Source organism: Miniopterus natalensis (assembly GCF_054644295.1).
Source record: "Miniopterus natalensis isolate mMinNat1 chromosome 9 unlocalized genomic scaffold, mMinNat1.hap1 SUPER_9_unloc_1, whole genome shotgun sequence".
NCBI lineage: Eukaryota > Metazoa > Chordata > Mammalia > Chiroptera > Miniopteridae > Miniopterus > Miniopterus natalensis.
Genome location: NW_028269916.1, coordinates 1 through 140,730, shown reverse-complemented (window position 1 = coordinate 140,730; position 140,730 = coordinate 1). Strand labels below are relative to the sequence as shown.

Here is a 140,730-nt window from a genome sequence, read left to right as displayed (position 1 = left end):
TGGACCTAGGGTTAGGGTTATGTTGAGGGCTAGGGAAGGAGAGACGGTAAGGGTTAGGATTGGACCTAGGGTTAGGGTTATGTTGAGGGCTAGGGTTAGAGAGACGGTTAGGGTTAGGATTGGACCTAGGGTTAGGGTTATGTTGAGGGCTAGGGAAGGAGAGACGGTTAGGGTTAGGATTGGACCTAGGGTTAGGGTTATGTTGAGGGCTAGGGTTAGAGAGACGGTTAGGCTTAGGATTCGACCTAGGGTTAGGGTTATGTTGAGGGCTAGGGTTAGAGAGACGGTTAGGGTTAGGATTGGACCTAGGGTTAGGGTTATGTTGAGGGCTAGGGTTAGAGAGACGGTTAGGGTTAGGAGTGGACCTAGGGTTAGGGTTATGTTGAGGGCTAGGGTTAGAGAGACGGTTAGGGTTAGGATTGGACCTAGGGTTAGGGTTATGTTGAGGGCTAGGGTTAGAGAGACGGTGAGGGTTAGGAGTGGACCTAGGGTTAGGGTTATGTTGAGGGCTAGGGTTAGAGAGACGGTTAGGGTTAGGATTGGACCTAGGGTTAGGGTTATGTTGAGGGCTAGGGAAGGAGAGACGGTTAGGGTTAGGATTGGACCTAGGGTTAGGGTTATGTTGAGGGCTAGGGTTAGAGAGACGGTTAGGGTTAGGATTGGACCTAGGGTTAGGGTTATGTTGAGGGCTACGGTTAGAGAGACGGTTAGGGTTAGGATTGGACCTAGGGTTAGGGTTATGTTGAGGGCTAGGGTTAGAGAGACGGTTAGGGTTAGGATTGGACCTAGGTTTAGGGTTATGTTGAGGGCTAGGGTTAGAGAGACGGTTAGGGTTAGGATTGGACCTAGGGTTAGGGTTATGTTGAGGGCTAGGGTTAGAGAGACGGTTAGGGTTAGGATTGGACCTAGGGTTAGGGTTATGTTGAGGGCTAGGGTTAGAGAGACGGTTAGGGTTAGGATTGGACCTAGGTTTAGGGTTATGTTGAGGGCTAGGGTTAGAGAGACGGTTAGGGTTAGGATTGGACCTAGGGTTAGGGTTATGTTGAGGGCTAGGGTTAGAAAGACGGTTAGGGTTAGGATTGGACCTAGGGTTAGGGTTATGTTGAGGGCTAGGGTTAGAGAGACGGTTAGGGTTAGGATTGGACCTAGGGTTAGGGTTATGTTGAGGGCTAGGGTTAGAGAGACGGTTAGGGTTAGGATTGGACCTAGGGTTAGGGTTATGTTGAGGGCTAGGGTTAGAGAGACGGTTAGGGTTAGGATTGGACCTAGGGTTAGGGTTATGTTGAGGGCTAGGGTTAGAGAGACGGTTAGGGTTAGGATTGGACCTAGGGTTAGGGTTATGTTGAGGGCTAGGGTTAGAGAGACGGTTAGGGTTAGGATTGGACCTAGGGTTAGGGTTATGTTGAGGGCTAGGGTTAGAGAGACGGTTAGGGTTAGGAGTGGACCTAGGGTTAGGGTTATGTTGAGGGCTAGGGTTAGAGAGACGGTTAGGGTTAGGATTGGACCTAGGGTTAGGGTTATGTTGAGGGCTAGGGTTAGAGAGACCGTTAGGGTTAGGATTGGACCTAGGGTTAGGGTTATGTTGAGGGCTAGGGTTAGAAAGACGATTAGGGTTAGGATTGGACCTAGGGTTAGGGTTATGTTCAGGGCTAGGGAAGGAGAGACGGTTAGGGTTAGGATTGGACCTAGGGTTAGGGTTATGTTGAGGGCTAGGGTTAGAGAGACGGTTAGGGTTAGGATTGGACCTAGGGTTAGGGTTATGTTGAGGGCTAGGGTTAGAGAGATGGTTAGGGTTAGGATTGGACCTAGGGTTAGGGTTATGTTGAGGGCTAGGGTTAGAGAGACGGTTAGGGTTAGGAGTGGACCTAGGGTTAGGGTTATGTTGAGGACTAGGGTTAGAGAGACGGTTAGGGTTAGGATTGGACCTAGGGTTAGGGTTATGTTGAGGGCTAGGGTTAGAGAGACGGTTAGGGTTAGGATTGGACCTAGGGTTAGGGTTATGTTGAGGGCTAGGGTTAGAGAGACGGTTAGGGTTAGGATTGGACCTAGGGTTAGGGTTATGTTCAGGGCTAGGGTTAGAGAGACGGTTAGGGTTAGGATTGGACCTAGGGTTAGGGTTATGTTGAGGGCTAGGGTTAGAGAGACGGTTAGGGTTAGGATTGGACCTAGGGTTAGGGTTATGTTCAGGGCTAGGGTTAGAGAGACGGTTAGGGTTAGGATTGGACCTAGGGTTAGGGTTATGTTGAGAGCTAGGGTGAGAGAGACGGTTAGGGTTAGGATTGGACCTAGGGTTAGGGTTATGTTGAGGGCTAGGTTTAGAGAGACAGTTAGGGTTAGGATTGGACCTAGGGTTAAGGTTATGTTGAGGGCTACGGTTAGAGAGACGGTTAGGGTTAGGATTGGACCTAGGGTTAGGGTTATGTTGAGGGCTAGGTTTAGAGAGACGGTTAGGGTTAGGATTGGACCTAGGGTTAGGGTTATGTTGAGGGCTAGGGTTAGAAAGACGATTAGGGTTAGGATTGGACCTAGGGTTAGGGTTATGTTCAGGGCTAGGGAAGGAGAGACGGTTAGGGTTAGGATTGGACCTAGGGTTAGGGTTATGTTGAGGGCTAGGGTTAGAGAGACGGTTAGGGTTAGGATTGGACCTAGGGTTAGGGTTATGTTGAGGGCTAGGGTTAGAGAGATGGTTAGGGTTAGGATTGGACCTAGGGTTAGGGTTATGTTGAGGGCTAGGGTTAGAGAGACGGTTAGGGTTAGGAGTGGACCTAGGGTTAGGGTTATGTTGAGGGCTAGGGTTAGAGAGACGGTTAGGGTTAGGATTGGACCTAGGGTTAGGGTTATGTTGAGGGCTAGGGTTAGAGAGACGGTTAGGGTTAGGATTGGACCTAGGGTTAGGGTTATGTTGAGGGCTAGGGTTAGAGAGACGGTTAGGGTTAGGATTGGACCTAGGGTTAGGGTTATGTTCAGGGCTAGGGTTAGAGAGACGGTTAGGGTTAGGATTGGACCTAGGGTTAGGGTTATGTTGAGGGCTAGGGTTAGAGAGACGGTTAGGGTTAGGATTGGACCTAGGGTTAGGGTTATGTTCAGGGCTAGGGTTAGAGAGACGGTTAGGGTTAGGATTGGACCTAGGGTTAGGGTTATGTTGAGAGCTAGGGTGAGAGAGACGGTTAGGGTTAGGATTGGACCTAGGGTTAGGGTTATGTTGAGGGCTAGGTTTAGAGAGACAGTTAGGGTTAGGATTGGACCTAGGGTTAAGGTTATGTTGAGGGCTACGGTTAGAGAGACGGTTAGGGTTAGGATTGGACCTAGGTTTAGGGTTATGTTGAGGGCTATGGTTAGAGAGACGGTTAGGGTTAGGATTGGATCTAGGGTTAGGGTTATGTTGAGGGCTAGGGTTAGACAGACAGTTAGGGTTAGGATTGGACCTAGGTTTAGGGTTATGTTGAGGGCTATGGTTAGAGAGACGGTTAGGGTTAGGATTGGACCTAGGGTTAGGGTTATGTTGAGGGCTAGGTTTAGAGAGACGGTTAGGGTTAGGATTGGACCTAGGGTTAGGGTTATGTTGAGGGCTACGGTTAGAGAGACGGTTAGGGTTAGGATTGGACCTAGGGTTAGGGTTATGTTGAGGGCTAGGGTTAGAGAGACGGTTAGGGTTAGGATTGGACCTTGGGTTAGGGTTATGTTGAGGGCTAGGGAAGGAGAGACGGTTAGGGTTAGGATTGGACCTAGGGTTAGGGCTATGTTGAGGGCTAGGGTTAGAGAGACGGTTAGGGTTAGGATTGGACCTAGGGTTAGGGTTATGTTGAGGGCTAGGGTTAGAGAGACGGTTAGGGTTAGGATTGGACCTAGGGTTAGGGTTATGTTGATGGCTAGGGTTAGAGAGACGGTTAGGGTTAGGATTGGACCTAGGGTTAGGGTTATGTTGAGGGCTAGGGTTAGAGAGACGGTTAGGGTTAGGATTGGACCTAGGGTTAGGGTTATGTTGAGGGCTAGGGTTAGAGAGACGGTTAGGTTTAGGATTGTACCTAGGGTTAGGGTTATGTTGAGGGCTAGGGTTAGAGAGTCGGTTAGGGTTAGGATTGGACCTAGGGTTAGGGTTACATTGAGAGCTAGGGTTAGAGAGACGGTTAGGGTTAGGATTGGACCTAGGGTTAGGGTTATGTTGAGGGCTAGGGTTAGAGAGTCGGTTAGGGTTAGGATTGGACCTAGGGTTAGGGTTATGTTGAGGGCTACGGTTACAGAGACGGTTAGGGTTAGGATTGGACCTAGGGTTAGGGTTATGTTGAGGGCTAGGGTTAGAGAGACGGTTAGGTTTAGGATTGGACCTAGGGTTAGGGTTATGTTGAGGGCTCGGGTTAGAGAGACGGTTAGGGTTAGGATTGGACCTAGGGTTAGGGTTATGTTGAGGGCTAGGGAAGGAGAGACGGTAAGGGTTAGGATTGGACCTAGGGTTAGGGTTATGTTGAGGGCTAGGGTTAGAGAGACGGTTAGGGTTAGGATTGGACCTAGGGTTAGGGTTATGTTGAGGGCTAGGGTTAGAGAGACGGTTAGGGTTAGGATTGGACCTAGGGTTAGGGTTATGTTGAGGGCTAGGGTTAGAGAGACGGTTAGGGTTAGGATTGGACCTAGGGTTAGGGTTATGTTCAGGGCTAGGGTTAGAGAGACGGTTAGGGTTAGGATTGGACCTAGGGTTAGGGTTATGTTGAGGGCTAGGGTTAGAGAGACGGTTAGGGTTAGGATTGGACCTAGGGTTAGGGTTATGTTCAGGGCTAGGGTTAGAGAGACGGTTAGGGTTAGGATTGGACCTAGGGTTAGGGTTATGTTGAGAGCTAGGGTGAGAGAGACGCTTAGGGTTAGGATTGGACCTAGGGTTAGGGTTATGTTGAGGGCTAGGTTGAGAGAGACAGTTAGGGTTAGGATTGGACCTAGGGTTAAGGTTATGTTGAGGGCTACGGTTAGAGAGACGGTTAGGGTTAGGATTGGACCTAGGTTTAGGGTTATGTTGAGGGCTATGGTTAGAGAGACGGTTAGGGTTAGGATTGGATCTAGGGTTAGGGTTATGTTGAGGGCTAGGGTTAGACAGACAGTTAGGGTTAGGATTGGACCTAGGTTTAGGGTTATGTTGAGGGCTATGGTTAGAGAGACGGTTAGGGTTAGGATTGGACCTAGGGTTAGGGTTATGTTGAGGGCTAGGTTTAGAGAGACGGTTAGGGTTAGGATTGGACCTTGGGTTAGGGTTATGTTCAGGGCTAGGGAAGGAGAGACGGTTAGGGTTAGGATTGGACCTAGGGTTAGGGTTATGTTGAGGGCTAGGGTTAGAGAGACGGTTAGGGTTAGGATTGGACCTAGGGTTAGGGTTATGTTGAGGGCTAGGTTTAGAGAGACGGTTAGGGTTAGGATTGGACCTAGGGTTAGGGTTATGTTGAGGGCTAGGGTTAGAAAGACGATTAGGGTTAGGATTGGACCTAGGGTTAGGGTTATGTTGAGGGCTAGGTTTAGAGAGACGGTTAGGGTTAGGATTGGACCTAGGGTTAGGGTTATGTTGAGGGCTAGGGTTAGAGAGACGGTTAGGGTTAGGATTGGACCTAGGGTTAGGGTTATGTTGAGGGCTAGGGTTAGAAAGACGATTAGGGTTAGGATTGGACCTAGGGTTAGGGTTATGTTCAGGGCTAGGGAAGGAGAGACGGTTAGGGTTAGGATTGGACCTAGGGTTAGGATTATGTTGAGGGCTAGGGTTAGAGAGACCCTTAGGTTTAGGATTGGACCTAGGGTTAGGGTTATGTTGAGGGCTAGGGTTAGAGAGACCGTTAGGGTTAGGATTGGACCTAGGGTTAGGGTTATGTTGAGGGCTAGGGTTAGAGAGATGGTTAGGGTTAGGATTGGACCTAGGGTTAGGGTTATTGTGAGGGCTAGGGTGAGAGAGGGTTAGGGTTAGGATTGGACCTAGGGATAGGGTTATGTTGAGGGCTACGGTTACAGAGACGGTTAGGGTTAGGATTGGACCTAGGGTTAGGGTTATGTTGAGGGCTAGGGTTAGAGAGACGGTTAGGGTTAGGATTGGACCTAGGGTTAGGGTTATGTTGAGGGCTCGGGTTAGAGAGACGGTTAGGGTTAGGATTGGACCTAGGGTTAGGGTTATGTTGAGGGCTAGGGAAGGAGAGACGGTAAGGGTTAGGATTGGACCTAGGGTTAGGGTTATGTTGAGGGCTAGGGTTAGAGAGACGGTTAGGGTTAGGATTGGACCTAGGGTTAGGGTTATGTTGAGGGCTAGGGAAGGAGAGACGGTTAGGGTTAGGATTGGACATAGGGTTAGGGTTATGTTGAGGGCTAGGGTTAGAGAGACGGTTAGGGTTAGGATTCGACCTAGGGTTAGGGTTATGTTGAGGGCTAGGGTTAGAGAGACGGTTAGGGTTAGGATTGGACCTAGGGTTAGGGTTATGTTGAGGGCTAGGGTTAGAGAGACGGTTAGGGTTAGGAGTGGACCTAGGGTTAGGGTTATGTTGAGGGCTAGGGTTAGAGAGACGGTTAGGGTTAGGATTGGACCTAGGGTTAGGGTTATGTTGAGGGCTAGGGTTAGAGAGACGGTGAGGGTTAGGAGTGGACCTAGGGTTAGGGTTATGTTGAGGGCTAGGGTTAGAGAGACGGTTAGGGTTAGGATTGGACCTAGGGTTAGGGTTATGTTGAGGGCTAGGGAAGGAGAGACGGTTAGGGTTAGGATTGGACCTAGGGTTAGGGTTATGTTGAGGGCTAGGGTTAGAGAGACGGTTAGGGTTAGGATTGGACCTAGGGTTAGGGTTATGTTGAGGGCTAGGGTTAGAGAGACGGTTAGGGTTAGGATTGGACCTAGGGTTAGGGTTATGTTGAGGGCTAGGGTTAGAGAGACGGTGAGGGTTAGGATTGGACCTAGGGTTAGGGTTATGTTGAGGGCTAGGGTTAGAGAGACGGTTAGGGTTAGGAGTGGACCTAGGGTTAGGGTTATGTTGAGGGCTAGGGTTAGAGAGACGGTTAGGGTTAGGATTGGACCTAGGGTTAGGGTTATGTTGAGGGATAGGGAAGGAGAGACGGTTTCGGTTAGGAGTGGACCTAGGGTTAGGGTTATGTTGAGGGCTAGGGTTAGAGAGACGGTTAGGGTTAGGATTGGACCTAGGGTTAGGGTTATGTTGAGGGCTAGGGTTAGAGAGACGGTTAGGGTTAGGATTGGACCTAGGGTTAGGGTTATGTTGAGGGCTAGGGTTAGAAAGACGATTAGGGTTAGGATTGGACCTAGGGTTAGGGTTATGTTGAGGGCTAGGTTTAGAGAGACGGTTAGGGTTAGGATTGGACCTAGGGTTAGGGTTATGTTGAGGGCTAGGTTTAGAGAGACGGTTAGGGTTAGGATTGGACCTAGGGTTAGGGTTATGTTGAGGGCTAGGGTTAGAAAGACGATTAGGGTTAGGATTGGACCTAGGGTTAGGGTTATGTTCAGGGCTAGGGAAGGAGAGACGGTTAGGGTTAGGATTGGACCTAGGGTTAGGGTTATGTTGAGGGCTAGGGTTAGAGAGACGGTTAGGGTTAGGATTGGACCTAGGGTTAGGGTTATGTTGAGGGCTAGGTTTAGAGAGACGGTTAGGGTTAGGATTGGACCTAGGGTTAGGGTTATGTTGAGGGCTAGGGTTAGAAAGACGATTAGGGTTAGGATTGGACCTAGGGTTAGGGTTATGTTCAGGGCTAGGGAAGGAGAGACGGTTAGGGTTAGGATTGGACCTAGGGTTAGGGTTATGTTGAGGGCTAGGGTTAGAGAGACGGTTAGGGTTAGGATTGGACCTAGGGTTAGGGTTATGTTGAGGGCTAGGGTTAAAAGACGATTAGGGTTAGGATTGGACCTAGGGTTAGGGTTATGTTCAGGGCTAGGGAAGGAGAGACGGTTAGGGTTCGGATTGGACCTAGGGTTAGGGTTATGTTGAGGGCTAGGGTTAGAGAGACGGTTAGGGTTAGGATTGGACCTAGGGTTAGGGTTATGTTGAGGGCTAGGGTTAGAGAGACGGTTAGGGTTAGGATTGGACCTAGGGTTAGGGTTATGTTGAGGGCTAGGGTTAGAGAGACGGTTAGGGTTAGGATTGGACCTAGGGTTAGGGTTATGTTGAGGGCTCGGGTTAGAGAGACGGTTAGGGTTAGGATTGGACCTAGGGTTAGGGTTATGTTGAGGGCTAGGGAAGGAGAGACGGTAAGGGTTAGGATTGGACCTAGGGTTAGGGTTATGTTGAGGGCTAGGGTTAGAGAGACGGTTAGGGTTAGGATTGGACCTAGGGTTAGGGTTATGTTGAGGGCTAGGGAAGGAGAGACGGTTAGGGTTAGGATTGGACCTAGGGTTAGGGTTATGTTGAGGGCTAGGGTTAGAGAGACGGTTAGGGTTAGGATTCGACCTAGGGTTAGGGTTATGTTGAGGGCTAGGGTTAGAGAGACGGTTAGGGTTAGGATTGGACCTAGGGTTAGGGTTATGTTGAGGGCTAGGGTTAGAGAGACGGTTAGGGTTAGGAGTGGACCTAGGGTTAGGGTTATGTTGAGGGCTAGGGTTAGAGAGACGGTTAGGGTTAGGATTGGACCTAGGGTTAGGGTTATGTTGAGGGCTCGGGTTAGAGAGACGGTGAGGGTTAGGAGTGGACCTAGGGTTAGGGTTATGTTGAGGGCTAGGGTTAGAGAGACGGTTAGGGTTAGGATTGGACCTAGGGTTAGGGTTATGTTGAGGGCTAGGGAAGGAGAGACGGTTAGGGTTAGGATTGGACCTAGGGTTAGGGTTATGTTGAGGGCTAGGGTTAGAGAGACGGTTAGGGTTAGGATTGGACCTAGGGTTAGGGTTATGTTGAGGGCTACGGTTAGAGAGACGGTTAGGGTTAGGATTGGACCTAGGGTTAGGGTTATGTTGAGGGCTAGGGTTAGAGAGACGGTTAGGGTTAGGAGTGGACCTAGGGTTAGGGTTATGTTGAGGGCTAGGGTTAGAGAGAGGGTTAGGGTTAGGATTGGACCTAGGTTTAGGGTTATGTTGAGGGATAGGGAAGGAGAGACGGTTAGGGTTAGGATTGGACCTAGGGTTAGGGTTATGTTAAGGGCTAGGGTTAGAGAGACGGTTAGGGTTAGGATTGGACCTAGGGTTAGGGTTATGTTGAGGGCTCGGGTTAGAGAGACGGTTAGGGTTAGGATTGGACCTAGGGTTAGGGTTATGTTGAGGGCTAGGGAAGGAGAGACGGTAAGGGTTAGGATTGGACCTAGGGTTAGGGTTATGTTGAGGGCTAGGGTTAGAGAGACGGTTAGGGTTAGGATTGGACCTAGGGTTAGGGTTATGTTGAGGGCTAGGGAAGGAGAGACGGTTAGGGTTAGGATTGGACCTAGGGTTAGGGTTATGTTGAGGGCTAGGGTTAGAGAGACGGTTAGGGTTAGGATTCGACCTAGGGTTAGGGTTATGTTGAGGGCTAGGGTTAGAGAGACGGTTAGGGTTAGGATTGGACCTAGGGTTAGGGTTATGTTGAGGGCTAGGGTTAGAGAGACGGTTAGGGTTAGGAGTGGACCTAGGGTTAGGGTTATGTTGAGGGCTAGGGTTAGAGAGACGGTTAGGGTTAGGATTGGACCTAGGGTTAGGGTTATGTTGAGGGCTAGGGTTAGAGAGACGGTGAGGGTTAGGAGTGGGCCTAGGGTTAGGGTTATGTTGAGGGCTAGGGTTAGAGAGACGGTTAGGGTTAGGATTGGACCTAGGGTTAGGGTTATGTTGAGGGCTAGGGAAGGAGAGACGGTTAGGGTTAGGATTGGACCTAGGGTTAGGGTTATGTTGAGGGCTAGGGTTAGAGAGACGGTTAGGGTTAGGATTGGACCTAGGGTTAGGGTTATGTTGAGGGCTACGGTTAGAGAGACGGTTAGGGTTAGGATTGGACCTAGGGTTAGGGTTATGTTGAGGGCTAGGGTTAGAGAGACGGTTAGGGTTAGGATTGGACCTAGGGTTAGGGTTATGTTGAGGGCTAGGGTTAGAGAGACGGTTAGGGTTAGGATTGGACCTAGGGTTAGGGTTATGTTGAGGGCTAGGGTTAGAGAGACGGTTAGGGTTAGGATTGGACCTAGGGTTAGGGTTATGTTGAGGGCTAGGGTTAGAGAGACGGTTAGGGTTAGGATTGGACCTAGGTTTAGGGTTATGTTGAGGGCTAGGGTTAGAGAGACGGTTAGGGTTAGGATTGGACCTAGGGTTAGGGTTATGTTGAGGGCTAGGGTTAGAGAGACGGTTAGGGTTAGGATTGGACCTAGGGTTAGGGTTATGTTGAGGGCTAGGGTTAGAGAGACGGTTAGGGTTAGGATTGGACCTAGGGTTAGGGTTATGTTGAGGGCTAGGGTTAGAGAGACGGTTAGGGTTAGGATTGGACCTAGGGTTAGGGTTATGTTGAGGGCTAGGGTTAGAGAGACGGTTAGGGTTAGGATTGGACCTAGGGTTAGGGTTATGTTGAGGGCTAGGGTTAGAGAGACGGTTAGGGTTAGGATTGGACCTAGGGTTAGGGTTATGTTGAGGGCTAGGGTTAGAGAGACGGTTAGGGTTAGGATTGGACCTAGGGTTAGGGTTATGTTGAGGGCTAGGGTTAGAGAGACGGTTAGGGTTAGGAGTGGACCTAGGGTTAGGGTTATGTTGAGGGCTAGGGTTAGAGAGACGGTTAGGGTTAGGATTGGACCTAGGGTTAGGGTTATGTTGAGGGCTAGGGTTAGAGAGACGGTTAGGGTTAGGATTGGACCTAGGGTTAGGGTTATGTTGAGGGCTAGGGTTAGAAAGACGATTAGGGTTAGGATTGGACCTAGGGTTAGGGTTATGTTCAGGGCTAGGGAAGGAGAGACGGTTAGGGTTAGGATTGGACCTAGGGTTAGGGTTATGTTGAGGGCTAGGGTTAGAGAGACGGTTAGGGTTAGGATTGGACCTAGGGTTAGGGTTATGTTGAGGGCTAGGGTTAGAGAGATGGTTAGGGTTAGGATTGGACCTAGGGTTAGGGTTATGTTGAGGGCTAGGGTTAGAGAGACGGTTAGGGTTAGGAGTGGACCTAGGGTTAGGGTTATGTTGAGGGCTAGGGTTAGAGAGACGGTTAGGGTTAGGATTGGACCTAGGGTTAGGGTTATGTTGAGGGCTAGGGTTAGAGAGACGGTTAGGGTTAGGATTGGACCTAGGGTTAGGGTTATGTTGAGGGCTAGGGTTAGAGAGACGGTTAGGGTTAGGATTGGACCTAGGGTTAGGGTTATGTTCAGGGCTAGGGTTAGAGAGACGGTTAGGGTTAGGATTGGACCTAGGGTTAGGGTTATGTTGAGGGCTAGGGTTAGAGAGACGGTTAGGGTTAGGATTGGACCTAGGGTTAGGGTTATGTTCAGGGCTAGGGTTAGAGAGACGGTTAGGGTTAGGATTGGACCTAGGGTTAGGGTTATGTTGAGAGCTAGGGTGAGAGAGACGGTTAGGGTTAGGATTGGACCTAGGGTTAGGGTTATGTTGAGGGCTAGGTTTAGAGAGACAGTTAGGGTTAGGATTGGACCTAGGGTTAAGGTTATGTTGAGGGCTACGGTTAGAGAGACGGTTAGGGTTAGGATTGGACCTAGGGTTAGGGTTATGTTGAGGGCTAGGTTTAGAGAGACGGTTAGGGTTAGGATTGGACCTAGGGTTAGGGTTATGTTGAGGGCTAGGGTTAGAAAGACGATTAGGGTTAGGATTGGACCTAGGGTTAGGGTTATGTTCAGGGCTAGGGAAGGAGAGACGGTTAGGGTTAGGATTGGACCTAGGGTTAGGGTTATGTTGAGGGCTAGGGTTAGAGAGACGGTTAGGGTTAGGATTGGACCTAGGGTTAGGGTTATGTTGAGGGCTAGGGTTAGAGAGATGGTTAGGGTTAGGATTGGACCTAGGGTTAGGGTTATGTTGAGGGCTAGGGTTAGAGAGACGGTTAGGGTTAGGAGTGGACCTAGGGTTAGGGTTATGTTGAGGGCTAGGGTTAGAGAGACGGTTAGGGTTAGGATTGGACCTAGGGTTAGGGTTATGTTGAGGGCTAGGGTTAGAGAGACGGTTAGGGTTAGGATTGGACCTAGGGTTAGGGTTATGTTGAGGGCTAGGGTTAGAGAGACGGTTAGGGTTAGGATTGGACCTAGGGTTAGGGTTATGTTCAGGGCTAGGGTTAGAGAGACGGTTAGGGTTAGGATTGGACCTAGGGTTAGGGTTATGTTGAGGGCTAGGGTTAGAGAGACGGTTAGGGTTAGGATTGGACCTAGGGTTAGGGTTATGTTCAGGGCTAGGGTTAGAGAGACGGTTAGGGTTAGGATTGGACCTAGGGTTAGGGTTATGTTGAGAGCTAGGGTGAGAGAGACGGTTAGGGTTAGGATTGGACCTAGGGTTAGGGTTATGTTGAGGGCTAGGTTTAGAGAGACAGTTAGGGTTAGGATTGGACCTAGGGTTAAGGTTATGTTGAGGGCTACGGTTAGAGAGACGGTTAGGGTTAGGATTGGACCTAGGTTTAGGGTTATGTTGAGGGCTATGGTTAGAGAGACGGTTAGGGTTAGGATTGGATCTAGGGTTAGTGTTATGTTGAGGGCTAGGGTTAGACAGACAGTTAGGGTTAGGATTGGACCTAGGTTTAGGGTTATGTTGAGGGCTATGGTTAGAGAGACGGTTAGGGTTAGGATTGGACCTAGGGTTAGGGTTATGTTGAGGGCTAGGTTTAGAGAGACGGTTAGGGTTAGGATTGGACCTAGGGTTAGGGTTATGTTGAGGGCTACGGTTAGAGAGACGGTTAGGGTTAGGATTGGACCTAGGGTTAGGGTTATGTTGAGGGCTAGGGTTAGAGAGACGGTTAGGGTTAGGATTGGACCTTGGGTTAGGGTTATGTTGAGGGCTAGGGAAGGAGAGACGGTTAGGGTTAGGATTGGACCTAGGGTTAGGGCTATGTTGAGGGCTAGGGTTAGAGAGACGGTTAGGGTTAGGATTGGACCTAGGGTTAGGGTTATGTTGAGGGCTAGGGTTAGAGAGACGGTTAGGGTTAGGATTGGACCTAGGGTTAGGGTTATGTTGATGGCTAGGGTTAGAGAGACGGTTAGGGTTAGGATTGGACCTAGGGTTAGGGTTATGTTGAGGGCTAGGGTTAGAGAGACGGTTAGGGTTAGGATTGGACCTAGGGTTAGGGTTATGTTGAGGGCTAGGGTTAGAGAGACGGTTAGGTTTAGGATTGTACCTAGGGTTAGGGTTATGTTGAGGGCTAGGGTTAGAGAGTCGGTTAGGGTTAGGATTGGACCTAGGGTTAGGGTTATATTGAGAGCTAGGGTTAGAGAGACGGTTAGGGTTAGGATTGGACCTAGGGTTAGGGTTATGTTGAGGGCTAGGGTTAGAGAGTCGGTTAGGGTTAGGATTGGACCTAGGGTTAGGGTTATGTTGAGGGCTAGGGTTAAAGAGACGGTTAGGGTTAGGATTGGACCTAGGGTTAGGGTTATGTTGAGGGCTACGGTTACAGAGACGGTTAGGGTTAGGATTGGACCTAGGGTTAGGGTTATGTTGAGGGCTAGGGTTAGAGAGACGGTTAGGTTTAGGATTGGACCTAGGGTTAGGGTTATGTTGAGGGCTCGGGTTAGAGAGACGGTTAGGGTTAGGATTGGACCTAGGGTTAGGGTTATGTTGAGGGCTAGGGAAGGAGAGACGGTAAGGGTTAGGATTGGACCTAGGGTTAGGGTTATGTTGAGGGCTAGGGTTAGAGAGACGGTTAGGGTTAGGATTGGACCTAGGGTTAGGGTTATGTTGAGGGCTAGGGTTAGAGAGACGGTTAGGGTTAGGATTGGACCTAGGGTTAGGGTTATGTTGAGGGCTAGGGTTAGAGAGACGGTTAGGGTTAGGATTGGACCTAGGGTTAGGGTTATGTTCAGGGCTAGGGTTAGAGAGACGGTTAGGGTTAGGATTGGACCTAGGGTTAGGGTTATGTTGAGGGCTAGGGTTAGAGAGACGGTTAGGGTTAGGATTGGACCTAGGGTTAGGGTTATGTTCAGGGCTAGGGTTAGAGAGACGGTTAGGGTTAGGATTGGACCTAGGGTTAGGGTTATGTTGAGAGCTAGGGTGAGAGAGACGGTTAGGGTTAGGATTGGACCTAGGGTTAGGGTTATGTTGAGGGCTAGGTTTAGAGAGACAGTTAGGGTTAGGATTGGACCTAGGGTTAAGGTTATGTTGAGGGCTACGGTTAGAGAGACGGTTAGGGTTAGGATTGGACCTAGGTTTAGGGTTATGTTGAGGGCTATGGTTAGAGAGACGGTTAGGGTTAGGATTGGATCTAGGGTTAGGGTTATGTTGAGGGCTAGGGTTAGACAGACAGTTAGGGTTAGGATTGGACCTAGGTTTAGGGTTATGTTGAGGGCTATGGTTAGAGAGACGGTTAGGGTTAGGATTGGACCTAGGGTTAGGGTTATGTTGAGGGCTAGGTTTAGAGAGACGGTTAGGGTTAGGATTGGACCTTGGGTTAGGGTTATGTTCAGGGCTAGGGAAGGAGAGACGGTTAGGGTTAGGATTGGACCTAGGGTTAGGGTTATGTTGAGGGCTAGGGTTAGAGAGACGGTTAGGGTTAGGATTGGACCTAGGGTTAGGGTTATGTTGAGGGCTAGGTTTAGAGAGACGGTTAGGGTTAGGATTGGACCTAGGGTTAGGGTTATGTTGAGGGCTAGGGTTAGAAAGACGATTAGGGTTAGGATTGGACCTAGGGTTAGGGTTATGTTCAGGGCTAGGGAAGGAGAGACGGTTAGGGTTAGGATTGGACCTAGGGTTAGGGTTATGTTGAGGGCTAGGGTTAGAGAGACGGTTAGGGTTAGGATTGGACCTAGGGTTAGGGTTATGTTGAGGGCTAGGGTTAGAAACACGATTAGGGTTAGGATTGGACCTAGGGTTAGGGTTATGTTCAGGGCTAGGGAAGGAGAGACGGTTAGGGTTAGGATTGGACCTAGGGTTAGGGTTATGTTGAGGGCTAGGGTTAGAGAGACGGTTAGGGTTAGGATTGGACCTAGGGTTAGGGTTATGTTGAGGGCTAGGTTTAGAGAGACGGTTAGGGTTAGGATTGGACCTAGGGTTAGGGTTATGTTGAGGGCTAGGGTTAGAAAGACGATTAGGGTTAGGATTGGACCTAGGGTTAGGGTTATGTTCAGGGCTAGGGAAGGAGAGACGGTTAGGGTTAGGATTGGACCTAGGGTTAGGGTTATGTTGAGGGCTAGGGTTAGAGAGACGGTTAGGGTTAGGATTGGACCTAGGGTTAGGGTTATGTTGAGGGCTAGGGTTAGAGAGACGGTTAGGGTTAGGATTGGACCTAGGGTTAGGGTTATGTTGAGGGCTAGGGTTAGAGAGACGGTTAGGGTTAGGATTGGACCTAGGGTTAGGGTTATGTTGAGGGCTCGGGTTAGAGAGACGGTTAGGGTTAGGATTGGACCTAGGGTTAGGGTTATGTTGAGGGCTAGGGAAGGAGAGACGGTAAGGGTTAGGATTGGACCTAGGGTTAGGGTTATGTTGAGGGCTAGGGTTAGAGAGACGGTTAGGGTTAGGATTGGACCTAGGGTTAGGGTTATGTTGAGGGCTAGGGAAGGAGAGACGGTTAGGGTTAGGATTGGACCTAGGGTTAGGGTTATGTTGAGGGCTAGGGTTAGAGAGACGGTTAGGGTTAGGATTCGACCTAGGGTTAGGGTTATGTTGAGGGCTAGGTTTAGAGAGACGGTTAGGGTTAGGATTGGACCTAGGGTTAGGGTTATGTTGAGGGCTAGGGTTAGAGAGACGGTTAGGGTTAGGAGTGGACCTAGGGTTAGGGTTATGTTGAGGGCTAGGGTTAGAGAGACGGTTAGGGTTAGGATTGGACCTAGGGTTAGGGTTATGTTGAGGGCTAGGGTTAGAGAGACGGTGAGGGTTAGGAGTGGACCTAGGGTTAGGGTTATGTTGAGGGCTAGGGTTAGAGAGACGGTTAGGGTTAGGATTGGACCTAGGGTTAGGGTTATGTTGAGGGCTAGGGAAGGAGAGACGGTTAGGGTTAGGATTGGACCTAGGGTTAGGGTTATGTTGAGGGCTAGGGTTAGAGAGACGGTTAGGGTTAGGATTGGACCTAGGGTTAGGGTTATGTTGAGGGCTACGGTTAGAGAGACGGTTAGGGTTAGGATTGGACCTAGGGTTAGGGTTATGTTGAGGGCTAGGGTTAGAGAGACGGTTAGGGTTAGGAGTGGACCTAGGGTTAGGGTTATGTTGAGGGCTAGGGTTAGAGAGACGGTTAGGGTTAGGATTGGACCTAGGTTTAGGGTTATGTTGAGGGATAGGGAAGGAGAGACGGTTAGGGTTAGGATTGGACCTAGGGTTAGGGTTATGTTGAGGGCTAGGGTTAGAGAGACGGTTAGGGTTAGGATTGGACCTAGGGTTAGGGTTATGTTGAGGGCTAGGGTTAGAGAGACGGTTAGGGTTAGGATTGGACCTAGGGTTAGGGTTATGTTGAGGGCTAGGGTTAGAGAGACGGTTAGGGTTAGGATTGGACCTAGGGTTAGGGTTATGTTGAGGGCTAGGGTTAGAGAGACGGTTAGGGTTAGGATTGGACCTAGGTTTAGGGTTATGTTGAGGGCTAGGGTTAGAGAGACGGTTAGGGTTAGGATTGGACCTAGGGTTAGGGTTATGTTGAGGGCTAGGGTTAGAGAGACGGTTAGGGTTAGGATTGGACCTAGGGTTAGGGTTATGTTGAGGGATAGGGTTAGAGAGACGGTTAGGGTTAGGATTGGACCTAGGGTTAGGGTTATGTTGAGGGCTAGGGTTAGAGAGACGGTTAGGGTTAGGATTGGACCTAGGGTTAGGGTTATGTTGAGGGCTAGGGTTAGAGAGACGGTTAGGGTTAGGATTGGACCTAGGGTTAGGGTTATGTTGAGGGCTAGGGTTAGAGAGACGGTTAGGGTTAGGATTGGACCTAGGGTTAGGGTTATGTTGAGGGCTAGGGTTAGAGAGACGGTTAGGGTTAGGATTGGACCTAGGGTTAGGGTTATGTTGAGGGCTAGGGTTAGAGAGACGGTTAGGGTTAGGAGTGGACCTAGGGTTAGGGTTATGTTGAGGGCTAGGGTTAGAGAGACGGTTAGGGTTAGGATTGGACCTAGGGTTAGGGTTATGTTGAGGGCTAGGGTTAGAGAGACGGTTAGGGTTAGGATTGGACCTAGGGTTAGGGTTATGTTGAGGGCTAGGGTTAGAAAGACGATTAGGGTTAGGATTGGACCTAGGGTTAGGGTTATGTTCAGGGCTAGGGAAGGAGAGACGGTTAGGGTTAGGATTGGACCTAGGGTTAGGGTTATGTTGAGGGCTAGGGTTAGAGAGACGGTTAGGGTTAGGATTGGACCTAGGGTTAGGGTTATGTTGAGGGCTAGGGTTAGAGAGATGGTTAGGGTTAGGATTGGACCTAGGGTTAGGGTTATGTTGAGGGCTAGGGTTAGAGAGACGGTTAGGGTTAGGAGTGGACCTAGGGTTAGGGTTATGTTGAGGGCTAGGGTTAGAGAGACGGTTAGGGTTAGGATTGGACCTAGGGTTAGGGTTATGTTGAGGGCTAGGGTTAGAGAGACGGTTAGGGTTAGGATTGGACCTAGGGTTAGGGTTATGTTGAGGGCTAGGGTTAGAGAGACGGTTAGGGTTAGGATTGGACCTAGGGTTAGGGTTATGTTGAGGGCTAGGGTTAGAGAGACGGTTAGGGTTAGGATTGGACCTAGGGTTAGGGTTATGTTGAGGGCTAGGGTTAGAGAGACGGTTAGGGTTAGGATTGGACCTAGGGTTAGGGTTATGTTCAGGGCTAGGGTTAGAGAGACGGTTAGGGTTAGGATTGGACCTAGGGTTAGGGTTATGTTGAGAGCTAGGGTGAGAGAGACGGTTAGGGTTAGGATTGGACCTAGGGTTAGGGTTATGTTGAGGGCTAGGTTTAGAGAGACAGTTAGGGTTAGGATTGGACCTAGGGTTAAGGTTATGTTGAGGGCTACGGTTAGAGAGACGGTTAGGGTTAGGATGGGACCTAGGGTTAGGGTTATGTTGAGGGCTAGGTTTAGAGAGACGGTTAGGGTTAGGATTGGACCTAGGGTTAGGGTTATGTTGAGGGCTAGGGTTAGAAAGACGATTAGGGTTAGGATTGGACCTAGGGTTAGGGTTATGTTCAGGGCTAGGGAAGGAGAGACGGTTAGGGTTAGGATTGGACCTAGGGTTAGGGTTATGTTGAGGGCTAGGGTTAGAGAGACGGTTAGGGTTAGGATTGGACCTAGGGTTAGGGTTATGTTGAGGGCTAGGGTTAGAGAGATGGTTAGGGTTAGGATTGGACCTAGGGTTAGGGTTATGTTGAGGGCTAGGGTTAGAGAGACGGTTAGGGTTAGGAGTGGACCTAGGGTTAGGGTTATGTTGAGGGCTAGGGTTAGAGAGACGGTTAGGGTTAGGATTGGACCTAGGGTTAGGGTTATGTTGATGGCTAGGGTTAGAGAGACGGTTAGGGTTAGGATTGGACCTAGGGTTAGGGTTATGTTGAGGGCTAGGGTTAGAGAGACGGTTAGGGTTAGGATTGGACCTAGGGTTAGGGTTATGTTGAGGGCTAGGGTTAGAGAGACGGTTAGGTTTAGGATTGTACCTAGGGTTAGGGTTATGTTGAGGGCTAGGGTTAGAGAGTCGGTTAGGGTTAGGATTGGACCTAGGGTTAGGGTTATATTGAGGGCTAGGGTTAGAGAGACGGTTAGGGTTAGGATTGGACCTAGGGTTAGGGTTATGTTGAGGGCTAGGGTTAGAGAGTCGGTTAGGGTTAGGATTGGACCTAGGGTTAGGGTTATGTTGAGGGCTAGGGTTAAAGAGACGGTTAGGGTTAGGATTGGACCTAGGGTTAGGGTTATGTTGAGGGCTACGGTTACAGAGACGGTTAGGGTTAGGATTGGACCTAGGGTTAGGGTTATGTTGAGGGCTAGGGTTAGAGAGACGGTTAGGGTTAGGATTGGACCTAGGGTTAGGGTTATGTTGAGGGCTAGGGAAGGAGAGACGGTAAGGGTTAGGATTGGACCTAGGGTTAGGGTTATGTTGAGGGCTAGGGTTAGAGAGACGGTTAGGGTTAGGATTGGACCTAGGGTTAGGGTTATGTTGAGGGCTAGGGTTAGAGAGACGGTTAGGGTTAGGATTGGACCTAGGGTTAGGGTTATGTTGAGGGCTAGGGTTAGAGAGACGGTAAGGGTTAGGATTGGACCTAGGGTTAGGGTTATGTTGAGGGCTAGGGTTAGAGAGACGGTAAGGGTTAGGATTGGACCTAGGGTTAGGGTTATGTTGAGGGCTAGGGTTAGAGAGACGGTAAGGGTTAGGATTGGACCTAGGGTTAGGGTTATGTTGAGGGCTAGGGTTAGAGAGACGGTTAGGGTTAGGATTGGACCTAGGGTTAGGGTTATGTTGAGGGCTAGGGAAGGAGAGACGGTAAGGGTTAGGATTGGACCTAGGGTTAGGGTTATGTTGAGGGCTAGGGTTAGAGAGACGGTTAGGGTTAGGATTGGACCTAGGGTTAGGGTTATGTTGAGGGCTAGGGTTAGAGAGACGGTTAGGGTTAGGATTGGACCTAGGGTTAGGGTTATGTTGAGGGCTAGGGTTAGAGAGACGGTTAGGGTTAGGATTGGACCTAGGGTTAGGGTTATGTTCAGGGCTAGGGTTAGAGAGACGGTTAGGGTTAGGATTGGACCTAGGGTTAGGGTTATGTTGAGGGCTAGGGTTAGAGAGACGGTTAGGGTTAGGATTGGACCTAGGGTTAGGGTTATGTTCAGGGCTAGGGTTAGAGAGACGGTTAGGGTTAGGATTGGACCTAGGGTTAGGGTTATGTTGAGAGCTAGGGTGAGAGAGACGGTTAGGGTTAGGATTGGACCTAGGGTTAGGGTTATGTTGAGGGCTAGGTTTAGAGAGACAGTTAGGGTTAGGATTGGACCTAGGGTTAAGGTTATGTTGAGGGCTACGGTTAGAGAGACGGTTAGGGTTAGGATTGGACCTAGGTTTAGGGTTATGTTGAGGGCTATGGTTAGAGAGACGGTTAGGGTTAGGATTGGATCTAGGGTTAGGGTTATGTTGTGGGCTAGGGTTAGACAGACAGTTAGGGTTAGGATTGGACCTAGGTTTAGGGTTATGTTGAGGGCTATGGTTAGAGAGACGGTTAGGGTTAGGATTGGACCTAGGGTTAGGGTTATGTTGAGGGCTAGGTTTAGAGAGACGGTTAGGGTTAGGATTGGACCTAGGGTTAGGGTTATGTTGAGGGCTACGGTTAGAGAGACGGTTAGGGTTAGGATTGGACCTAGGGTTAGGGTTATGTTGAGGGCTAGGGTTAGAGAGACGGTTAGGGTTAGGATTGGACCTTGGGTTAGGGTTATGTTGAGGGCTAGGGAAGGAGAGACGGTTAGGGTTAGGATTGGACCTAGGGTTAGGGTTATGTTGAGGGCTAGGGTTAGAGAGACGGTTAGGGTTAGGATTGGACCTAGGGTTAGGGTTATGTTGAGGGCTAGGGTTAGAGAGACGGTTAGGGTTAGGATTGGACCTAGGGTTAGGGTTATGTTGATGGCTAGGGTTAGAGAGACGGTTAGGGTTAGGATTGGACCTAGGGTTAGGGTTATGTTGAGGGCTAGGGTTAGAGAGACGGTTAGGGTTAGGATTGGACCTAGGGTTAGGGTTATGTTGAGGGCTAGGGTTAGAGAGACGGTTAGGTTTAGGATTGTACCTAGGGTTAGGGTTATGTTGAGGGCTAGGGTTAGAGAGTCGGTTAGGGTTAGGATTGGACCTAGGGTTAGGGTTATATTGAGGGCTAGGGTTAGAGAGACGGTTAGGGTTAGGATTGAACCTAGGGTTAGGGTTATGTTGAGGGCTAGGGTTAGAGAGTCGGTTAGGGTTAGGATTGGACCTAGGGTTAGGGTTATGTTGAGGGCTAGGGTTAAAGAGACGGTTAGGGTTAGGATTGGACCTAGGGTTAGGGTTATGTTGAGGGCTACGGTTACAGAGACGGTTAGGGTTAGGATTGGACCTAGGGTTAGGGTTATGTTGAGGGCTAGGGTTAGAGAGACGGTTAGGGTTAGGATTGGACCTAGGGTTAGGGTTATGTTGAGGGCTCGGGTTAGAGAGACGGTTAGGGTTAGGATTGGACCTAGGGTTAGGGTTATGTTGAGGGCTAGGGAAGGAGAGACGGTAAGGGTTAGGATTGGACCTAGGGTTAGGGTTATGTTGAGGGCTAGGGTTAGAGAGACGGTTAGGGTTAGGATTCGACCTAGGGTTAGGGTTATGTTGAGGGCTAGGGTTAGAGAGACGGTTAGGGTTAGGATTGGACCTAGGGTTAGGGTTATGTTGAGGGCTAGGGTTAGAGAGACGGTTAGGGTTAGGATTGGACCTAGGGTTAGGGTTATGTTGAGGGCTAGGGTTAGAGAGACGGTTAGGGTTAGGATTGGACCTAGGGTTAGGGTTATGTTGAGGGCTAGGGTTAGAGAGACGGTGAGGGTTAGGAGTGGACCTAGGGTTAGGGTTATGTTGAGGGCTAGGGTTAGAGAGACGGTTAGGGTTAGGATTGGACCTAGGGTTAGGGTTATGTTGAGGGCTAGGGAAGGAGAGACGGTTAGGGTTAGGATTGGACCTAGGGTTAGGGTTATGTTGAGGGCTAGGGTTAGAGAGACGGTTAGGGTTAGGATTGGACCTAGGGTTAGGGTTATGTTGAGGGCTAGGGTTAGAGAGACGGTTAGGGTTAGGATTGGACCTAGGGTTAGGGTTATGTTGAGGGCTAGGGTTAGAGAGACGGTTAGGGTTAGGATTGGACCTAGGGTTAGGGTTATGTTGAGGGCTAGGGTTAGAGAGACGGTTAGGGTTAGGAGTGGACCTAGGGTTAGGGTTATGTTGAGGGCTAGGGTTAGAGAGACGGTTAGGGTTAGGATTGGACCTAGGTTTAGGGTTATGTTGAGGGATAGGGAAGGAGAGACGGTTAGGGTTAGGATTGGACCTAGGGTTAGGATTATGTTGAGGGCTAGGGTTAGAGAGACGGTTAGGGTTAGGATTGGACCTAGGGTTAGGGTTATGTTGAGGGCTAGGGATAGAGAGACGGTTAGGGTTAGGATTGGACCTAGGGTTAGGGTTATGTTGAGGGCTAGGGTTAGAGAGACGGTTAGGGTTAGGATTGGACCTAGGGTTAGGGTTATGTTGAGGGCTAGGGTTAGAGAGACGGTTAGGGTTAGGATTGGACCTAGGGTTAGGGTTATGTTGAGGGCTAGGGTTAGAGAGACGGTTAGGGTTAGGATTGGACCTAGGGTTAGGGTTATGTTGAGGGCTAGGGTTAGAGAGACGGTTAGGGTTAGGATTGGACCTAGGTTTAGGGTTATGTTGAGGGCTAGGGTTAGAGAGATGGTTAGGGTTAGGATTGGACCTAGGGTTAGGGTTATGTTGAGGGCTAGGGTTAGAGTGACGGTTAGGGTTAGGATTGGACCTAGGGTTAGGGTTATGTTGAGGGCTAGGGTTAGAGAGACGGTTAGGGTTAGGATTGGACCTAGGGTTAGGGTTATGTTGAGGGCTAGGGTTAGAGAGACGGTTAGGGTTAGGATTGCACCTAGGGTTAGGGTTATGTTGAGGGCTAGGGTTAGAGAGACGGTTAGGGTTAGGATTGGACCTAGGGTTAGGGTTATGTTGAGGGCTAGGGTTAGAGAGACGGTTAGGGTTAGGATTGGACCTAGGGTTAGGGTTATGTTGAGGGCTAGGGTTAGAGAGACGGTTAGGGTTAGGATTGGACCTAGGGTTAGGGTTATGTTGAGGGCTAGGGTTAGAGAGACGGTTAGGGTTAGGATTGGACCTAGGGTTAGGGTTATGTTGAGGGTAGGGTTAGAGAGACGGTTAGGGTTAGGAGTGGACCTAGGGTTAGGGTTATGTTGAGGGCTAGGGTTAGAGAGACGGTTAGGGTTAGGATTGGACCTAGGGTTAGGGTTATGTTGAGGGCTAGGGTTAGAGAGACGGTTAGGGTTAGGATTGGACCTAGGGTTAGGGTTATGTTGAGGGCTAGGGTTAGAAAGACGATTAGGGTTAGGATTGGACCTAGGGTTAGGGTTATGTTCAGGGCTAGGGAAGGAGAGACGGTTAGGGTTAGGATTGGACCTAGGGTTAGGGTTATGTTGAGGGCTAGGGTTAGAGAGACGGTTAGGGTTAGGATTGGACCTAGGGTTAGGGTTATGTTGAGGGCTAGGGTTAGAGAGATGGTTAGGGTTAGGATTGGACCTAGGGTTAGGGTTATGTTGAGGGCTAGGGTTAGAGAGACGGTTAGGGTTAGGAGTGGACCTAGGGTTAGGGTTATGTTGAGGGCTAGGGTTAGAGAGACGGTTAGGGTTAGGATTGGACCTAGGGTTAGGGTTATGTTGAGGGCTAGGGTTAGAGAGACGGTTAGGGTTAGGATTGGACCTAGGGTTAGGGTTATGTTGAGGGCTAGGGTTAGAGAGACGGTTAGGGTTAGGATTGGACCTAGGGTTAGGGTTATGTTCAGGGCTAGGGTTAGAGAGACGGTTAGGGTTAGGATTGGACCTAGGGTTAGGGTTATGTTGAGGGCTAGGGTTAGAGAGACGGTTAGGGTTAGGATTGGACCTAGGGTTAGGGTTATGTTCAGGGCTAGGGTTAGAGAGACGGTTAGGGTTAGGATTGGACCTAGGGTTAGGGTTATGTTGAGAGCTAGGGTGAGAGAGACGGTTAGGGTTAGGATTGGACCTAGGGTTAGGGTTATGTTGAGGACTAGGTTTAGAGAGACAGTTAGGGTTAGGATTGGACCTAGGGTTAAGGTTATGTTGAGGGCTACGGTTAGAGAGACGGTTAGGGTTAGGATTGGACCTAGGGTTAGGGTTATGTTGAGGGCTAGGTTTATAGAGACGGTTAGGGTTAGGATTGGACCTAGGGTTAGGGTTATGTTGAGGGCTAGGGTTAGAGAGACGGTTAGGGTTAGTATTGGACCTAGGGTTAGGGTTATGTTGAGGGCTAGGTTTAGAGAGACAGTTAGGGTTAGGATTGGACCTAGGGTTAAGGTTATGTTGAGGGCTCCGGTTAGAGAGACGGTTAGGGTTAGGATTGGACCTAGGTTTAGGGTTATGTTGAGGGCTATGGTTAGAGAGACGGTTAGGGTTAGGATTGGATCTAGGGTTAGGGTTATGTTGAGGGCTAGGGTTAGACAGACAGTTAGGGTTAGGATTGGACCTAGGTTTAGGGTTATGTTGAGGGCTATGGTTAGAGAGACGGTTAGGGTTAGGATTGGACCTAGGGTTAGGGTTATGTTGAGGGCTAGGTTTAGAGAGACGGTTAGGGTTAGGATTGGACCTAGGGTTAGGGTTATGTTGAGGGCTACGGTTAGAGAGACGGTTAGGGTTAGGATTGGACCTAGGGTTAGGGTTATGTTGAGGGCTAGGGTTAGAGAGACGGTTAGGGTTAGGATTGGACCTAGGGTTAGGGTTATGTTGAGGGCTAGGGTTAGAGAGACGGTTAGGGTTAGGATTGGACCTAGGGTTAGGTTTATGTTGAGGGCTAGGTTTATAGAGACGGTTAGGGTTAGGATTGGACCTAGGGTTAGGTTTATGTTGAGGGCTAGCGTTAGAGAGACGGTTAGGGTTAGTATTGGACCTAGGGTTAGGGTTATGTTGAGGGCTAGTGTTAGAGAGACGGTTAGGGTTAGGATTGGACCTAGGGTTAGGGTTATGTTGAGGGCTAGGTTTAGAGAGACAGTTAGGGTTAGGATTGGACCTAGGGTTAAGGTTATGTTGAGGGCTACGGTTAGAGAGACGGTTAGTGTTAGGATTGGACCTAGGTTTAGGGTTATGTTGAGGGCTAGGGTTAGAGAGACGGTTAGGGTTAGGATTGGACCTAGGGTTAGGGTTATGTTGAGGGCTAGGGTTAGAGAGACGGTTAGGGTTAGGATTGGACCTAGGGTTAGGGTTATGTTGAGGGCTAGGGTTAGAGAGACGGTTAGGGTTAGGATTGTACCTAGGGTTAGGGTTATGTTGAGGGCTAGGGTTAGAGAGACGGTTAGGGTTAGGATTGGACCTAGGGTTAGGGTTATGTTGAGGGCTAGGTTTAGAGAGACGGCTAGGGTTAGGGTTAGGGTTAGGATTGGACCTAGGGTTAGGGTTATGTTGAGGGCTAGGGTTAGAGAAACGGTTAGGGTTAGGATTGGTCCTAGGGTTAGGGTTATGTTGAGGGCTAGGGTTAGAGAGACGGTTAGGGTTAGGATTGGACCTAGGGTTAGGGTTATGTTGAGGGCTAGGGTTAGAGAGACGGCTAGGGTTAGGGTTAGGATTGGACCTAGGGTTAGGGTTATGTTGAGGGCTAGGGTTAGAGAGACGGTTAGGGTTAGGATTGGACCTAGGGTTAGGGTTATGTTGAGGGCTAGGGTTAGAGAGACGGTTAGGGTTAGGATTGGACCTAGGGTTAGGGTTATGTTGAGGGCTAGGGTTAGAGAGACGGTTAGGGTTAGGATTGGACCTAGGGTTAGGGTTATGTTGAGGGCTAGGGTTAGAGAGACGGTTAGGGTTAGGATTGGACCTAGGGTTAGGGTTATGTTGAGGGCTAGGGTTAGAGAGACGGTTAGTGTTAGGATTGGACCTAGGGTTAGGGTTATGTTGAGGGCTAGGGTTAGAGAGACGGTTAGGGTTAGGATTGGACCTAAGGTTAGGGTTATGTTGAGGGCTGGGGTTAGAGAGACGGTTAGGGTTAAGATTGGACCTAGGGTTAGGTTTATGTTGAGGGCTAGGGTTAGAGAGCCGGTTAGGTTTAGGATTGAACCTAGGGTTAGGGTTAGGGTTAAGGTTTGGATTAGGCCTAGGATTAGAGTAATGTTTATACCTAGGGTCATGGTTAGGTTTAGGGTTAGAGTTAGATTTAGGTTTAGGTTTAGTCTTAAGAGTAGAATTATGGTTAGGGCCACGGGTATGTGGTATTAGGTTCAGGGTTAATTTCAGCGTAGGGATCTGTGTTAAGCTTAGGGTTACCTGTTGTTACTATTATGGAATTTTATGTTTGTAGGATCTTATCATTATAGTTTCCTAGTGTTACTTCGTCTTAGTATTTTGGGTTCTTTTGGTGTTATGGTCTTAGGGTTATGCAGTTTTAGGATTAAAAGTTTTTATGTTTAGGGGTTTTTAGTGTTTTATCCATTTTTAGTGTTTTAGGGTTTTTTAAGGTTTTAGTGTTATATAAAAACAAGGATTCCAAATATCTTTGTAGCCCTAGTCTGTTTGCGTCATTGTTTAGAGTGCTGGCCTGAAGACTGAAGTTTTCTCAGCTGGATTTCAGCCTAGGTCAGGTACCTGGCCTGTAGGTTCCATCCCTCTCCCTGGTTGGGGCACATAAGGATGTTTCTCTCATACTGATGTTTCTTTTTCTCTGTCTGTCTCTCTGTCTGTCTCTTTCTCTACCTTCTACTCTATCTGAATACTAATGGGGAAAATATCCTCAGATAAGGATAAAAAATTAAAATTAAAAAAAAAAGACATTTGTAGTGCCGTGTCAAGATGGCAGCATAGTAAACGCAGTACTTGAAACCTCCCACCACCACATTAAAATAATTACAACTATATTACAGAACCACCATCATTCATATCTACCTGAAATCTAGCTAAATAGAAGTTCTACAACTATGGATATAAAGAAGCTAAATGGTAGGAGAGTTGAAGACGCAGAACTGGGCTGATCCCACACCCACTTTGGCGGTTAATCATCAGGAGGGATATCTCAGCTTTGGAGGTCCACATGAGGTGTGAGGGGTCCTGGCCCCACATCAGAACACCCATCCCAGGTTTCCACTGCCAGGAAGAGAGGCCACCATATCTTCTGGCTGTGAAAACCAGGGGGGGTGTGGCTGAATGACACAGAGGCTGCTGGAGTCTCAGAGGTTCCTCTTAAAAGGCCTGTGCATGGACTTACTCAGACTCACTTGCTCTGAGCTCCAACACTGGGGTAGGAGCTCAAAAGGTGCCGGGGACATATGTGGAGGAACTGAACTGTCTGACTTCAAGATGAGGGCTGGAGGGGCAGCTTTCTCCCATACTGAACTGAGGGCAGAGACCACTATTGCCCTTCTGAGCCCTTCCCCACAGAGTTGGCAGACCAGCACCACATCTGGGTTCCCATTAACCTTGGTAACACTGTTAGCCCTGACCTGGTGATTTCCTGAGAGCCTACCCTATCCAACCTGTAGGCCCACCAAAACTGTTTTCAGTGGTTTTTCCATACAAGCGTCCTCTCTTGCATGCTTCATACTTTCCTAAAATCTTTAAAACAAGCCCCAGCCAGTGTCACTCAGTGGTTAGAGCATCAGTCCATACACCAAAGGGTCGGGGGTTTGATTCGTGGTCAAGGGCACATACCTGGGTGGCGAGTTTGCGCCCCATCTCCAATTGAGCACCTGAGGGAGGCAACCAGTCGATGTGTCTCTCTCACATCGATGTTTCTCTTAAAAGCAGCAAGAGAAAGCAGTTAGTTACCTACAAGCAAGCTCCCATAAAACTGTCAGCGGATTTCTCAACAGAAACCTTTCAGGCCAGAGGTATTGGCAAGGAATATCAAAGTACCCTGGTCTGTGTGGCTCAGTTGGTTGAGCATTGTACCCTACACAGAGAGGTCACTGGTTCAATTGCCAGTCAGGGCACATACCTAGGTTGTGGGCTTGATCCCCAGTAAGGGGCATGCAGGAGGCAGCCAATCGGTTCTCTCTCATCAATGTGTGTCTCTCTCCCTTTCTCTCTCTCTCTAAAGAAATCAGTTAAAAAATATTTTTTTTTTAAAAATTCATTCCCTCTCCCCCACCTCAGGATTTGCTAAAATCCCTTTATTTGAAAAAGAAAAGGAATATTCAAAGTGATGAAAAGCAAGGACCTAAAACTGCAATTATTCTACCCAGCAAAGTTATCATTCAGGACAGATAAAAAGCTTCCCAGGCAATACAAAGGTAAAGGCGTTCATCACCACCAAACCAGTATTACAAGAACTATTAAAGAGTCTCCTGTAAAAAGAAGAGGCGCGCACTCCTCCTCCCAGGAGCAAGCCCAAACCTTTCCCTTCCCCTCAGGCATGCATCTCCTAAACTCCAAGGGACCCTACGAGACCTGCAACCAGGGGAGCAATGGGCAGCAGCAGCTCATCCCAGGCTAACCTTCTGACCCTGTCTCCAAGGCCCCCTTTTCCTTTTCTCTGACTTCTTAGTGAGCCAAAGCAGCCCCGTCTATGCTCTTTCCTGTTGCTTCTTCTAAACTAAGCCCTTCCCTGTTTCACTGTCCCCAGATATAATAAACATGCTTTCAAAATAAAAAAATTAAGATTTAAAATATGAATGAAATGGCCATAAGTATATATCTATCAACAATTACTTTAAATGCAAATGAACTAAATGCTCCAATCAAAAGGCACAGGGTTACTGAATGGATGATAAAACAAGATCCTTGCATATGCTGTCTACAAGAGACTCACTTCAGATCAAAAGACACAGACTGAAAGTAAAGGGATGGAAAAAGATATCTCATGAAAATGGAAACAAACAAACAAAGAAGCTGGGGTAGCAATACTTATACCAGACCAAATATACTTTAAAACAAAGGCTGTAACAAGAGACCAAGAAGGACCAGCAACTCCACTTAGTGCCCATCAACAGATGAGTGGATAAAGAAGAAGTGGTGCATAAAATGGAATATGACTCAGCCATAAAAAAGAAAACTATCTTGCCATTTGCAAAAATATGGATGGACTTAGAGGGTATTGTACTGAGTGAAATAAGTCAAACAGAGACAGACAAATGCCAGATGATTTCACTTATATGTGGAATCTAAATAATAAACAGCCCTGGGTGGGTAGCTCATAGCTCAGTTGATTACAACATCGTCCCAATATGCCAAGGTTGCGGGTTTGATCCCTGGTCAGGGCTCATACAAGAATCAACCAATGAATGCATGGATGAATGAAACAACAAATCATGTTTCTCTTTCTCTCTCTCTCTCCCTTCCACTCTTTCTAAAACCAATCAATAATTTTTTTAAAAATAAATACAAATAAAAAAAAATAATAAACAGCAGGACAGAAAGAGACTCAGATACAGGGAACATTTTGAAGGTTGCCAGGCGGGAGAGGGGTTGGGAGACGGGTGAAAAAAGTGAAAGGATTTAGAAGAACAAATTAATAGTTACAGAATAGTCATGGGGATGTGAAGTACAGCACAGGGAATACAGTCAATTATACTGTAATAACTATGTATAGTGTCAGATGGGTACTAGACTTTATCATGGTGCTCAGTTTATAAATTATATAAATGTCTAATCACTGGGTTGTACACCTGAAACTAATACAATATTGTACATCAACTGTAATTAAAAATGTTTAATGTCAAAAATACATAAGTGAATAAAACTTACAAAATAAAAATAAAAACAATTTGTTGTGATAAATGCTATTAAAAGTTAAAAAAAAGAAAAGAAAATATTTCCACACCCATGTTCCCAGCACCGTTATTCACAGTAGCCAAAAGGTGGAAACGACTCCCATGTCCACCAGCAGATGAGTGAACAAGCAGAATGTGGTCTCTCCACGCAATCGATGGTATTTAGCTTCAAGAAGGAAATTCTGACACAGGCTACAACACAGATGAACCTTGAGGACGTTATGCAGAGTGAAATAAGTGAGTCAGAAAAGGAAATATCCTGTATGACTCCACTTACATGAGGTACCTCGAGTGGACAAATTCATAGAGACCAAAAGCAGAATGGCAACTGCCCAGCGGCTGGGGAAGGAAAACAAAGCTACTGCTTAGTGGGGAGTGTCAGCCGGGGAAGGTGAAAAGGCTCTAGGGATGGGTGATGGTGACTGTTGGGTCATGCAAATGTACTCAACGCTGCTGAACTACACGCTTAAAAGTGGTTAAAATGGTAAATTTTGTTATTTTCACACACACAGCAAAAACATCATAAAGCCTGACATTAACATTTGGAGAATCTGGGTGAAGGTATATGGGAGCTCTTTTTAGTTTTTATAACTTCGTTGTAAGTGTGAAATAGTTTTAAAAAATTAACCTGTTGCCCAGCCAGGCGTGGCTCAGTGGTTGAGCACTGATCTAGGATCCAGGAGATCCCAGTTCCATTCCTGATCAGGACACATGCCAGGGTTGTGAGCTCGATCCGCAGTCTGGGGCATGCAGGAGGCAGCCCATCAGACTCTCTCATCATCAATGTTCCTTTCTCTCACCCTCTCCCCTCCTCTCTCTGAAATCAATAAAGATTTCTTTTTTTAATTAATCTGTCCAAAACAGAACTCCTGCTCCTTCCATAGCAGACCCCTCTGAGAAAATGGCAGCTCTCCTCCACTTGCTCAGACCAAAGCCCTTGGAGTCATCTGTGACTCTTTCACACACGTTACAGTCCACACGCACACCCTGTTGGAGGTAACTTCAAAACACTTCTCCCCTCCTCCACTGCTCCACACCAGTCTGAACACATCTCTGGTGGAGGAGCTCCTCACTGAGTCTCCCCGCTTTGGCTCAAATGTGTGCCGGTCCAGTCCATTTTCAACACAACGCCCAGAGGGATTCAGTGGAAACATAAGCCACATCATGTCATTCTTCTGCTCAGAACTCTGATGTCTTGATGTGGCCTCTAAGAAGCCCTGGGGTAGGTCCTTGCTGCGTCTGAGCCCTCATCTCCCACCCTCTCCCCTCACTCCCTCCCCACAGTCACACTGTCCTCCTGCTGCCCCTTGGCATGAGCTGGGCAAGTTTCGAGGACAGGGCTTCTGACCCGCTCACTGCGCTGGCTTTCCTTCAGGTCCCCCAGCCCCTATTCCTCCCTCCTCACCCTGTTTTATCCCCCTCCGAGGTACTTATTTGTACCCTCCAAGCCACGTAGCTACTTGTGCGTTGTTTTTTCCCTACACGAGAACAAACGCTTCCCGAGCCCGTGGACTTGACTCCGTCTCTCCCCAGCACCCAGCGCAGCGGGCAGGCGCGCCCGTCACTGCCTGCAGAGGAACTGGGTGTGGGAAAGCTCCCCTGGAACGTCTGTCTGCGAGAGGGGCCGGCGTCCAGACAGGGGCTAAGGGGCGAGCATGATGCACAGGCCGCGACGCCCGCCTGGGAGCCGCCCGGAGGTTGTGCCGGTGGCCCCCGGGCCCCTGCCCCTCGCGCTGGCTCCGAGGCGCTACCAGGCTCTCTAGGGCCGCACCCCCCAGGCCTCCCCACCGCCCGCCCCCTTTACGGGTGCGCCGTCACCAGCGCGGGCCTGGCGCCCCGCACCCACACCCGCAGGGGCCTGGGTGGCGGCCCTTCTCAGGGGGACAGCGCCTCCTCTCCAAAGCGCCTCTTCTCTGGGATAGAAAACAGCATGCTTGGTCTGGCGGAGGGAGCCCTCCCCTCCCCGCCCCCAACCGCCTCCTTCCCCCTCCCCCCTCCCCCTCCCCGCCCTCTCGCGCTCCCCCCTCCCCCCTCCCCCTCCCCTCCCTCTCGCTCTCCCCCTCCTCCCCTCCCCCTCCCTTCCCTCTCTCCCCCCTCCTCCCCTCCCCCTCCCTTCCCGCTCTCCCCCCTCCTCCCCTCCCCCTCCCCTCCCGCTCTCCCCCTCCTCCCCTCCCCCTCCCCTCCCTCTCGCTCTCCCCCTCCTCCCCTCCCCCTCCCTTCCCTCTCTCCCCCCTCCTCCCCTCCCCCTCCCCCTCGCTCTCACCCCTCCTCCCCTCCCCCTCCCTTCCCTCTCTCCCCCCTCCTCCCCTCCCCCTCCCCCTCGCTCTCCCCCCTCCTCCCCTCCCCCTCCCCTCCCGCTCTCCCCCTCCTCCCCTCCCCCTCCCCTCCCTCTCGCTCTCCCCCCTCCTCCCCTCCCCTCCCTCTCTCCCCCCTCCTCCCCTCCCCTCCCTCTCTCCCCCCTCCTCCCCTCCCTCTCGCTCTCCCCCTCCTCCCCTCCCCCTCCCCTCCCTCTCGCTCTCCCCCCTCCTCCCCTCCCCTCCCCTCCCTCTCGCTCTCCCCCCTCCCCCTCCCCTCCCCTCCCTCTCGCTCTCCCCCCTCCTCCCCCTCCCCTCCCCTCCCTCTCGCTCTCCCCCCTCCTCCCCTCCCCCTCCCCTCCCTCTCGCTCTCCCCCCCTCCCCCTCCCCTCCCCTCCCTCTCGCTCTCCCCCCTCCTCCCCTCCCCTCCCCTCCCTCTCGCTCTCCCCCTCCTCCCCTCCCCCCTCCCCCTCCCTCTCCCCTCTCCTCCCCTTCCCCCTCCCTCTCCCCTCTCCTCCCCTTCCCCCTCCCCCTTCCCCCTCCCCTTCCCCCTCCCCCTTCCCCCTCCCCCCCTCCCAGGCACGGCGCGGGGCAGTGGGGCCTCGGGTGGGAAGCTGGCGGCTGGGGTCTTGCGAACCGGAGGCGCCGGGACAGTCTGCCTGCCTCTCTGGAAAGGAGGGGGCGGCCCAGATAAATCCCCCTCCGCAGGCCGTGGGGCGGACTCACCTCATCACCTCCCCCATCTGCCACGGAGCGGGGAGCCCCTAGTGGCAGGAAGCCCCATGGGGGAGTCAGCAGTAGCGCCCCCCGCCCCCCAGCCGTGGGCAGAGGCCAAATACGGCCGGACGGGCTGGCGGTCCCGCCCCGCGGCGCGCATTCTCAGGCCTTGGAAGGCGGGGATCCGCGCCCCGGCCCCAGCCCAGCCCTGCCCCTCGGCCCGGGCTGCCCTCGGCTCCGCACCAGCTCCACGCACCGACCGAAAGAGTGCCTTCCCCGCGCCAGGTGGGTGCCGCCGGGTGGTCCAGGGGGGCGGCCTGACGGCGGGGCTGGAACTTGGCGCGGCCCCTGGGCCGGGATGCCCGAGAGTCTCTGGGCGGGGACTTCGGGCCGCGAGGTGGCTCGGGTCCGACAGGGGTTCTGGCGGGGGTCGGGCAGCAGGGGACTGTTCTGAGTTCTGGGAACCAGTGGTCCTTTGGCAAAGGAAGACTGTCGGCCCGGCCCTTTGCTGTGGAGGTAGTCGCCAAGCCCAGCGCTGCGGGGTGCCCGGGGGTAGGGGAGGGAATTGTGGTCGCAGGTGTTCCCTGTCCCAGCAGACCCATGTGTGTCCCAGACGGGAAACAGCCCCGTCAGGCTCCTTGAGACCCCTCCAGAGCATCCTTGTCCTGGGGCAGGAGGGAGGGATGGATGGGGTAACCCCACCCCATAGGCACCAAAGCTGTGTGCCATGCATCTGGGCTTCTGGGCTCTGGGCCATCTGCCCATTTGTGCCTGTTGGGTGGGGAAGGCCTGCCAAGAGCCCTGTGGGCTCACCCCTAGGGGGGGAGCTCAGCCCTGGGGGCTGGACAAGAGACTTGGGTCCTGCTCTTCCCCAGCCATCCAGCTACTCTGGCTGCTCTTAGTCACATAACTCAGCCTCAGATGCGGTGAGTTGAGGAGCAAGGCATCTGGCACTGCCAGCCACAGGGACCATGAGGTAATGGGGGACACAGGCCTTATCTTTGCCGTTATGGGGGGAAGGTGGCATCTAGTTACAGCTTGGCCAAGTAATAACTACATCTGATCCCTAGTGTCCAGGATCCCCAGTCAGGGCAGATGATGGCTCCAGGGCTAGGGGCCCAGCCTGTCTCTGACCCCAGGCCCTCAACCAAGCCTAGAAATTGTCTCTGGTCACACAGAGCCCTCAGCTGCCGCAGACCCGCCATGAGCCTCTTAGGGTATATGTTTCCTTTGCGATTCAGGCCTGGAGGGCACCAAGGACCATTTGCCACCCACTGATCCAAGCCTAGTCCTGGGGTCCTGGCTTCCTATTTGACTCCACCCCTCTCATGGGCACTCCACTTCCCTTAAGTCTCAGTTCTTTTAACTGCACAGTGGGGCTCCGCACCTTCCCTACCTACCCTGCTTCCCAAGAGTTTTAGAATGGACAAACTGTAAAGTTCCATGCTCTCAGCTTTGAAAGCAGAGTGGCCCATCAGAGCAGTGGCCACTCCTTCCTCTGGCCATGGCTTTCTCCTCCTGGCCATGTCTGCTCTAGAGCTTTGCAGACACAAGTGGTGATGACCATCACAGCCTCTGTTGGGTGCAACGGACTTCTCCTTGGCTGCCTTCTGTAGGTGTCATCAGTCAAAATTCCCAGAAGAACACTAGGCTCAGGGAAGGACTGGGCCCCTAAAAGCACTAAACCACAGGAGAGGATGGTACTCCCTGCCTCTGGCACCATGCCACTCATGGGTGTGAAGGGCTTTTGTCTACCTTCCCCCAGAGCATGTGAGGGCCAGGTGTGTTGGCCAAGTGGGACACAGCAGCCAGTGTCTCATGACTAGAGGCAGCTGTGGTCTCTGGGGAAGGACTGGGGCTGGCGAGGGTCCCAACTCAGGATGTAAGATCTCAAAGGCCAAACCCTGAGAATGACTTGAACATGATCATAGGACAGAGGTCTGGAGACAGCTTGAGGAGCACTCACAACCACATGATTTGGGGTAAAAAGAAAAGCAGAGAAGGCTTTCTGGAGGCTCTGGATCAAGGGGCTCAGCACAGAGGAAAGAGGGGGCAGCAGCCTGGGCCTTGGCCAGGCCCAAAACAGCCCCAGCTGAGGGGCACACAAGCACTCTGTCTTTAGGGGCAGTCCCCATAAGCCATACAAGGGTTCAGGGAAAAAGCCCCTTGCTGGGCCTTAGTTTCCCCATCTGTACAGTGGAAGCAGTAAACCAGCCACAGTTGCCCTCATAGTCATTCAATAAACAAGCATCTCTTGGCCTCACTGTGGGCTTTGGTGTGCATCCGGACTTATGGCAGCCAGACTGACTGAGGAAGAGACCTTTATGTGCTGATTGTCAGAGCAGAGGTGGGAAATTGCTCCCCAAGGGTGTCTCAAGACCTGGGCTGGAGAAGGAAGCACATCCCAGGGGGAAGGAACAAGAAGGAAAGTCTGGGGGTATCTAGGGTACAGCTAAAGGTCTAGCTGAGCAGGATCACAGACAGCAGGAGGGACACAGTGTGGGCTCCCGTGGTCAACCAGAGAGAAGGGCCTTAAATACCAGGCTGAGAGGCCCAGACTTGCTCTAGGTGGTGGCAGGAACCTTGGAGGGCTTCAAGGTAAAGTGACAGGTGCTGGTCTCAGTTTGTATGAATGGGAGAGACTAGCTAGAGGCTAAAAGACCAGGTCTAAACAAGGGTGACAAGAAGCTGGGGTTCTCAGCCTGGGGGAGCCTCATGCCCCTATAAGCACTGAGAAATGAGAACAAGGAGTGGGGCCCAAATCAGTCTGTCACCCACCTAGGAGCTGGTCCAGTGTGGGCAGCTGTGGGGAGGGGAACCCGCCAGAGCACTGGCCTTTCAAAACCTCCAGAGCCGGAAGCACAGAGGGATGGGGAGGAGGAGAGAGGAAGAGGAATGTCAGGAATTCAGGGCCACAGATCCAGCTCCTTCCTGCTGAGGATGGCAGGGAGCCCCACCTTGTCACTTGAGAGATGGACAGGGTGTAAATGCTATTAAGGATTAAAGGAGATAAGCACAAAAATGGTTGGCATGGAACCCAATCCTAAGCGTTTTACCCAGTCACAGTAAAAATAGCGTACTCCAGCCTGGCACCATTCCAGGCACCATTCTCGGGCACTAAGCCAGTTAATTGCTCTTGCTGGGCCCTCCTCATGTCCCCAGTGCCAGATGAGGAAACTCACTCACAGGCAGAGGAGGTTGTTTAAGGGCCCTGCATGTCTGCTTTGGGATGAGCTGAGTGGCAAGAGCCCCAAGCCTGTGGGAGGCCTGGATGCCAGGCCCCCACTGGCAGCCAGTCTAGCCCAGGGTCACAGGCTCTCCCTCCACATGCACTTCCTGCAGGGAAGCCCCACCCACCTGAAGCCAAGATGTCCAGCAAGAGGGCCAAGGCCAAGACCACCAAGAAGCGCCCACAGCGGGCCACATCCAATGTCTTTGCGATGTTTGACCAGTCCCAGATCCAGGAGTTTAAAGAGGCCTTCAACATGATCGACCAGAACCGAGATGGCTTCATTGACAAGGAGGACTTGCATGACATGCTGGCATCACTGGGTGAGCAGGGATGGGGGGGGCTGTCTAAGTGGGCCTGGGAAGGGAGTAGGCTATGGGTCTGCTCATCACTATGGAGCATTTCCTGTGTAGTCACATGTGGTACCCACCCTGGAGAGTAGATGCCATTACTTTCTCCACTTAACAGATAGGGAAACTGAGGCACAGCAGTTTGGCGCTGGATATGAACCCAGACAGGCTCACTCCAGGGCAGAACTGCCTCAGGGAGATGTATGGATTGGGCTGCCTGGTGCCATTTCATTTAAAGAAAGGGGTCAGCAACTAGAAGAAAATCTCAACTGCACAGACATTCTATTGTATGGATAGGGAAACTGAGGCCTAGAGGGGAGACCAGAGCACCTCTCTGCTCCTTCAGAGGTCACCCGTGCCAGGCTCTCAGAGCCTCTCTGACTCCAGTGACTTCCCCAGAATCAGAATCTTAGAGCTGAAAGGGCTCAGAAATCTAATACAATTCCTACTGCTCAGATAGGGAAACTGAGGTCCAGGGGCCAGGCCTCCAGACACCACCACCCTAGCCTGTGGCCCTGCCCCACAGCCCTCCTCACGTGCAGTCCAGTTCCTGGTGCCCCCTTTATCCAAGTGGGAACATCTCCCAAAGCTCTAGGGCCACATAGGCCTGTGTCATTCCCTGGCACTGCCCCTCACAGCTGGGTAGCCCCACTTGGTACCTGGGGCCCTCATGCACTCCCAAGGGGTCTGATGGGAAGACTGGGCAACCCTGAGTAGGAGGGCTGACATCAGACACATCCCACCCTGGGTGCCAAACCTCTCCCAGCTTCCAGCCAGACTCACTTGAAGGTTCCCCCCCCCAAGGAAGTCACGAGGGCAGAGAGGAGGACTGAGGCCTGATGAGGGGAGGGGCTTGTGGGTCCTGATGTCACAGCTCCTTCCAGGCCTCAGCCATCTGTGGGGACATAGCAGGGTGAGTGAGGCTCAGATGAGGCAGGGACACAAAGATTCCTTCCCATTTATGCAGCAGCACCCCACATCCAGGGCCCTAAACCCCAGAGACTTGATGACAGCCCCGGGTGTCTACACAGAAAAACCCCACTCCTGTTTGTAGCTCAGGTCAGTGAATCCACTGATCAGTCATGACTTCTGGTTAAGAACATCACCCTCAGGTTAAAAAACAAGAGCAGCAAATAAAATAACAAGAAGCTCTGCAGGCATTAAATCTTAAATCTTTGCAATCTTAAATCTCATGGCAATTCTATTGGGTGGATGTGACTATCATTCCCACTTTACAAATGAGGAAACAGAAACCCAGAGAGGTTAAGTAATTTGCCTAAGGTCACACAGCTCTTAAGTGGTAGAGCTAGGATTTGAACTCAGCAGTTGATATGAGTCCATAGGGCTGTGCTAATCATTATGTGCATTTTACAACCATTGCCTTCATCATCTTCATAACTCTCCTAAGAGACAGGGGAAACTGAGGCATAGAGCCTATGTGAAACCAAACCTCACTGTTTTAACCACTTTTGAAACTACGTGGAATCCAGGGTCTAGCTGCCTAGGTTTGAATAACGGTTTCACTCTTTACTTGCATGTGACCAAAGTCACCTCACCTTTGTGCCTCAGTCCACACCTGTGAAGTGGGTACAAGAATACCGACCTCGCAGGGTGATGCCAAGTTAAATGCAATAAGGCAGGTGAAGCATTAGACGCAGTGAGCAGTCAGCAAACAGTGGCTCTTCCATGTTCAAGAGCACTTCCCATCTCTGATATCCAGCCCAGTGGAGGAGACTCATCAAGGCCCCCAGGAGAACCCCAGGGAGGGAGCAGCCAGCCAGCTGGCTGCCCAGCAAGATGCTTGACAGTTTATAAAACTTCCTACCACCTGTCTGTAGGACCTTCACACTGGGCCATGGAGGGAGGGTCAGGGAGGCGGACAGGGGCGGACAGAAACAGGCACGAATGCCCCACTTGTACAGGGAAGAACCCCACGGACGAGTACCTGGAGGGCATGATGAGCGAGGCCCCTGGGCCCATCAACTTCACCATGTTCCTGACCATGTTTGGGGAGAAGCTGAATGGCACGGACCCCGAGGACGTGATCCGCAACGCCTTTGCCTGCTTCGATGAGGAGGCCTCAGGTGGGCAATCTCCTGGAGGCCTGGACAGGGCAGGGCTGAGCACCTCACCTAGGGTACCCCCATGTATGCCAGTGGAGCCGGGTCATGCTAGGCTTCAGGGCCCCTGTCCCCACAGGCCAGAACAGAAACCACCCCCTGTTGGTTTTGGCACCAGAACTGTAAGAGACACACTGTTCTCTCCCCAAATGCTAAACCCAAACATCCACATTCCCCAAGGCTTCCCACTTAGTTCACCGCTAGCCCAACACTCTGTCTCTGCTTTTAGATCTCTCCAGAAACCAAACCATTCCAGGCCCTTTTGGCCAACAAGGTACAGAAACCAGCCCACATCTTCAAATCCTCAGAAGGACTTCCTGTCCCACAGCTAGTTTTTCCCAGGGACAGGCCAGAGGGAGGCTGGCAGTAGTAGTTTCAATAGTTTCTTGGGGACCACAGGCCTAAGTGTGCTCAGAACATTTTCCACTACCTTCACAGCACTGTTTTCATCCTCATTTTCCAGTTCAAGCAGGTACAGAGAGGGTAAGTAACTTACCCAAAGTCACACAGCTAGGAAGAAGGGGGATCAGCATTCAAATTCAGGCAGTAGAACTCTGGGGCTCATGCTCTTAAAGCAGGACATACCAAGCCCCCCTATACTCAGCCCCAAGTTCCCCACAGAAATACCTCGCAGACCTACTGCAGAACTCTTCCTTCTGGGGCCCTGACAAGCTCAAACTGAGCAGAGTCCAGGGCTAGGTCATTTCCTGTCCCCCTCCCCCCCACACACACCCTGCTGCAAGGTCTACAAGGACAGGTTGGGGGCTGAGGGGATAGGGGATGTTGGCTGTGTCCCAGCTTGAGTCCCTGTGTCTCGTGGCCCTTGGTCCGCCCCCAGGTTTTATCCACGAGGATCACCTTCGGGAGCTGCTTACCACCATGGGCGACCGCTTCACAGATGAGGAGGTGGACGAGATGTACCGCGAGGCACCCATTGACAAGAAAGGCAACTTCAACTATGTGGAGTTCACACCGCATTCTCAAACATGGTGCCAAGGACAAAGATGACTAGGTCCCCGGGACCCCATGTCCAGGCCCCGTCCCAGCCACCTGCTACCCACACACACAGCCTGCACCTGCTCCATGCCCACAGGACCCTCTCAGGGGAGTCTCCCTCTGAGGGGTTAGGGGCCCAGCTCCCAGTGGAGGAAACAGGCCGAGAGAGAGCAGTGCCAGGCAAGGGTCACACAGCCACTGTGAGGCAGGTGTGCCCACTGTGACCCTCCAAGAAAGTATCATCTAGATCTAGGGAGCTGGGCCAGAGGGCTGGGTCTGGGGGTACCCAGGGAAGGTCTGGAAGGAGAGCCCAGGCTCAGTTGTTGCCTGCCCATTCCCTGGCTGTCCCCACAGGAAGGGCCCTGGTGTCCGGCTCTGGGACACCACTTCACATGCACCCCATGTAGGGCATGAAAGCTCTTTCCCAGACACTGCCACAAACTCACAAACCTCACCACAGTCCCTTCTCCGAGGATGACAGAGCCCTCCCCTCTGCTCTACCCCAGAACCACCCCCATCCCACCGGGGGTATGCCCCAGACATGCTGTAGGGTAGAGCTCCTCCCAGGAGAGGCGGAGTCTCTTAATAGAAGGCTGAGCACTGCTTTGGGTCCGTGTGTCTGTGGTCTGTGAAATAAGGGACCCCCTAGACTCCAAACAACCTCCCACCCTCTCCTCCCATCCCCAGTGGCTGCCGATTCCTCCCCTCCACCCCCCACACCCAAGGTTCAGCTGAGACCAGACCAGCAGTGGGGAGTGGACAGAGGTGCTGCAGGAAATGACCTCCTGGGAGGGAGGGGGCTGAGTGGGGAGGGCCCACAAGAATCACCATAGCAAATCCCAGTGGAGGGTTCTGGGCCTCTGTGGGGGCAGGGGTCAAGGTCATGCAGCCTTTAGGACTAGAGCCTAGATCTCCAGGGTCACCTCAGTGCTCCTAGAAAAACAGAGACTGGAAACTGAGAAGGGCATGTCCCAGTAGCTCAGAGATGGAGGTGGGAATGAGCTGGTTTAATGGATTCCTGAGGTCAGCTCCAGGCAGCCACCAGGGCTGCTCTGTACTGCACCCACCATGGCTAGAGGATCATTTTAGCCACATGACTAGCAATACAACCAGCCACAGCTTTTTACATCCCACATGCAATGAGGCGGGCAGAGCTGGGATCCCTGTTCATTTGAATGGTGGGGACACACAACAGTGCCTGGGGCTTAGGAGGAGTGGAAATATTGGCGGAGTGAACAGAGAACTAAGAAGGGCAGGGACTGCCTAAGGTCACTTAGTGTATGTGGGGCACAGGGAGGACTGGACCCCGCCTTCAGGACCCTCCATGGGGCTCAGGCCAGGACTGGACACATCCCACCTTACCCCAACAAAGAACCCCACAAAACCCCTCTTGCCTCCAAAGTGAGCCCCATGAGTCCCTGACCTTAACTCCACACAGAGCCAGCTCCAAACAAGTTCCAACTGGGCCCCAAGTACTGCCCCAGGCTCAGTCCCAACCACACCCTTGACCCTGGCCCCAGACTGTGGTCCCTGAGTGACCCAACACTGAGCTGCAAGCTGGCCCTAAGGGGAGTCCCAGAACCCTGGTCACGCAGGCCCGACACCAGGGTCACAGGTCATTCTGCAGAGCCACCATGGAACCAAAGGCCTTCGAGGAAGAAGGCTGGGACATGTGGTTCCCTAACCACATTGGTTAAGGGATAGACAAATTTATCAATGGAATGGAGAGTCCAGAAACAGACCCACACATTTGTAAAACTTTTTATATGACAAAGGTGCGAGATCAGTGCGGGAAGGAAGGACTCACTAGATGGAGCTGACACCCACTGAAAGGGCTACAATGAAAAAACTCCCAATACCAAGTACTGGTGAGGGTGAGAATGGGGAGCACCTAGAATTCTCATACACTACAGCAGGGGAATAAACAGGTACAACCACCTTGGAAAACTTTGGCTAAAGCTGAAGAGACACCTACCCTAGGGCTCAGCAATTCCTCTCCTAGGTATGTACAGAACAGAACAGAAGTGTGGACACATGCTCACCAAAAGGCAGGTGCAAGAGTGCTCACAGCAACACTACTATAGCTCCATACTAGAAACAACCCAATCTGCCCAACAGAATGGACAAAGGAACGACAATGAACCACAGCTCCATGCACAACATAGATAAATCTCACCAACATGTCAAGCAAAAAAAAACCAAGCATAGGATTCAATCGGGAGACAGAAACCACACTGGTTATTTCAACAGAGATTATTTAATATAAATAATTGCTAACTGGATATAAAGTTTAAGCAACGAAGGGTAAAAAGAGAACACAAGCCTTTTGAAAATATGGGTGGAAGTACAAGACACAACAGAACAATTGAATAGCGTCACCCACACAAAGGAAGTGAAAATAAAATAGCTGCAAATCATTTATCTGATAAGCGACGTGTATATAAAGAACTCTCACAAACTCAATAAAGAAGGAGAAAGGATCCAATTTAAAAATGGGCAAAGGGTCCAGCCAGTGTGACTCAGTGGATGAGCGTGGAACCAGGAGGCCACCAGTTCGATTCCTGGTCAGGGCACAAGCCTGGGGTTCCGGGCTCGATCCCCAGCAGGGGGCGTGCAGAAGGGAGTCGATCAATGACTCTCATCACTGATGTTTCTATCTATCCCTCCCCTTCCTCTCTCTCTAAAAATCAATAAAAACATTTTAAAAATGGGCAAAGGATATGAAAAGACATTTCTCCAAAGAAGATACGCAACCAGCCAATAAGCAAACGCAAAGATGCTCAACAGCATCGGGCACTGGGAGTTGGGTGGCAATAACAGTAATAACAGCAGGAGATAACAAGGGTTGGGGCGGATGTGGAGAAGTCCAAACCCTCATACACTGCTGGGAGAAAAGTAAAATTGGTGCAGCTGTTTTGGAAAATAGTCTGGCAGTTCCTTAAGAGGTTAAACAGAGACTGACCACACAACCAAGCAGCCCCACTCCTAGGTGTGTAACCAAGAAACTAAAAGCGGGAGAGGAAACAAGATGGCGGTGCAGGTAACAGCTGCACCCGCCGCCTCCCGCAACCACATCGGAATTACGATTAAAATACAGAGCCACCGTCACTCAGAACCTCCTGAAATCTGGCTCCAGGGCTGGGAAGAGACGTCCCCACACCTTCGGGCTGTGAAAACCATCAGGGACTGTCCCTGAGGGTCACGGAGGCTGCGGGAGCCCCAGCAGCTCCTCTAAAGGGCCCGGCACGGACTCACTCGGACGCTCCCTCTGAGCCCAGCGCCGGGGAACATCATGAAAGGACCCGGGACACTCGGGGAGGAACTAACCTGCCTGGAATCCGGGCGAGAGGTGGAGGGCGGCTTCCTCCCAGGCAGAAGGGCTGGCGGAGGCCATGGCTCCTTTGGCGAGTCCTCCCCGCACACACCCGCAGGCAGCACCTCACACCTTTGGCCCCGCCCCGTGATTCTCGGAGGCCCCTCCCCCTCCCCACCTGCAGGCTCATCCAGGCCATTTCCAGGGGCTTTTCTGTGCAAGTGGCCTCTTGAGCCTCATGCTTAGGACTTTCCTAAAATCTCTCAAACAAGCAGCAGCAGGCCCCATACGGCTTGATTAGGGGCCCCAGGCCTGGCACTAGCGGCAGCCTGCACTGGCTCATAGCTTGGCCTCTCCTGGACACCGGTAAGCCCAGCACAAATAGCCAACTATGGTTTGCGAAGTAGCTCATGCTGGGTGGCCCTGGGCAAGGCACTGGCACAGGCTGACTTTGCACCTCCCGGGAGGCCCCAGAGGCAGTGCACCTGGTGGTCAGACTCGACCACACTGGATTACAACCCTACCACATCCCCAAGTGACACACTCAAGGGGCGCACTTGGTGAACACCAAAGCCCCACTGAAGTAAATCCTGCTCCACAGGGGTGTCTCCAGCACAGCAGCTCTTTGGCTATAGTTGCAGCTGGTCCTCACAGCTGATTGGCCTGGGGGTCAATTCCTCCCAGGGATGCCAACAGCAACCAAGGCTCCACTACAACAGGACAGTGCACACAGTCCACACAGGGGAGCACCTAGAAGGCCCAGCTCAGGTGGCTGGGGAGGCTGAGCCACTGGACCCCACAGGGCACCTACTACACAAAGCCACTCTACCAATTCCAGGAGACACAGCAGCTCTACCTAATACACAGAAACAAACACCAGGAAGCAGCCAAAATGCGGAGGCAAAGAAACATGCCACAAAGGAAAGAACAAAAGAAATCTCTAGAAAAGGAACTAAATGAAATAGATCCAAGCAAGCTAACAGATAGAGAGTTCAGAATTTTGTTTATAAGGATGTTTAAGCAGACTATAACTGAGGGAAATAACTGAGAAAATCAATAACATAATAAAGTACCAATTTAAAATGAAGGCTACAGGAACTGAAATGAAGAATAATTTACAGGGAATCAACAGTAGAGTAGAGGATGCTGAGAATCAAATCAGCAATTTGGAACATGAAGAAACAAAAAACACCCAACCAGATGAGCAAAAAGAAAAAAGAATCCAGAAATATGAAAATAGTATAAGGAGCCTCTGGGACAACTTAAAGAGACCCAACATTTGTATTATTGGGGTGCCAGGAGGGGAAGAAAGAGACCAAGAAATTGAAAACCTATTTGAAAAAATAATTACAGAAAACTTCCCCTACCTGGGGAAAGAAATCGACTTTCAAGTCCAGGAAGCACAGAGGGTCCCAAACAAGAGGAACCCAAAGAGGCCCACAGCGAGACACATCATCATTAAAATGCCAAAGGTTAAAGACAAAGAGAGAATCTTAAAAGCAGCAAGAGAAAACAGTTAGTTACCTACAAGGGAGCACCCATATGACTGTCAGCTGATTTCTCAACAGAAACCTTGCAGGCCAGAAGGGAGCGGCAAGAAATATTCAAAGTGATGAAAAACATGGAACTACAGCCAAGATTGCTTTACCCAGCAAAGCTATCATTTAGAATTGAAGGTCAGATGAAAAGATTCACAGATAAGAAAAAGCTAAAGGAGTTCATCACCACCAGACCAGCACTATAGGAAAAGTTGAAGGGTCTTCTTTAACAAGAAGCTAATGAACAAGAGAATCTGATGAACTAAATAGATCCAGAGACATTGACACATGCAACAGACGATCATATTTCAGAGGAAAGAGGGAAGGGGGGTGGAGGGTGGGAAGAGATTAACCAAAGAAGTTATATGCATATAAGCATAACCCATGGACACAGACAATAATGGGGTGAAGGCCTGGGGAAGGGGTGGGAGTGAGGTGGAGGGGGTCAATTGTGGGGGAAATTGGACACCTATAGTGCTTTCAACAATAAAGATAAATTAAAAAAAGAAACTAAAAGCACACATCCACACAAAAACTTGTACACACAAATGTTTATAGATGCATTATTCAAAATAGCCAAAAAGAAAGAAAGAAAAAAGAAACCACCAGATAACCATCAGCTGATGAAGGGGTAAGTAACTGTGGTAGCTCCACACACTGGAATATCGTTCAGCAGTTGAAAGAATGAAGTACTGGTCCATGCTGCTACATAATACACCTGAAAACATCATGCCGGCCTGGCCCGCCGCGGTGCACCCAGGAGCGCGGCGGTCACGGTCTGATTCCCCGTCGGGCACACAGGAGGCAGCTGACTGATGATCATGCTCTCTCGTCGATGTTTCTTTCTATCCCTCTTCCCTTCCTCGCTCTAAAAATCAATAAAAACATCAAGAAACAAAACAAAACATCATGCTATGTGATAAAAGTCTGTAACGAAAGGCCACATACAGGGTGGGGCGAAGCAGGTTCACAGTTGTTCCTGTGGAAAATAATATAGTAATCAGGTGTAACACAAGAACAAACTGTTTCAAGTACTCGCAACCCTAAGCCTCCTTTTGCCCCGTCTGCGCTGCAGGCTTCTGTTGATGTGACAGGTCCAAAACAGGCAAACGCACCGAGGGGGCAGGTGAGCCTCAGCCTATGGCTAGGGTAGGGAGGGCCAAGACGGCCAGGAAAATTAGATTTTGCTGATGGTTGCACAACTCTTTAAATATAGTAAAATTAACTGAACTGCACACTTTAAATGGGTGAATTTTATGCTATGTAAATTACATATCAATAAAGCTGTTAAAACAAATAGTAACTGCTTCAAAATATAAATAAAACCCTCCTAAGCTAATGCTTTTGGAAGTTTTTTTTCTCTTCAAAGGCTAGTACATTTGAACTGTTAGAACTTCCAAGCAGGCGCTCGCGGGGCCCTGAAGGGCGCCGGCCGGACTCCGGCCCAGCGCTGGGGCTTGGGGCGCAGCCCTGGATCCCCCCCAGCGGCAGGCCACCAGTCACCAGGCGGGCATGGTTCTTCCTCTCGCGCTCCCCACCCCGGCCCAGCCCGTGGCCTCCCCGAGGCGCGTCCTGCGGACCCCGGCCCCCAGGCCCCCCCTCCGGGGCCTGAGCAGAGCCCCCGCCGGGCCACCCAGACCGCCTCCCGAGGGGACCCGGGGGCGCGGCCTCGCGAGCGGGGTGGGGGGGCAGGCGCCCCAGGGCCGCAAGGGAGGCGGCAGGGCCCGCAGGCCGAGGCGGGTCTGCGTGGGCACGAGCTCGCCCACCCTTCACCCGCCTCCGTCCCAATGGGAGGAGCCCTCGCCTCGTCCTGACCGCGAGGGACAGAGGCGCGTGGAGCCGCGTCAGGGCGGGTGGACCGGCCCGCGGGCCGCCGGGCCGCCGGTCTTCGTTCCGCGAAGTCTTTGACTTCGTAAGAGAAAAGCGGCAGAGGAACCAGCCTCCGGCTGATGGGGAGTGCCCCGCGCCCGGGGAGGTCCGCCGCTGTCTCCGGGGGCCTGGGCATAGAGCACGGGAGCGCCGCGGCGCCGGGCCTGCGCGCTGCGGGAGGCGCCCGTGGGATGGGGAGGGTTAGGCAGCCGCACGTCTTGCAAATGCCCAATTTTAAAAACAACAAAAGAAATGTCTTCTGGAAATGACTTTGAAATGGAATCGTCAGAGGACCTCTAGAAACGACTCGAGCCCACCTCTGTTCCCCCGGTTGGGGACATGGAGCAGCCGACCTCGAGGAGGAAGAAAAGAAGGTTCTGCGCCCGACTGGTCGCGTTCGGGAGACGTTTTCAGTCACGCCATTGTCTCACGTGTGCCTTTTGTTCCTCGCGGTGTGACAGTTAGCAATGCTAAGTACTCTTCCGAAGTATCTGTCTACGTGTTCTGAAGTGCCTGATACAAGTAGAGGTAGTAAAAAAGGACTTTTAGTACACATCTTGTTAAAATTCATATCAAATACTGTTATTTTGGGAATGGCCAAACCACCCCTTTGAAGGGCACACACTTTGCGCACTGGTTCAGATGAGAAGGAAGTGCGCAGAGCTCTGCGCAGTGTGCTTCTAAAGGAGGCACATTAACCACTGTCCCTTACCTTCATGCATTTTGTTTTACTTAGCTGTGTATACAGTGTATATAATGGACAAGTGAGTCCTAATTTACAACAGCTAGTCTTTCTCGATGTTAAAGAGGTTGCCAGTGTATGACAAAAATAGAGTTAGTAAACTAACGCATTTTGTACATTTGTGTTAAAATTTCTAGGAAAGATGGTCTTCTGAAAATTTGAGCATTATAGCCTACATGGTTGGTGGAGGGGGAGAAGGGAAAGGTGGTCTTAGGCTACAATGTTCGTATTTCAAAGATACTTTCAGACTATAACTGTTACATGTGTGCAGTTTATTCAAAACTGCTTACATAGTGGACAAATTAAGCCCTTATTTGAAACATCTAATCCATCTAGATGTTTAGAAATGCCCAATATATGTTAAATGTAGAGGTAGTAAAGTATCACTTTTGTAAATATCTTTTTACTAAAATTCATAGGAAATACTCTCTTTTGGGAATGGAATTGTTAAGCCACCTCTGTGAGCAGTGTACTATAGTCTATACTTGTTCCTTGGTTTGGAGGAGGTGGGAGGGAAAGAATTGCAAAAGGTAATATGCTAGTGTGTTCATATTTGAACATTTTCAGATAAAACCACTTTTATATGCTAATGTGCATTTTGTTTTGCTGTGTATATAATGGGCAAATAAGTCCTAAAATTACAAAATCTAGTCTCCAGGTGTTAAAGAAGTTGCCAGTGTGTGACAAAGTAATTAAATTAGCACATTTTGTACACTTTGTGTTGAAATTCACAGGAAAGCTTGTCTTGTGTAAATGACTTTTGGATGTGAATTTGTTCAACTGCCACCAAATATTACACATGCTTGTCCTTGTCCACTGGATTGGGGGTGGAGAGAAGGGAGTGTGGGAGGGAAGGGTTCAGGCCAACATGGTCATATTTAGAAGATACCTCAAGTTATAACCATTGTTCTGTGTGTGCGATTTTAACTGCTCTGCACATAGTGGACAAGTAAGTTCTTACATAGAAGTATCTATTCTTCCTAGACATTTAGAAGTGCTTGATGTACTAATAGTAGTAGAATAATGCTTCTTGTAAATATAAGATCCTAATTACATAAAAATGGGAGCTTAGCTGTGTAGATACACAGGGGACTTAGGACAGGTCGGGTTGTAAACTGCTTGTGATTGTGGGTGGCTTCCTTCTTTGCTGCTTGTGTTTTTCAGTTTCCTATTATGTGCACATGTTAACTTTTAAAAAATAAATGTTCCTTTAAAAACCTACACGAAGTCTTCATTGCTTGTAAAGCTAGCACACTCCAGAGGCACAGTGTTCACGCCCTCATGCTTGGGCCCTGAGGTAGCTGAAGTCTCAGGCCCGATGACCCCTTCCTCCACTCCTGGGAGCTCTGCAGCTCTTTAAGTTAACCTTGCACTTTGGTCGGTGATTCCAACTTTGCTCGAGGTATTTCTTCTGCTGATAGTGCCCTTTCTACATTTTCACTTAGCAACTCAAATTGCCCAACTCAAATTTTAATCTATGTACAGTCTTACCTGTGAGAACCTGACACCCGAGAAAGTGCCAGAACCAAATGTCAGAAGTTACCCTCTTTCCCTTGTAGCCCCTATCTCTGCTTTTTTTGTTGTTAATTTCACCCAAACATATTTTTTCCATTTCACCCAAACATATTTTTTCCATTTTCTTCTTGATTCTGATTTTCTGTTGGGGGTGGGGAGGCTTTGAAAGTAGGGGAATAGGTGGGGGCAAGGGAAGAGAGGGTCAGGGGCCCTGCACAGCCCTGGGTTTGAGGGGAGGCTTGATGAGCACCTACTGGACCCCTCCAATTTTACAAATGATAGCAGTGAAGCTCCAGGAAGGGAAGGAGCCTGCTGAAAGTCACTCGCACATATCCCAACATGCCAGCTGCCCACTGCGCCCAGCTCCCTCCCCGGGGCTGTAGCCCATAGCCTTCAGCAGCCATGGGAAACCCGTTTCAGCTTTCTGCTGCTCCTCAGCACCTAGACACTACCAGACCTCACTGTCGGCTCTGAACAGTGATTACGGATTCTGCAACTCGGCAACCTTGTGGCTAAACCCCTTAAATCCCCAAATACCAGAAAAGTGTCACAGCAAAATGGCCTCTGGTGGTCGTCTGGGAATTGCAGTGACCCATCTCACCCCTTAGGCTTCCCATAAGTGGAAGGTGAGATTTTTCCACAAGTTAGATAAAAGCAATAGAGGATTTAAAGAATGCTTTGCTTCCAACCCCAAGATGGGATCTTAAACACTTCCTATAACAGATACTGGCAACATCCCCCGTGTTTATTTTTCAAGTGAGTTTTTTCATTTTCCTCCAGCAGTGGAAGCTGTTAGTGCTGGGGCTGTATTTTGGCTCACGTGGCCTGGGTGTGCCTCTCCAAGTATGACTGTGCTTATTTACATATGGAGAGTCACTCCAGAGGGTGACCCTTCTCTCCCGCACAGTTCCCGGGATGTATGTGCAGAATTTCTTTTTTGAAAACAGGTGGCGCATGTGGGGTAGATGAGTAACTCGCTGTAACGGTACCTACGCTGACAGCCGAGGAGGGCGCCGGGGTGACAGGAAGCGCACGGATTTCCTGGAACGGTGCTCCACCTGATTGCCCAGCGGGCTTAGACAGGCTTTTGCCTCTCTGGGCTTCAGGCTCTTCATCTGTCAGATGGAGATAATGCCACCTAGTTAGTTGCTGGGGAATACTTTCAGGGTAAGTGATGGCCTCTGTTGAGTGCCTCACATAATGCCTGGCATATTCTGGGCACTTGATACCTGACCCGGGCCCTTCTCCCTCAGGGCAGATCACTGTGGACTTCCTGACCCCTGGACCTGTGCCCAGGTGGGCAGCGAAGGCCTCTGTAGCACTGAAACACAGTTTGTTGCTAACACTTGTGCCAAGGGGCATCATATTTGCTCCTTCTGAATGAGCAAACACATCCCAATTTGCCCTCCCGCCTGACTCTGATCCCTGCTCCTCACCGCTCAGCATGCGTGGGGAGGGGAGCAGCCTTGAGAACCACCTGGAACCACAAGCCTCCCACCCTGTTCCACCCACCCTTGTAACAGTGCCCTCACCCAGTGCTCGGGTGGCCTGCCTCTGCTCCCTCCTCCAAGGCTGCCCTTGATGTTGATGGTAACCACGTCACTTAGTGAAGAGGATGGGCGCTGGGCAAGATCACAGCCAGGACCATCTCGCCCCGAATCTCTTGGGGATGGATGGCCTTTGTCACTGACGATAAAGGCTTAGCCTTCCAAGGCTGGTTTCCTATTCCATTGAAAGGGGAAGAGAGTCTCCTATGGCCAAATCCATCTCGGCCAGAAAGACGCTAACATCTAACGTGTACCGAGCACCTCCTATGTGCCAGGGACCGTACCTGCGTAACCCAAATGTAACTGAGGCCTCATGCCGCCCCCTCTCTGCTTGATTACTGAAGTGAGAGACGGCAGCACTGCATGAAACCTGCGTAAGAGCTATTCAAATGCTTGCTTGGTTTCTCAAGAAAATGCCAAGGGAGAAACACATTCTCAGTGCACAGAAAAGCTCTTTGAAACCTTCTGTAGCCATTTCTCACTCTCCGGTCCTTCCGTTACATTGTGGCTTCAGAAGAAGCTTTGCTCTTCCTCTGTTCCCCTCGAGACTTCCGAAGCCCAGCCCCACTCTCCCCCGCACAGCACCTTCACCCCCAGGTTGTCCTAGTCTGTTTGGTCACCCACCACCCTCCCAGGAAACATGATCTGCCTCCTGTTCTGGAATTTTCTCTCTCACTTTCCAGGAAGCGGGATCCAGGGGTCTTGGTGAGTACAATCCTCCACCTTGCAGTACATGTACCAACTCTTCTAATCCTCAGCCGCCGTTAAGTGGCAGAGCTGGGATCTTAGCCCAGAGGTCATTCAGATTCCAGCCGGATGCTTAGCAAGATGGCTCTCATGGGATAAGTGCTCAGTAAGTTTCTCTCCCCATATATCTGCTCAAGAACCTTCAAGGGCTATTGCCTGGAGCAGGGGTAAGCAAATTATGGCCCAATGGCCAAATCTGGCCTGCCACTTGCTTTGGTAAATAAAGTTTATTGGAACACTCAAGCTGTTTTCACCATACAAAACTGAGTAGTTACAACAGAGACTGCATGGCTGGCAAAACACAAAATATTGATTATTTGGCTTTTTACAGAAAGGGTTTGCTGACCCCAGGCCTAGAGGATAAGAGGGAAGAGAGACTCCTCTGGCCCTGCTTTGAATCTGCTATGGAGCAAGTGCTTAATAAGTAGATTTCAAATGAGTGAACAAGGTGTCCACACCGTCGTCTTGGAGCCCAGCCACACAGTCAGCTTCGCATCCCTACACGCAAAGAGGTCCCAAATGAAGTCACGCCCTCCAACTTACCTGGTTCCCAAACGGTGCCGCCCCGTCCCTGTAGGTCACAGACGGCCCTTCCAGGACTCCCGCAGGTGTCTCAGGCTCCTCGACCATCTGGAGCTATCAGGGGAGTTGAGGTGATTAAACCCACTGTCCCTCTGCCTTTTCCACCCACACTGCCTTCTGGGAGAAAAATCCCATACTCCTCCTTTGCTGTGCAACATAAACAGTTTTCTTGTAAATTCAACAGACAAAAGCATAATGTTGAACGTGCTTTTCAAACTATACTCACCCCTCATTCATGAAAACCATTGATCTTGTCCGACTTGCTCATTTTGCCACCGGGGAAGCTGGGGTGCAGGTAAAGGCCTCAAGGTGCTCAAGGGGTCCAGTGAGAGGGAAACAGAGCCAGGTTCTCCAGAGCTTCCGATGTCCAGCTCCGCACTCAGCTGTCCCTGACTCCGCTCCTTGCCAGGGGTGGGCTTGGTGAGTGTTCAAGTGCGTAGGGTGAGAGAAGGCTCATCTGTCTCCTGGTGGCCCAGGCAAGGCCCTTGTGCTGTCCTGGCCTCCACCAGGCCCCGGGCACTGTCAAAGCTAAACTATGGGATCTCCCAAGGGAACGAGGTGAGTGGGCGCCAGGCCTGTAGTGCCAACCCAGGCCAGTGGCAGGTGGCTGCGGAGTCAGGCCCCATCCCCAGAGGGACTGAGGAGCCCTCTTTAAGGGCAACCGACCGCCTCGCTACCTCTGGCCTGCCCCTCGCCAGGGCGGCTTGCTCGTCCGTGACCCAGGATGCCACTCCTGCCATGCCGCCCGCCCGCCTCTCTCTGGCTTTTTATACCTCCCCCCACAGTCATGCCGCACACAGTCGTTGGTGTTCCGTCAGCCTGACAGTGGTGCTTGATGAGCACTGGCAAAATAGCAGTCTGTAGGCCCAACACGGCCCACATAAGTGTTTTGTTTGCCTAACAGTATTTCAAAAACAATTTGAATTATTTGCTCACATTTAAAAACCAGTACGAATCTTCTTAAATATCGGGTTTCTTGGATCTCCTGAAAAATAGGCCAGCAGTACCAGGCCTGCACTTATTCCCTGGCATGGCGTCAATTGCCTGGGTCTAAGGAGCAGCTGCTCCATCTAGATGGGAATGTGCGCACCAATCCCCACCATTCCGTGCCTCCCTAGTCCTGCTGCTGATCTCCTTTAGATGACTTGTCTGGCCTTGGAAGGCATCTGAATTTGCCACCCCAGTCTTGTTCGCTTCAGTGTGAGCCCCTCTCTGCCTCCCATCCATCTTGTCTAAGACCCTCCCACCCTGACACTATCCCCAGTGATTAACCCATCCATGCTCAGCTTCCTGACTCACTCAGCCCCACAAGTGTCAGGGGAGACAGTGCCCCAGTTGCTGCCCCTAAACATCTGTCCAGACCCACAGCTGAGGCCCCAGCATCCCCCATTCCAAGCCCTACAACTCCCACGGTGGCCATTCAGGAAGCACAGTGGTCAAACCTACATCCTTTATTGGGTCTAAACAAGGACCCCTGCATTCTTGTACTGAGGCAGGAGTTCCTGGATTTTGTACCAGGGTGCTGTGATGGCTTGGACAACCCTCAAGGGGGGTAGATTTTTCTGGGGTGCCATAAAAATGGGATAGTAAGGTGTAGTCTTCTTATTGAAGCTACACAAATCCAGTGTCAGAGACTTGGGGTTGTAGATCTCTTCCTTCTTGTGCCGAATTGGGGTGAATGGTGGACGTCGGCGAGGCTCCACCAGCAGCTGCACCAGGTCCTTCCGAAAGATATTCCAGCTGTTCTCCATGAGGAACTTCTGGCACATATCGTCATCGCTGAAGGTAAGGCACAGATGCTGAGGGTCCCACACCAGCTCCTCCCTGTCCCCTACAGACTGCAGACTGAAGGGTCGCAGGTTCGATTCCCAGTCAAGGGAACATACCTTGGTGCCAGGCTCAATCCCTGGTCTGGGTTGGGGCGTGTGTGGGAGGCGACCAATCGATGTGTCTCTCTCTGTCTATCCCCCTCCCTTTCGCTGTCTTTTGAAGATCAATGGAAAAAATATCCTCAGGTAAGAATTAACAAAAAAATTAAAAATTAAAAAAGAAAAGCCCAGCATTTTCTAGTTTTCCCCAATGAGTATTCCCCATCCAGTCAACATTTATTGAGCACCTACCAGGTACTGAACAGGTGGTAGAGATGAAAGACAGATAAAGCCCAATCCCTGCCTTCATGAAGCAATTAATCAAGTGGCTGGGAAACAACTATACAAACGACACCACTGCCAACAGCTGTAACACAATGTGTACAGTGAATGGTGGAGCCACGACGGAGCACGATGAGTATGCAGAAGGGGCCCTCGCCCCAGCCAGGGCTAGTCAGGAAAGCTGTCGGAGGGGGTGGGTCTTAAAGAGTGAGCGAGAATTTATTAGAAAAAGAGGGACAGGACTGGTGGGGGAGCGGTATTTCAGGCAGAAAGGCCTACAGTGGCAAAGGCGAGCATGTGGAGGGGCCAGGAGGCAATCTGCCTGGGTTGCTGTAGTGGGCGAGAGGTGGCAGGAGGCGCTGCAGGGGAGCTGAGGAGCCAGACTATGAACAGCCATTCTTGTGGCATTGAGTCTGCACCGTAACTACAGGCGGTGAGATACCACTGAAAGGTTTTAAGCAGGAGTGTAATATGGCCAGATTTGGTTTTAGCAAGAGCACAGTATGCAGAAAGGGCCTGGTGAGGAGGAGACTGAGGCAGTGTTACCAGTGGTGAGACTTGCAGGAGTCTAGGCCGGGGGTCCCAAAGTGGCAGTGGGGACATGTCACCCAGGGTGGCAAGTAAGATGAAGCAGTAGGGATATGTGAAGAAAACAGCAGGACTTCATTCGTATTTATCTTTGTCTTATTATCTTTACAGATCTATTTTTTATGTTTATAATGTATGCAATATATTAGTATAGCAATATATGGATATAAAAATTAACATGTTATTTATATTACATATATATTCTTAAAGAAAATACACTCAAATACTATTTAGTAACAGAGTATGAAAACAAAACAGTTTTGTGACCTGGTGTGGGCCACAGATTAATTTTTACATAAAAAAATAAAGGATTTTCTTTTACATTATAAAAGTATTCACTCTGGAGAATTTGAAAACTAGGGAAAAGTAAAAAACAATTTTTTACTGAATCTTTCAAAATAGGTATTTATCTTTTTAAATTATGAAAATAATATATCATCACTGCAGGCAAACGTGGAGAATAGCGGGGGAAATCCACTTAGATGTCACTACCTCAGCACAGCTTTTACCAAGTATATCTTCTCCCCTCATTACTGAAGTACAGCACCCCACCTTCTACCCTTACAACCGCTACTTTAAGATAAACAAGAGCAACAAAATTTATTATGTAGAAGCAATGACCTCTTCTCCTTTCCTGGCGCTGTGTAAAGGAGTGCAGCCCACAAAATTCAAGAGGATAGATAACTGTAGAAAGTTAATTAATGCTTATCTTAGCTTCTGTATACTCCTTTGCTAGTTCCACCACCTGTGTCCCCTCGACCGAACTGCTCCCCCTTAACCAAACAGAATATAGTTTGTTTGGTTTTTCTGCGTTTATATTCTCCCTGCAAAGACTGTTCAGGGCTGTGAGTTTGTTTAGGGCATGAGCCCACTTGTAAGCCACCGCCGGCGGCTAAATAAATCTCCAAACACTCAATTTGGTCTCTGTGTAAATTAATCTCGCGTAACCTGGGTAAAACATTATAAAAGCAACACATGCTCACAGCAAAAACAAACATGAGCGGAATATGTACAGTGGTGCCTCGGTTTTCGAATGTCATCCGTTCCAGAAGACCATTGGAGTTCGGAAACGTTCGAAAACCGAGACGAACCGCCAACAGCTGGGCCTCAGGATCCTGCCCTCAGTGGAAGCCGACTGTGGCATGTCCGACTTCCGAGGCATGTTCGAAACCGAAGCATTTGCTTCCAAGTTTACGGCGTTCGTAGACTGAAATGCTTCATCGGAAACATTTGAAAACCGAGGTACCACTGTAACTGTAACTAGGAAGTCCCTCAGTCCCATCTTCCAGAGAGAAGGACAACTACAAATTTGGCCATACCACAGCAATTATCATGCTTGCTTATTTCCTTCTAGATTTTTCTCTTATGTTTTACAAAGGGATAGTCATAGTACACACATAATTTTGTACCGTCCTTTTTATTACCATTATATCATCCATTTTACCCTTGTGCTATTAGAGCCATTAAACTTATAATTTTAATGAGACGGTTATATTCTATCATGGGAATGGACCACAGTTTTTTAAACTATCCCCTTAGCGTAACACGTGGGGGGTGGGGGCGGTTTTCCCTCTATTATGAATATGACTGCTATGAACATCCTAATGCGTGCAGCTTTTCCCAGAACTTGGGTAAATAAAGATAAATTCACAGAAGGACCATTGCTTCCAAAAGTAGGAACAGTTTTATGGCACTTGACACATAATGCTAAAATTATTATCCAAAGGACTGAGCCAATTTAGAGTGTAGGCACAGCTACCAGTTTCGTCCCACCCTTGTCAGCATCAGGTATTATCATCTTTTCTCTTTCTCTTAGTAAAGTAACAGGTGAAGATATGCTCATTTGATCTGGCGGGGTGTATACACATATCCAACACTGACCTGGGGTACCCCATCTTGAACGTGGACAACTTCTCTGTTGCCTCGCTGTCCATCAGTTCACAAAATTTGTCTTTCCTCACCATTATCAACTCAGTTCCCAGGCTCGTGAGGACGAAGGGCCGTGTGTCTTGTTGGTTGTCTGGGAGGAGGGTCTGGTGAAGTCCCTGGAGGGAAAAAGCCCAGAAAGTTGACCTCAGAGACCATCCACTTCTCCCGTGGATGTTCCAGATGGGAAAACGAGGCCCCAAACAGGAAGTGAATCCATCAGGGTCATTCGCAAATGATGGGGAGAAGTCTAGGGCTCCTTTTGCTAAATGACAAAGAACCTCCGGCTCCTCAAATGAGAAAGGCCCTCAAGGCGCTTTGCCCACGTCCTACCTGCAGGCAGCAAGCTCTCTCCCAGTATCACACTCACACAGTCACTCTCCACGGGATGGCACTTTATGGGTTCCCCCCAATATCCAACCTCAACTCTTCCTGTGCCAAGCCAGCCCATTTTCTCTTCCTTGGGACTATGACAAAAATCAGTTAGGCTCCTCTTCTAGATCTTCCCTTTCGCAGCCACACACCCCTAAACCTTTTCTGCAGGTCTTTGCTCACAAATGCATGTCCCCACTGAGCCTCAGTTCTTCTTCCATCTCGCATAGACTTTGGAGGCCACTGACCTCCTCTCTGTAGCTTATGGGCTCTTTTGGCTCCCTGGCATGGATTCGTATTTGGTTATATAGGGAAGGGAGATGGAGGTCAACAGGCATACCTGCTTGTTTTACAGAGCGTGCCACCGCCTTTTAAGGAGACACCCTGAGTCAGGGCAAATCCCTTGTTGCTGAACTGTCAATCCAATGCTCACCCCTCAGCCTCTCAGCTATTAAGACTCAGGCAAGGAGGGGAGCCTGCTGTCTTGGGCTTAAGAAGAAAAAGGGCCATAAACCAAGAGGTCTGCTCTAAGGCCATCAGGGATTGGGAATAATCCTGGCTTCAGAAGGAAGTTCTAATCGTTTACTTGTTATATGACTTTGGGCAAGTACATCTCCCCGAGCCATTGTTTGCTCATCTGTGAAACAGAGGTGAAAATACCTGCCCACAAGTCTCTGAAGGATTCTGAATTTGAAAGATGCGAAGTGGGATTTGGGAGAGCACCCCACCGCCACCACCATTTGGGTTCTAGACCTTGAAGTATGACCATCCACAAACTCTTTGGTGCTCTAAGCCCTGGCCTTGTCTCTCCTTGGTAAGACTGGAATGGAGATAGGTTATCTTTCTTAGGAAACTGTTGAAGGTCCAAACAAGATGGCATGTGTAAGGATGTTCTGGGAGACACAAAGCACCTCCACATCAATTGTGCTCAGTACAGTGGCATGAAGGCCCTTCTCTAGTGCCAGACCTTGCACAGAAACCAGAATGGCTGCCCTTTAGCCAGCTCCTACTATATGGTAAATAAAGATATAGAGGAGTGAAAAAAGATGGCAGCGCAGGTAACCGCGGTCCCTGCCGCCTTCCGCAGCCATATCAAAATCACAACTAAAACACAGAACCACCATCGCTCAGAGCCTTCTGAGATCTGGCTGCACAGAAGCCCCACAACCAGAGAACTGAAGAAGCACCGAGACCAGTAGGAGGGGCAGAGACGCGGGCGAATCGGGGCTGGATCTGGAGACGTGGCCGCGGGCCCACACCCGGTGCCGCGGGGTAAACCCGGGAGGGAATCTCGGAGGCGGAGGTTTCCTGCAGGAGTGAGGGGTCCCAGCCCCACAGCAGCCCCCAGCCCAGAGCTCTAGGGCCGGGAAAAGAAGTCGCCACAATTCGGGCTGTGAAACCAGCGGGGACTGTCCCTGAGGGTCATGGTGGCTGCAGAAGCCTCAGCAGCTCCTGTTAAAGGGCCCGGCATGGACTCACTCGGACGCGCCCTCTGAGCCCAGCGCCGGGCAGCGGCCTGAAAGGACCTGGGACACTCGGGGAGGAACTAACCTGCCTGGAATCTGGGCGGGAGCTGGAGGGGCGGCTTCCTCCCAGGCAGAAGGGCTGGCGGAGGCCATTGCTCCTTTGGCGAGTCCTCCCCGCACACAGCCGGCAGGCAGGCGCCATATTTGAATCGCCAGCACCTGACTCGCACCTTTGGCCCCGCCCCGTGATTCCCGGAAGCCCTGCCCCTCCCCACCTGCAGCTCATCCAGGCCATTTCCAGGGGCTTTTCTGTGCAAGTGGCCTCTCGAGCCTCATGCTTAGGACTTTCCTAAAATCTCTCAGACAAGCAGCAGCGGGCCCCATATGGCTTGATAAGCGGCCCCAGGCCTGGCACTAGCGGCAGCTGCACTGGCTCATAGCTTGGCCTCTCCTGGGCACCTCCAAGCCCAGCACAAGGAGCAGCCAACTACGGTTTGCTGTGTAGCTCATGCTGGGTTGCCCTGGGCAAGGCACTGGCAGAAGCTGACTTTGCACCTCCCGGGAGGCCCCAGAGGCAGTGCACCTGGTGGTCAGACTCAACCACGCTGGATTACAACCCTACCACATCCACGAGTGACACACTCAAGGGGCGCACTTGGTGAACACCAAAGCCCCACTGAAGTAAATCCTGCTCCATAGGAGTGTCTCCAGCACAGCAGCTCTCTGGCTGTATTTGCTGCTGGTCCTCACAGCCGATTGGCCTGGGGGTCAGTTCCTCCCAGTGATGCCAACAGCAACCAAGGCTCCACTACAACAGGACAGTGCACACAGTCCACACAGGGGAGCACCTAGAAGGCCCAGCTCAGGTGACTGGGGAGGCTGAGCCACTGGACCCTACAGGACACCTACTACACAAAGCCACTCTACCAATTCCAGGAGACACAGCAGCTCTACCTAATACATAGAAACAAACACCTGGAAGCAGCCAAAATGTGGAGGCAAAAAAAATCTCACAAAGGAAAGAACAGAAGAAATCTCTAGAAGAGGAACTAAATGAAATAGACCCAAGCAACCTAACAGATACAGAGTTCAGAATTTTGTTTATAAGGATGTTTAAGCAGACTACTAGGGAAATATCTGAGAATATTAATAACATAATAAATTATCAATTTGAAATGAAGGCTACACAAACTGAAATGGAGAATAATATACAGGGAATCAACAGTAGAGGACGCTGAGAATCATATCAGCAATTTGGAACATGGGGAAACAAAAAACACCCAACCAGATGAGCAAAAAGAAAAAGGAATCCAGAAATATGAAGATAGTATAAGGAGCCTCTGGGACAACTTCAAGAGGCCCAACACTTCATTTTATTAGGGTGCCAGAAGGGGAAAAAAGAGCAAGAAATTGAAAACCTATTTGAAAAAATAATGACAGAAAACTTCCCCTACCTGGGGAAAGAAATAGACTTACAAGTCCAGGGAACACAGAGGGTCCCAAACAAGAGGGACCCAAAAAGCCCCCACAGCAAGACTCATCATCATTAAAATGCCAAAGGTTAAAGACAAAGAGAGAATCTTAAAAGCAGCAAGAGAAAAGCAGTTAGTTACCTACAAGGGAGCACCCATACGACTGCCAGCTGATTTCTCAACAGAAACTTTGCAGGCCAGAAGGGAGTGGCAAGAAATGTTCAAAGTCATGAAAAACATGGAACTACAACCAAGATTGCTCTACCCAGCAAAGCTATCATTTAGAACTGAAGGTCAGATGAAAAGCTTCACAGGTAAGAAAAAGTTGAAGGAGTTCATCACCACCAGGCCAGCACTACAGGAAATGCTGAAGGGTCTTCTTTAACAAGAAGCTAATGAACAAGAGAATCTGATGAACTAAATAGATCCAGAGACATTGACGCATGCAACAGACGATCATATCTCAGAGGAAAGAGGGGGGTGGAGGGTGGGAAGAGATTAACCAGAGAAGTTATATGCATATATGCATAACCCATGGACACAGTCAATAACTGGGTGAAGGCCTGGGGAAGGGGTGGGAGCGAAGTGGAGGGGGTCAATTGTGGGGGAAATGGGACACCTATAGTGCTTTCAACAATAAAGATAAATTTAAATAAATAAATAAATAAAGATATAGATAGGTTATAGATATAGATATAGGTGATATAGATAGATATAGGTATATAAATTTAATCCTCACGACCACCCTAGGAGATAGGGATTATCATCCTCAAACATGGAAAATGAGGCTCAGAAAAAGAAACTTACTTGCCAAAGGTTATACACCTTGTGATAAATAATCATAACAACAATGACGATGGTGGTGACGTGATGACGCCACCAGCTAGGTTCACTGAGCGGTCACTAAATTCCAGCCCCTCCTGTAACCTCGTGTAGATTAACTCGTGCAGCCCCCTCAGCAGCCCCGCGAGGGGACTTCTACTGTTATCCTTCTTTTATAGACGATGCTGCTGAGGTTCAGAAACTTGTCCAGAGCTCAGGCTGGAACCCAGGTGGCCCGTCCTCAGAGCCCATGCTTTCAACCACTACGCTATGAGGAAACTCAGGTGCAAAGAGGTTAAGCACCCTGCCTAAGAACAGAAAGTGAAGCCAGCATTTGAACCCGGTGACCTGTTCGGGCCTCGCCAGGGGCAGCACTGTCTTCTGGCACTCCTACACACCCCAGTCCCCCCCCAACGCTCACGCTGGGCGTCAGTCCCTTCCCTGCCTAGACCCTTCAAATAGCTTCCCAAAGCACCCGAACAGAATAAAACTCAGTGTGGCCAGCAAGGCCTGGGCTTGCCGGGCTCTCTGCCTGGCTTCACTCTGTCCCCACCTTGTTTACTCTGTTCTAGCCATGCTGCTGTCCCTTCCAACCCCCTCAACATGCCAAGCTCTCTCCCACCTCAGACTCTGAACTTGCTGTTACTTTACCTGGAACATTCTTCCGTCAGGTCATCCACAGCTTGCTCTTTTCTTCATTCAGGTCTCAGCTTAAGTATCACCTCCTCGGAGCAGCCTCCTTGACCATCCTATTTGAGAAGCCCACCCCACCCCACCAACCCAGCTTTCTATTCTGTTCCTAACAGTAATTTGCAACCTTCTATGTGTTTGTTCATTTATGTGTATATTGTCTATTCCAGACTAGATCTCCGACACTGGGACCTTGTGCCGTGCTTGGAGCATGGCAGATGCTCAAGAAATATCTGCTGAATGAATATTTAAGCAGAACACAGAATGTTACAGCTGGCAACTCGCCCAGGTGAATCTCCTCTTTTGGTGAGGACACAGATTCAGTGAAATACAGTGACTTCCCCAAGGCCCACCACAAGCGAAATGAGAGTAAGACGCCTCCCCGGCGGTGTGTCTTCTTCTTCCTGCCCTGGGCTGCCCATCTCGACCATCTCGAGGCCTCGGCCTGCCTGCTCCCTGGAGAAGCTGGTTCCCCTAACGCCTCCTGGTGCAAAACCTGGGTCTACTCAGGGACCCAAGCTCTGCTTTTTCCAGGTCCAGCCTAGCTCCACCTCCTGCTCCCAAGGATGAGGAGGTGTGATCTCCTGTGTCCTGGTAGGTGAACACAGTGACAACTGCGACCGCTCATTCCTCCACAAATGAAGCCAGGGCCTTGAAAGCCGGGAAAGCAGGGTCTTACCAAAGGCACAGCATGAGGCATCCACAAGCATTTTCATCCAAAGGATCCCATTAACAGATATTGAGGGGAGCCTTCTACGCACTGGGCTCTGTGTGGTGAACGAAGCAGTCAGGTCCTTGCTCTAAGCCCCACCCAAAGACTGCCAGGTCTTCCTAGAGAATCAAGTCCAAGGCCCCTATTCCTGCACGGCAGGCCCCTACAGAATACATCCTGTTGTTCTTGTGCCATCTGACACAGCCTCCCGCTCCTCTCACCATCTACAAGTGGGGCAATGCCGTCCCTGCCCTCTGGTGCCTCCATTCTGCCCGGGTGCCAAGCACCCCCAGCTCCTCCCCCTTGCCATGTGCCAGGCTGCAGTCATGGGCCCAGGCAGCCTGTGTTCAGTCCAGAGCCCCTCACGGGAAACTGACCGACGGCAGTGAAGTGGACTGAAGCAAGGCTGGAAACCACATCACATGAAGACTAGCTGAAGAAAGGCGGGTGTTTTGCCTGAATAAGAAAATAAGTAGCAGGGCACTGGCACTGTGCCTGGCCCCATACGTGCTGAATGAAAAACAAAACAGCATTCTTTAAATGCCTAGGGGCCATCACATGGCAAGGAAGAGGATGCCTTCTGGTTTGTTCTTGGCGGATGGGCAAGGGGGGCTGGGCAGGGAGCGAGTTAAAGTTGCAGGAGGCAGAATTTTACTGAATAAAAGGAAGAGGTTCCCCCTGGCTGGTGTGGCTCAGTGGTTAGAGCACTGGCCCAGCCACTGAGGGTCACAGGTTCAATTCCTGGTCAAGGGACATACTTGGGTTGCAGGTCTGATCCCCAGCCCTGGTCAATGTTTCTCTCACATCTATGTTTTTTTCTCTCTCTCCCTCTCTCTCTCCCTCCTTCCTCCCTCCCATCCTTATACCTGCAACTTCGCTATAATCATTTACTAGCTTCAGGAGTTTTGGGGGTTCTTTCTTTGTTTCTATTCTTTGAAATTGTCTACATAGACAAGCATGTCATCTGCAAACAAAGACAGCTTTATTTCTCCCTTCCCAATCTATGTATGTTTTATTTCCTTTCTTGTCTTAATGCAGTGGCTAGGATGTCCAGTGCAATGCTGAATGGGAGTGGTGAGGGGACATCCTTGCCTCATTCTTAAGTTATTTTAGAGCCAGTCCCAGATGTCATATTTTATTTGTAAATATTTTGACATGTATCTCCTAAATATAAGAACTCTTAAAAAAAAAACCACCATAATCATAATATGGTAACTTTTAAATTATCATATCTAAAAAAATCAATAATGTTCCTTAATATCGTCACATATAGAGCAGGATGTTTTTAAGCCTTTACTCTCTTACTTAACACTCCCAGCCCATCATGTTACACACTATATTGTGAACAAGGCTCTCTGTACACTTACTATGATTTCTCCTTCCTCTGCAGTGTGGAGCTTGACGTAGGCCCCCACTGAAGCCTCCTTCGGGATATCACCATGCTTGGTATTGATCGTGGGACACTCCAGCTGATGAGGATGCCTGGATCTGAAATTAGACAACTTGTTAAAAAGAACTCATTTGTAACACAGCCAGTTCATGAGGCCATGGATAATCAGCTCCAACTCTACTGCACATGGAGATCTTCCCTCCCCTCTCCCAGAAGTGATAAAACTCAAAATCAAGCCCTGGGAGAGACTGCGTCAAACATTAGAGAACTTTAATAGAGGGGAGACTTGGAAGAGAAGGTAGGACCCCTTTAACCACCTAAAGGCTATTTATTATGTGCAAGAAGGAGCTGACGACTTCACGCAGCTGAACCAGGCCTGCTGGGTGAGAAGTCCAGGCTGGCTGACTTATACTCAACACGAGGAAGGAATTTCTATGTCAGAGCCGTCTGAAAACGGAATGGACTGTTTGACAAAGAGTAAGCTCTGTGCCTTCAGGGACACAACAGAAGCTGAGGCTCTTTTCCTTGGCGGGAAGGCAGAGAAGAGATGGCTTTGTTTGTTTACAACAACAGGTTTCCCTGGGCAGCCTGGAGACTGTACTTTGTTCATGTTGGGGTTAATTTTATGCAGGCAATCCTGTTGTGCTTTCTTTGGTCTCAAGCTAGGTAGAAGGAAGAGGCAGCTATGATGCTCTTTGGGTTAGGGGCAGGAAATAGAGGGTTCATCAGCTAAAAATATAGCTGAACTCACCCAACACATAAATAAGTCAGGCTTCCATTTTCACTACCCCCCCCCCCCAGGACTTGTACGCAAGTGGCACATGCCCAGCATGTCCTTTATTTTTCATTTCTGGGCCCAACCTGTCTCTTTTCCCTTATTGATTTATAGCAGAGAAACTGGGCATGTTCCATCTCTACCTTTAGAAGAACTAGGATTGGGATTTCAAACACCAGATCCCTTAGAAAGAGTATCCATCCGAGGAAAAAAACCCAGAAGCCATGGGATGCTTATTACGGAGCGAGCACACAGGAATGTTCATAGGCAAAAGACTCGAGGACAGTGGCACTATGGCAATATGGAGATTGTGACATTGGTGCGATTATCAGTATCACTGTGATATTTTTATTCCATATTTAATGGTGGGGAGGAGGCTATTATGCTGCTCTGGGCCTAGCATTGAGCTGCCTGCAGGCCAGTGCCCACCGAGTGTCCTTTCCTGCTCCTCAGCCCCCTGGGCTGAGGCAAAAGTGCAGCCCTCACTGTGCATCACCTTGTTCCCATCATGACAATCGTACCACACAACAAGACTAGCGCTAGCAAGCTACGTGGGCTTAAATCCTGGCTCTGCCACTTTCTACATATGTGACCTGGAACTTAATCTCTCTCTGTACCTTGGTTTTCTCACCTGAAAAACGGGAGTGATAACAGTAGTACTTACACTTACCTCATAGGGTTTTTGTGAGGATTAAATTAGATAAGCTAGTACCAGGTAGAGTAGCCCAGCCCGTAAGTGTTAGATATAGTTATCATTATCCACTTAATTGCTAGCTTGCAACAACCCCGAGACTTAGACACTATTATCTACAGATGAGGAAACTAAGGCTTACAGAGGTCAAGTTCCTTGCCCAGGTACACAGTTACAATAAGTGGCCAAGCCAGGATGTGAACCTGGGATGTACTGACTGCTAAGCCCACTCTCTAATCTACTGCCTCCCTTGGATGGTTAGAATGTTCTGAACAGGCTCAAGGCCCAGCAACACACAGACAGGGTGTCAGAGCTTTAACACCTGTCCTGCCCCTTCTTCCTCAAATGGGTTCCTTGAGAAAGGAAGCAGCTGACCACCTAAAAGTGGCCCTGAGAGTTAGAGGCAGAGAAGGCAGAAAATGCAGCTCCTGGACATCAAACCCAGCACCACACAGGCTGCCTTCCCCACACCCCTCAACCTTTGGGGTTGAGCTGCACCTGCTATCTCGGCCCCTTCCCAACATCCCTGACATTCTGCCCTGTAAGTTATATTGTCCTTTTCAACCAGAATCTGGACCCCTCTATGTGCCAAGAACTGAACTTACTTTACCTCTGGGCCCAAGGTCTTCGGGAGACTGTTTCCTAGGGTATTAATCTTCCTACTGAAGCTGGTCCCCTTTTGTTCCCAGGCTTTCTGGAGACGCTGAAGTTTCAGAGAGCTAAAATCCTGTACAGGATATGATTTGATCTGGAATTCCTTAAGTCTCTTCACAGGAGAAGGTTCTGTTAGAGAAAGCACAGGAAAGCGCATTTGGGGTCTCTGCACAGATGAGGGTGTGGTGGTGGAGGCTGGAGGTATATCACAGTCACCTGCCTGGCTAATCTGGTGCATAGTGAAATTAAGAAAAATAGAAGGGGGAAAAACAACCCAAGACTGTGGTCCATGTATTGTCAGAGGGACAATTGTTGAGTTGTGTAAGGCCCCGAGCTAGAGCCTTTATAGCCACTGCATCCAGACAAATGTCACTGGCCTCATTTAAGAGGTAAAATGAGCAGCAGAGAGGTTAAGTCACCCAGGAAAAGGCTGAAGCTTGGATCTGAACTCAGTCTATCTGACTCAAAGCTCATGTCTTTTAGCAGATTACATTTATCTGGGCTTTCAAACTGGGATTGGGGGAAGGGGTAGCAATAAACGATAAATGGACAACCAGCCATAGAACCTTGAACAAGTCACATAATCTCTTGGAACCCTCATAAGATAATTGTAAGAATCACAGACAAAAGTATGTGCTATGCACCTAGCACAGTGTCCAGCACATAATAGGCCCTTCATGAGAGTTATTAAGAAGTTCTCCAAGCAAGGAAGGAACCTCAAGACATTTTGGGTATCTCAAGAACTTGAGGAATTCACCAAAGCCTAATAGGTACTGCAGGCAAACCTGATGGCAACTAGGTGGCTCAGCTCCCTTGCCCTGAGGGGGCGGGGGGGGGGGGGGGGAGTTCTTCAAGAGAATACTACTCAGAAATAAAAAGGAGTAAACCAGCTACTCAAAAACACTACTCTGAGTGAAAAGAGCCAGATGCAAAACAGCACATGCGGTGTGATTCCATTTACATAAAACCCTAGGAAAGACAAATGCTACCTATAAGGATAGGAAGCAGATTGCTGGCTGCCTAGAACCAGGGGTGAAGGGTAGGAATTAACTGGCAAGGGGCACAAGGAAACTCTTTGGGGTGATGGACCCTATAATTTGATCCTGATATGTTTCTCAAAATTAACTGAACTACACATTTTAGATATGTGCATTTTATTGTATGAAAAACCTCAATGATGATTTTTAAAATAGGTCTCCAAGTATCAGAATCAAATGTTAAAGTTAAAGGTAATAGAAGTAAGTCTAAACTACAGAGGAGGAGGGCCTGGATTAACAGAGCACATATAAAAAGGCCTGAGTATAACCTCTTTAGAAGGCATACTGGCAACATCTACCAATATTTTTAATGTGCATAGCCAGTACACACTGGATCAATGATTTGACTCAATGTTCTAAGAATTTATCCAATATGTTTCCTTGCACAAGGATGCAAAGGTAAACACATCAGGAAATTCAACATAGTAGGGTAAAAGTGAAAATTTGGAAATAACTCAATATATCTGTAAAAGGTGATTTGATTAATTAATTACGGTATATCCATACAACAGAATGAAGTTCAGCTATAAAGAAACATAGATCGAGACTTCCACTTTCGACCAAATGGACTAATATAGACTAGATTCACTCTTCCTCCTGAAACTACTAAAATATCAGGCTAAATGTATAAAAAAATGATTTTCAAGACATTGGCCACAGTCTTGAAAGGTAGAAAACAAAGGGTGTGAGCCTCACTATTGCCCCAGCTTACTGACTGGAGATTTTCTGGGATATGGTGCAGGGAAGGGAAACCCAAGCGATCTCTCTGAGTTGATGAGACACAACTGAGACTCCGGAGAGTCTCAATTATGCTAGAGCTCACAGCTAGAGTTCACAGAGCAGAGTGCCAGGGAGGAGAGGGCTGCAGGAGAGAACTCTGGTCTTCCAAGGTACACCTTCAATCTCAGCTGAGTACCGCACAGCATGTGTATCATGTTAGGAGACCAGCCGTGGTAGGCAGCCTCTACGATAGCCCTCAGTGAGCCCCACCCTGGCCCTGGTTTTCGCACAAAGGTAACATCCTCCCATTAAGTGCAGGTTGGGCTTGATGCTAAAGAACAGAATACTGCCCAGCGGGCATGGCTCAGCGGTTGAGTGTCGACCTGGGATCCAGGCGATCAGGGTTCGATTCCTGGTCAGGGTACATGCCCGGGTTGCAGGCTTGATCAATGACTCTCTCATCATTGATGTTTCTATCTCTCTCTCTCCCTTTCCTTTCCTCTCTCTGAAATCAATAAAGATATAGGAATACTACGCAGCTGTAAAGAAGAAGAATCTCGTACCCTTTGGGACAGTATGGATGGTCCTGGAGAATATTATGCTAAGTGAAATAAGCCAGGCAGAGAAAGAAAAATATCACATGATCTCGCTTATACGTGGAATCTAAAGAACTTAATAAACTGACGAGCAGAATAGATTCGATGTCATGGAAGCATAGTTGAGACTGACGAAATGTCAGAGGGAGGGGGGAGAGGGGTTGGAGGGGGAGAGAGTAACCAAAGAATTTATAGGCATATATGCACAACCCAAGGACACGGACAATGGTGGGGAGAGGGACTGGGGAGGGGGAAGGAACGGGGGGGAACGGGTCATTGGGGAGAAAAAGGGACATCTGTAATACTTTAAACAAAAATAAAAATTATACATATTAAAAAACTTTTTAAAAAAACAAAAAAAGAATACAGCAAAAGTGATGGGATGTCACTTAGGATTAGGTTTAAAAGATTGTAGCTTCTGCCTAAGGCACATTCTGTGTTGCTCTCTCTTACTCCTAGGGAAGCAAGCTGCCATGTCATAAAACAGCTCTGTAAAGATATTCATGAAGTGAGGGACTAATAGTGATATAAGTGAGCTTGGAAGTGGCTCCCTCCCAGCTGAGGTTTCAGGTGAGACCACAAGCCTGGCAGACAGCTGCAACCTCATGAGAGAGCTTGAGCCAAAGCACCCAGCTAAGCCATGCTCAAATTTCTCACCCACAGAAACTGAGAGATAAGTTTTTGTTGACTTAATTCATTAAGTTTTGGGATAATGTGTTACACTAGTTCCCAAGGCTGGAAAAGAACCTTCCAAAATAATTAGAGGATACATCATCACAGCTCACACAGGACCAGAAGCAGTTCCTGTTTCCAACAACTAGAATAGAAAACCTCATGAGTCAGGAGCACCATGAAACACTCAAAATGGTTTTCCATCATAAATGGGGCAAAATTAGTTCTAGATTGAACACTGCTCTCATCCCACCTAACAAAGCTTAAAAGCTAGCTTCTGAAAGATAAAAATATTTCCAAGTAACTTAGCTGCATCCCAGAACAAAACTCAGGAATATTTACAGGAATAAAAATATATATATAGCACCCAAAACTCACAGTTTCTAGCATCCTATGAAAAATTACCAAGCATGCAAAGAAGTAGGAAAGTATGACCATACAAGGAGAAAAAACAATGAATTAAAATTGACCCAAAAATGGCAGAATTAATATTAAAGAACATTAAAACAATTATCATTTATTAACAGCTATTATCACATACACAAAGAGGAAATTTTGTGTACATGAAGCAAAGACATGGAAGTTATAAAAAAAAAAAAAAAAAAAAAAGACCCAAATCAAACTTCTAGATATGAAAACTACAAGGTCTGAAATGAAAAATACACTGGATGGGATTAATAGCAGATTAGAATATGCAGAAGACTAGTGAACTTAAACACATAGAAATAAAAACTATCCAAAATGACAGAGAGAAAAAAGACACACACACACACACACACACACCCCAAAATTAATAGAGCATCAGTGGAACAATTTCAAGTAATCCAATATACATGTATTTGGAGTTCCCAAAGTATACGAGAGAGAGGAAAAGATGGAAAAAATTAATGGCCAAAAAAATTCCAAATCTGATGAAAAATGTAAACCCAAATATCCAAAAAACTAAATGAACCCCAAGCACAGGAACATGATGAAAATTATGCTAAGGCACAACATAATCGAATTGCTTAAAACTAGTGATAAAAAAGAAAAGTTTTAAACCAGTCAGAACAAAAAGGCATATTATGTACAGAGGATGTACGAAGTTCTGCAAAGAGATTATATAAAGATAGTATGTAGGCAGACTTCTTACTGAAAACAATGCAAGCGAGAAGACAGACTTTAATACATCTTTAAAGTACTGAACAAAAAAATCTGTTAACCTAGAATTCTATACCCAGCAAAAATTCCTTTCAAAAATAAAAACAAAATAATTTCCAGTTTCATTTCAAAATCATTTCAGAAAAGCAGAAAAAAATTCATCACCCACTGACCTTAACTATAAGAAATGTTCAAGTACTTCAGGCAAAAGGTAATGGTACTATAGAAAATTGCATCTATGCAAAGGAATGAAGAACATCAAAAATGGTAACCACAGCCCTGGCTGGTATGGCTCAATTGGTTGGAAAGTCATCCTGTCTATATAGATAGGCCTTTTCGGGACATTCATATAAATAGAGCCATACAATTATGCTCTTTTGTGTCTGGCTTTTTTTCAGTTAGCTAATTTTTTAAAGATTCATCCGTGTTGTAGCATGCATCAGTATTTCATTTCTTTTTAATGTTGAATAGTATCCCATTGTAGTATTGATTGACATCTGGGTTGTTTTTACTTTTGGGCTATTAGGAATAAGGCTTCTATCAACATTTATGTAGAAGTCTTACTGTAAATGTATGTCTTCATTTCTCTTGGTTAGATAATTAGGAGTGGAATTTGTGTTGTACAGTAAATTTGTTTTATCTTTTTAAGAAACTGCCAAACTGTTTTTCAAAGTGGCTGTACCATTTTGCATACCCAGCAACAATATATGAGGATCCCTGTTTCTTCATATCTTTGCCAACATTTGTTGTTATCTGTCCTTCCGATTATAGTCATTCTAATGGGAATGAAGTGGCATCTCATTGGGGTTTAATTTGCATTTCCCTAATGACTAACGATGTTGAGCATCTTCTTATATGCTTATTAGCCATTCATATATCCTCTTTGGTGAAAGGTCTATTCAAATCTTTTGTCAATTTTGTAATTGGGTTGTTTGTCTTAATACTGAGTTGTAAGAGTCCTTTATATATTCTGGATACAATTCCTTTATCAGATACAGGCTTTGTAAATATTTTCTCTCATTCTGTGGCTTATCTTTTCATTCTAATAGTGTCTTTTGAAGTGCAAGTTTTTAATTTTGATGGAAGTCTAATTTATTAGTTATTTTTTCTTTTATGAATTGTGCCTTTGGTGCATTGACATTAACATTTATATAGCTCTGCACTGCCTCCAAAATATATCCAGAATCCAGCACTTCCCTCCACCACCCTGGTCCCAGCCACTGTCCTCTGTAGCCTGATGAAGACAATCCTCCTGGCTTCTGCCCTTGCCCCCTGCAGTCTCCACAACACAGCAGAGTGAGTCTTTAATACTTAAAGCCAGATCCTGTTACTCCTTTTAAAACCATCAAATGATTTCCACCTCATTCTGGCTAGAGGCCAAGTCCTTAAAATGGCCTACAGGCCTCTCCCTCTGGGGAGCACACCCGCCCACGCCTTTCCCTCCTTAGAGCTGCCTTTCTCTGTCCCAGGCTCCAAGGGCTGTTCCACTACATCTGTAACTTTCTAAATAAACCTCCTTTTATAATTTGGTGGGGAGAAAATAAGGCCAACAATCTCCCCCCACCCCCATTCCTATATCACCCCTCCTCCACTCCTCCAGTTCCCTTTCCCCCCAAGTCTGAATGGCTTGCTCCCCCACCTCCTTCAGGGCCTTGCTGACCTGTTAACTCTTCAGTGAAACCTTCCCTGACCACCCTATGCTTTATTTTTCTCTTGTTTAACCCCACCCATGAGAATGTCTTCTCCATGAGGCCCGGGCTCTGAGTGTTCACAGCTCTCCTCACCCCTTAGGACAGCCCTAGCTCTTCGTGTGAGCTTACGAAATATTTGTTGAGTGAACAAATGACATTCCTTAACGTCATCCTCACAATGAGCTTTTGAAGAGGGCATCATTACAGAGCTGAGGAAGCAGGGACGCAGCCAGGTTAAGTAACACGAAACGAACACTGGACCTGAGGATATCTGTTGAGTCAACGAACGACTGATGAACTGAACGAGTCAACGAACAGGAAGGATTGTGTTTGAACATTAATGATGCCTTTGGCCCTCACCTCTGGGTCAATCACGTTCCAACTTTTGCTGCTGAATAGAAACATTTCTGGAGTTTTGGAGGCTCTGTTCAAAGGGCCACACATGAGCTGCCCAGAAAAGAAGCCCTGATCCCTAAGCACCAGGAACACATAGACACAGACTGACCTGCTCCGCCCAGTTCACTGGGAAGAGGGGTGGGGCGGGGGCCTCCGCAGGCAGGTCAGTCCATGCAAATAGAAAGAATTCAGCCTTAACTCAGCCTTGCAGACAAGGTCAGCTGGAAAGACCAGGGCCTTCTAGCCTATGAAATACAAAAATACAAATATGAAAATGTTTATAGCAAACACACATATACCCACAAATACACCCTAGATTCCTCCGTTTTACAAAAACATCGTCTTTCTTTCTGGTTCTGATTTATTCTCCTGCGCTACAGAGGGTGGCTTAGTGTTACAGGTAAAGGCACAAAAAACCTTGGTGAGCAGCCCCAGCAGGCGCTCCATGGGCCATTTCTACATCACATGCAGTCCTTCTCCGTGGCTTCCGCCAACTGTTCTGCTGGATTTTTGTTTTGTTTTGATCTCAGCCACCAAAATATCTTCAGCTTAAGGCTAAATCCCATCCATTCTTCAAGACTTGACTCAAATTCTACCCATTTGTACTTTTTTTTTAAAGAGTTTAAAATAAGCACCTATTGTGTACTGACTCTGGGAATACAGAAATGAAGACAACCCTGTCCCTCTTCTTACAGGCACCCCAAACTTAACAGTGATCCCACTTCTAGGATATATGCTTAGGGTGGGAGCAAAGGTGGGGCCTCCTTAGAGGAGCTGGGAGTGGAGGTTCTGAGGGCTGAATGACCGTTCAGGCAGCCCCAGCTACAATTCCTTCCACAATCAGATTTACTTCCTGCCTTAGGGCCAGGTCACGCACCTCCCCTTTGATCCACTTAGCAAACATTTATGAGTCCCTACTTTGGGTCTGACTAGGCTGGGAGGGAAGATGAGGCCCTTGCCTTCAAGAAGTTCACAGCCCAGAGGAGGAGACAGATAAATCAAACCATAATTATCATGTCAGTTTGCATTTAATTCCTGCACTGCAGCCTGGGTAATTTCTTTGGTATTTTGCCCCTTATTTTAGTATGTCAACAGCTGAAGAAACAAGAGTAATTTCAGCACAGTGCTGTGGTTACTGGACCAACAATACAGCTGGATATAAGGCTGTCTGGATGAGTGTGGGGGAGGAGGGGCGAAGTGGGGTTCCCAGAGGACTCTGGATGAGGTGCACCAGCAAGGGTGTCCAGGCACATGCACCCACAGTGTGGCGTGCTTTTCTACCACGGACACGTTCTTATGAAGAAAGTGTATGTTAATGGTAGCAAACTAAGAAGTGAATTTAAAATAGGGAGCATTGCCACCCAGAAAGTCACTGCTGGCATTTTGGTGTATATCTTTGCCAGAGCTTCTCTAATTTTAATGCTCAGACAAATGCTCCAAGGAACTGTCAAAATACAAATTCTGATTCAGTTGGTCTGGGATGGGGGATTGTTTCTAAAATGGTCCCAGCTGATGCAGATACTGATGGTCTCCAAATTCACTTGAGCAAGGTTGTAGACAAGATGTGTGTGTGTGTATTCTGGTTTATTTCCAACTTTTCAGTTTTATGAACAGCCCTAGCCCAGCAGCTCAGTTGGTTAGAGCATTGTCCTGATATGCCAAGGTTGTGGCTTCAGTCCCTGGTCAGGGAACGTACAGGGAGCAACGAATGAAAGCATGAATAGGTGGACCAACAAATTGATGTTTCTTCCTCTCTCTCTCGCTAAAATCAATTTTTAAAAAAGTATTATGAACGATACTGCAGTGAATCTTTGCTCATAGATTAAAAATTATTTGTCTGCTTGTTCCCTGTATATAAATTCCTAAATGTGTATCACTGGGTCAAAGGTAAAGCATTATTTTAAGCCTTTTGATAGATAATGCAATTTCTTCTCCACAAAAGTGGAACCAGCACAGATCCCCACTAGCAATATGAGCGCCCAATTCCCCACACCAATATTAACACACAACTATTGCCAATTTGACAATAACACCTGATCTATTTTCCCCAAAATGCATTTCTTTGATTAATAGTGAGGTTCTGTAGATACAAAACAAAACAACAACAAACAAAAAAAGGAAACAAATTTAGCCCAGCCGGAGTGGCTCAGAGGTTGAGCATCAACCCAGTGAACCAAGAGATCACGGATTCCCAGCCAGGACACACGCCTGAGTTTCGGGCTTAATCCCCAGTAGGGGGCGTGCAGGAGGCAGCTGATAGACGTTTCTCTCTATCCCTCTCCCTTCCCCCCCCTCTAAAAAAATAAATAAAAACATTTTTTAAAAAATTTTAAAAATTAACAGAAAAACAAAATTAGGCTCTGTGTCTTCCACACTTTCATGAAATTTGTATCGCTTTTGTAAATTACCTATTTTGTGTCCATGCCCATTTTTTCTATTAGGATATTTACTTTTGTTCTTACTGATTTGAAAGACGCTCTATCTATTAGGGATTTAACGCTTTGCTTTTTACAAGTATTTAGTGTGGTGTGCTTAAGAAAAGGCGAGTATTTAGATAAGGCTGGGATAAAGGGTTCAAGGAGAGGTGGGTCAAGTGTCAAAGAAGAGCAGGAGGAGTTTAAAATTGCAGCCTGGCACCACTGAGGATGCTGAGAGGCTGCACCAGCACCCGTTACATTACAGCTCTCATTCTGGAAAGTGGGATGGCTGCCCCCACCCGACAGCACCTCCTCCCCTCCAGCAGGGCTGGATGAGCACAGCTGACTTCGATCCCAAGGCTTCCTTTAGGCTCCAACCAGCTTTCCTTTATGTTGACACATATTCTTCAGATATGCTCTTGTCCATTTTTTCGGGGAACAACAACATCTGTAACCAAAATTGAGGGGATTTTTCTAAAATTAACCTAATGCCCATTAGGAAGAACATCAGGGGACTAGCACTAGTTGATTTTGAAAAACTAAAACGAGAATGATGGGGGGACTAGCTGTGTAAGGTAATAAAACAAACCCACAAAGGTTCAGCCAGTAGTTCTGGCTTAGACAAGACAGACAAGAGAATGAAACAGACGTGAGGCCCAGAAGTAAACTCTGTGCTTATGACGACTTCGTATGGGATTAAGAAAAAAAAAAAGGCATTGCAAATCAGTGCAGGTAGGAGGGTGATCTAAAATAATTTTTGAGGGGAAAAAACAATTTAGATACTCAAATTATCCATATACTGAAATTAAGAGTTCCAAAAGATAGTAAACAATGGAATCAGGTTGACAAAAATGTCAGCTGAGAGAAGTACAGCCTAAGGTGCCTGAGTCAAGGCTCGTTCACCCCCGGGGAAGCCCGGACAGGTTTTAAACTCAGAGTCTACAGATAAAAAAATCCAAGTGGACGACAGGGCAGACATCAGGGTGCTTTGATGAAGAAACCCACTGGCAAAGCCTCGGCAGTCGCCATTCAGCCCTCCTCCTTCAACAGCAGGTTCATGCGGAACCAGACGCTGTATCTTTAACAGTTTCTGGGGAAATTTTTCTTCGTTTTTTTCCTTTTTAATTCTCACCCTGGGGTATTTTTTCCGTTGCTTCTCAGAGAGAGTGGAAGGGAGAGAGAGACACACACACATCCATTGGTTGCCTCCTGCACTCGCCTGCCCGGGGCCGGGGGTGCAGCCTGCGACCGAGGTACATGCCTTTGGCTGGGCTCGAACCCGGGACCCTTCAGCCTGCAGGCTGACGCTCTAACCACTGAGCCAAACCGGCTGGGGCTGGGGAAATCTTTTTTATAAAAGTGGCAAAATTAAAACTGAGAGTAAGCATAAAAGAGATTTCCAGACCTGTAAGAACCAGAAAGTTTACATCCTCGCTGAAAACCCTACACAGGGGAGTGCGTCACCAGAGAGAAAGACAGGCTGGCCCAGAAGCAGAGGCCGCCGAGTGTGACGCAGGAATGAAGGGAACTGAAGGATCGTTTCAAAGTAATGCTTGAAAGATTTTTCATGAACATGAAATTAAAATGCTGTGTATTGGTTTTCAATTTTTAGAACGACTTAATTACAGATATAGAACAGAAAGTATTATAAACCTTGACAACGTGAAATTACAAAAATGGGAGCTGGGGCAGGGGGGAGGCAGGTCAAGGAGGACAAGCCAGTTCCCGCAACAGCTACTGCCTCGGGTGATGAATCAAGAAATAGGCGTGTAAACATACTGTTTCAAGGCGCGGGGGGCTCCAGAAGAATGACAATAATACGTGTAAGGCAATGAGGAGGCACGGGCGGGAGGTCATATACGTTCACCAAGTCCCACACGTTTCACTGTGGAGCCGCTGGGCACCATCTACTGAAAGCGCCACCTGCTGAAGATGCGATGCTCACTACCCAAAGGACCAGCCAGAAGCTCCAGGAATGAAACGAGCCGGGGGGAGGAAAACGGAAGGAGTGCCCTTTATTTATCTATTTTTAAAATGCTCACCCAAGGATACTTTTTCCGTTGGTTTTCGGAGAGAGTGGAAGGGGGAGAGAGAAACACCGATGTGAGGGAGACACGACGGTGGGTTGTCTCCCGCACTCGCCCTGACCAGGGGTCAAGCCTGCAACCGAGGTGCTCTTGGCCGGAATCAAACGAGGGACCCTTCAGTCTGCAGGCGGACGCTCTAACCACTGAGCCAAGCCAGCTAGGGCCAGGCTACCCTTTATTTTGTATCGGTCAATATTTTTTGAATTATTTTTATGTTTTATCACGTGCATTCATTTTTTGAAATATGTTTTTATTGATTTCAGAGAGGGGAAGGGAGAGAGAGAAGCATCAATGATGAGAGTCATTGACCGGCTGCCTCCTGCACGCCCCCTACTGGGGATCGAGCCCGCAACCCAGGCACGTGCCCTGACCAGGAATTGAACCGTGATCTGATTCATAGGTCAAGGTTCCACCACTGATGCCCACCAGGCTGTGCATCCATTTTTTAAATAAAAAAGCTGTAAAATAACCATTTTTAAAAATCATGGGCCCTGGCCAGTGTGGCTCAGTTGGTTGAGTGTCTTCCCACACACTGAAAGGTCACCAATTCAATTCCTGGTCAGGGCTCACGCCCGGCTTTTGGGCTCAATCCCCAGTAGGGGGCGTGCAGGAGGCATCCCACTGATGTTTCTCGCTCCCTCTCCCTTTCTCTCCCGCTAAAATCAATAAAAACATATTAAAATAAAATTATGACACACCTATAACAAGAGTATGTAGCAGCTTAAAAAATGAGGTACTGACATGGAAACTCACAATATACTTAAATGAAAAGGGCAATTTGCAGAAAGATGAGTAACATGATTCTTATTATATAAAAAATAAAGTTTATAAACATGTTTGTATATTCATAGACAATGCCCAGAAGGATATAGACTATATTGTGACTCCCTACAGGGAGCTGGGTACTATGGAGTGAATAGGGACTTCAGTGTTTTACACCTATCCTGTTTGAAAGGCTTTTGTTGTTTTTAAAAATATTGAATAATTTTGTCTTTTTAGGAATTAAAGTGCTATTAATTCTTGTGTGTGGGGGGGGGGGTTAGGTGCTATTAATTCTATACATAACATTTGGAAAATTACAAAGAAATCACCCAACCTCACAACTCTTGGTGTATTTCCTTCCAAATGTTTTTTCTCAATGCATCTCACTCCATTTCCAGCTAGAGGCAGGTAGCAGTGTGGAAGGAGCCCTGGAGTCAGGCAGACCTAGGCGCGATGGCAACTCTATCACATCCAGTCGGGAGCCTCGGGAGCCTCGAGTAGGTTACTCAGCCCCGGTGGCCAGCCCTCCCCATCTCCATAAATGGGCAACCTCATCCTTCCAGTTGCTCAGGCCAAAACCTTGGGGTCAACCGTGACTCTTCTTTCATTCACTCCATAAGCCAACCCATAGTCCCACTTCCAAGATACAACCAGCACCTGGTTTCTCACCACACCTGGATTTCTGCCCAAGTGACCCCAAGTTCTGGGAGCTGGCCCCCGTTTCCTCTCTGACCTCATCCCCCACTACTCTCTCACTCCTTGCTCATGGGGCCACAGCTACACCAGCCTCAACCCACCATGCACATTCCCACCCAGGCAGGGCCTTTGCTCCACCTGCTCCCTCAGCCTATATGCCCATTTTGAAGATGTTCAGGCAAAATCTCTCACCAGCTTCATCTTTCCTCAAACCCCATCTTTTCAATGAGGCTTCCCCTGACCACCCTAATAGTCAAACCTTTCCATGTTCCTGATTCTTCCCAATCCTGTCTCCCACCCTCCACCCCTCACTTCTCACTTTCTAACAAAAGTACTATTTTTCACGTTTCATCTTACTCCGAGGGCATTAGTCTTTGTTCAGCTCGCTGACAGGACCAGTACACAGCAAATGCTCATTAAGTACGTGTTGAATGAGTGGGTGAGACCTGGTTCTCTCAACTACAGAATGAGCATAACCGGACCCACTGTGTGCTTCGTTGTGAGGATCGCACGTCTCTCCCGGGCTGGGTGCTGGATGAAATAAGCCAGTCAGGGAAAGACAAGGACCATATGATTTCACTTATATGTGGAATCTAATGAACAAAGTAAACTAACAAAACAGAAACAGACTCACAGACACAGAGAACAGACTGACGGCTGTTCACAGGCACAGAGAACAGTACGGCTGGCTTCCCGGGGACGGAGGGGCAGGGGGAGACGGCTGAGGGTAAAGGGGGGGCAAACGATGGAAGGGGACTCGACTTGGAGAGGGGCAGAGGGAGATAGCTGAGGGTAAAGGGGGGACAAACGATGGAAGGGGACTTGACTTGGAGAGGTGGAAAAAAATAAAATTAAATTAACCACTACTCACCTCATGAACACTCAGGATCCAGCTTGTACCACCTCTTCCAGGAAGCCTTCCTGGACCCCGCTGCAGGGTCAGGGGCTGCCTCAATGTACCCACACAGCACCTGTGGCGGGCTCATCATGACTCTAGTCTAGTTATTGTCAATTTATGTATTTCTCTTTCCCACTTGTTCTGGGTCTCATTCATGTGTGTCCCCAGAAGTTCCATGGTTTGATAACAGCGTAGGACTTGCCTGATCACTAGTGGAGAGGCCACAGGGCTCAACGAGTGGATACTGCTGTGTCCAGGGGCCAAAAGGCCACACCATATCCAGTATCCACGTTGCAAGAATTACAAGAATCCTCACTGGACAATTTCCATGCTGTCACAGCCTCCACTGCCACAGTAGCAGTGGGGAAGGAGAGGCAGGTAATGGAAGAGCGGGAATGTGGCTCCTGGAAGGGGAAGTCCCAGCACCTCCGACATGGGGACCCAGAATATTCCAAGGAGAGGAGAGGCAAAGGGTATGTATGCTCCCAGTCTGCAAGCTGATCCCAGTGGAGGGCCCTTTACAGGCACTGGTCGCTCAGTCTGCAGGGTCTATAACCTCTCTTCTCTGAAAGAGAGCACTATGCTGAGAGCCTGTCTTGTCACAAACACTCAGGACAGCCTCCCTGTCTCCTTAGCAGCAGGAAATTGCCAGAACCTACAACTAGGTATCAACTTGCAGAGCCCTGACTCTGGTTCCAGAAAGAGCTGAGACAGAGGCCCGGTTTGTAAGAAATCTGATTATTCAAATTTATTACCATCAAGAATTATGCAATGATGCTGTAGTTTTCTTAACAAATAGAAAACAGACTGTGTACAACAGTGAACTCTACAGCACTAGCATCCACAAGGTAAAAATGAATGTCGCATCCAACATTACCAACCCTGGATTGTTGATCTTGACTGAGCCTAGCTAGATCTTGGGACGTCTGCTTCATGTCCCTGGGCTAAAACAGCTATGCACCCTTCCCCGCCCCTACTTACCTACCTAGATAGTGCTGCCCAGAGGAAGAGGCCCTCTCCCTGCCCCTCAGCAAGCCAAGATTATAAGGATTGATTATAGTACCATTGAGAAAAGTCCAGTAGTCTTGCCACATTGGTTTACGAGGGCAATCTTGAAGGAGTGGAAAAGAGCAATTCTCATGGGCTTTGAAAATAGCTGCAAACCAGGGAGGAAAATCATCTGGCCCCTTCTCTGAGAACAGACATGTGCTACCAGGCCCACTGGCCTGGACCTGAAGGGCCAGCCATGCCCCTGCTTGGCCCTGAGGTGTGCAGGGTATGGCACACATCCTGACCTGTGCGAACCGCCTTGGCCACACAGCCAGACCCATAGCCTACCAACACCACACCACACCGCCACACCGAAGTGCTGGGGACAGAAGCCAGCCTCTGGGGGTCCAGAGGTCAGCCTGGCAGCTCACACGGAGCCCCAGGTGCACCAAGCCGCCTCCCCTCTCAGGGGTTTGAAGCAGAGGCCAGGAAATGACTCTCTTTTTTTGTGTTTTTTTTTTCTTTTTTTGATTTTTTTGAATTGTTTGTTTTTGTTTTTTGTTGTTGCTTTTTTTAACCTTTGCAAACACAATGGTGATGAGGAACGCCTTGCCCAGCTCCCCCAGACACATCTGTGGTTCTGGGCTGTGAATGTTAAACACACACTGGAACAGACGACTGGGCTGAGTGTTTCCTATCTCTTCCCCGCCCACCACTGTCTGTGGGGCCTAAAATAAGGCTCTTAAGGAAAAACAAAACAAAACTTAAAAAAAAAAATTGTTCCCTGCATTTGGCTGAGACAGGATCTTGTCTGAAGGCCTGGAAGAGCAGCGGATCAGTGAGGCCCCCGCTTAGGCCGGCAGCCCCAGCTCCACACGCATGGGGAAGGTATGCTCGTCCTTCAGCAGTAAAAGTGATACAAAAAAAGGATCCAAGTGAACACAAAAAAGAAAACAGACTACACCCCAATCCCCACAGCAGCCCATTCTGCAGTTAAGAATTTGCAAAAGGAAAAATCAGAGGAAAGAGGCTAGAATCCCTCAGTCTACTCCACTTAATGTATAAAAAGGAGGCTTTACCCCATCCCCACCCCATGAGAAGCAGCATGAGAAATGTGACTGCGGAACAGAGAGTCTGGAGTGGGCTCCGGGCGGACAGAGAGGGGCTGCAGTGCCTGCCTGCCGGTCAGCCCAGTCGCCGGGGGGGTCTGGGCTCTCTGTTGGGCGTGGCAATGTTCCTGAAACGCTGTGATCCCAGTGGGCTGTGCTCTGTCAGCAACGGCATCCGTGCAGGAGGGCTGGATGATGGTCGGTATGGCTCAGAGGAGCTGGGTCCCCTCCGGAGCCCCTAGGCAGGGGCGGCGAAGGAGAGGGGGCGGTAGTTACGTTGCATAGTGGTCAAAGCTGCCGAGGTACTCCAAGGCTGCGCGGTAGCACAGCTGGTACTGGTCCTGCTGGGACAGGGGGGTGGTCAGCGTGGGCAGTGCCAGCAGGTACCTCAACACACTGCCAAGGGCACTCACACTGCTGGCCAGCAGCAGGTGTTGGACCCAGACATCTGCCCCAGGCAGCGACCAGAGGGCCTGAAAGAACCTCTGAAGGCTCATCTCCTTCTCTTTCCCACTGCCCACATCCACCTCCTGACCCCCGTACGCCCCGTAAGGATTGCTATGTCCGACCCCAGCCAGAGCCAGGCACACCACCGGTGCCCAGTGCAGAGCTGCTGAATGAGGAGCATGTCCCACCCATCCTGCCCCTGAGCCCCAGGCAGAGCTGGTCACGGTCAATGTCGGCGATGTGTGCTCATGAGCCCACTCACATACCTCCGTCTGCACCATGGCCGGGCGCTGTGTGCGCAGGGTCTTCACGGTCTGGAACATGTCCACCACGCCCTCGTAGCGCATCCGCTCCAGAACGATGCTCAGAGTGATGAACACCCCGGTGCGACCCACGCCAGCACTGCTCAGGGACAGCACTGGGTTAGGGGTACAGTCTACCAGGTCTGCAGGCTGCCCCCCCTGCCCCTCGCTCCCCTCCAGGGGCCAGCCCCACCTGCAGTGCACTGTGATGGGCCCGTCCTGCCCAAACTGCTCCTTGGTCTTGTGCACCTGCCCAATGAAGTCAATGAAGCCCTCCCCCGTCTTGGGCACACCCTGCTCTGGCCAATCTGTGAACTGGAACTGCCGGATTGTCCTTGACTGCCCATCCTGGCGGAGGCAGGAAGAAATGGGGTCAGTGCGTCGGGCTGCAGCCCCACCAGGGCAGGAGGGCAGCAGGGTGACAGGTCCGCACCCTGGGACACGTGCTCTGCCCCCCCCAACCTCTTCTCACGGAGCCTCAGGTTCCTGCAGCTGGGGCCAGGGCACCATGCAGGCAGCCCTGCCCATGCACTCGGGCAGTTACAGACACGCTGTCATGCAAACACACATGCTCCCCTGTCCAAACTCACCCGGGCGTCTGTGACCTTGAACTCGCGCAGGATGTACTGTGGCATGTTGTACTCAGCCATCGGGTCAACAACAAAGTACTGGTAGCGAGCAGAGCGCTCTGCTGGCCAGTACTGGTGGCATTTCTCCTGTGAATAAAGGGCCCGGCCCCATGATCAGGTGGGAGGAATAAGGTAGGGGGGCTCTGGGTATCAGAAGATTATGAGGCAGGACCCCTAAGGTGGTGATAATGGGGGGAGTCAGAGGCTATGCTGATGGGAGGCTGGGTATGAAAGGAGAGAAGAGTGAGGGGGTGGCTGGTGTGCTCCCAGGTATCAGAAGGGCCCTGGGGGGTGGGCTCACCCTGCCCATCTCCCGAAGCCTGGTCAGCATGACGATGATGGTGGAGTTGTGCTCCCAGAGCATGCGCCAGAAGTCCTCGGTGCTCTCTGCCAGAGGCCCCTGTGTGGCTATGTAGGCCTTCTGCTGTCTGGGGTGGACATAAGACTGGACATGCTGGAGGTGCTGTGCTCCCTCAGTCTCCCCAAGACTGCCTAATTCCTTGGGGCCCCACTCAGATCACCCCTCCTCCAGGAAGCCCACTCTAACCTGCTGGGCTGGCCATACTCTGTTGTACCCCCAGCCAGCCAGGCACAGGCCTAGGTACCCACAGAGTGTGGTGGGCAGACATAGCATGCTCACCTGTAGCCATCCAGGAAGCTGGCATTGATGTAGTCAGAGCCCTCCACACCCCGGATGGGCTGCAGACACACACGGGTCAACTCATAGGGCATGATGTTCACCAGGCGGTTCTTGAACTTGTTGCAGGGCAGGTTGGCGCTGATGAAGCGGGATGTGTGGGCCTTGGAACTGGCCAGCAACTAACGAGAGGGAGGGACTGGTCGGGCCCGGCTTCCTGGGGGGACTCATCCCCATGACCCAGCTGAGGCCAGCCCCTCGGCCCACCTTGAACTCAAGCTCCATGGCAGTTACACTCTCCCCAGGAGGCACTTGGCCCAGCTTCTGGATGTGGGCATAGAGGCTGCGGGCAGGCACCTCTGTGTGTCCGCACGTGGCCGCCTCCAGCAGGGCCTCGTGGATAAACACGTACTGGTCCTCTGTCTGCACCATGTAGTTGCGCTGCGACCGCATGCACGTCACGTGGCCGTAGATGTCGACCGTCTTCTCGTGCTTCATGCGCTCCAGCATGGCGTCGATCACGATGAAGCAGCCCGTGCGGCCCACGCCCGCGCTGCAGGACACGGGCTCGGCTTGGGGCACAGGTCCACCCGCCTTCCACCCCGCCCCTGGGCAGTGCTGTATCCCCTCACCTGCAGTGTGCCACCATGGGCCCTGCGTCCAGCGGGTTGCAGGCCTTGACCCGCCGCAGGAACGCCAGGATGGGGGTGGGGTACTCAGGAACTCCGTGGTCTGGCCAGGCCATGAACTGGAACTGACGCAGCTCCCGCTTCTCACTGGAGCCACTCTGGGGAGAACGGTGGGGAGAGGCTGTGTGACTAGGAGAGTCTAACTGCCACAGGGTCAGGGCAGAGATGCGGTGCTGGACACCACAGTGCACTCCCACACCTCCAAGCCCCTGCCCTCTGAGCCTGAGTTCCCGCTCGCCCCGCCCAGCCACCTTGCTCAGACAAGCAACGGGGCAGGGCCATACCTTGTGGAGCGCAAAGGTGCGCACAGTATACGTGGCCAGCTCCACTGTGTCCAGCAGAGTCACCTGAATGAGGCCGTAGGTTTCAGTGCCACGGACCGGCCAGTACTGATCGCACTTCACCTGCAAAGGGACAAGCAAGGCAGGGTGCAAGGGTATTTGGAAGTGCCCAAAGGCTCAGAGGGGTAGGCGCACTGGGGCAGACGCAGGGTGGAAGGATACAAGGCCCCCCCAACCCCAAACTCCCAGATGCACTGTGCCACCCTCTCACCAAAGCACATCAGGCTCTCATGCTACGTCGCCACCCCTGCACGAGCCGGGGGAACGAAGGCCGTAATTGAAATTTATTTATTCACGACCAGATCGCACCAGGCACATTTTCTGCCAAATTTACCCATAACGTTTATGTGCCATTTTCAAGCTCTGTAAATTTTACGTTCCAGTCAATGCTTTGCAGTGCAAAAGCAGATAACAGCAGCTCTTCCCACTAATTAACTTAGGAGATGTGTTAATGCCCCAGGAACACTCCAGCATCTGGGGAACATGTGAACATCCCGGGAACATGCCAGCAACTGGGGAACACATTAACATTCCCAGAAAAATGTAGCATCTGGTGCCACATGTTAACATCCTAGAAACCCACTAGTGTCTGGGGACCATGGTAATACCCCAGGAAAACAAAAGCTCTTGGGAAGTCCCTTAGAGAACCTCTTCCCACAGGGATAGTAAAAGGTGGCCAAAGTCACCTGATGGATATTTCCCACCCCACCTCCTGGCAGAGCCCTGCACGGTCTTACCCGGGATTTCTCCTCCAGTCGCGTCATCATGACCACAGTGGCTGTGCGCTGTTCCCACACCATCCGCCAGAAATCGCCCATGGTCTCAGGCAGTGGGCCCTGTGTGGCAATGTAGGCATTCTGCTTGCGGTAGCCATCAATGTAGTTGGCATTGATGTAGTCGCTGCCCGGGACGCCTATGGACAGGAAAGGACAAGGGAGAGTTATCCCAGGGTCCTCATCCCCACCCACCACACCTCAGTGCACCCCAGGACTCGTGGGCCTCTTCTGTAGGATGAACGGTCACCCCAGCCAGCAAGGAGGAGAGCAGGGGATGGGAGGGGGCCCGCCCTTGGCTCACCATCGATGGAGGTAAGGATGACACGAGAGTGGTCGTAGGCAATGACATTTGCGTAGCGGTTCTTGGGCTTGTTTACCTCCAGGTTTGAATTCTCCCACGTGAACTGCTGTCCAGGGTCAATGGACTGCAGAGAATGGAGGAGGCAGGTGGAGTGGGTAAGAGCTGAGGTCTACCTACTGCCCCCAAGGGAGCCCTAGCCTTCCAGGTGGTACCCACATCCTATTTTCGCTCTTAGGCCACAGCCAGCCCCTCTAGTCCACAGTTCCAGTGAAGGGTGAGCTCCAGCTCCCCCAGTCATGAAGTTTAGGGGCTGCCACATCAATTGTCAAGATGGCAAAGGATCAAAGTCTCTTCTGGCCATGGTACCAAATCCCCTTGCCCGTAGAGTGATTGAGATGGGGTGGGGGCAGGGGAAATTCCCTCAGGCCCTGTACCCAACTAATGAAATGAGCGTAGAATTAGAGGAAGCAATGAGAGCCAGCTGTGCAGTGCCCACCACTGCCTGAGGCTCTGGACACCCACTGCACAGCCCTGTCTGGCTCTCCTCCTATCTCTCTGGCTGTTTCTCTTGCCTCCTCTCCTTCCACCAGACCTTCCTGTAGGCAAGACGTAATGCTCTTTCAGGGTTCATTCCTGGGCTGTCTTCAACCTCTACAACCCTCCTGAGTGACTTCATTTGCTCGCAGGATCTTACACCCACGTGCCGGAGCTGCCCATAACCCAGCGTGCAGCCCAGAGTCTCCCCTGAGCCTCCAGTCTAAACAGCCAGCAGCCTCCTTGTACAATACAGATCTGATGACCAATTTCCTGCTTAATGACTTCCACGGCTCCTCACTGCCTCACCTCAGACCATAACAACAGCTCAATCTTAGCGAGAACGTACCAGTGAAGGGTGGCACTGTTCTAAGCACGTGTTTGGCACTGTTCTAAGCACTTAGCATGTATTCCCTCATCTAATCCTCCCCTGAAGCGGGTTCTATTAGTAACTTCTTTTTACAGATGGACACAATCCACAGTTCTCAGCATGGCACGTGATGTTCTCCACGTTCTGGAGCCAGCCTGTTACTCTCCACAGGACAGCGTGCACTGCTTCCGTGAGTCCCCCCAGCACACCCCACCCCTCAGCCCACCTTCTCTGCACACGTCTGTCACATTTACTAAGGCATATTGTCCTATTCTATGTTGATGATCTGTCTGCACTCATTTCCCCACTGACTGAGCTCCCTGAGGCCATTTGTCTCCATATCCCCAGCACCCAGCACAGGGATGGGATGTGGTAGGTGCTTGACAATGAGTGAATAACTGACTGACCATTAAAGGTAACAGAACTATGGGATCCTAGCAGAGGGAAAGCCCACCGCAGGCCAGGGTAGCCAAAGAAGGCTTCCTGGAGGAGAAGGACCTTATAAGGAAAGCTCAGACTAGAGGAGAAAAGTGGGCAGAAGGTGGAAGGGGGACCACTGAGCCTGGACAGGGAGGCACAGAGCCTCATGGGGGGCGGGGGGAGGGCAGGTGTGGAACACAGAACTTAATGTATATGGGCTGAAAACCATGAAAGCCTTCCTGGCCAGCTGAAAAACTGAAGGCAGGGAGCCCAACTCACTGGATTTGTTACCCCTGAAGCAGGACCTTATGCAAAGCTGCACCCCAGTGGGTGCTCCACAGGTAGAGGCACCATGCTTCCTTGTGGCAGACACGTTCATCAACCCGCCTGCCGAGCTGTGTCCTCGGCAGAGCTGAGGCACACCCCTCGGAACCTGCCTGGCCCACAGCCTGTGGAAGGGGAATCTTGGTGCCCAGGATACCACACACAGCTGAGGGCAGACATCTGACCAGAGATGAGCAAACACCCAGGCTGGGCTGAGTGAGCCCTTTCATCACCTCTTCATCCCTCACTGATCGAGGGTTAATCCCACGTGAGAACTGTGCCAAGAACAGGGGAAACAGCAGGGCTGAGCCACAAGGACAGTTCCCTCTGTGCTCCTCAGAGGCGGTGGGCTCTACCTATCACCTCCTTCACTAGCAAAGCACCTCCCAGCTGGGCCACTTGGAAGCCCTCAGACCCCAGGCCAGGGAACAGTGCTCTGAAGTCTGAGCCTCCAGAAGGCAGGAGTCAAGGCCAGAGTGAAGTGAGCATGTGGAGGGCCCTAAGCAGGAGGGTTTGCGCAGCCTGAGCTGAGCCCCTGACTCCCCATCTCTGTCATCTGTGCAGCTCTGATAACACATGAGCACATGTGTGTGCAGGGCAGGTCTGGGTGTGAATCCTGGCTCTATTACTCATCAGCTATTTGACCTTGGACAAATCACTTCCTCTCTCAGCCTCAGCTTCCTCATTTGTAAGATGGGGTAAAATAACAGTATCCATTTCACAGGGTTGTAGAAAGAACTAGATGTGATGATACATGGAAAGTACTTAATCCAGTGCTGGCCCACAGTGAGCTCTTGGTAAATGCCAGCCATTATCATTGATGTGTGTGTGTGCGTGTGTGTGTACGACTTTTTGCCTGCCTCTGTGAGCATCTGGACATTTGTCTGAGTGTCCAGACCTGGGGTGCTGGAAGGGCCTCAGCCAGGCCCAGCACCTGAGTAGCCGAGTTCCCAACTTGCCTCTGCTGACCCCTCCAATCTATGCTCTGGGGATGCCTGGAGGCCCCAACCCACAGCTGGGACTTGAGGCAAGAAAGACGCTGGCATGGGGCCAGACCTGGGCCAGGCACGTGGCAGGGGGTGAGACGTCTCACCTCATACTCCTGGGAGAACTTGAGGCCATCGTTGGCTTTGAGGCGCTCAATGTTGTCTGCTAGGTCAGTGATGGGAATGGGCGGGTGGTCTCGCATACCTGGGGAAGTGGGGGCAGACAGGTTGAGTTAGCATGAGGCCTGAGTGAGGTGGCAGAGACAGCCCCAACGCATTCATGTGCACATGTGAACATGTGTGACCATGGAGCACTCGGCACTGGTGGCATGGAGACAGCAGCACATGCGGCGACAGGGATGGTGGAGCACACAGTGGCTGGAGGTGGGGAGAGGACAGAGAAGAAGTGTGTGTGCCGTGAGCATGTGAGCATGTCTGTGCAATGCGGCGCTGAGTGGGGGCACCGGGGCCCCACCTGGTGGTTCTCAAGAGGGGTGAGAGGCTTCCTCCCTCCCAGGCTAGGGCCGAAGCCCAGGTTGGGACAGCTGACAGGATGGAGCTGTGGGCTTCCTCAGCCTGCACCCCCACCCTGGGGGCCCTGCCTGTGGACAGCCCTCCTGCCCCTCACTGGCGTGAGTCAGCGTGGGAGACTCCGTGACATCATCGTCCCAGCATCAAGCATGTGGATGGAGTGATCACGAAGTACAGAGACACGGCAGAGTGACGTGGAAGAACAGAGAGAAGCAGAGATGAGGAGGGAGACGTGGAGACAAGGAGACAGAAGAGGCACCCAGAAAAGTGTCAGACTGAAGCTGGTGGGCAGAGAGGCGGAGAGACAGAGACAGGGCAGGTGGGAGGAAAGACAAAACTGGAGGACGCAGGTAGGGGAGGAGGAGTATGAAGGGAAGATGAGACAGCGAGAAGGGGGAAGAAACAGAGGAAAGGAGAGAGGAGACATCAAGAAAGAACAGAGGCAACTGGGTGAGAATAGGAGAGGAAACAGACACAGAAGCCAGAGTAGGCCCCAAACATGGGAACTTGGAAAACTAACTTGAGACATTCGGGCAACTGGGGACACTGGAACCTGCAGAGAGAAAAAACAAAAAATAGCAGGGCAAGAGAAGAAAGCTCATTAACCTTCTCCAGTTACATCACAGTGGACACAGCAGAGGGGCAGCAAGGTGGTGAAGGGAGCTTGGGAGGGACAGGAGGAGGAGGCGGACCAGGGGACAGTAAGGCCAGTCCCACCAGCCCCCAGAGGGACACAGACAGATTTCCCACCCAGAACTGAGAGCGCCCGACTCCCGGGGCCTGGGAGGCCCCTTTTTATGACTGCTTTCTTGGTTCGAATCAACCCTTGTTCCCTCTGGTAGTAAAATTAGACCTTGGCTATTTTCAGATGGTTTGGCAAAAGCGAAGGGTACTTTTATATAGAGAGGTGAGGCGTGTGCAGCAGGAGTGAAAGGCTCAGTCTGCATGAGAACATGCAAATGGTGACGATCACTCCTGCAGAGTTTCTGTGGGGCTGAACATTTTTCAGAATCAAAATTAAATGGTAAAAGAAAAAAATAAGTGTTTACTGAACTTAAAAAAATAGGAAGGAAACCCTGATCTGTGGAGAGTACAGCCACCCCACTGCCCCACTACTGTCCCTTGTCCTTCTAGTGTCCCTGGTTCACTCGTCACTGCCTGCGTCCACGGGGGTAACTCTCTGCCAGCAGCCTCAGTTTTTGGTGACACTCACCATGTCCCTTCCCACTGCCTGACCCAGGCCACTGCCTCCTGTCCTTCTGGCCCCCTGCCTCCTGCACTTGGCCTTTAACACCACTGCAGACCTCTTCTTCACCCCCCCTTTCCTCTCAGATCCCTGCCATTTCCCTCTGGTCCCTGCAGCCACAGGAATTCAGCATCTGTCCCCTGGGCCACTCGGCAGTCCTCCCGGGCATGCACACACCCAGGCCATGACTTCTCTCATGATCCTGCTCTAACTACTTTTCTCTCATCCTGGAGAAAACGGACCTTGGGCTGAGAACTCCAGTAACATGCTCCCTTACACCCACCTCACCCGTCTCCGATGCCCTCCTGGCCTGGAGCTCAAAGGCACCCCAAAAAGCCTCTTTCCCAGGCTAAATCATAGCTCACACCCAGGGCTTGGACCCCACATTTCAAATGCTCATTCAAATGACCACTGCCCATAAACAATAAATATTGGAAAGAAGAAAAATCCTTTTTGGACCCCACACCCCTCTCCCCACTTGCTGTGTTCCTGCCCATCCTGTCCTTCACACTTGGCCTCTGAAAGCGGTTTCTCCATTTGCTCTTTCCCTGCTCACTGCTACTCAAATCACTGCAATGATTCTGCCCTCAGGACTCTGTCACCATGCTCTCTCCAAGGTGCCAACTGCCAAAGCTGATGGTCCCCCCTCTGGGTCTCCGGCCACTATAAATCACCAAATCCTCCCACACAGCCCTCCCTGGCTTCAGGGATGCTGCCCTCCTGTTCTTTCTCTCTAGCTGCTCATCTTAACCTCCTTGGCTACTCTTTTTTTTTTTTTAATGTTTTTATTGATTTTTTTAGATAAAGTAAGGAGGAAGGAAGAGGCAGAGAGAGATAGAAACATCTATCAGCTGCCTCCTGCATGCCCCATACGGGGGATTGAGCCCACAACCTGGGCATGTGCCCTGACCAGAAATGGAACAGGGGACCTTTTGGTGCACAGGACAACATTTTAACCAACTGTGCCAGACCGGCCGGGCCCTCCTTGGCTACTCTTCATCTTTCCTCAGCACTTCACCTCCTTCCCTGGCTGCTCTTTCCATCCCTCTCTTCTTGCCTTCTCCTGGGAAAGCCCATCTATTCTCAGGCTTTGACCATCTCACACTCCTCAGCACCTCCCATGCGCATGGTTACAGCCTAGAAGTCAGTGCGAAGATCCAGACCTACAGACTTGGCTGCTGCCTGGAACCCCCACGGCACTGCTAGCCCATACCCAGGACCCATCCTTGCATGCCCCCCCCCAACTTTTTCACCCCCATGTGCAATCATGCCCAAGCCCAGCTGCCCTGTCTCCTTCCCACTTCTCTGAGTCTGCCCTTCCCTTCACCCCCAATGCTACCTTCCAAGGCAAGGTCCTTCACACCTATCACCCAGTGGCCCAGGTCTACCCCCCTAATCTTTCCCCCTTCAACCTGTCTTCTATACAGCAGCCAGAGAGATATTTCTAAAACACAATTCTGACCCCATCAATCCTCTGCTGAAAACCTTTAATGCCTCCCTGGTCCTCTGAAGAGGAAGTTTAAACTCCTGAGCCCATTGCTCAGGTTCCTCTGACTGGCCCTCTGAGTAACCCTCCAGTTTTGTCTGGGGGATCTCAGACATACAATGCCTCTGAGCTGCTCCTGTGCGTGCTATTTCTACCCATGAGAGCTCCCTCCCACCGTTTGCTCAGTTAATGCCTATATGGCTTGGCATCTCCTTTCCGAGGAGGTTCTCTGCCCTCCAGGGCCCCAGCACCCTGGAGCTTTTATTCCTCACAGATACCCAGGTTACAACAGCCTGCTGGGTCTACCTGATTCTCTCTCTCAGGACATGTGCCCTTGAAACTCAGTCACCATGGTATATGGGAGTCCAGGCCACATGAAGAGGCTTCACATGGTTGTCACAGCTGACAACCCCAGGTGGGCTCAGAGCTGATTCTAGCATCAAGCACCAGGCATGTGAAGAAATAAGTCTTTAGAATTCAGCAAACAGCAAACTTTTCTATGAAAGGCCAGAGAGCAAATGTTTTTGCTTTGTGGATATAACATACCTGCCACATCTACTTAACTCTGCTGTTGTAGACAAATACATAAATGAATGGGCATGGCTGTGTTCCAATAAAACTTTATTGGCAAAAACAGGTGGTGGGCTGTATTTGGCCATGGGCCATAGTTTGCTGACCCCTGCTTTAAATGATTCTAGCTCCCAGACTTCAAGTCTTCCAGCTGAGGCCCAGACATTCTAGAATAGAGACAAGCTGTTCCTGCTGTGCTTCTGTCTGAATTTCTGACTCACAAAAACTGTGAGACAGTACATAATTATTGTTGTTTTAAGCCATTAAGTTTGGGGGTAATTTGATATGCAGTAATAATTAGCTCATGTATACACAAACCCTGTGTGTATGTGTTAGTTCAGCATTTGTTCAGCTGTGTTTCTGTTTCGCGGGCATTCACCAAGAAGCCACCGTGTGCACAATACCAGGGATGACGAATGAACAGACACAGTTCCTGGCTCCACAGAGCACAGACTGACACTAGGGCAATTCCAGCCCAGGGTGAGAGGTATCACAATGGAAGAAGCAGAGAGGTTCTGGGCGCCGAGGAGAGACGACCCCGCCCCGCCTGTGGGGGGGGGCTGGGGCAGTTCGGGAGGTGCCACCCAGGGGCGAAGTCTGAGCTTTGTGTGCTGGGGCATGGGGAGGGAATGACACTTCAGATAGAAGGAACAACCAGAGGGCCACGTGAGAGTGGCTGGGAAAGGAAGGGTGGCACCAAGCCCTGTGCGGGGCTCCTCATGGGAAAGTGGGGGCCAGACTCCAGGAAGGGTCACACGGGTGTGGGATCACAAGTGTCTGATGGAGAGTTTTCCACCAACACATCTCTCTCTTATGTGGAAGGGCCAGAGTGCAGGCACTGGCCACCCCGTGGCTGGGATGTGGGCCCTGTGAGGGTCCTTAGCCCACACTCAGACAGGCCAAAAACAAGGCAGGGCCTAAGAAGCTGGGTCTACCCTGACAGGCTCCTGGAGTGCCTGTCCAGCTGTTGGATATAGGGGCTCCTCAGTCGCTGCAACAAAGTGGATGGTACAGGGAGAAGGGCAAAAAGGGGGAACAGGAAATGGGGCTTGAGGCCAGGGCTGGGGCAGGCAGGCTGGAGGAACTGCCCTACCTGGGGTCTGGTAGTTGAGCCTCCGCATCTCCACAGGGTCGGAGGAGTGGGCCAGCAAAGAGTCCTTTAGCCCAATCGACTGCTCGTCCTTGGACGATGGGGAGTGGGTCCTTTTCCTGAAGAGGCAGAAGGGCAGCTGGTGAGAACCGAGGCCCAGACAAAGGATAGAGATGGTGTGGCTGGCTGCCACGAAGTCCCTATGTTCATGGCTCTGTCGCCCAGCCCACCCCACCCCTTCCTGGGGTCCCTGAGCACAGGGGAGCCAGGGTCAGAGCAGCTTCAACATGGAGAACATAGGGTGAGGGTGGGGAGACAGCAGGAGTGGGGAGTGGACAGAAGGAGGTGCAGCAAGGGAGAAGGGGTTTCGGAGGCTGGTGGCTCCTTCCAATAGAGGGCAGATCACTGTTGGGTAGTAGCTGCTGTCCCCAAGGCTGCCACAGCTGAGACAGCAGGAGCCACCAGGAATAAACATGCAAACACCACATAAGATACGCAAACATTACAGAGTGCTGAGCCCAGCTGTCTGATTCTCGGTATTGGGGTAAAATGCCCAGAGCAGCAGGGGAAGGACAGGGAAGGCATCATCCTAGCAAGGCACAGTCTTCCCTTGATGGCCTCAGCTCCCCTGACTACAAGGACAGGGTCAGAGACAGACTAAGGGGTCTAGCTGCTGACAAGCACTCAGGGGCTGCTTCTGCTCAGGAGACACGGGTATGTTTGGCAGGGAAGAACTTATGTGTGTGCACGTGTGTAGCAGTAAACCCTTCCCCAATGCCCTGTAGGCAGTGCTCCTTGCATACATACAAGACTATCTCCTGCAGCACTTAGGTAACTCAGAACCGGGAGCCTGGTGGAAGGCTTTGTGAGCTCAGAGCCAGTCTGTGCAGGCAGGAGCAGCATCGGAAGTCTGCTGCCTGTGCCGTGATCAGTGGCTGTGCCCTGGAGAAAGGGCGTTCTTTGTGCAAGGTACAAGTAAAGAGAGTGACAGAACCTGCCCCAGAGCCTGCTGAGCTGACCTGACAGCCACAGGCCAGGACGCTTCCAGTCAAAGCACTGCCCCTCCCTGCAGGACCCAAAATATGCACAGGGATAGTAAGTGAAAGGGGAGGCGTGTGAAGAGAGAAGGAACGACTCCTACCTTTCTTGTTTACTAGGTCCCGAAAGACAGGCAAGGACAGAAGAAAGGAACGGTCACTGTTTCCGCCAAGAACTCAGGCCCTCTCATGACATGGGGGACACTGTGGAACTATCTATGGCACCCATGTGGCACACACAGGGAGGGGGCTGCCTCTCCTGACAGACACCAAGACCCAGGCGGGATTGGGAAGGATGAGTGAATGTAGGGGACATTCCTTAGGTCCCCACCCCAAAGTCTCCAAGCCCTGGACCAGGACAGCCTGTCCTATTCACCCTGGGAGGAAGGAGCTAACTCTTCAGGAAAGAGGTAATGGGTGCAGGTCAGGGGTCAAAGGTCAGGGTTCTGGGAAGAGATGGGGCACAGAGCACAGGAACCCAAGCGTGGAGATGGGTTCAGACACACAGACCAACACATGTTCACTGACAAGCATTCACTGACATGTCTTGTGCACTCAGCCTTGTGCTGGGACCTGGGAATGCAGGTCCAGTGACTACCCAATGAAGCATCGCTGGGGCAACTGAGGGACAGTTTGGGGAAGAGGTGGGGGCCCCAGGGAGCCTTGTGCGCCTGGAGGAGAGTCTTAGAGGATGAGATGGCAGGGAGTGGGACTGCTGCAGAGTGGAGGGGAGCATAGTCTAAGGTGGTGGGGGAACTGCACTGGTTCCTTGTGACAATGTCAGGAGTGTAGCAGGGGCCAGACTAGCCAGGCATTTGACTGTCAGGTTACAGAGGTGAAGGTTTATCTTGGGAACCACTAAAAAGATTTAAACTGAGGTGACAAAGTTAAATCTTTGGTAATACCTTTCAGGCTGCAAGTTTAAAGGATAGAAAGGGGGGACCCCAAGAGCAGGTGGCTGCAACTACCTGCATGTAGTTGCCAGCTGCCTGCATGTGTGTTATCTTGTGGGGAGCCCACCAGCACAGGGAGAAGCAGATCCACAGATATTCAGGATAGGACTCACAGGAAATAGTGGAGTGAGAGGAAGAGGAGTGAGGGTGACGCCCAGGTTTGGTTGATGATTAGGGGGATGGAAGGAGGGTTTTGAGGAAGGTTCAAGATGCACTAAGTCTAGGACAGCTAAGAAAGCTGCAGTCACACCAGGCACTCAATAAATGTCTGCCAAGTAAATATCTGTGGGCACGTCCAGCTGGGCCTGGACCTCCCTAGGCCTGAGCAGGAGCCAGGCTGGGGAATCATCAAGGAATGGCGGCTGAGAAAGTGCTGAAGGTAGGAGACCAGGGGAGGGTAGTATCTGAGACTGAGACAGACATGCTCACACTGCAGAAAGAAACAAATGGACAGGCATGCCCACGGATGCATGTGAACCAGTCCTCTGCGAAGCCTCAGCTTCCTATCACACTTAGGTAACAGACATACATGTGCACACACACTGCTTCTGCTCTTCCTGGCTTCCCACCAAGCCTGAGCGGGGGTGCAGGCTGGTGCGGCGGCCCTGAGCCTGAAGGCACCACGCCTTGGGAGGACCTGAGAGTCCAGGGCAGGTGGCGGTCCCCTGGAGTCCTGAGCACAGTACTCACCTCTTGAACAGGAGGATGGCGATGACAATGAGGATGATGAGGATGACCGCCAGGACGGGGCCTGTCACCCACAGCATCTCAGGCTCCTCCTGCTGCTGGGCTGGTGCCACCTGGACCACAATCTCATCGGAGTAGGGGCTGGCGGCATAGCGCTTCTGTGGCCCAGTGGAGGAACAGCACGGGCCGTGAGCTCAGTGTGAGATCTCCCACCCTCTGCCCACCAAACCTAGAGAAAGGGCTCTGGGGCTGGGCCTGGTCTCCCTGACCTAAGAGGCTGGTTAGCTGAGTGGGTCCCTAGATCAGGTCTGGCTTTCTAAATCCTAGGGGCTGGTATCTTGAGATCCCTCCTGTAGGTCTGGGGTTTCTGGAGCTGCCTCAGGCCTGGGATCTCAGGGTGTTTGAGCCTGGCCTGGTCTTGGGTCAGGCCTGGGTCTTGGGGTGCTGAGGGCCCGGGTGGCTCAGGCAGACCTGGTCCATGGGCTCCTTCAGGGAGGCGAGCACAAAGCACTGGTAGCTCAGGTCCGGGGACAAGGGCCGGTTGTAGAAGCCCTGGTAGCTCTTCTTGTCCCCCAGGGTGAAGGTCTTAGGGAGCACGTCCACCTGAGCGGCCACATAAGGTTTTAGCCGCTCTGTCTGCCGTCGCCGCCGTCGCCGCTCCCTGCTGCCCTGCTCGATGGCCTCTAGGAGCTGATGGAGCAGAGCACAGCCACACCGGGCCTTGAAGCATGTGTCCCTGCACTGAAACCAGGGCTCGCCTTCTATGTAAGGGGCCCGAGCCCAGCCCAGCCCACTTTCCTTGCAGAAAAATGCTGGACACCAGACATGGCAAAGCCACTCCTTCTCACCAAACAGTAAGAAGGTGCCCTCTGGGTAACCTGCCTCTCTGCCTAAGCAGAAGAGACCGGTTCCACACCGCTATGAGAAGAGGACCGGGATCCCAAACATCGTGGGGGCTCCGCTCTAGCCCCACAGTGGCCTCTAGACCCTTGAGACCCTCTATAGCCTACAGAACTCGAGGTTCTCTAGACTTGCAAAGATGTCTCTGCTTTTTCCCACTCCAGGGATGCTTGGCAAACTCCTCCAGGGAATCTTCCATAAGTCAGTTCTCTAAAACTCCTGGGGGCCACCTGAGTCCCTATCCCCCAGAGGGGCCTGGCTGCCAATAAGAGCAGCCAGAGAGTGATTCCAATTTAGGGGAGCCATAGGGGCCACAGCCACCCACTGCCATGGGGCTGTCATGAGTGCCACCCTGGCCTGTCCCCGTACCTCATCCAGCTCCAGCTCCTTGGGTGTGCTCCACCGTGGAGTCAGCATGCTCCCGCCTACACGGTCAATGGGTACCACCACGATATAGAACCACCTGGGCAGGCAGAGCAGGAAACAGGACTGTCATTGCCCATGCTCATGTCACTAGCCCTGTCCTCCTTCCCAAGGACTCGTCTGCACACCTGATGAGCGAGGGGTCCTGAACGTGGGGCATAGAGAGGGTGAAACGGCCATCCTCCATGTAGGCAGAGGCTGGCAGTGGCTTGTGTGGCAGGAGGTCAGGGGCTGTACGGATGGACACGAGGTGCTGCAGGCCTCCAGCACTGCTGCCCCGGTTCATCAGCACAAACGAGTACTCTGTGTTTGGCTGCAGGTCTACGATCAGCTTCTGCATCGAGTGCCCATCCACCTCCACACTCTGCCCATTGTACAGAATCTGCAGGGAAAGGGTGAGGCAACCCATCACGGACCTGTAGGGTGGAGTCTGCACGCGCACACACTCCTAACCAGGATCCTGTGCCATGAACACATACAAATGCCCACAACAGGACTAGAATGACGGCCACAGCAGTCCTGCATGTGGCTGAGCAGGGCGTGGCCCTCACCCACCTTAAAGGGTACAGCTGACTTGTAGGAGTCGGGTACCTCCCAGCTGAGCAGCACAGACGTCTTCATTGCAGCTGCCACATGGAAGTTCTTGGCAAACACTGTGGAACATAAGGAGGGAGTCAGTACTAGCTGTGTAACTTGGGTGAAGTAAATGGGCCTCAAAGGTTCCCCGCCAGAAAGAGACACTTGTTGGGGTACAGGGGTTAGGAATGGCTGCAGAGAACCAGGTACCCCACTCCCAGCAGACTTCAAATCACATAGTTCAGCTCCCAGCCCCAGCTCTTCCACATGGTGAGCACCCAGCCAGCAGATGCCACAGCACCCATGGTAAGGATCTCCACAAGTGCTTGGGTCAAAGTTGGAGCCCACAGGCACCAGGTCAGAGTGAGCACAGGTCAGCGGGATTTGGTCATGAGAAGCATATGGCCGAACACCAGAGCATAGTGGAGCACGTTCATTAAGAGGTCAGTGGGTTGTGGCCCTGAGATTAAGTGTCGAATACCCAAGAATGGTGATACAGTCAAAAGAGATCAGTGGGTCAAGGTCACAAGAGATTGGAGAGTCACACAGCAGAGGTCAGTAGGTCAAGACAGCAGAGGTCAGGGGTCACACACCGAGATTGTGGCGCCCATTTGCTAGAGGTTAGTGGTCATGGTCATGAGAGACTGGAGGGTCACAGAGCAGAGGCTGGTGGATCAGTCGCCAGAAGTCAGTGGGTCAAGAGCAGCAGAGTTCCCTAGGTGCAGCCACATGCCCGCAGCACACACCTTGCTCCATGGGCATGGTCCGGGACTGGATGCTGGGGCTGAGCGGGCCGGCGCCTTTGCTGGTATGTGCACGGACCTTGATGTCGTAAGTGGTGTCTGGCTTGAGACCGGAGAGAGTAAGGTGGGTGTCGGCAGTGGTGTTCTGCAGCTCCTGCTGGCTGTTGATGTCGTGGTAGACCACAGTGTAGTTGGTGATGTGCCCGTTCTGTTCCGCTAGCACTGGGGGGTCCCAGGTCAGTTCTGTGGTCGAGGTAGTCAGCCCTATCTCACGCAGGTTTTGTGGGAAGCCGCTGGGCGTGCCCTCGGGGGTCGTGATCTCCTTCCTGAACTCCTCACCTAGGCCGGCGCGGTTCTTGGCAGCAAGCCGAAAGATGTAGGTGGCCCCCTTGTGAAGGCCAGTGACCGTAAAGTGCTGGTCGTCCTTGCCAAAATCTATGGTGTTGGGCCTTGTCTCGTCAGCCCGGTGGTACTGCAGCCGGTAGCCCAGCAGCTCACCAGGCAGCTCCTTGGGTGGGTGCCACTGGAGCAGGGCGGTGTTCATGGCTGTGGTGCTGACCAACATGGTGGGCCGGCCTGGGACTGAACAACCACGCACGGGGCTCTGGCATTGCCCTCCTTGCTGACCCTCCCTCAGCTCTGTCCCAGACCCCTTACTCACCTGCCCCCGTTGTCATGACAATTTTGGGCTTGCTTCGGGCACCATCTCCTTTGGTGGTATAGGCTGCAACAGTAATGGAGTAGGTGGTCTCCGGGGTCAGGCCGCTGATGGTGGTTTCCTAAGGAAGGAGGGGCCCATTCCTGTCACAGGAGAGCAAGGAGAGGCCAGACAGGCCAGCCACCTCAGGATCTTAGCCTGGGGAAACCCCAGGGCACACAGGGCCAGAGGTCCTGGGTGGGGTGCTGAGCAACGCTGGCCTCTGCTGGAGGCGGGATCAGGCAGGTGGGGTGTGTACCCAGGAGGACCCCACCCATCCCAGGATCCGCACGCCTGGGGCAGACAGCTCCTTCTTCCTTTCAGACAAGAACAAAGGGCAACACTGTCCCTTCACTCCATTGTACTGAGAATGACACCTGATGAGGTCTGTGTATAGAAGACACAGAGGGCCTCGTACGCATGCAGCACCTTGCATGGCTCCTGGCACATTCACATAGCCTATAGCTCTTCCTGCTTAAGCAGGTGGAAGGCCACCTGTAGATATGAACACACACCCGTGCACACCCATAGAGCAAGGTAGAGGGTTGGGCCAAAGTGCTACCCTGCTGTAAAAGTTAGGATCCCATCTGACCCCCATCAAGGCACTGGCTTCACAAACACTTTACGTCCTGTAATACCTTCTGAGACAGGGAGGAGAAACAAGGATAAGAAACCCCCACTCTGGGGAATGCACTTCCCCATCAGCCCAGTGATGCCTGAGAAGTCAACCAAGGCAGTGTGCCCTTGCCTTGGCAGGCCTTGCCCACATGCCCATGTCCAGCCAAGGCATCATTTACGGACATGCTGAGAAACTATGGGAGGCTAATCCACATCACACAGAGGGAAGAATGGGAAGAAAGGAGGGACCACCGTGCAGTGGGAACAGAGCTGTCACCACCAGCCCTAGTGTCCCTCCAGCTCTGAGCCTCGGGTGGGCCACTGCAGCCACCACCAACCCCTCCCAGGCCTCCGCCTGCCCCAGCTGGAGGGTCTCCCAGGGCTGGGACTCCAGAACGCACCAATGCCGGAACCTAGCTCCCCAGACTCCCCTCCCAGCCTGGGCCCAAAGGAGGTGATTTTTCATTCCAGGGATCAATAAGGTCTAACAATCAGGATTGGATTTAACTCCATCCCTGTCTGGCTGGAGCAGTGGCCAGACCCTGGTCAATCACAAACACTGGCCTGAAATTGCTGCTCAACAGGCAAGAAGGATTAGAGGAAATGCCAATCGCTACTCAGCTCGGTGCTCCCATCTAAACGACTATTTTCTCCAGATGTGGCTGGTGCCCTGTGGATCTTGGCAGTTCAGGCTGGGAGGAAAGGTGGAGGAGAGGGAGTGACCCAAGAGCCCAGCCTGACCCAGGTCTCGCACGTACTCGCACACCTGTTACTTACATAGTCCTCGGACTCCTCTGGCTGCCACTGACCGTGAGAGAGGGAGAGAAAGGGAGACAGGATGTGAAAGACTCTGGCCTGGAGCGAGCCTGGCCCAGGGAGGGCAGATGGAAGACATGGGCCTCTGACGTGCCATGAGGGTAGACCCTGAAACCACTCCCCACCTAAAGATCCCAGCCTGCCTCATGAGCCCAATTATGTGTCAGGGCTGAGGAGGGGAGGGCTCCAGGCCACTGAGGAATCAGAGAGCACCACCTGAAGGTGCTCTGAGGGCCAGGCCGACAGACATGGGGGTGGGCAGGACAGCTCAGGCAGAGGGGAGGGAAGACACCATGGGATGAGCAGGGAGGGTGACTGTACAGCCTGGTTTGTGAAGACAGTCCTGACCTATGCTTATTGCCAAGGTATGATTACTCACTCTTAAAAGTATCTTTTCACTTTCAAAAGTATCCAGTTGGGACAATAGATTATACAGTCATCCAAGGCAGGAGGAGTGTCCCAGGGACAGTGAGAGCTGCACTATGGCTGGGGGTGGGGGCCCAGGGCAGGCTGGACAGCAAGATGATAGAGATGTGAATGCCAATCTCAGGGCCTGGGCCCTGCCCCACAGGCATGGGGGAAGCACTCAGACCCTTGCTCCTTCCTGGGGGTGCCTGAGATCTCATCAAGGTAGAAAGGCATCTTTCAGGGCTGCCTAGTTGGACAGGTGGAGAAAGTAATGTCTCCATTCTGTAGCCCTATGACACTAGAGTGCTGGGGACTGGCAGGCAGACAGCACAGCACAGTGGCACAGGGAAATGGTCCACAACATCTCCAAGACAGAGATACCATGGGGCCCTTCAGCCCAGCCATCCTCACAGTGCTGGTGTGGCCTCTGTCCACTGGGCCCAGTTCCTCCTGTTCAGGGAAGCTCTATTGGAAAGGCCTTACAAGGAGAGTGGGATAGGGTATGGGGGGAGGCCACTGACAGGCCACTACCGCCCATGGCTGGGCCCACCTCTGCTCTAGGTTCCTTGCCTGGTGGGAGACCTGCACTGTACAAGACAAGCCCGGGCAGGGAGGTTCTCACGGGGTACCTTTCCTGCGCTGGAGACAGAGTGAAAGAGAAGAGAAATACAAAGCGAGTGAAGCAAAATGGAGAGAGAGAGAGAGGAGAAGGGATCAGAGGAACAGAGAGAGAAGAAAAATGAGACAAAAATAGTCAGTGAGAGGGAGAGACAGAAACAAAGGAGAAAAACAGACCATGAGAAAGGGACAGAAGGACACAGGGAGGTACCGTCAGAGACGGTGAGAAACAGACAAACCTGGAGACACATAAAAGGAGATGGGTCTGACTACATACTCATGGGGGACACGTACCCCGTGGTTCTTTCGGAAAGGATGGGGGCACTGGGCCTAGCAGATGGTGCTGTTAGGTGCAGGACAGGTTGTGGTGTCCTTGACAGACCACTCAGGGGACAGCTGGGCCCTGTGGCCAGGCTGAGGACCAGGCCCCATCTGCTCTCCTACTGGCTCAGAGCAGAATGATCCAGTCCTACAGGGGCCACAAGGGCAGGCCCTTCATTTTCAGGCGGTTTCCCTGGACCCTAAACTTATGTTTACCCCCCAACTCCCACCCAGGTCATGGGATAGTTGAGGCCAAGAGGGCAGTATCCCTCCTCCTACAGCCCAGCTACCTTCAAACCGCGTGGGACCAGAAGGGGGCACCCGAAGTGGCTTCTCCAGAACCCTACTGGCTGCAGCTGTGCTGCTGGCCCCTAGGATGGGAGGGGCTGGAGGGAGCCCATTCTCAGGATGTTTCTGGGTGGGTGTGTCTGCTGTGGCTCCAGGAGGCACTCTCAACCTGCCCCAGGAATGCAGGCGGGGGTATACATGCCTGCTTTCTCCACCCCTAGTTCTCTCAGCAGGCCATGGGAGGGAGAGAGCACCCTCTGGGCAAAAAGGAATTTAGTTCAGAGGGCTGAGCTCAACAGGAGGCATGAAGGTCCCTATCTGTGTGGGTGAGACCACCGGTAAGCACAGCACAGGGCAAGTGCTTGCACTTCGGATCCCAGGCCAGGTAGGGGTGAAAAGCTGGATGGGGAGGGTGTGTGGTTTTGGAGGGAATCTGGGTTCCTCTCCTCAGGGCTGGCTGCCCAAAGGCCCTGATTCTAGATAGGGAGACTCTGAGAGCACACCACACCAGGTGTTAGGACTCTTCAGCAGAATATTTTGGGAGGGAACTTGTAATAGCAATTACAGCTCTTTCCCTAGGAATCCAGAGACTTGGCTTTTATCCAAGCTCAGCCACCTACTTACTGGGAAATTCTGGACCACTCACAACCCCTCCCAGGACCCCAGGTTCTTCATCTGAATAGCAACCCAATAGCAATACCCCAGGAACCTCACCCCCTAAAATCATCATCCCCCCCGGGACAGAATGCAGAGGGAGATTTGAGGCTGGTTGGCAGGCCCAGCTCATGAGAGTAAACATAAGGGACTGAGCCATCCTCCTGGGTACCAGGCACAGAGCAACACCCCAGCTTGGCCATTCACAGAACTCTGCAATGGACAAGGCCAAGCTGGGGGAGAAGACTTCCCAGGAGAGCCTTCCCAGCCCTTGCTGTGGGAGCAGTAGCTGGCCAGCTCAGCACTGTCTACCAGGAACGCACACCTCAAAAGCTCAGCCTAACGTGACAGTGAAGGTGCTCCCTGCCAACCACAAAGCGGGGCTTAGAGGGGCTTAGCTTGGGTAGGGTGACATTGGAGACCTGGGTCTGTGGAGACAGAGCTCTTTAGTGCTAGTGCTGGTGGCTGAGCCACAGAGGTGACTGCCAGGCTGGAACTGTCACCAGGGCAGATGGGGCTGGCAGGGCCTATTCCTGGAACCTAGCCCTAACCTCCTGGTCTCAGTGCCTCCCATGCCTGAGACAGCAGGTTCTCTCCATGCCATAGTCTCTATGAGAGCAGGCAGGGGAGGGGAGCAAACCTGGGCTCCAAAGAGGAAGCCAGTATATTGGTCTTGCCCACCCTCCTACCCCCACCACCTCCCCAGGGCGTACCTGGGCCTCAGCCAGCATGACATCCTGGATGATGGGTGGGCCACGGGGCTCACCATTCTCTAGCCGCACATAGGTGACCTGGTAGCCGCGGATCTGGCCATGCTGCTTGCTGGGAACTGGCAGCTTCCAGGAGACGTGCACGGCAGTAGAGTTCAGCGGCTCCACCTCCACCTTCCGTGGTGGCCCACTGGGCACTGGGGACCAGGGAGACAAGGAAGTCAGGCCTGGTGGTATGGGCCCTGGCTCAGGTGGGCAGAGCATACCCCAGGGCTTTGCCTTTGCACCCCACTGCTCCAGGAGAGGCCCTGCTATAGCTTCCTTAGACCGCCTGTCCCTGGAGAGGAACATGGAGGGCTCCCTGTGCCGGGCAGTGGGGAGAACCCAGGACCCTGTGACCCCACTGGCTCAGGGCTACCTCACTTGGTGGGGAGGTGAGAGGTATTTGATGACCCCTAACTCAGCACAACCCATCGTATCTCCCCCTGGGGCCCCACATCACGTCCAGCCCAGGCTGAGTCTTGCTGATTCTGAGTGTCTCCTGCACCTTCTTCCCAGCCCTGACCTCTCAAATCTTAGTGGAGCTACTTTTTCCATCTTAGCCATTTAAGGTTCTGGTTGCCCTGGGGTGTCCCATAAAAGGCTATCCCATAAGCTACATCTCCCCAGTTTTGACCATTAAGCCTATACCACGAAAAGGAGTCCTTCTGGGCTGTGAGAGACAAAGGCCTGGGGCTGCAAGATGGGTGGGGTCCAGGCAAAGGCCTCCCCTCCCTGCCCTTCCCCTTGGTGCCGCTGCCTACCGTCCTCGTTGGTGCGCACCAGCACCGGGCTGCTCTCCGGGCCGGGGCCCACATCCGTGTGTGCCCGCACCCACACCCGGTACTCCGTCCACTTCTCCAGGCCCACCAGGTCCCAGCTGGAGTGCTCGCGGCTGATGCCATTCACCACCTGCCGCTGGCGGTCCTCGCCGTCCACCGCCTCGTAGGCCACCGAGTACTGGGTGATAACGCCGTTGCGGCTGTCGGCCGGCGGTGGGACCCAACTTACCCGGACTGTGGTGGAGCCCGTGCTCACACAGGTCACCTTCTGGGGAGGGGCGGAGGGGGCTGGGGAAGACAAATGGGGGGAAGCAGGCAAATGGAGGAGGGGTCACAGGCATGGTGACGAGTCACAGAGGAGGGGAACTCACCCAGGCAGGTCATTCCCTGAGTGTGCAATGGCTATCCCAGGGCCCCCAGGCAGGCTACAGCCACTGCTGCTAGAGCACCTGGCTACCCCTGGACCATAGGCATGCGCTTGAGCACTTGTGAGCATGCTCTCTCTCGCACACACACGGTATCCCCCACAATACATATGGTGTCTCTCACACATATGGGGCTCTAACACAGTACCTCACACATATGCTGTCTCACCCAAAACATACACGGCATTATGCACACGTACACACGGGGCCACTCCACCCCCACCCTGCGCACACAACCACACACACAGAACCTCTCCAGATGCCACATCTACAGCCCTTGTCTTCTGAGGACAAGTGGCCCCCACAGCTCTTCTGGAGCTAGGATGCCCTGGCCTGTGCCTGCCTGGAGGGCTGTCTGTGCCTGAGCCACACGTTACCAGAAACTGAAGGCCAGACACGAACGAGGCCAACAGCCCCCAAGGCAGACTGGATGATAAAGTACTTGACAAAGATGCTCACTCAATGGGCTCCTTGGGGGTCAGGGGACAGGACATGCCTTCCTTGTTCCCAGGGACACTTCTAGACCCTATTCTCACTCAGGACTCTGCTGCCATTGCATGGGATTCCTGGCCAACTCAAGTTCTGCCCAGGTGACTTCAGCAGCTCCCTCATCTCCAAGGCTTTCTCCTCCTCAGCACTGCTGCACTCATGCCCTGGACAAAATGCCACTACTGGGAAAGCCCTACCTCCCAAACTGTGGCCTCCAATGTCCCCTCACAGACCTCATGTCTTGTCCCAGCCCAGCTGCTCAAGGCCCCCAGCACTATGCCTGCTCTTTACCCCCTGGAGGCCTCTGTCCATCGACCTGCCATCCTTACTGCCTCAGCATTCAGCCCTGACACTGAAGTCCTCCATCTTACCAACACCCTAGACACCCTCGCCTCCTTCCCGTTCCATGCTCCTGCCCAGCCTGCACCTAGCTCTGAATGAATCCAACTCTCCACCTTCTCTAAGGTAGCACCTGTGACAGTAGAAAGAGCCACCTGCTCAGTCAGGGCGGCATCCCGATTCACATCCCCATGGCCTCACCTGGGCTCTCCATGCTGCCTGCCAGTCTGTTTTCTGCCCATCTCACTCTGCCACATGACACCGAATAGTTTCAATCTCCTCCATGTTCTTTAAACCTCCGGCTTCCATCACCTCCCCTTCCTCAGCACATGACCCTGTCCCTGACTTTGCAGAGAAAAATCACTTTCCAAAAGCAGTCCCTCCACCTCTTGCTACTAAACCCACCAACAGACTTGCATTTGCACAGATTCTCTCCTTTCCTCCCCCAGAAGGGAGGACTATAGCTTCCCGTCGAAGGCCAATCACTCCCATCACCTGTGCTTTGCCCCTTGCCCCCCTCCCGAGCCTCCCATTACCCTTCTTTTCCTTTCCAGTAGCATTTATATATATTCAAGACTTCTCCATCTGAAAAGACAAATCTTGTCCTCAGCCCCATGTCCCACCAGCTACAGTGGTCCTCTCCCTCCCAACTAAATATCTGACGTCTGAGCTTTCCGTCTCTACTTCCTTGCCTCCCATCATGCCTCGTGAAATCCAATCAGCTTCAGTCCCTCATGCCACCAGAGCTCTTGTCCAGGCCCATTCTTCCACATTCCTCTGGCCCTGATCTCTCAGCAGCAACACCTGGTCTGTTTCTTGAAACTCTTCTTCCAACCTCCAACACCGGCCATCCTCCGCAGGGCCCTCCACCTCCAGCCCAGGCCCTGGGTTCCAGTAGCCTGCCAAACATCACCATGCGGATGGAGAACAGCATCTTGAGTTCAGGTGTTTGCTTCTGTTCCATTTCCTACCCTCAGGAGAGCCACCACCCTCCTCCCAAGTCTATGCATCAGAAAGAGGATTCACCTGATGTTTCCCTCTCCCTCAGCCCCCACACCTCATCCATCACCAAGTCCTGGCCAGTCAGCATCCCAGACAACTCTCACATCCACCACCACCACCTCACCTGAGCCGCTGTCTTTTGCCTAGACTGCCACACAGTCTCCTCACTGGTCTCTGGCATCCTGTCGGGCAGCCCCATGCATTCGCATGCAACAGCCAGTCAGCCCTCCCACCTATCCTCTGTCCCTGTGGTCTGGCAGCTGCTCCTGCCACAATGGCCTTCTGTTCGCCCCTGACCAAAACCAAGCACCTTCCTCCTTCAGGGGCTTGGCACCTGCTGACCCCCTGCCTGAGGCCTCTGTGTCACCCCGGGGAGCCTTCTCTGATCCCTCAGGCCAGATGAGGTTCCCGTCCCATCATCTCTCCACAGTCTGTCTCTTCCACGGCACTTTACACAAATGTAATTAAAAGCTCATTTGGATAATTGCGGGTTTAACGGCTGTCTGCCCCACTAGACTAGGATTCCCATGGGCAGAGGCTATGTCAGGGTCGTGCTGCCAGCCCTGCACTGTGTATGGGGCATGGCGTCCAGCAGGAGCTCAAGAGGAGCTGTGGAGTGAATTCATGAACATTAGATCACATGTGGCTTCCTGACATCACTGGCACATTTGCACAGTCGCCGTGACATGGACCCCCTCACAGATGCTACTGTGCTTTAAGGTCATCACAAGTGCTTCCTGTCTTGATGCCATGATATTATCCAGACACATACCCACAGCACTGTTATACAGAGCCTCATGGACAGTGGCCTGCTGTGGCCACATGCCCAGGCAGCTGTGGTCTCATGAACTGTCATCAGGAGACAGGGTCATGGGTCAGATACCCAGAGACACACTCACTGGGTCCCAATCCTAAGAACAGCTTTACAGACCCAATCACAGGGGCACAGACTCACTGACACACACCTGCAGGAGCTGCACGGTCAGGTGGTCAGACACGGTAACACACACACTCAGAATCATCTTACATGCAGGAGTGCACTAATACACAACGCCACAAAGTTATCACACAAACAGCCTCGCACACAGGTGGCCACATGGTTGAAGTGCAGGCACATGGACATGCTCAGCACATGGTCTCATTCTTACAGGTGTGTCCTGTGTGCGTTTGGCTTGGTGTGACTATGGATCACACATACTCATAGTGGGGGGCATGAGGGAGGGAATATGGGTGATGGGGAGATGACATGTGGGGATTCGGGGAGGGAGATGGCTGCCAAAGCAGGTCTGGGGCACAGCGAGTGTAGTGGTCCCACCACTGAGGATGGCCTACTCAGTGAGTATGACCAGCGTAGAGGCGGGTGGAGGAAGGAGATGAGTCACAGACACAGAACTTACCTGGGTGGGGTAAGGGGGTGTAGTGGGGACAGAAGTCAGGCAGGGAGCAATGAGTGCTGTAGCCACCTGGACGCAGACTACAGGGCACTTACCTGTCCCTTTCTATGGGTCCAGACCTGGAGCCCAGACCAGAGTCCAGTCCAGGGCCCAGCTGACCTGACCACCTGCCTGGTCAGCGGGGAGGGTGTGTGTGTGTGTGTGTGTGTGTCCTAGCCCAGCTGCAGCACGCAGTGGTCTCAGAAGACACTTACTGGACTGTGCCGTGCGGGCCTCAATGGTAGGGGTGAAGACGCCCACCCCCAGCTCAGAGCGGGCGGCCAGCTGGAAGTGGTACAGCGTGTCGGGCTTCAAGTCCTCTAGGGTGTAGGAGGAGGTAGGATCGAAGGTCACCTTGTGCTGGAAGAGCAGGGAGCACTCACTGACTGCTCTGACCTCAAAGGTCACTCGGGCTGTTCCCCGACATGGGTGCAGCTGACCCCTCTGGAACCACTGTGGCTCCAATGCTGGCTCCCTGCCACACAGGGGACACGTGGGCACGGAAACACCTGGGACACAGCCCCAGGGGAACTTTAGGGCTCTGCCAGTATCATGTGAGCCACAAAGCCTGGGAGACTCAAGAACAGACCTAGTAACTTTGCCCCCAGCACAGGGTGACAAAGACTAAGAACCGTAAAGGCTGCATGAGACACAGACCCCCAAAGAGAACCCCAGGGGCTACATGAATCTAGAAAGGCCTACCTGGGTAAGCCCACCACAGACCCCTAGGGACCAGGAGAAGCCCGCCTCCCTCCTCCTGTCCTTGCTGGGCGCTCACCTGCTGGCCTTCATCCTCTGCTGCCCAGTATACCAGCTCATACTTGATGATCCGCTCCTGCGGGGGCAGCAGCCACGAGAGCTGAATCCTGGTGTCAGACTCCGCCTCGGCCTGGAAGTCTGCGGGCTGGGCAGGCACTGCAACACCCCATGCCAGGTGCTGTCAGCCTCACTGATCCCGAGGGCGGGGGCACCCAGGGGAAGGAGGCGGGGAAGACACACCCTTATCCTACATTCCAAATGACAATGCCTGTGCGGAATAAGGTCCTCATCCTCCCTGAACCCCCAAGCACACGCCTGAGGACGGAGGTGCTGCCATAGCTTTGCTCCCCCACCCCAGCTCTGCCAGCGCCATCCAGCCGGAATGCGGCCCCCACCTACCTCCTTGCTGTGTCTTGACCTGGATGGTGGAGCTGGGGGGGCCATCACCCACAGCGGTGAAGGCCAGTACGCGCAGGCTGTAGGTGATGCCAGGCAGCAGGCTACCCACAGTGGTGAGGAGCCCCGCATCTGTGTTGTGCTTATGCCAGGAGCTCAGGGGGCGCCGGGAATCAGGAGTATAGTAGACGCGGTACCCCCGCACTAGGCCGTTGGGCTCCTCAGGTGGCTCCCACTGCACCAGCATGGTGCTGGCACTCAGCATGCGTGCCTGCACACGGCGTGGTGGGCTGGAGGGCGCCTGCTCCCCTGTTCGTGCCCGCACCGCCTCGCTGGGTGGCCCTCGCCCAATGCTGTTCACTGCCAGCACACGGAAGGCGTATTCTGAAAAAGGGCTGAGGCCCCCAATGCTGTAGCGAGTGGTGGCCACACCGTCCACCTCCTGGAAGGGGCCCTCCGTGCCCGATGCACGGTACTGAATGCCATAGTAGGACACAGGCTCTGAGTTCCCAGAGTCCCAGGTCAGGGTGACGCTGGTGGCGGTCGTCTCTGTCACCACAAGGTCAATTGGAGGCTTCGGCAAAGCTGGGGACAAAGTGGGAGGCTCAGGGCTGCCTGAAGTCATGACCCCAGGGACCAACCCTGCTCTTGGGGGTCATCTAACTGGAGTGTGGCTGAACCCCACAGCCCACCTTGAGGAATGGCCTAGAAAGTCTGTGGTGACCTCTGAGGGCACCTATTGGGAGATGGTGTCTGTCAGTGCCCCCAGGGCCCTTGGGTCCTCTAGTGTCTATCCACATCACTTCTGGGACTCCCTGTATCCTCACATCAGCCCCTGTGATTCCTCTAACAATCAGACCCAGATGTGACATTGCCTGGCCAGGTCCCATGCAGATGGGTGACACACAAGCTGGGGGGAAGAGATCTGCTTCTGCAGCTTTCCTGGGCTCACCTGTTGGGGCATATATGTAACAAAGGCTGGGGCGGGGGAAGATATTTTCTCAGGGAGTAGCCCTGGATTTTACAGAGTGATGGGGCTATTGGCCCCACAGACCCAGTGACTTGGCTGAAATTAAAGGTAGAAAAGTTCCAGGTCCACAGTCAACATTCAATAAATAATTACTGAGTGTCAGGCACTGTGCTAGGGCCAAGGACACCTGTCACACAGACAGGTTCTTGCTTTCATGGAGTTTAAACTCCAGTGTGAGAGAGAAGCAATCAACACATTGATAACGATTCTGGTTTGCACAACGAGAAAGCAGGGTGCTGGATGGGAAAAAAATCCAGGGAATCTCTTTAGATGGGGTGATCGGGGAAGGTCTCACAGAGCTAAGACCTGAAGACTGAGATGGAGCCAGCGATGGCCAGGGCTAGGTGAGGAGCCCGGAGCATCAGCATGGGGTGTGAGGCAGTGAGGAAGCCGCAGTGAGGATCCTGGTCTTTATTCTAAAAGCCATGGGAAGACACTGGAAGGCTTTCTCCCTGTCTTTAAAGGGAGTAACATGACCCTGCTTTTTAAAAAGATCACCCAAGTTGCAGAATGGAGGATGGATCGGAGGGGCAGAGTGGAAGCGGGGAGCCTGGAGGGGTAGCCTATGTGTGTGCCTGTCCCAGGGCTCCCGGGAGCCCACACCCCCTGTGACTACTATTTATCTTATTTCCTATCCTCCTTGCCGGGAGGCTGGGAAACCGAGGGTCTGGTGCTATGCAGCGGTTAGAGGGGGGTGCTATGGAACCAGACCCCCCAGGGTTCAAGTCCCTGCTCCATTATTACTTCTGTGTGACCCTGCCTCGCAGTTCCTTCACTTGTACAAGGAGGAAGATGAGTGCATCTACCCCCAGGGTGACACTGAGACTGAATAATGTAATCTGTGCTTCCCAGCACAGCGTGTGCCCCCAGGACTCAGTGCCTGTTAGCTGTTATTATTAAGACTATTAACAACAGAAATCCCTCCACTACTGAGGGCCAGGAGGACACCAGAGCTGATGCACCCAGGGGACAGCAATGACTCGGCCTGGCCTGGCCCCACAGCAGCCACAAACACTGGGACTCCTGCTGTGCTCTGCAACAAGGCATGCCCGTGGCACTCACCTTTCACTGTGACCTGGGCCGTGGCCTCAATCATGCCCAGCGAGGAGATGGCCACACAGGTGTAGTTGGCGGAACGCATGACACTGTTGAGCTCTAGCACATTGCGGCCGACTGGCATCTCGTCCTCCTTGGTGAGTTCCTCAGCCCCCATCATCCACTTCACATAGGGCATGGGAGCGCCCACTGCGACGCAGGTCAGGTTTACGCTGCCACCTGGCATCACCTCCTGGCTAGTGGGAGGGATGGAGAAACGAGGAGCCACACGGCGCACTGTGGGAGGAGGGAGAGAGGCACTCACAGGCTGGGCAGGAGATGCAGGGGGATGGAAGGGCAGGGGCCCCTCATCCAGGAAGCCCCTCTTGTCAGAGCCAAGCTCACCTCAGAGACAGGAGGGGCAGAGTCCCTTGGCCCTGGTTTACGACCTCCCACCCCACTTTCAGGCTAGAAGTAGCCCCTGTACTCAGGGACTATCTGGAACATGAAAGATTCCGCAACCAAGCTCCCATTTTACAGCCTAGGAAACTGAGGCCCAGAAAAGTCCCATGTGCTCAGGGTCATACAGGAACTTAGTAGGCCAGGCCTACTCAGGGCCATGACCCAGGTCATCTTCCAGTGCCTGCCCCTACCTGCTCCTGATCCCCCTCCCCCAAGGGTCTTCGGAGGGGCTGGCCAGGGCACTCGTTTGAGAGAAGTCCAGGCACCCTAAGGCAGACAGTCCTTGGAGCATGGCTGAGGGAGGGCAGAGGGTCAGCCTGGGAGTGATACACCACCTTCTCTGGAGTCACTGCCTCCACCTCTAAGCCCAAGGGGAAGAGATGAGGGCAGTGGTATAGCCGCCTGCTGGGACCTCGGCCATGCTCAAGGTACAGCCTAGGGACCCAAGAGGAAGGGCTGCCTCTCAGTAGGGACTGGGCAGGGGCAAAGGGTTGGGACGTGGTCCACGGGCAGGATGGGCATGACGATGGCAGTAACATGATGAGGGCGCAGAGCAGACTGCTTTCCGCGCCAATGAACAAGGATCTCAAGGGGGAGGGTGGCTGTGCCTGGCCACAACCTCCAGCCTTGGGCTCCCCAGATCAGAAGCTTTTCTAAGCTTCTCCGTCCAAGGTGCAGCCCAATGACCCTTCCAAAGTTGCAAGCTTGGCACAGACATTCGGAACATGCAGAGAGAGGGAAAGCAGACATGACCTAGCCACAGGCAGGCATGCTTGGCATGCAGACGGGTCATGCAGCTGGTGGGCAGAGACTGGGGTGTGTCCTTTATGGGCACCCCTGCAGACAGGGCCGGAGAAGGCAGGCAGCAAGGCTAAGTGACCAGAGGGTACCACTGAGAGTGCGAACCTCAGAGGACCTTTGCTGGGGAGCCCAGGCATGCAAAAGACCATGGTGCCCCATCAGGAGCACCTCCACTATAGGTTTCAGGCTCTGCTGCTTGCACAGCCTAAAACCACAGAATTGGAGCTGGAAGAAATGCAGAGTCCACCCTGACCTCCCTGCACAGGGGTCAAGCTGCGGCCCAGAGATCAGACATCCAGCAAATCACCAGGTCCTGTTAACGTACTGCCTAAAATATCTTTCAAAACCACGAATTCCTCTCCAAATCCATGGTAAATGGCACCACTGAAGTCTAAGCCACTACTATCTTTCTCCAGATTGCTGCATCGAGTTCCTCATTGTTCCTCCTGCCTCACTGTCCCCTGGGCCCGCCCCCATAGTTGGCCCTCCACAAACAGTTGGCACAAATCTGCTCGTATCACTTCCCTGTTAAAAAATTCCTGCATGGTTCCCCAACGACTCCTCAGCCCAGACTACAGGACCCTACCCTACCCAGCCCCTGCCTCAACTCCATCTACACCACCTCACTCTGAGGCCTCCAGACAGAACTAAAACACTGCCAGCCCCCTGAGTGGGCCAGGAATGACCAGTGTCATGGGTTTTGCCATTTCCCGCTAGTCCCCAAGCTCACTGGGGTCTCAGCATGTCTCCCAGACATGTAGCATTCTACCTTCTAGAACTGGCATCTTCACTTCCTTTAGGGGAACCACCCCATTCTTGCTATGTGGGGTGTGTGATCCATAGCTGGCCAATAAGATACACCCTTTAGACTTTTGCCCGTAAGACTAGAACAGCGACCTTCCTTCTTTACTGTGGCGGCTAACCTTAGAGGGACTGGGGACCACCTTTCCCAACATGAGAGGACCTGCTTGAGAACAAAGCAATCAACTGACTGAGGGGAGCAGAACTAAGAGACAAGGGCAGACAAATGCCTGCCCAAACTGTTTAAACACCTGGATCCAGCCCTGCCTGACACCAAATCTACGTCTACATTTTTTAATTTTGAAAGGCAAGAGTTTCCTTGTTTTGACTAAGCTGAAATAAGTGGGTTTCTGCCACTTGTCCTAAAGCTGGGAGTCTACACTGAATGACAACAGCACGTCTTAGGTAGAGCAGTTCTGTGCGGCAGAGAATAGGTGGTCCCCAGAGCATTGCTGGCAAGAGGAAGCCACAACAAACAGCCCCCTTAGAGTACATCCCCATCAATGGCACAAAGGTGAGGTCAGAAGGCACAGAAAGGAGCACTGGCCAGTCTAGTGGTATGGGCACCCCCTGTCATCTGGAGCTAGGGCTGAGGGACAGGCCAGGGGAGCAGAGGTGCAGGCACGTCTGCGTGCAGACGAGGCCCAAGTCCAGGGTCCAGTGCAGCCTAGGCTGGAGCAGAAAGGCATAGGGGAGCAGCTTTAACTGACCAAGTCTTTCATCTACTCTCAGCCAGTGGCTGCCCCACCTCCTCCTCACTCATGGCATTTTGGGGAAAGGAAAACAGCCTCGAGCACCTATTATGGCTATCACCTTCCAATTACAGACAAGGGGACTGGCTTAAGACTGATACTTTAAGTGACATGCTGGAGTTTATCCATGCACAGAGTAGGTCTGTCTGATGAAAAGCTCATGCCCTTTTGAGCCCTGGCTGACAGGGCTGAAAAGAAAACTAGGTGACTCGAGAGAGAAGCTTCTGAGGCTCCTTGGTTTCTGGGTTAGGCAAGACTGGCAGGAGAAGATGCTCTCCAGGTGGCACATGGATGGGAATTAGAGGGCCTCTGTCAGGTGAGGGCTCAGCTGCAAGCCTGACCCCAGTCAGTGGTGGAATCTTGGAGTCTGGTCGGGTCCCTGAATATAAGGACAAAGAACCCTAGGAAAAGAAAGTAGGTTCTTAATCAACAAACCCTGGGTTCCAACCTAAGCAGTGGAGAAAGTTGACTAAACTTTACCCCCGAAAAGTCCCCGGGGGACAGGGTACTCTGTTCCACTGTCATCCCCAGCACCAGGCAAGGGCTTCCAGCCCAGAAACTTCTGGGTATGCGACCCTTGACGCTTTCACAAGGACACTGAGCTTCAGCCACACGGCAATAGAGGCAAGAGACAACCTCTTGGGATCAACAATGCCCTCAGAGCCACACATCCTGGACCTGCCTGGACAACCATCGCCCTTCCAACTGCCCGGAGTAGCTAGCACCTCACTGCAGCAGCCCCACTGACATTCTTCCTGTCACAGACATAAGGCCTCCAAAATGGACAGGACTCACCCTGGACTCAATCTATTGGCAGAAGCGACAGCAGGGAAGGAAACACCAGAGCTGGGAAAAATGCACTTAGGGTCTAATCTTAAGCTCCAACAATGCCGGTCTCCTACCGTTTCCTGTGCATCCTGAGTGCTGACATTTTATAGACAATTTCCAAAACAGGGCCCTGCCATTTCTGGATTATATTTTAGCTGTAACTTTTAAGTCTAATTATTTGCGCTGACAACCCCTATAATAGGCTGGTGCGGCGCCCAGAGGCACCAGCATTCAGTGGAGTGACAGCCTAATCGCAGGGGGAGGCTGCCCCGCAATCTGCATTCACTTGCGGAAATTTCTCTGATGAAAATAACACAACATTAAGGAGGGGATAGGGGCAGGATCCACTGTATCAAGATAAAATAACTCTTTAATAAATAACCTTGTGGCTGCCGCAGAGCAGTAATTAAATGCCGGCGCACTCGGCACACAGTTTTAAGTAAAGCTGGAAAAATGTAAGATGTAATTATCAGCGCCAAACAAATTACCAGCCAGCAAATCCCCCCAGAATATTTAGAAACTCATTTCTGCCTTCCCATTAAATATTTGTGTACGTGCTTATTTTTGGTGGGACCACTGAGGGGGAGGGGAAGGACAAGGGACAAGGAAGGTGGGGGAAAGGGGCGTATGGGGAGGCAGCTGCAGGCTGCGCTGTCTCTGCTGATGGCTGTTTTCTGACTGCAGGGGCAGATCCGCCCTGTCAGCGAAATGGTATAACCAAAATGCCCCAGAGCTCAGGAGTGCATATGGATGAATGCTCAGGGCTGATATCTGAGCCGAAGCTGCAGCCCTCCTCCCAACTGGCTCCCTCTCCCTCGTGGAGGAAACTCAAGCCACAGAGATGATACAGAGGGGACCAGGTGGCCCAGCTCAGCTCCCTGGGGCTCAGCCCAAAGCCCCGTGGACAGATGAGCCTCCTCTACCACCCAGACCATGAGACACAGAAAGAACTGCTGGCCCCTGCGGGTGGCCTGAGAACAGAGCCCCGTGTGAGTCTGCTCTGGAAAGGGCTGGAGCGGAGTCTCCACGAAGCCCTTTCCAACCTTTGGCTGGGACAAGGCTTCTTCGGGGCTCCCAAGTGGGCCTAAGTTGCAGTTGACTGTTCAAGGTGTGAGCTCCTTGGGTATGAATGCCCAGCACCCAGCATAGGGCTGAGGAAATGTGAGCTGTCTGGGAGACTCAGGCAGAGAGAGAGGCCTGGGGCAGGTGGAAAGCTTTTCATTTGGATCTGGCCAAAGAGGAAAAGACAAGAGTGTAGGAGACACCCTCAGTGAACGATGACGATACCACCTACCCTGTGCCACGGATACTAAGCTCAGTAGGCAGAGCAGGGCTGCTGCTCTGCTGAGCCTTGCTGGGGGCCAGGACAGGGCACATGCTGTAGGTCTTTTGTCCTGTGCTGCAGGATCTTGAGGGGTGAGCTCATTCTAGATGAGCCTTTTCCCTTTGTCTTCCCAGTGGTTTCAGCTGAGCTCAGGCAAACATGGAGTTTAGGTGACTGGAGGTTGTGGAAGGCCCCACAGGTACACATAAAGGCACCTCGGCTCTTACAGCTCCCACAACCACACCTGAACTCCACCTGGAACAGACAGCTGGCCTGGCCCCGGCATAAAGGTGAAGTGCAGCTTCATGCCATGCACCATGCTCACCTGACCCTGCAGGGGAGCCCAACTAAGGGAACATGCAGACACAAGGTTTATCAAGGACCCAAGCAGCAGAAACATGCAGGGCAGGGTGACCTGCCCACCCACCCCTGGTCCTGCCCGCCTGCTGGCCCAAACAACAGACAGCAGAGCCCGGCTGGTAGGCAGGCCTGGCTGGAGCGAGCCCAAGGGAGCTGGCCGTGCCCGCTGGTCCCTATTGATGGGAGCATCCCATCGACGGGCGAACTGTAGATGGATAAGAAGTGAAAAGGACCAACCTTCTCGCTGATCTGAGAGATGAGAGTTTGGGTTGATGGCAGAGTGCGATGAAGATGAGGAGGGAATAAAAAAAAGACAAGGAGAAACACAGAGAGAGTAAAAACAGGCCAACCTTCATCTGCCCACACAGCACGGAAACGAGACAAGACTCTTGTGCCCCACGCACACGCACGTGCACACAGGTGCGCGCGGACCACACCGCTCACGAAAGACTCAGGACTCATGGAGGACACAGTGGACAGGGCTGAGTCCCCCGGCAGGTGCTGGGACACCAAGGGCAGAATGGGGAGGTGTGGAAGTGGGGCACAGGCAGGCCCCCATGCCTCACGCACACCCCACAGCTCGTACAGACCCTGAGAGCTGGGCTCTGGGGTCAGGGCCCACCCAGCCCACAAACCCACCAGGCACACAAGCCACTAGGACCCTGCAACCTTGAGGAAGCCCCATGTTGCACGGCAGCACAGTGTGAGGAGCTGGCCTGGGCACCTGTGGGGAGAAAGGCTGCGAAGACATCCTCCTATTTAGAGACAGTTGTGGCCTGGTGGCCAGCTCCCTGCAGAGAAGGGGGAAAGTCAGGGGCAAGTAGGGTAGGCTCTGCAGAGGGTGTGGCCTTGCTCTGGCCCCTGGCAGCTGTACGTCCTGAGAGCTGGAGGAGAGAAATGCTGCGGATGGAAGGAGAGAGTGAGTCACTCAAGGGGGGAGTAGGATGGTGTGGGAGAGAAGCTGGTCCACCAGGCATGCCTGGGCCTGCTAGACCGTGGGTGGAGCTGTGGGCAACTGTGAGCAAAGTCAGAGTAACTGGATGATGCATCCTTCCCCCAACAGTGCTATCCTGACAGCAGCAATGGCTACTCACTGCCAAGCACTTCCTGCATGCCTGGCACCACGCCAGGAGCTTTACACTCGCTGTCCCATTATATGCAGCAACCACAAGGCCTCAGAGTGGGAGCCCTGAGAGTCTGAAGGGACAAGAGGCAAGATGTGAGGTAGACACTGGAGCCAAATCTGAGGAGGCGACATGGCCTCGAGCTTAGTGGACAAGAGTCAGAGATGGATGGAGATGATTGCCTGTGGGAGGCCCTCCATTCAGAGCAGTTCTCAACTGCAAGGATTCCCCCAGGCAACACTGGACAAGGTCTAGAGACATTCTGAATTGTCAGGACTAGGGGGTATTACTGGCACCTAGTGGGCCAGGGATGCTGCTAAACATCCTACTATAATGCACAGGACAGACCCACACAACTAAGAGTTATCCAGCCCAAAACATCAATCATGCCAAGGCTGAGAAACCCTGGGCTAGAGTCCACACCGATCAGATGTTGAGGCTTAGGTCCTGAGAGCAGGTGCCCAGCAGAGGCTCCCTCCGGCCTGGAGGGTAACAGGCAGCTGTTATACTGGGAGGCGGGGGCCAGTAGGCACAGACCAGCAGGCAGGCCAGGACTGGGGTTCAGGATACAGAGGTGGCGGCTAGCACAGAAGCTATCCTAGAGGAGCTGGGGCTGATAGGCGCCCTCAGCACTGCTGGGGCAGAAAGCAGGGGATGTGCCAGGACTGAGATGAGGATGGGAGAAAGACCAGACACAAGGATCCCAGGAGCAGGGCTATCCAGGTGTCTACAGCCCATAAGGTGGGGCCCGTCCTGGGGCTGAAGGGCAGGTCGCTCCCAGCAAAGCAGGGCAGGCTCAGGTTCAGGTGGGGCCTGAGGACAGACTTAGGATTGGCACTGAGATACCAGGGACCACAGAAATGTTTGTGAGACAGAGGCAGAGACAACTGAAGCCAGGCTAAAACAACCTGTTTAGGTCCCAGGCCAAGTGGGCTAGAACTGAAGGAACCCCCACACTCCCTGTGGGAATGAGCCAAGAAGGCAATTCAGAAAGACCTGGTAGGGGTGTGGGGGATGGGCCATGGCAAGAGCCAGTCAGGGTCCTGAGTCCACCATGTATGGGCAGCAGTGGCCCACAGACAGGGAGGCTGCGAGGGGCTGAGGGTCAGAGCTCCCTGGCCAGTGCTCACGCTGTCAGCTCCAAAGAGATTCACCCACTGCCCTGCCTCAGAGCCGAGGTCAGTGTGGTGGTAACTTTAGAGAAAGCTGCCCAGCCAGAATGACAATGCAGGGTCCATCCACCGCAGGTTTGGGCCTTCTTCTGCCTCTGTATGGCCTCCTGCAGCTCTGCCCCAAGAAATATGCCAATGCGGCTTTCTGGCTGAGGCCCGGGACCTCCAAGCTCCTCTCTCTCAGCCCCATGGCCTTCTGGAAGAAGTGTTTGGTCCGAACAAGCATGTGGAAGGGTCCAGGTAGGAGGAGGCAGATGTTTGACAAGGAAGTGTCTTTCCAGCTGCTTGTCTCTCTCAGAGGGGACTCGTCAGGCCCCTGTATGCATATCAGAAGCTCTGTCTGGAGCAGTGGGGGGGGGGGAAGGCTGTGCAATTTACAACACTTATCTTGGTCTTTTGAGTGGTTCTCGTGGTCCTGGCCTCCCTTCCCTGATGCCATTCCTTAAGAAAGGCGCCTGGAATGGCTCAGGTGAGCCTCAAGGAACAGGACACCTGACAAGGGGGCCAATCCAGACCTCCCATCCCATGCCCCCAAGCATGGCCCATTGTCTCTGAAGCACGAGATGTTCATCACCAAAGGGGCTGGAAGCCTGTACCCTCTCAATAACCTGTGTCCTGACATGGGGCAGCCCTTCAGTAAGTACACAGCTGATGGCCTAATTCTCTTTGCCCTATCTGGCCATGTGGCCCTAAAGAGTGGGAGAGGCCACTGCGATCGCCCCACCCTGTGCCTAGCCTTGGGTGGATAGGCAGACACCCCTCATGAAGCTGCACTAAGCACTTAGTGTGATGAAATCATCACTGTAAGGAAGCCGCATCCACTTTTCTTTACAGATGCCCTTAGGGAGATGTTTCACTTTTAATGACGCCCATCTGTACAGGAGGACTAAGTGAGGGGACAGTGGGGGGTAGGAGGGACTCCCAGAGCCCTCCCACCAGGGCACCATGCACACCAGACTCAGCATGTTCATAGGAAGCGGCAGGTGGTTAGCTTTGGTTACCCTTGGGCTATGAGCACCACAGAGACTGGACACTCAAAAACAGTCCTCAGGCTCTCTCTGCTGGGTAGCTGGAATTGTGAAAATGCATGACCCACTTAGTCCCAGCAAGGAACACCTGGAACACAGTAGGCTCACCTGCCAGGCTGCCTCAGCCTGGCCCCCTACAAAAAGGTCCTGGTTGGTGACAGAGTACAGCTGGCTTCCCTTCCAAGAAGGCCCCAGGCAGACCTGGACAGAGGGTAGGCACACCTGGCCTGGAGCCCACCCTGCCTGGGGTGTGGATGGTAGGACAGGCTAGGAAGACTAGGCAGGTGTGCACTTTTACACACAAATGAGTGTGCCTGCTCTGTCTCACACACACACATGCACACACACACACACACACACACACACAGCTCAGAAGGCTCTGGACTCCCATGGGGCTCTGGGCCCATGTGGCAGGATCTACAAGAGATATAAATGCTCCCAAGAGTAGCTGCTTCCCAAAGGGCCTACAGGAAAGAAAGGCATAGTAGTGGTGGACATCAGGAGCTTGCGCAGTGGGAGCTGCTGCTGCTATGACTGCTGCAGAAAGAGGTGAGAAGGAGCGACTGGGCTCATGGCAGCCCCCTATGTGCCCATGCCCAGCAGGGGCAGCTCAGCTCCTTGGAGACAGGGTCAGGCACTGCACTGCCCTAGTCCTTACCTCGCACATATAGGTTGGCAGGGGCCGAGTAGCGTGTGCCTGCAGAGTTGGTCGCCACACACTCGTACTTGCCTTGGTCTGACTCCTCGCTGCTCTCAATCTGCAAGGCACCTGTGGGGACATAAAGACCAAGTTCAGGCTTGGAACACAGGGAGGAGTCTTGACAGCTTTTGTGGCTTGTGTCAACTAGACGTTGCAGACATTGGGGCCATACTCCAAAGTCAGTGTTGCTTCCAGAAAGCTCTCCCTGACTAGCCCAGTGGCCTCCTGGCTGGGACCAAGGGCCGCACTCTGGAGCACAATCCTGCCCACCCCTAAGCGCAGTCGGGCCTGTCGGCTCTGCCATTGGCTCTACCCTCAGCCCCCAACTCCACTGAGTGTCCACCACGCTCCTGCCAATACTGGAGCGCTTGCTAGGGAGCATCCCCATCAATTCTCCCAGCTGTGACAGGCCACGCAGAGCCAGGCGTGGGTGGGAGCAGCCTGTAGACCTGCTGGCCTGGGATGTGTAAGCATGCAATACTCTCACCAAGAAAGAGCCTGGGAATCTGCCACCCACCAGAACCCCACAGGAAGGAAGGGGCTTGCCCTGGGGACCTGGCATCCAGCAGCCTCTGCTAACAGCACCCATCCTCCCCTCCCATTCCACCCCCACCCCGCCGGCCCCACCCATTCCGGCTCGTCTCCTCAGCCTGGTCCTGCTAAAGTGCTTCGACCCACCACGGCTCCTGCATAATTCAGGAGGTTAATGGAGGCTGTAGCTCCCACTCGGCCGGCGCCCTGAAGGGTCTGCTCTGGCCGCAGACGGACAGACAGGAGCCAGGATTGGGGGGGCAGCTGAAAAGGACCCTCATAGGGGGTGGAGGAAACTTGGGCTTGGGGCCAGTCCTGGTAGGTCCAGGTGGGGGAGCCCAAGGCAAGGGTGGTATGGGGGAGGCAAACCACATGACTAGGCCACACCCCCAGTCGTGGCAATAAACACTTGAAAAAACTGCTTGTGAGAGCACACTGGGCAAGCTGTCTGTGACGATATCACCCTGAGGCACAAGTAACACCACTTCCCTGGAACAAGCCAAGACAATCACACCCACACAGGACAGTCCAATGGACAGTTAATAACCCCACAGGACACAGCCTGACAGAAAAACCACCGCCTGCACAGAACATCCAGAGTGACCCTAACAGCCCACCCCTCCCAGGGCCCAGGCCGGCTGACGGTCATACCCACACAGGACACAGAGATTGCCTGCGGACCCCACCTGACTGGGGTAAATAGAACTCTCATGGCCCAGGCCCCAGGGGAGGACCACCATGGTCCACAATCACTTTACTGCCTGACATCCCTCTCCCACCACCCAGACCCAGGGCAGCAGGAGGGACAGTTAACCCCCAAGGGCTTGGGAGCTGAAAATGGGGGAAGGGGCTTCCCAGGCTCAGCCCTGATTCAGGCAAAGGGCTGGCCTGCTCTGTGGTCCTGGCTTCACTGGACATCAGGGAGTGTGAGGGCCGAGATCACATGCCAAATACCCTTCTCCTGAGAGAGCAGCCCAACGGGCACTGGATAGGTCATGTTCATGGGATGGATGGACGCTGCTGCAGACAACGTTCCTTCAAACGTTGAAGGAATGTGGTGGGTCACACCGCTGGCTGAGGGGCTGCACTAAGCTCAGCTCAGCTGGGGAGGAGGGATGTGTGTGCGTGCCAGGCAGGCACAGGAAGTAGTGCCTGGGTGAGATTCCTACTGGGAGAGGAGGCTCCCTGGCGCTGAGAGCCAGGACTGGTCCAGGGACCCAACACAGACCCAGAGCCTATTTGTAAACAGAAACCCCCAAATCTGGAACCAACCTCCACAGGGTGGCAGTGGCTCTTCCCAGCCCCAACTTCTGACCTGAGACCACCTTGGCCCTGAATTCTGAGGGACCAGATGTGCCCAAGGACACTGGAGAGGTGGGGGGAGTGATGTGAGTAAATACAGTACAGAAGCAACCATTTTACAGGGTGTCTGCTCTGTGTCAGACCGTGTGAGATCCTTATCCTCTCCTCTGATCCTCACAGTCCCATGAGGTGGGGCCTTGGCCCCAATTTAAAGAGGAGGAAAGAGATTTCTGAGAGGCAAATCGATTTTCTGAAGTTCATACAGGTGGTGAGTCACACTTGAACCCAAATCTTTTGAGTCCAGAGTCTGGGCTTTGAACCCCGGGCTGCAGGGCTCCTGCATGAAAGCGGCCAGGGGTCAACAGGTTAGGGAGTTTAGTCACACAGCTGTATTTCTCAGCTGTCATCCCACCATCTACACTGAAGTCGTCACTACATGTTCCTCCTAGTGTTTGCTGGGCTGAGGTACATATGGAATGGTCCTCATTTTACCATAGGGCTAGGATGTTAAAGGGAGTTAAGTAGTAACTGAGGGACCCAAGACAAAGGAGGCTCTTGGGAGAAAAGGCAAAGCTTAGTCATGCTCTCCCACCTCGTAGGCATGATCTCCCTCTGTGGCCAGCCTTGAGGACCAGGGCTTGGCTTCACTGCAGGAGCCAACAGGCCCCTTCTGTGGGGCTGGCCTAGAAGGCCTGGGCAATAGGATTTGCTGTCCCCAAGGCGGGGCTCAGCTGAGTATCTTCACAATCCAGACTTGCAATGGATGAATCCACAGGAGGGAATGACCGAGTGTGGATGTGTGTGGTGGCCGGTGGTGTTGAGGGGGCCAGAGCTGGAAATGAGGCTGGAGAGGTCAGGATGGGGATGGGGGAGGTGACGGACTGGACGGGATGGAGTGGTGGTGACGGCAGTGGCGAGGCGTGGCGTGGCGTGGCGAGATGCACGGACAGCATTCTTACCTCTAATTGGTGAACCACCTGGCGAGGTAATTTGAATGCAAATAAGATCAGAGAGAAGCATTAGTACAAAAGGAAGGAAAGCCACAAAAAGCCAAATCAAATAAAATAAAACACGAGAAAGGGCCGTAAATACACGGAGAAATTGAGGCCTGAGTCAGGCTGACGCAGGTTATGTGTGCACAAGCACCAGGCTGAGTGTGGGTGAAGCTGTGTCCCCCAGGTCACTGACACTACTCTGAGGAGGGGGAGAGTAGGGCAGTGTCAGCCAGGCTGCGGGTGATGGGCAACAGGACTGTTAGTCAGGGCTCCTGCAGACCCCACTGGCTGAGGCCAATGGAGGGGGAGGTGAAGAAAAGAGGTAGCAACCTCACCCCGCAGGGGCACCCAAATCCACAGGTGGGTAGATTTCAAAACAAAGCACTTACCAAAACAAACCAGGGCATTTAAGCAGACAGAAGGGCAAAAAGGAGGGCTCGCCATAGGTGACCACCAGACCAGGTCTCCCTGAACAAACATACCAGCCCACCCTGCAGCAAGAAAAGTCTGAACACACAACCTAGTGGCAGACCCAGTAAAGCCCACTCAACCCTCTAAAAACTGAGTGGCTACTGAGCTTCTCTCCAACATGACTGGTGAGAGCCAGAGGCCAGTGCCCAGCCCTTGTCTGTTCAGTGCTTCATAATCCTGGGGATCAGTAGCTGAGAGGGCCAAGTGTTCACCCTCCAAAGGCCTGGTGCAAGGCTAGTGCAAGGTCTGAGCAGGCTCCCTTCCCAACAGGGGCCTCCTCTGAGGCTGTGCTCAGACCTCTTCTTCACCACTCAGAGGAGTGAGGAGCCAGTGGGTGGGCCTGGGCCCAGACCCAACACTGTCTCCCCTGCTCCTCTCTGCCTACTTCTGGGGGAGGGAAGTGTGCCAAGAGACAAATCTGATTACTATTCCATGGGCCTGATGACACCTGCCCGGGAGGAGTTATCATCCATCACCTGCCGGGGGGAATTACCCATCTCCATGTAGGAATGAGGAAACAGAGGCTGAGAAACACAAAGTGACCTGCTCAAAGCCCAAGGTCACATAGCTTTTGAGTGACATGGCAGGAATTGACCCAGTTTGTCTGGCTCATGGCCTGCTTGCAGACCCCAGAGGCTAGACAGAATGCAAAGGCGGCTGTTGGGACGTAGGGTGTGCGTGTGAGGGGATGCAGAGAGATTGTCTAGAAAGAACCATCATCACAATGATTCTCCAAACTTGGTCCAGGGAACTTTAATGTCCCTAAGACCCTTTCAGAGGGTCCACAAAGTCAAAACAATTTTCATAATACTGAGAAATTATTTTCCTTTTTCACTCTTGTTCTCTCAAAAACATGTGGTAGAGTTTTCCAGAGGCTCTATGATGTGTGATATCACAACAGACCGAACGCAGAAGCAGATGTGAGAATCCAGCCATCTTCTAGCAAGCCCAAAATTTAAAAAGATTTGTAAGAGTGTCAAACAATCCTGCTCTTTTCTCACTAAAGGTTTTTTTTAGAAAATATGATTATTTTTTCATTAAAAATATTATTTATATTAACATGTAATGGGGTTTTAAGTTATTTTAAAGTAGATTAATAAACATTAAAGATCTTTTCAGTCTTAATATCTAATATGGTAATTATTGATAAAACCCACACAAACAAAAGCTCTTTGTGGTCTTCTGATATTTACAATTAGAGGTCCTGAAACCAAAAAGTTGAAAACTGCTGATCTACTGCAGTCAGTTCTGGCCTGACCTGGAGGGGTGGCTGTGAAAACGGCCCAGTCTGGGACCCCTAGCTTCTGGCCTCAGCTCTTCTAAAACCTAACCTGCATCCCGGCTGGGTGTGGCCCAATTGGCTGGAGCATCGTCCAGTACATCAGAAGGTTGTGGGTTTGATCCTCCGTCGGGGCGCATGTGGGAAGCAACTGATGAATGTTTCTCTCGCATCGATATTTCTCTCTCTCTCTCTCTCTCTCAAATCAGTTAAAAAATAGATAGCCCAGCCAGGTGTGGCTCAGTGGCTGAATGTAGAATCGTGAACCAGGAGACGAGGAGATCACCGTCTGAGTCCTGGTCAGGGCACACGACCGGGTTGTGGACTCAATCCCCAATAGGGGGCATGCAGGAGGGGACCAATGGATGATGTTTCTATCTATCCCTCTCCCTTCCTCTCTCTCTAAAAATCAATAAAAACATATTTTTTAGATAATAATAATTTCAAAAATAAGTAAAATCTAACCTGATGAATCTTTGGACATCTGAGAACAACCATTTTTCCATCAAACTGAAGGATTTGCCTTTTCCATTTCATAAGGTGGCCATGAGAGACTGTAGGGAACCTGGGAGTCAGCACTGCTCATGAGAGGTGCCAGTGTGTTCAGGCCAAAGGGAAATTATGACCACATGCTGACAGCATGTCCTCCTGGCAGACCAGGAGGATGGTAGGGCAGAGGCGGGGAAAAGGCTCTTCTAGTCAGAGGAGCCAGGGCTAGCCCCCAGAGTGGGGGGCTGCAGGCCTCAGACCCACTCCAGGGACTGCTCTGCACTTCCGTCTGGGTCCCATTCACTGGGTCAGCAGGCTTCCTCCAACAGCCATATTCTGGCATCTCTGTGCTCGATGCCCTGCAGTCTCAGCTCAGGTGTTGGGGGTATGGAAGGAGACTGCTCTCTGGATGAACAGGTGGACATGTACATTACGTTGTCCTCAATGCATAAACCATGACAGGAGGGCAGCTCACACACTCAGGCCACCAGGATGAGTGGAGCACGGGAGGCCCCTCAGGGCTCTGTCTAGGCAGAGCATGTGGCCAACAGCTCCTCTTAGGACCCAGCAGCAGCTCAGAGCCCCATTTGGCAGGTGAGTCCCTACCCGCTGTTTGAGCGACACTGCCTGCTCCTAACTCGATTTCCATTCTCCCTGAGTCTGTCCCATTTTGCATGGGCCCACCCTGGCTCTCAAGTTCAAATTCTCCAAGAGGTTCGTGTTGTTGCAGCAGGTCACATCCCTTCAGTGAGGAACGCACCTGTCGAGCAGAGCTCACACCTGGGCATATACCACCAGCTGCCCTCCTACCCAGCGCTGCTCTAGGGCCAAACCCTGGTGACATGTGCTGTGGCTCAGTCCGAAGATGCCTGATTTCTGGGCACTAGACAGGGGAGGCCTCAGGTTTGGACAAAATGGGACTGTGGAACTCTGCATCCCTAGCAGGGCCTGGCCATTCCCCAGGCCCCAGGTTCTGCATATGTGATACTAGAAGGCTCCTGGGGGACCTCACAGGGGGAGCTCCCTGGCCCTGCACCTCTACATGTGACCCCAGGTGACTCCCTTAACTCAGCTGTAAGTGAGCATGACAATCACAGCCTGTCCTACTTCTCAGGGTTGCAGGAGAATCCAGTGCAACCAAAGGCAGTAAAGTGCTTTGTAAACTGTCGGTGATGCATAAACCGTGAAAGTCCCTGTAAACAGCCAAGTGCTCTGGGGCTTGATTCTACTCTATGAAGGGATGTCCCTGTCAATGTGCTAGGAACAGCCCCAGCACATCTGAAGTGGAAACAGGACAGGGGCAGCAGCTACTGGGATCAGGGGCCAGGGGCCAGGATCAGGCAGTGATGGGGGAAGAGTCCTGTCCATTACCTCCACCCAGAGGTCAAATTGTTGAGTCCCCTCAGGTGCCATCTGGTTCCATCCTAGTAGCCGGGTTTTGGGCCCACAACCCTCAGGTCACAGGGGCAGAAAAGGTCTAGCAAAGAGATCTTTCCTGGACCTGGGAAGCAGAAGGAGTGGACATCAGTCTGCAGGGGCAGGGTCCAAAGGTCATGTTCATGAAATAATTCCTCAACAAGGGCTCAGAGATACCTGTCCTATAGCTGGACTTGTCCGGGGCACTGGGGGGACCTTGCAGAGGGGAGTGAGACCCAGGCCCTCCCAGTAAGGAGGGCCCAGCCTAAGTGAGTAGAGCTAGAGCCAGATGGTAAAATGTAAAGTGAGATGAGTCCTAAAGGAGTAGGTTTTAGGCAGAAAAGGGGGGGAGGGAGCTTCACATTTGGTGAATGTGAGCAGAGGGCCAGGATGGAGTCAGAGAGGCTCTCAGTGGAAGTGGGAATAGGAAGAGCACAGTTCCCAGAGCCCTCACCATACACCAGGCAGTAAACTAAAGCTCTGATTGCCACTGTCTCAGTGCTCTCTGCAACTCCTTTTTAAAGATGAAAAATCTGAAACTCAAAGAAGTTAAATAACTTAACTGAGGCCACAGAGTCAGTAAGGGGTGCAGCCAGGACCCAATGAGACAAAGGTGGAGACGTGAGCAGGGGAAGATAGAGAAAGGTGCTAGGTGCTCTGTTCAAGGGCATGCACCTGACCATGTGGGCAATGAGGATGTCAGAGCACAGAGGGACATGAGCAGAAAACTCTGACGGTGCTGGAGGATAGATTTCAGGGGAGAGCGTAGAAGCAGGAAGAACAGTGTTTTGGTGACCTGGGACATGGCCAAGGCAGGGAGAAAGGAGAAAAGGGGACCAGCTTGAGAGTCGATGGTGCCAAATCAAGAGGACTTGGTCATTCCTTGCCGGAAGGGGAGTCAGGATCTCAGGTTGGAGGCTGCCACTCAGAGAGAGAGGCTCAGCAGGAGAAGGGTATGGCTGTCTGGGAAGGTCATCACTCATCACAGTCCGGGTGACACCCAGAAGGCAGATACATTTTTTGGTCTAGAACACAGGCAAGATGTTTAGGTTGGAGAGACAGATCTGGCAGTTGCAGGAGTGGAGAGGGTACCTGAAGTGGGTGAGCAGGCCCAGGGAAAGGCTCTGTCCATGGGGCAAGGACAGGGCTCACGGCTCCCCAGCTGGAGGAACAGGCAGAGGAAGAGGAGACTGTAGGGCAGATAGAGAAAGAGAAAAGCCAGGGAGACCTAGGAGGGAGTGGCTGAGAAGGAGGGAGGGGTGTGGACTGCTGCTGAGAGAACAAGGAGGCTGAGGCCTAGGCAGCTTTGGGTGGAGTACTGGGCGGAAGCCAACTCACAGGGCAGTGAATGGGTGGCACGGGGCCCGGCACACAGCAAGCACTACATAAATACTTGATGAACGAACGCGCGAGACAGCGTGTCTTCCCAGAACTGCTGCCACGGACAATCAGTGCCATTCGGGGTGGAGGCCAGACCTGCGGGGAGGACCATCTGGCTGCTTGGGGAGCCTGCCTGGGGGACTGTGGGGAAACACAGAGGAGCCGAACCGTGCCGGCCTCTGGGCAGCACTGGGCAATGGCTACAAACGCTGCCGGACTGTTTCCTGCCTTGATTATGGCTGTTTTAATTAACTGCACTACAGCTGCCTCCATCTTGTTGAGTTTTAATTAAATTAAATGAGCTAACACTTCATAGGCTGTCTCAGGCGGCCGTAGCTGGGGCCGGAATCCTGCCCCTGCTGGGCACATCATCTCTCCCTCCTCCCTGGGCACCACATGGAGTGGCAAGGAACCCTCTGAAGCAGCAGGGCCTGAGAGGAGCAGAGTCACGTCCTCCTTTACAGTGTTGGCATCACAGTTGAGGGGCTCCAGCCAGAACTGGTCATCCTGCCCGAGCCCCCATCCCACAGCTACCAGGAGAACTTTGGACCAAGGCCTATGGGTCCAGCCATGCTGGCGGAAGATGCTGAATGCAGCTAAGCTGATCCTGAACCTCCTTTCCCGCCTGCTCCATTCCCACAAAAACTGAATCAATTATCTTGGCGGGAGCCTCGCAGGCAGATCGATCAATGGGGCGACACCTCTCGCCTGGTCAAGATGGTATCCTTGCTCCCAGGGCTCCAAGCTGGCTCTACTGAGACATCCAGAGGGAAGAGGTGGCCTTGGTGGCTGAGGGACAGCAGCAACTCTCCCTGGCTCTAAGCTCTGAGGTCCAGCCTTTTGAAGCCTGATGAATCAGGCATTTTGGCCTCTTTCCCTGCAGTCTGGAGAAGCAAAGGGAAGCACAATCCAGGCCCCCTCCCAGGCTATCGCGCGAGATAGCGTGTCTTCCCAGAACTACTGCCACAGGCTACAGGGAAGGTGGAGGAGGAACACCAACAGAGCAACTATGCAGAGCCCGACACCAGGCTGGGCATGACACTCCTGTGACAGTCCTGTGAGGAGTAGGGCTGGCCTGAAGTCTGAGTCTGACAATGCCGGGATGGTAAAAGAATCACCGATGACTAGCTCTCTTCCTGGGCCAGGTGGGCCTACAGCAACATCCGGCCCACCCACTAGGTGCTCTCAGCTCAGCCCTGGAGGGTCAGCCCCAGGTGGAGGCCTCCTGTGGCTCCCAGGCACCCAGGCCCAAGAAGGAAGGCTGTGCTGGGTTCAGGCCCCACACTTTTCCTCATGTCTGTGCAGCCTTCTGCTTACCTGAACGCAGCTGCTTGATGCGACCGTTGCTTGTGGAGGGATCCACAGGAAGGAAGTCCTTGAACCAAGAGATCTCAGGGTCTGGATTCCCTCCTGCTGCGCATAACATGGTGGCGGTGCGCGCTTTCTCCACCACCTTTAGCTGAGGCCCCATGTCAATGGAGGGGAACCCTGGGGGCATCTGGTTCTCTACAGACAAAGAATAGATGTGCATGTTAGGGCTAGGGCCTCCCTCTGTGGACAGCTACCCCTGACTCCAAGGTTGGCTGGGATCCTCAAGATTCTTCTCTCCCTGATCCCTGACTTCCAAGCAGAGCCCTGAGGCCCACTGCCCAGACCTACCCTTCACAGGGCCCGGAGCTGCAGGGGGAATCACCTGCCCTGTCAGGCAGTTGGTTTCCAGGTCTGAGAAGCAATGCCTCAGACTGAAGACATCAGCACTTGTCTCTCTAGGCCCTGGGAGAAACTAGGATTGATGTAGCAAAAAGTGCTAGAGGGACGCTGGGCTGTATGGGGCTCACAGCTGACTCAGTGGCATCAACAGCAACACTCACCCCCCAAAGGCTCCCTGTGCTGTCCAGCACCCACCCCCCTTGTCTTCTTCCGCCATTGTCTGCATCCAGCCTTCAGCTCCACCACATGGCAGAACCCCACATCACAGCCTGGGTTCTAGCCCTGGCTCTGAACACCCCCTATGCTACCAATGAGCCACCCTCGACCCCCGATCCTGACTCTGACTCATTCTCTACTGCAGCCTTGATCCTGACCCTCCTCCCTCACTCAGTTCTGACCTGGGGGCCAGAGCCAGGCCTGGGGACCATGTATGAGCACATGGAGGCTAAGGAAATAAAAAAGCTCTGAGCACACTAAAAGTTGATGGAGGGTGTGGGGGGAACAGGGCAAAGCTCCTCCCTAGCTGCTGTCTTCTGGCTCAGAGTCACTTCCACAGGTGCAATTAGAACAAACATTAGCACCCCCCCCCTCACCCCCCTGCATATGGACTCCTGCATCAGTCCTGAGGGTCTGGGGGGCAAGGCTGCCCACTCCCCACCCTTGGAAGCACAAGCGGTTGGAAGCACAGGGTCCAGACTAGTGCAAACCAAGTAGAGCATCCACCTCCACCACTAACCAGCTGTAACCTGGGTGTGTTACAAATCCTTTCCATGTCTCTGTTTTTATCTGAAAACGGGGTTCAGGCACCCACCTTGTAAAGGCATCATGAGGACATCTGATAATACCCATGAGGTGCTCGAGTCTGTCTGACAAAGAATCTGCACCCAACGGATATTAGCTGATGTTCTTATAACTAGCAAGGGCTGAGCCACTGGGGCAGACAAGTACCAAGACCAGGCCTGGGGCCCCCTGTCCTGTCCTGGGCTGGTGACAGGCCCTTCTCCCAGGAGAAAACTACAGACTGTGTGTGAGCTCACCAGAGCCTCTTCACCAGTGTGGATGCCAGGCACACCCAATGGGGGAAGGGGAATGCTGTCCACTGTCAATCTCCTAGGAGTGGGGCTCCAGGGTGGGGGTGACCAGGAGACTAGCAAGGCTCTGCACCTCCCTCCCACAGGCCCAGCGTAAGTGGGTGTGCAGGGACATTTGCTGAGGTCAGACTCCTGTGCCAGGGAAAAGGCACATGGCATCTCAGAAGGAAAGAAAGTAAAGGGGGGCAGTGCTGTCCTGCCTGAAAGCTCTGAGACCCAGTGAGACCAATGGGGGATGAGGGCAAACAAGAGAGGAAGCTGGAGGAACCCTACCAGGCAGAGGCAAGACATCCCTCTACCTGGTGCCAGACCCCACGAGTTCTCTGCCAAGGCTCCAGGTGCCAGGGGCATCCCAAAGGGACTGTGGTCCAGTCAGGAGATGGGTTCTGGGGGTGGGAGCAGTAGAACTTCCACCATGTCCTCATCTCCCCAGCCTCTCCCTGTAGCCTGCAGTACGCTTCCCCATCTGCAGCCCTAAAAATTCCAGGCATGACCCAAGCATCTCCTTGGCTGTAAATATGATCCCACAGAGTCCTAACTTTCAGCTCTGATTTTTAAAAGGAAAATGTTAAACAGTGGCAAGAAAAGAGAGGATGGAAATGAGGCAGGACTTGGGATGCACCAAGCAGGGAACAGCTTCCTTTGGCCCTGCCACCACTTGCTTTCACAGCCAGGGTAGGGCAGGGCCTGAGGCCCAGGGTTCCCCTTCCATGCTCCCTGTTCTTCCTAGCAGGTGGGGGCACTCAGGACTGCCAGAGCCATCCTAGCCCACCAGGGTGCCAGTTTAGTTCCTCCCAGACCTCAATCCTACCTGCTAAGCCCTCCTGAGCAATGGAGGTGAGGGTGGACAGAGGGGATAGGGCCTGCCAGAGTTAGGGTCCAGGAGTCAGCTGACCCCTATCTACTAGTAAGACAGTCATCAAGGAGAAGGGAAGGAAAATAAACATCTGCAACCCCGAGTCCCAGGAATCTACTCTGAATTCCTAACACAGAGAAGGTCTTTGGGATTTACGCCAAATTAAGGACAATTAATTTTCCTCCCTCAATTATCGTGCCCTCAATGGCTCCATCCTTGGCTCAGATCATCCCTCAGGCACTGCTGTCAGAGCCTGAAACTGGCATGTGTGAAGAGCTGTCCACAAAACAGCAGGACCCAAAAGCCATTCCCCTGTGCCAAGGAGGCTTCCAGGCAGACTCATGAGGCTGCAGTCCTGCACCTCAGGAAGGAGAAGTGTGCCTCACAGGAGGACTCTGGCCCCAGGAGTCACCACTGCTGTCTTTTCCCTCTATGCTCACCTGCTGCGTCCAGCTCGTTATACGGAGCCGAGGACAGCAGCCGGTTTCTGATGCCCGCCGTATGCCTGGACAAGCTGAGCACTGGGCACACTGCTGTAAATTGACCCAGCCACACACTAGCACATTTATCCCCTACACCCTACCCCCCATAGGAGCTGGGTCCTATGGTGAGGAGCAGGCAGGAGAACCACTCAAGCTAAAGACCAGGGCAAATTCCTCCTGCAGATGTCACATGATCACTCCAAACCCATCAACTGGGAAAAGTGAGGCCCAGATAAGAGGGAGAAAAAGTGTTAATGAAACATTTACTACCTTATAGGTACTTAGTTAAAATGCTTTACAGAATGATTTAATCTTTTCCGAAATCCTGAGGTATATAAACAAATGGGGGTTTAAAGAGATCTAGAAACCTGCCCAAGGTCACACAGTTGGATGGGAGGTGGGGCTGGGATGAGACCAGGTGGTGGGACCAAGTGCCTAGCAGGCCTGGGCCAGGGCAGGGCCAGTGGAGGGGAGAGCACCCCTGCGAGCACCCTACCATCATTCTGGCTAACCTCCCCAAGGCTGGCTCAGCCCATTCCCAAGCCACGCCCTCTGCCAGCTTCCAGGGCTCAGCCACTCCACCACAACCCCCTGCACATAAGCCTGGGCATTTTTATTTACTGCAAGACCAACCGGACTGTTCCCACATGTGGCTACACATGGGCAGTGGCCAGGCACCCAGGTTCCAACATCCGAACGTACCCTTCATGTGGAGTCCATTCAAAACCTGTCCTGAGGAGAGGGAGGGGAAGAAGGGCCCCTCCCCCTTCCAGGCCACCCGGTAACCATAGCAACGGTGACGGGCGCTGCCGTGGAAGGGCTGCGCGTGCCCAAGCGTTGCACAGCTGCCGCCCTCCCTCCCCACCTGGGTGGAGCCGTGGTGACCCCTCCCAGGACCCCCACTTCCCAACTCCAGGGAACCCACTCTCCTAGGCGTCCTTCCTGCTCAACCAAAAATGATGGCTGTCCCCCCCACTCCCAGCACAGCACAGGAATGGGGGAGATCCCCACACACCTGCAGCCTCAATGCCTGGGCATCTGCAGTGTCTGCCGCTGTGGGGCTGAGGTCCTCCATCCTCTGATAAGGGATGGAAACAGATGCCTTTGCGGACTTCAGAGGTACCAGGAGCCCAAGTCTCTACAGCTGTTTGTGGATTCCAGCTGCATGCACATATGCACATATAGGGTGCACACACATTCCCCCAGGGTCTGCTCCCACAGACCTCTGTGCCTGTGGTAGCTCCAAACTGTGCTGGTTTTTAGATACTGCAAAGGGAGACCTGACCCCTTTTCTGGGCAGAGGATGACAGGGCATGTACGTACCTGCACTGGGGTGCTGGGAGCCTAAGGATCAGAAAGGGGCAGAAGCCTGGCTGAGGTCCCACAGCAGCGGTGGAGTGGATCAGTTCAATTCCACAACCCACCTGCTAGCTTGGCAGTTTCCCGAAGGAAGAAGGAGATGTAAGAATAGGAAACACTTGAGCATGGGAGGCAGGGAGAGCTTTGGTGGGGGGAGGGAGGGGCTGTCTGAGTAAAGGCTGTGGGAGGGTGAGAAAGGTGGGTCTGGTTGAAGCAAAGGAAAATGTTGGGGTCCTGACAGATGAGACTAGAGTGGGGGTGGACAGGGGATCAGCTTAGGCTGGCTGCAATGACTGGGGGAGGGAGGCTGCTGAGGCCCCCTACAAAGCACACACAGGTCTCTTTGTTGAGCTCAGCCTTAGATGCCTGAGGCGGTGTCTGGGCCAGAGGAGGGGGCTGCACCAGGGAAGATGACAGATGGAGATGCCTTGCAGGGTCTCAGGGTGGGCAGCACCGTCTGTCAGATGACCTTCTCACCCTTGTTTACCCAGCTTCCTGGCATCTCAGTGCACATGCAGGCACACACCAGTACAGGCTCCCTGGGGTGGCACTGTCTGTAAACCTGACCCCCTCCCTGTGTGTGTGTTAGGCCTGTCTCTGAACACACAGACACCTAGAAATATGCAGACACAGAATTACACATGGTGAAAAAGACAGGTGCGAAAACAGAAACCTACATGTGCCTGTGGAGGGCCACCTGCAGTGACAAGCACCTGTGGAAACAGACTCATGCAAACACACATGCAGTCTGATACATACATGTGCTGAGACACGTGCACCTGAAGACACACACAGAGACATGGACAATGAAAAGATGTGTAGAGACACATGAAAGAACTTCGTGGGTAGCTGACAGCTCCCCCAGCTCTCCTGCACTCTGAGGAAACCAAGGCCACCTCAGGCCCTGTCCCTGAGGCAGCTCCATCCTCAGCAAGGGCAGGCCAAGACATCCCCTAGCAAGTCAAAAGGCCTCCCCCGACCTGCAGGATCCCACACTCTCCCAGAGAGCCCGCCTCCACCCCCAGGCTTCCAGGAAGTAAGGGGGGAACCTGGGGAGCCTTGAACCCATCTCCCTTCACAGCTTTCAGTCTCGATTTTCAGCTTTTTCCAAGAGAATACTCCCACCTCTTCCAGCACTCAGATTTCATCAAACTTGGCATCTTAAAAGCCTGTTTTGTTTTTTAATCTGAAGTGTTTGGGGCCTGTCGGCAGCCTTGGCCTCCCCCTCCCAGTCTCTACTCTCAACCCAGGGCTTCCCTGGTATCTCACACAGCCCTACTCAACCTCCCCACCACACATGCCCAAGCGGCCCCGGGGCCATTCCCTGGGCACACACCCTACCCACACTCTGGCTTCCAGGCCCTGGCCCATGTTAGACTCTCCTCTTGGAGCTTCCCACCTCCATCCCACTTCAGGAGGATTCTTTTGATCCATTTACCATTCCCACCATCAGTCACTCCAGACCAGCGGCAGCCTCCCACTCACTCCTCAGGCCCCTGGAGCCAAGCTGTCACCCCCACTGCTTCCTGCCAGCATGTACCCCAAGGTCAACCATGACTCCATGGAGATAAACCCAAAGGAGACTTCTCAGAGTCATCCTGCCTGACCTCTGGACAGCACCCAACCCTGCTGATGACCTCCTCCTCCTCCATGTCCTCTTTTCTCTCTGACTTCCATGGCCTTACTCTGTTTTCCCGCCCACCTCTCAGATCCTCTTCACCAGATTCCTATAGAAACTCCTGTCCCAAGGCAAAGAGTTAGCTTCTGGGGCTCCATCCAGACCCCTTCCTCCCCTGTTGGGTCTCGCTCCTTGAGATTTGCCATTTCTTGGCCTTCAAAACTCCATCTCCAGATGTTCCTTGGACTGCCAGGTGGATCTGAACAAGGCCTCCTTGACACCTCCCCTGGATGCCTGTACATGTCTGACACAACAGATTTCTAACAGGACTCATCAACTTGCCCCTTCAAACCTGGTCCTCCTCCCACACCTGAATCTCGGAGAACAGCACCACCGTCTACCTGGCCACAGAGCCAGTAACCCAGAGGCTCCCACCTCCTCCCCCAGGCAGCCAGGCAGGCCACCTCTCTCTATATACTTGTAACCCAGTCTCACTTCCTCTCCTACCCACTGCTTGGGTTGGCCCACTGCCACCTGTTGTCTGGGCTACAGGGCTGCCCCAACCTCTCACTGGTCTCCTTCCACCCCACTCTGCACTCTCAGTGACCTTTCTGAAGCATACAGTTGATCATGTCGCTCCCATTATTAAAATCCTCTTTCCTCTGGCAACCAGAGAGACAGAGCACCTCACCAAGGATGGAGAATGTGCACACACAGGGTCACTTAAAAATTTTTATTTTTTGTTTTAATCTTCACCCAAGGACATGCCTCTACTGATTTTAGAGAGAAAGGAAGTGAGAAGGAGAGAGAAACATATTGATCAGCTGCTTCCCACATGGCCCTGATCGGGGATCGAACCCGTGACCTTTCAGTGTACAGGGCAACACTCCAACCGAGCCACACCGGTCAAGGCACACACACATGCATATACACACACACACACACACACACACACAGAGTCATTTAAAACCTCCAACTTGGCTACCTGTTCCCAGAGCTGCCAACTCCACTGTGGTCATGAGGCTGGGGGAGAGGGGAGTAATCAAGGGGGCTATGCACATAGCAGGGCTTTATAAGCACCTGTGACTAGAGGGGTAAGAGGGCCACGGTGGGCACAGGGGAAGCGCCTGGTGTGTCTGTGGCTAACAGAAGAGGCAGGTGTACTGCCCACCCCACAGGAAGACCCATTTAGAAAGAAGTCCACTTGGGCCTTTTGAAGGCAGATCAGAACTAGAAAAAATGGGGGATTCAGGTACCAAGGAACCCAGAGTCTAACTTTCTAGGGCCTCCTGGAAGTGCCCACCTACCTGTTTCCCACCCCCATGCCTGGGGCACAGAACTCTCCAGGAAGTGGATGCAGAGTCTTATATGTGCGTGATCTCAGATGCTACTGTGGTCATGATATGGGGGAGACAAGTCACAGAGACCACAGTCACTGGACCCAGAGCACATTAAGTCATGCCTCTGCTGCAAGGGAGAAGCAGAAGTTGGCCTGGGTTCTAGGTCTTCTGTCGCTGCAAATTAGGGAGGTGACAGGCTCTGCTTCATAAAAACCAGCCTGTTACCCAGACACAAATATAGGCAACAGGAAAGGGCACCCCCTGTATCCTCTGTCTGCAGCAGCCCTTTACCTAGTCAAGCCTGGGCCAGGGGCAGGGAGAGCTGACCCCCTGTGAAAACACAAGCTCCCTTACCAGCTCACCTCCAGCCCAGGACAACTCAGGACAGGGGCATATGTTGCTCATCGGCCCTCACGTCGCCGGGGCTTTTTCCAAAGCGATTATGTGTATTCGTGGGTGGAGGGGGGTTCAAGAGGTCCTTCATCACCTCACAGGTCCCAAAGCCAGCCAGGGTCGAAGCCAGGGCAGAAACCAGGGGTTCAGGCCCAGCACTGACTGCTCCCCCACCCCAGTCATTACCTCACATTGCCTGACAGTTGGTCCCCAAGAGCCTGCCTGGAGGCAAGAAAGACCAGGCACTCTACACAGGCACCTGGATTCTTGGGCCCATGTGGCAAGAGTGGTGTGGTCTTGGTCAGTCAGCAGACACCAAGGCCAGGTGGGAACAGGTATAGGGTACCTGGGCTTGGTGGGGGAGGGGAGGGAGAGGAGAGAGAGGAGAGAATCCCAAGGTCTGGGCAGGATCCCTGTCTGGTGCACCCTCCCTCCTGGCCTGATTGCAGAAGAAATGCTGAGGTGCCATCACAGGCACTGAGAAGAGGTCAGGTCAACCATTCTGTCCCACGTTCATCTCTGTCTCAGCTGACCAACAGCTCTGAGCAGGCATCCCGTGTAGTCCCAGAGACAATGAGCCCAGACCCAGTATCTCTGACCTCCCACAGCACCAGACTGATGATACATTCAGTTCAGGCTGCTTGCTGCATAAGCCCCTTACTGTACACACAGCCTGTAAGGTGGAGACCACCTTGTGTACGTACCACACCCACATGCGCATTGTCTAATGTGTGCACACACACACACACTGTGTGATGTACACCACCTGCTGTCCACACCACACCCCCACACTGTCTGATGCACACACACACTGCATGATGTATACCACCTGCTGCATGATGTACACCACCTGCTGCACACCCCCCCATAATGCCCGATATGTGCGCACACACACATGCGCGGAGTCTGCTGTACATCCCTGCTATATATACAGCCTGTAAGGCACACACACGCTATACACACTGCCTGCCTTACACATAGCACAAAGGGCACCCACACCACACACAGGTGCACAATTATCTGCTGTATCCATGACCACAGGGTAAATAATGCCATCTGCACCCAGAGCCCTCAGAGCCAGGGCCCCCAGGACAGAGTCAGAAACAGCTCATCCCTGCCCCTCAGCCTTCCTCCCTCACCACCTCCTTCTTGGCCCTTCCAGAACCTACCCAAGTTACCAGGGTCCTGCCACACCTCTGCTGTCTGGCCTCCACCGGGGCTTTCCTGACCACTGTCCTGCCTGGGCTGGACCCCATGGCCCAGATGAATCTGTGACCTTCAAGACCCTCACTCCCTCCACCTCCTGGAGGCAAAGGCCAAGAAGCAAGGCCTGTCTCCCTTCCCCCTCAGCTCCCCCTCCCTCAAGAAGGAAAATGTCAGATTCCCTGTCTCAGTGGTGGCAGCGGGGCGGGTTGGAGGGGGAGTGATTCAGCCGCCTCAAGAGTGCGGAGTGAGAAGAGCTTTTCCTGCCATTACCCAGCGAGGGAGAGGCTGGCTCGCTAATGGCTTCAATTACCACTCAGACAGGAACGCTGGGCGGCGGGCTCTGCACTCCTCACAGCCCAGGACGGGCTCATCCCCCAGCCAGCTTGTGCTGCTGAGAAGCTGCCTGGGCACCACAGGGCAGTGGGGACTCTGCCTGGGGAGCTGGGTGCAAAGGCCATGATCAGGGGCACTCCCAGAGGCACCAGTGGAGCTGAGTGTGAGGGAAGGCAGGGCAGGGGGCCTAGAACAAACTTGCAGGCCTAAGCTCCCTTTTAGGGGTGCACCAAACCCTCACCTGAGCCAGGTCTCCCTAGGCAGCCCTCAGCCACTCCCCTAAAGAGCCCAGCTTGTGGTGATTGGCTCCAGCCCAAAGCGCCAGTCATTCCTACACACACAGGGCTTTCCTGGCCAGCATAGGAGGCCAGGAGGAGCAAGGCGGGGTGGAGTGGGGGTGGGGGTGGGGGTGGCAGGGCAGTCACAGTCTGGGCTGCATTCCTCTGGCCCCACCCCCTGGCACCTTTGAGGCCTCCCACTCCACTCCTTTCTGCCAAGCCCAGAGCTGGTCAAGGTTACACAGACCAACATGGGAAGTCAGCATTTTGCCTTCCGGGTGCTGTGTTTCAGGAGCAGGAGGGGCTCGTTCAGGCCCACAGCTTCACCCCCACCCAAACATGGACCTGCCCCCCACTCCCCAACACAATCAGACACCTTCCATACTCTAGAAGCACAAACATACCCCAGACCCTGCTAAAGGAACCCAATCCCAGAAGGCCCCTCAGGATGGAGAGACCCCCACAAGTCTGAATGCCCCTCACCTGAGGCCCTGGAAGACCATCCTCCTCCTCCTCCTCCTCCAACCTTTAGAAGTTAAAGCTGCCCAGGGCAGTAGTGGGATAGGAGAGTGCCCACAGAGGACCTGGGGGGAGGGCCAGGGCCAGAGCTGGGGCTGAGGGGCTTTGGGGAGGATTTCTCTTTCAACACTAACAAGGAGGCCCTTTCTCCAATATGAAAGCCTGAGAAGACGCCCTCTGGGGCAGGAGCCACAGTCTGGCCCTTTAACCACTTCCCAAATGCCAGGGCAGGGCAGATGGCTCACTGCTGGGGCAGACACCAACAGGAGGGAGGACAGTGTTGAAATGCTTGCCCTCAGGTCATGAGTGGGGAAACTGAGGTCAGGGGTGGCTGGGTCAGAACACTCAGCAATCAGTGATCCTGGCCCAGGGCCTGTCCTCTGGGCCCCTGCCCCTCAGGTAAATACTCCCCCCATGGGAGTAAAAGATAGGGGCTGCACCACCCAGATAATGCCAGGCAGCATAGAAGCCAGGTGCTGCCAGCTCAGAGGCCTGGGGCTCAGAATGTACGGCTTCTATCCCAACATTCTAGCAGCTACAGTTCCTGATGGAATCCTGTGAAGGGCTAAACTACATCATATCTGATCCTCCAAACCAGCCTGGGCGCTAGGTAGTGCATCTCTATCTACAGGTAGAGCAAATAAGGCTCAGAGGCACAGTTACCTCCCCAAGGTTATAAGGTGAGAGAGTAAGTGGTCAGAGCCCCTGTTCTTAACCATTGTCCTCCACTGCCCCTTGAAGCTGGAGGGCCCCGCCCTGCCTCCCAGGAGGCACACAGACAAAAGAAATTACTGAATGGATGCATGTGTGAACCCAAGAAGCCATAGCGTAAAAATGGCCAATGTGAAAAGATGCTCAACTGCTCTCGTAATCAAAGAAATGCAAATTAAATTGAGATGCCATTTTTTGCCTATTAACTTGGCAAAGATATTTTCTTAATGATAATTCCCACTGCTGGTAAGGATGTGCAGAAAAGAGGCCCTCTTATGACCTGCTTGGTGGGAGTGTAAACTGACACAATCTTCTGGAAATATTGAAAACCTTAAAAACGCATGTGCAGTTTTGATCCAGCATCTCCATGAATCTAGAATAAGGAAATAATCAGGAAGGTGAATACATCTTATCTGCAAAGATGTGTATAACACCTTATTTGTAAAAGCAAAAAACTGGGAAGACCATATGTGTCCAACAATAAGGGAATGGCTAAATAAATTAGGGTACTTCCATGTGACACTTACCCACAGCCATCAAAAATAATGATGCAGAAGAAAACTTAATGAAGAGAACGGTGTTCAAGATATGTTTTTTTAAAAACAGCAGTCTACAAATCATTGGGCAGAATGTGGTCCCATTTTTGTTATATATATAAAATGCATGCACAGAAAACAGACTATAAAGAACTAACCAAGTGTTAATAGCAGAGGTCCGATAACAGGTGATTTTTATTTTTTCCTATGTGCTATTTTATACTTACCAAATTTTCAATAGTAAAGAGGTATTGCTATTGTGATTTTTTTAAAAAAGCAACAATCAATACTACATTTTGAAAATACACGCAGACATATTCAGACTAATGAATCCATCGTGGCTGGGGACTGATCATGCCACTTTGTTCATGGCTTCCCATGTCTCCAGGAAAATGGTGAATTGCTCTCCCCCTCTTCTTTCTGAGCCCTCCAGCTCCACACACCATCCAAAAAGCTCCATTCTCTCCTGCCTCTGGGCCTTGGCACATGCTGATGTTGTTCCTTCTGCAAAGGGCTCCACCCAAACTCCCACTTATCCTCAGAACTCAGCTTAGACAACAGCTCCCTTCTCCCCTGTGCTCCCCCAGTCCTCTGGGCTGCCCCCACAGCACTTACTGGAGACTGAAATTTAGAGAGCCCGGTCAGACAACCCTCTGGACACAAGGTAACATTAGGGAATGTTTGTGAATGGAGGAGCCATCAAGTGAGAGAAGACACTAAAATCTACACATAGAGCCCCAGCCCCCCATGTAGGGCCCTTGCAACTGGAACACAACTCTCTGAAGCCCGATCCACTGCCAGGAGCCATGTAACCCAAGCGATACACAGCTGCAGCCCACACTTCAAGTCAGACTCTAGACACCACCAGATAAATGCCCTTCTCAGCAGGAGAATACAAAGACACGAGGCACACAGCTGACCCAGCACAAGCCAAACCATCCAGGCCAGATCCAATGACCATCTTTGTCCATTGCTGACCTTCACCCACCCTAGAATGGCCAGTTCTTTCTACCAAACACACACCACCCAGTGGCTGGGACAGGGCTGGCTGGCTGGTTCTTCCCAGACATCAGTTTACCTGCCCACCATGCCATGTCCTTCCGTGGCACTTACCTTCCAGCACCGAGAGCTTGGCACTAGTGTTGATTTCTCCCACACTGTTGGTGGCCGTGCACTCATATATGGCTTCGTCTCGCTGCACCCGTAATGGCTGGATCCGCAGCACGGACCCTGCCCCATCATCAAACTCAATTACCTGCCAGAGGACAGACATTTGGTCACAACTTGCTCTGGGTCAGCCATCATCCTGCTCCAAAAGGCCCGCAGGGGAGAGAGAGACAGAGACA

General features: G+C 51.9%; 3 protein-coding genes across 5 annotated transcripts; 1 reads left to right on the top strand and 2 right to left on the bottom strand.

The window, feature by feature from the left end:
* The first annotated feature begins 35,758 nt into the window (after window positions 1–35,758).
* LOC107544330 (myosin regulatory light polypeptide 9) lies at window positions 35,759–39,120 on the top strand. Its single transcript, XM_016222189.2, has 3 exons — window positions 35,759–35,965; window positions 37,915–38,076; window positions 38,951–39,120. The coding sequence occupies exons 1-3, from the start codon at window positions 35,782–35,784 to the stop codon at window positions 39,118–39,120; spliced, it is 516 nt and encodes a 171-aa protein (XP_016077675.2). The 5' UTR covers window positions 35,759–35,781.
* Window positions 39,121–52,390: 13,270 nt separating this feature from the next.
* On the bottom strand, window positions 52,391–64,907 carry LOC107544329 (cyclic nucleotide-binding domain-containing protein 2-like). The gene is made up of 5 exons (XM_087813709.1): window positions 64,886–64,907; window positions 64,621–64,798; window positions 62,527–62,647; window positions 55,581–55,744; window positions 52,391–52,740 (listed from the first exon to the last, which is right to left on the bottom strand). Exons 1-5 carry the CDS (start codon window positions 64,905–64,907, stop codon window positions 52,422–52,424), a joined length of 804 nt encoding a protein of 267 aa, XP_087669835.1. The 3' UTR covers window positions 52,391–52,421.
* Window positions 64,908–78,503: 13,596 nt separating this feature from the next.
* PTPRF (protein tyrosine phosphatase receptor type F) lies at window positions 78,504–140,657 on the bottom strand. Of its 3 annotated transcripts, XM_087813712.1 has the most exons (31): window positions 140,498–140,657; window positions 128,270–128,458; window positions 119,048–119,158; window positions 109,765–110,034; window positions 107,676–108,257; window positions 107,296–107,432; window positions 106,733–106,877; window positions 102,812–103,117; window positions 102,012–102,205; window positions 98,971–98,997; window positions 97,540–97,657; window positions 96,882–97,460; window positions 96,115–96,212; window positions 95,688–95,941; window positions 95,506–95,599; window positions 94,708–94,926; window positions 94,240–94,394; window positions 91,563–91,678; window positions 87,688–87,720; window positions 86,744–86,841; window positions 84,003–84,126; window positions 83,663–83,838; window positions 82,869–82,988; window positions 82,528–82,682; window positions 82,163–82,448; window positions 81,899–82,077; window positions 81,560–81,686; window positions 81,220–81,345; window positions 80,823–80,977; window positions 80,594–80,729; window positions 78,504–80,221 (listed from the first exon to the last, which is right to left on the bottom strand). In XM_087813712.1, exons 1-31 carry the CDS (start codon window positions 140,655–140,657, stop codon window positions 80,153–80,155), a joined length of 5,538 nt encoding a protein of 1,845 aa, XP_087669838.1. In that variant the 3' UTR covers window positions 78,504–80,152. The 3 variants fall into 3 exon arrangements, with proteins under 3 accessions (XP_087669838.1, XP_087669836.1, XP_087669837.1); XM_087813710.1 differs by lacking the exon at window positions 87,688–87,720; XM_087813711.1 differs by lacking the exons at window positions 87,688–87,720; window positions 98,971–98,997.
* Between the last annotated feature and the right edge of the window lie 73 nt (window positions 140,658–140,730).

Bases quoted from the DNA above. Each gene is read 5' to 3' on its own strand.
- LOC107544330 (XM_016222189.2), top strand. From the start codon at position 35,782: ATGTCCAGCAAGAGGGCCAAGGCCAAGACCACCAAGAAGCGCCCACAG. The intron at 35,966-37,914 runs GTGAGCAGGGAT...CCACTTGTACAG, and splicing joins TGACATGCTGGCATCACTGG to GGAAGAACCCCACGGACGAG. The intron at 38,077-38,950 runs GTGGGCAATCTC...GTCCGCCCCCAG, and splicing joins CTTCGATGAGGAGGCCTCAG to GTTTTATCCACGAGGATCAC.
- LOC107544329 (XM_087813709.1), bottom strand. From the start codon at position 64,907: ATGCACCAGATTAGCCAGGCAG. The intron at 64,799-64,885 runs GTGACTGTGATA...TTTCTCTAACAG, and splicing joins GCACCAGATTAGCCAGGCAG to AACCTTCTCCTGTGAAGAGA. The intron at 62,648-64,620 runs GTAAGTTCAGTT...GTCTAATTTCAG, and splicing joins ACCTTGGGCCCAGAGGTAAA to ATCCAGGCATCCTCATCAGC.
- PTPRF (XM_087813712.1), bottom strand. From the start codon at position 140,657: ATGTCTGTCCTCTGGCAGGTAATTGAGTTTGATGATGGGGCAGGGTCC. The intron at 119,159-128,269 runs GTAAGCAGAAGG...ATGTCCCCACAG, and splicing joins CATCAAGCAGCTGCGTTCAG to GTGCCTTGCAGATTGAGAGC. The intron at 95,942-96,114 runs GTGGGTGAGGGC...CTTTCCCTGCAG, and splicing joins AGTCAGCTGTACCCTTTAAG to ATTCTGTACAATGGGCAGAG.